The sequence below is a fragment of the Camelina sativa genome, chromosome 9, assembly GCF_030686135.1.
Source record: "Camelina sativa cultivar CO46 ecotype springtype chromosome 9, ASM3068613v1".
Classification (NCBI taxonomy): Eukaryota; Viridiplantae; Streptophyta; class Magnoliopsida; order Brassicales; family Brassicaceae; genus Camelina; species Camelina sativa.
In genome coordinates this window covers 3770061-3894435 of record NC_141888.1, presented here as the reverse complement: position 1 = coordinate 3894435, position 124375 = coordinate 3770061, and the positions used below count along the sequence as shown (strand labels likewise).

Here is a 124375-nt window from a genome sequence, read left to right as displayed (position 1 = left end):
CAAGAAGAGATCCCAGTACATGTACATCGCCCTACACATTAATATTTTTTTATAATTTCTATATATATATATATATATATTTTGTTAACATTACAATATATCATTTTGAATAATAATTTATCAATTTTGGGTTCTTTATCGACCTCATAATTACGACCGACGTACAGAATATAACTAATTTTAGGAAGTGATGAGTAGCTTTCTAAAAGGATTATAATTTGAGATGATTAAACTTTGGCCCTCATTGAATTGTCCACCACGAGCTAGAACATTATAAGATAGCAATAATACGAAAACATCCTATAAATCTCTTATACATTAGTTAAAAAGCATTTAACATGCTCTAAACTGATGTGTGTTAATTTTTAGACCGACTCTAATTCTAGTGTTACGGATACAACAAAACTACAACAAAGGAACAAAAAAAAAAAGAAAAAAAGAATAACCTTTTTAGTTATAATCCAACGACAGTTACAACGAAGACTTCAGTTGGCAGGAAATTAATCGACGGCTGAGATGTAACATTGAGAAAAGGGTTCCGATACTGACACGTGGCATGTTCCCTACACATGTTGTCCTTGTACTCTCGCCACAGCAAAAGCTCACGCTGTCGGCTGAGATTTCATTATCTAAAAGTATAAGTTTTATATTCTTTTGTATTTTTCTTCTCCACAATTAAAAAAAAAAGAAATACGAACATGACATGATATCATATCTAAAATTTTAAGGAGTTCGAAATTGAAGCTATATATATATAGCGGAGATAAAGCTATAATTTTATAACTAATTAGTGTCATTAAAAAGTGTGTTATGAGAAAAATCTACCGTACTTAATTTACGGAAATTCCTTGAAATTGTAAGTCGTAAGTATGAAATGGGATCTACCTACAAACAAACTCTAATAAAACGCATCGTGGCACTAACTAAAGACAAGAAGACGTGATAGCGATGCGCACCAGAACCGCCTCTCAATTCTTTAATTCGAAACATATTACAAAATTTGTTTTATCAGAGTTATAGCACTTATTTTTGTTCATTTCTGTAAATAACTCTATTTCAATATTATTATGACGGAAATTTTAAATCAAAGTTCATGTTTTGATTTTTTTTTTCTTAACTTTGAGGAAACCTTAAAATCATTTCATATTTTTTCTTGTTCTGATTTAATTACATGCTTTTCGTATAATTTTTAAAAACGTATTATAAATCTTTGTTTTAAATCTTTAACTTCTCTTTTTGACTCAGTTCAAGCTAAATGTCAGATTTTTTTACAAAAATAACTTTTCTGCAAATAAAATCTTTACAAAAAATGAATTATTCATTATGTATAAATAGATCAGTTTCATATGAAGGAACGGTCAGTTAGGTGTTTTGTAATAGTAATTAGTACTATAATTACATGGAAAAGAAAACAGTAGATTTCATTTCATATTTTCGTTTGATTTGTACATAGTTCGTATGCATAGTTTTCCACATGATTTTCACATTGTCAATGGGTTTTTTTTTTGGTTTTTGGTTTTTTAAGATATGACCAAATGTTGATCTTAGTAAATATAATTTTTGTATTTGTTATGACACGTAATTTTACGTACTACTGCTTATAATACGTAGGTCCATCCGTACTTAGAATAATTTTATCTTCCACAAATACAAAATCCATCACTAATAACTGCAATTTTGTTTTTTACATTTTAGGAAAATTTTGCACAAAAAAAAAAGGAAAATCAAATTTATACATGATGTGTTACTACTATTGTATCAAGTACTTCTGCTAATTTTAATTGCTAAACTTTTATACTAGTAAGTAGTAAGTATGCAAACAACAAATATGCTCCAAAAACAACTCAGTTTTGTTTTATAATTTATCTTTTCGGATTAAGTTCGAGCTTAATGTCAGTTTTTTGAATATTATTAATATGTAGTTTTTTTTTTCCCCAAAAAAAGAAAAGAAAAAATGTAGTTATATTCTTCCATAATTTCAAATGCATTTTTTTACATCAATTATTAAAAAGAATCAGTCAATGTGTTTGTTAGTTCGATTCACATTCGAGTCTTCCGGTATTTGTTAAATTGATTACAACCATATTGATGGGCCTGATTCCATCAAACGATGATTTGTCTATGACGTTTTGACACAACTAAAACCTGCTATATTATTATGTCATGTCACTGTGAAAAGTCTATAATCCTTTAAAATATGTCCGCAAGATAATAAGAGGAAAGATAGGAACGTTTTTCTCTTTCAGGCACGAATATCGAGAACCTTTTCCCAGCCAAAATTTCCAACGCTGGTGAAGCTCCTGTCCGTCAGCGTCGGGATCTAATCGATCCAGCTTTTACTTGTTTGGTTCCTTCTCTGATTAGTGTATCTCTCTTTAAGTTTTTTCTTTACTTTTTCCCCCTTTTAACCCTTTTTCAATCCCTAATAAAACTTGTCTTAGACCCATCCAAAAACCATTGCATGCTCCCACCAATCTATCATTCATCGGAGATCCTCTTTCTGTCAAACTCGGGCAGCCCAAATTTTCACCATTCACCATGTCATTTACTTGTGGAACTAGGATTTTCTCCTGTGGACCTAGTCTCCATAGTCGAACCAAACAGAGGCCAACGACGTCTCCCGCCGACCTGTCAATCACCGGAGATGCTCCTTGGAGCACAAATTTATCGGCTTATTTCGGGCAATCGTCTTTTCCATGTATTAGCTTGGCAAACGGTTCTGAAGCTAGGATTCTCCTCAGTGGACTTAGCTAGTAATGGCACACCTTACTACACTCACCGCAGGATGCCGCCGACGTATCACTCACCGGAGAACCCTGCACCGTAGACCTCTCCGCATCTCTCGGGCGGCCACCACTCTCATCCCTGGCGGCTCTTCATCCTAAAACTAGGGTTTTCCCTAGTGGACCTAGATTTCATGATAGGCCCATTAAGCCAAAACAGGCCTAAGTTCTTCAACTCCCACCAACCCTGCAGTATTAACAAGGTAAAACCCAATACCTCACTTTCTCTGTGTCTCCTTTGCCGTGTTCTGCTCTGTCTCCTGGTAACCGATGGTCGAAGACTCCATTGGAGAAAGGTAACATCAGTCACGCTTTGGTCTTTCACACACCCTGTATGGAACCTTGCTGCAGTTGTCTTTAGGTATTTGCGGATTGAGTATCATCCTTTGCAATCTTATGGTCTATTTGAGACACCATTGAATTTTCACACCCATCTTTCGCCATCAGTTCTACAGCTCTGGTATGATCTATCCCTGCTTGCGGTAAACCAATGTCAAATCGTGTGTAGAATTCTTAATCTCCTTTGCCAAGGCAATTTTGTGAGAGAAAACCTATCTAGATTGTCATGGGTTTCCAACTGCTCTTTAAAAATCCTGATGCCAGCTCCATTGCTGAATCCTACTGCTCAACAATCATTGAAGTCTTATGGCTTATTAGCTCGGAATTCAACTTGTCAACGGCGTGAGTATGGTTTTAGAGAAATCTTGACCAACACTTCTCCATCGACTTGTTTAGCTAGTTACTTCAATCACCATCTGTTCGCTAAGAACACCTTTTCAACGTCATTAAGTCCTTGCTTGACTATGACCAACTTGTCTACCATTGAGCTACTCATGGAAGACCTCTCAACAAACCTTGATCTCACATGTGGCAACCTGCTATCTAGCTATTGCTTCAAAGCTTTCTTGGACTCTTTGTTGATCTATTTTATCTTTTTTTGTCTGGCATTGGGGAATGCCTCTTTTGTTGTATGGTTTAAACTTTGGATCTTTGAATCCTTTTCCTTGTATTTTGTTTAGAAATGAATGAAATCAAGTGTTTGACAAAAAAAAAAAAAATCACTGTGAAAAGTCTTCGCATATTTATTAGAAAAACGTTTTGCCAAAACAGAGAACTTATTTTTAGACAAAAAAAAAGAATTCAAGTTTGGAATTTCTTCTACATTTTGTCTTCTTCTACATTTTGTCCGTTGCTAGTTGGATTGTTCAGTAATAATATCCACAACCATCAACAAGGAACAAAAGAGTAGTTTAAACTTTTAACCATATTTGAAATTTAGATTAATTGAATTTAATTGGTTAGATTCGAGTAGTGCATTAGTGGCTCTATCAATTGAATGACTAGTTTAGTTGGATACTTGGATGAATTCAATTACTTTCGTAAACAACATATGATGTTTGGAGATTGTAATCAGCATCACAATCAAAACCGCTAAACTATATTCGTGGCCAAGATGCGTCTTATCAATAAAATTATAGAGGTCCGATTGGTAAAAGATCATTTTTACAATGTTTTACTTGAGTTAAAAATCAACATATATTGAAATGTTAAAATCTTACTTAATTAGCAAAAAAATATTTTTCGATCAAATTCACTTGGGTATGACTTTGATATAAACTAATGTGGTTGTATAATTCTGATACCTATAACTATGATGCCTCGTATATGAACGATGGAGTTACCAAGTGCGAGGTTTTCCGATATAAAGCAAATACTTAGAGATACTACTTATATAGTCTATCAAAATTTTCATGACCAAAACTAGCATCTACAAACAACTACTTTAATTATTAGCTTTTGATATTCATATACCAAAACATTCATGTTACTCTTTACACCTAGTTGGATTGGTTGTTCAGATCCGGTCATATTGACATGTGCACACTGTAGAACAGTTGTACTTTCAAAATCATCTAAGTTAATCCAAATTAACATTAAACAAGAATGTTATAGACTGTTTGGTGAGAAAAAAATGATAAAACACAATAAAATTGAAAGTAATATGGCTAAAACGAATAATTGAATAGATTATGATTAGTGATAAATAATTATACTATAAATATATAAGAAAATCTAAAAAGTAAGAAAAGTAAATTATGTTTTTCTTTTTCTAGAAAATCCAAAATAAAAATAATAAAGAGTCAAACTTAAAAAATCAAAGAAAACTAATTATTTTTTGAATATTTAACTAATTTAATTTCTTATTATTTAATTCACTTAAGTTTTCATTCAAACGTTTTTAAAACCGTCTTTAAAATGCTTTTAAATATAACTTATTTTTATTAACTATTAGTTTTTAGCTACAAATATTTTTATAAAAATTATTGAGCGGACCAGAATATATGAAAATTTTGTTTGGATATAAGATTTTAATGTGGCATAATTTAATTATACGGATAAGAGCTTCTCTAATAGTTGCCTCTATATTTTACTCCAAATATAAAGATCTCTAAATATAGAGTACAAGTTTACTCCAATGGTTACTCTATTTCTTACTCTAAAACAATTATTTTAAGTTTGTTATATATTTTTATTTTGTTCTTAATTTCTAAAATAACCTTTTAGTTTCAAAATCTACAAATTATGTCTACTTATTTTATTTTAACCAAAAATCAATAAAATTAAAATTAAACTTGTGGCACTAGTTATGTATTTTGTATTTATCTTTTGTTATGTCATTATATTTTCTAAATTAAATATATGTTATTGTTGTATTTTGAATTTTAAATTTATCCCATAGATTTATTTTAATATAAAATTATATAAATGTAAATTTTTATTACATAACTTTTGTTTAAGTATAAAATGGTAAAATATAATAATTGAGGGATTACTTTGTAAATAAAAAATTTATACTCTAAAAATAGAGAAATGAATAATGTTACTTCAATTGGAGATGATTTTACTCCAAATATAGAGTTTGGAATAAGATATAGAGTACTTGGAGATGCTTGAATGCCTCTAGATTATATTTGACTTTCTAAAAAAAAAAAGCAATTATACAGATTTTTTTTATCTTACGTGAATGCAATTATGCAAGCTTTTAAAAAGTAATAACACTGCAAACTAAATCCTCTAATATAATTTAGAGTAATAGAGGAATAATATATAAAAAGCTAGAAAAAATTAGTTAAAATTTTTTTTAATAAAAAATAAATCTTTAATCGAAAGTAAGATTTGTTCTCATGAATTAGATTTGGCGATGATACTTAAGGATGGTGGTGGAGATTTAAGGTGGGAAGTTTTGTGTACTTGATATTGCTTTATGTACTCTCTCACGTGATGTGTTGTACAATTCTACATGTTCTTTGTTCTCTAATATTGTAACGTTTTTCTTTAAATCTTTTTTTGTAACATTATATATCACTTTGAATATTGTAACTTTTTTTTTTAGGTCGTCAACACTATATATATATATATATATATATATATATATTTTGGTAAAATATTCTTTTTCCTTTAAATATTGAATATGCTCTCAGAGACTCTGAGGAGCCGAACCTAACTCTGATCGAGCATGTTTATGTCCACTGTCCTGCAAGCTACCAGACTTCGACTCTGATTTCAAACCAATTTTGTAACGTTCAGAAAATTTAGAAAACGACATCTGAAATTAATAATAAAAAATAAAAATCAAAAACATTTTGTTTGATCACGCGCTATCTCTTTCACTTTACCGACCTTTTTTTTGATATCCTCCACTTTCTTCTCTTTGTCTCCAACTATAAAATCTCGAGTTTCCTTTCTTCCCGATTCTGCACCCATAATCTCACGCTAATTACAACATTTGCCACTCATTAAAACCGTACCATCTAAACCAAAAAGCGGTAAACCGTACCGGTTGTTGTAAAGCTATGGTCATGGAGGAGAGGCTCACTAGGACTGACTCGGTCGGGAAGAAACGAGTCAGAGAAGATGAGTTAGGCCTTGATGACTCGCCGGATGTGAAGCGGTTGAGAGACGATTTGTTCAATGACTCGGAGAACGACCCAGCGGTTCAAGATCTTGACTCAGTCATGAAGAGCTTCGAAGATGAGTTGTCGAACACCACGACGACGGTGCAGCAAGGCTCTGCCGAGACTCAACCGGATCTTGGTTATCTTTTTGAAGCTTCTGACGATGAGCTGGGTTTACCTCCACCGCCTCTGCAACCGCCGACGCTTTGTACGGAGGAGACGGTGACGGAGTTGCTACGGGCTTCGTCTGATTCATCTGAGCTCGGCGAGTTATCTGGGTTTGAAATTGAGGATCATGTTACTACGGATTTTGGAACTTGCGATCTTGGTGATGGGCTTTTCGAATATTCCGATGTTTGTTTGGATTCCGGCGATCTGTTTTCATGGCGGCCGGAGTTTTTACCGGCGGAGTAATTCTGGAGTTTTTTTATTTATAAAAAGCATGTCACGAAACGGTGGCGTTTACCTCGCTTTTTTTTTTTCTTTTTTTCTTTGCTCTCTATCTATCATGTATTTAGGGATCTGATATGTTTTGTTAAGTTATTAGGATTAGAAAAATCAGATGTTTAGTAGAGGAAAATGGCTTAGATTAGTTTATATAAGTATCAATATGTTTATTTACTCCCTTTTTCAAGGATTTGTTCATATTTAGTGGACATCTTCATGCTTTGTTTAGCTGTTGTTTAATTTTAAAAATCTTATTATCCCAGAGATCAGAATCTGAGATGACCACATCTGGGTTAATTATTGGTAAATTATATGTCTAATCTGTAATAATATGCAGCTAAAGTTGGTAAGACGTTTCAAACAGTAATCACAATGTTTCAACCAAGTTATCAATTTGGGATTTGAGAATTGAGTGATTTGCTCGCTTACAAGCTGTGTAAGGCGTTACATGGGGAAAAGTATAACATTCGGACTATATTGACTAAAAGGCCCATTAAAGAGATGCCAGGTAATGGGCCACATCTGGCTATTCTCTTTTCCTAGAGCCTGTGTGGTCTGAGTGACTGGCGAACAGTTTAAACCAGAAATTATTTGTGTAAAGTAAAACCCAAAATGATAATTCCGGACACCCAAATTACAGATACAACAAAAGCGAAAGAAAGAAAATATCCAAAAGAAGTATAACAATAAGAACAATGGAGATTTAAAAATTTTACTTGAGAAAAAATGGCTTAGGAAATTTGGAAACTGATTTTGTCATTTCGTGTTCGGTGGGGAGTCTTATAAGGTCAAACTATCTGGATTCTCAATGATCTTTGCAAAGGTTTGTAAGAAAGCTGCCAAGTCAGCTCCGTAGACAATGCGATGATCTGCAGTCACATTCACCTGCCAAACCAAATAAATTCAAACTTAATCTTACTTTAAAGAAGCTCCTACATATAATAAAGCTATAGCTCATGAGAATCCAATCAATCAAGCAGGTTCACCAAACCAATCAAGCAGGTTCTTAATCAGGATCAAATCAGTTTTTGTTCCATGTGAAAGTTAAAGTCAAACTTACCACCATTCTGTTTTTCACACTGAAGAATCCATCCTTGTCAGCAACTACAGTTGGCTTCGACGCTCCAACAGCCATAATTGCACCCTAGAGATTTTGAGAACAACAAGATAAGTAGATATAGCTTGTAATCACTGATCATAAAGAGGCAAATTCATTTTTCTTTCATATACCTGTCCTGGCGGAAGAATAGCATCAAATCTATCCACTCCAAACATACCAAGATTCGATAAAGTGAAAGTTCCTGCATCCCATACATAAATATCTTTAATCACAATCCTTAAACACGATTCACATGTGTATCATCTGAAAAGTAAAGAAGAGTACCAGAGTTGTATTCATGGGGTTGCAGTTGCTTGCTTCTAGCTTTCCCTACCAGCTCTTTCCATTTTTGGGATAACAAGTACAAATCCAACTATTAAAAAAACCAACATGACTCAGCACATTCAGTTAATCAAACCAGCTTAAGACTATATCTCTGTTCAATCACAACCTAGCTACTTCCTTCCAAGAACTACATTACATTTGGTTACCTTATCTGCATCTTGTAGAACAGGCGTAATCAAACCGCCATTAATAGCAACCGCCACAGCAACGTTAATGTTAGCATTGTAACTAAAACTCTTCCCATCTTTGCAGCTTGCATTCACCACAGGATGCTGAGCCAGAGCCATCCCTGCAGCTTTAGCCAATAAAGCAGTCATCGTTACACCCTTTGGTTTCACCTGTAAACAAAAGCAGTGATTTAAGCATTCGCTTCACACAATACAACATACAGAACAATGTGTGTTTCCATGTTTCATTCAATTCAATCCCACCTTCTCGTATAGTGCATCGAGAGCATCAGTGTTCACAGGGTAACCAACACGGAATGTAGGAACAGAGAGACTCTCAATCATATTCTTCGATACTGCAGATTGCATTGCTGTGAAAGGTACAATGCTTGAATCAGGCAATAGAGGAGGCAAATTGGTGGCTGTTGTAGCTTTTCCATTCACCGCTGCAGGAGGAGGAGGAGGTGGTGGTGCCACGGAGGATTTAGACGGAGCAATTCCTGCCGCCGTCTCCACGTCAGTAGCTGTAACCCTACCGAATGGTCCAGTTCCAGCAATGGATCCAATATCAACCTTATGCTGTTTAGCAAGCTTCTTAGCATAAGGTGTCGCTACAGTCTTCCTCGGACCATCCGCGACAGCTGTCACCGGAGTTGGTTGAGCGATCGCCGGAGCAGGAGATGAAGTAACCGGAGGAGGAGATGTAGCAACAGCCTCCGCCGCAGAAGAAGAAGAAGATGATTTCGAAGCTGCTTTAGTCTTAGCTTCTTCGATCTCAGCTTCAGTCTCAGCTAACAATCCAATCGCAGCACCAACCGGAGCTGTTTCACCTTCTCCGACGACGATTGCGGCGAGGTAACCGTCGTAGAACGTTTCAACATCCATATCAGCTTTATCAGATTCAACAACCACAACACTCTCTCCTTTCGCGAGTTTCTCGCCTTCGGTTTTGATCCACGACACGATTTTGCCTTCCGTCATTGTTGACGATAACGCCGGCATGAAAATTTCGCGAATCTTTGATCGGACGGTCATTACACGGCGGTGAGAGGACGGAGGAATCGAGGAGCGGAAGACGACGCTGCGGATGGATGGGGATACTGAGGAAGCGAATGAAATGTTGGATTTGGAATTGGTGAGTGAAGCTGTTGATAAGAACGAAGATGAAGAAACCGCCATTGTTGAATCACAGAGATAGAGTGAGACAGAGAGATCTGAGAGAGAGAGATTTAGAGAGAGTGAAGTGGACGGAGAAGACGAGGTCGAAGTTCGTTAAGCGTCTTCACCTACATTTGTATCTACCATGTTGGAATTTTAATAACCGATAAATAATTAAACCGGGTCGATTTTAATTTCCGGTTTACGTTTAACCATCTAGAAACAAAGCAAAGCAATGTCATTAGATGCTTCTCAATGGACATTAGGTAACATAACAAAACTGGTTTTGTTATATATCTTCTCTGCTCTACCAAAGTTAGAGAATCAGATTCCAAAATCACAATTTATAAGTAATCTTTGTGTTTTCTTAGCACCAAAACATATCATACAACATTGCTCTTTTGTCCCATGTCGGAAAAGGTTTGTTATTTTTTTTCTTATTAACAATACTTTGTTTGGATTGTGTTATAATTTGTTTTGTTGGTGAAATGCAGAGGCAATGTTGTGTTGTGATGAGGGTTAACTTGGATTGCAATGCTTGTTGTAGAAAAGCTAGGAGGATTATCATCAATATGAAAGGTTGGTATATTTTGGCTATATAACATAATATGTGGAATGAAATGAGCCAAGAAATATTGTATACTAGAAGAAGTTAAGTTCAACTGAATAGCTGAAAAAACGAATTATTGAAATTTTTTTGAATGTTAATACATGTTTTGGATACTTTTGTTTTGTATGAAGAGGTTGATACACACATGATCAGCAAAAAGGAACGTCAAGTAATCATTTGCGGACGATTTAGGCCATCGGATGTTGCAGTTAAACTGCAAAAGAAGATGAAACGGAGGGTTGAGATTCTCGAAATTGAAGATCTCTCCGGTGGCCATGGAGGAGGAGAAGAAGGACAACACGAGCAAGAGCCACCATATGAACAGCCGTATGAATATTCTCAACAACCTGATCACTTTACCACACCGTTGTTGTGTTAGTAATTATCAAAATATTTCGTTTGTTTTTTTAATTAACCAATTGCATAAATATATTTACACAAAATTGTATAAAACTATAAAGAATTACAATTGTGTATATTATTACCAACAGTTCACCACACCATTATTGTCTTAGTTATCTATAATTTGTTTGTTATTTTTCTCTTTTTTTAGATTTTACTGTATTTATCATAATATAGAAAAAGATTAATTTAGGAAAAATCGTATTTATTCATGAATTTTATGTCTTCTTTATTTCTACCATACCAAAAAGAATAAAAATATTTACATTTCTATATGATTTGTGTGTAAGAGTTTAAAAAGATTTAATATATCGCATATTTTAGCACTAGTAATTTGGACTCCAATGTCGAAATTGTTTTTATTTTCTACCCATTTTTTTAACTACGTAAATATATGTAGGGTGTATTCAACCTAATATTCCAAGTGATTTTAGTTTTCATGAGATTTTTAAATAATTTTGATGATTTTAGGGAGGTTGATATGATTTATTGTAAAATTCTTTCAAATCCCACCTAAAACCATGAGATTTGGATTTCTGTATTTTTAATTAAAGAAATACTCTCAAATCCTCTAGAATCCCAAAATTCATTAAAATCGAAATCTACAGACTGTTTTGAATAACAATGAATTTTAAGATAGTTTTTAAAGGCCAATTGACAAAAATAGCATCATTTTTAGTTTTTGTTCCAAACTTAGCACACACTCCTTAATATGACAAAATTAGCACAACTTAATATTTTGGAGAATTATTATTAAAAATAATAAAACAGAAAAATATATAAAAAACGCAGCAATCGTCGTCTTCCTTATACACAAAACTAAAAAGTTTCCCTTTCCTTCCCGGCTTCTCCTCTCTCGTTGCAACACTTCTTCAATCTCAGATTTTAAACACAAGTCATGCTTGATTTTGGATTATGGATGTGAATCTCGATTCTCCATTATCGGATCTGGATTCAATTCTTAGATCTGATTGCTTTATCCGATTGAAACTAGTATGCCTACGCCATGTTTAATTTTCTTGTACGCTTTACTTCCACTTTTTCAATGTTTATTGGAACTAACGAGTACTAGATTTTGGTTAATTTCAGGGGGAAGTTCATATAAAGTCACGGTAAGCAATATAATCTCCGACTTTTTCTCCAGCATAATCAAATCGAAACAGTTCGTGGCGATTTGTGATTGCTTAGGTCTGATTGCTTTGTCCAATTGAAACCTCTGTTGTGATTAACTTTTTTTCTAATTTTCAGAAAGTTTCAAACTTTCAGTAGATTGGATGATTTGTGATTTGGGTCTCTCAACTTCCAAAACCGGTAAGCTTCTCTTCCACCTTTTCTATGTTCATTGGATTTAACGAGTAAAAGATATATATGAAATTCAGGAAAGCTTATCTGAACTTCAGGACGACCTTCATAAGCATAGTTATAGACTATGATTTGATTAGTTAGTTCTCGATTAGTCTATTTAAGATTCTCCTTTGTTAGTTAACCTTGCTTCTCTTAGATTGTATATGAATCTTAATTTATAATAAATTCCTTCTAAGCTTCCCAAACATATACTACTCAATAGCTTGATTTCGTTGTATATCAAGTGTTTGTTTGCATATTCTGTTCTAATTGTTCTGAGTTAACCATGTGTGCTAGTTTTGCTTTGCTACTTAAGACACACTAAAGTATTTGGGAATTTTATCTATTTTCTTTACAGAATGCAAGAGTTATCTATTATTGATGGTTTTGCGGAGATAAATGATAGCTTAGCCAAGATGGGGTTTTGCTACATCCAACATCACGCCCAAAATGCAGCACCAAATCTTCTTAATCTCAGCGTCAACATTTTGGAGAAGTCCCATGAAACATGCTTGCATACCGAAGACTTGGAAGATTCTACAGCCATGGTGAAATCAATGAAAAAGTGTGGTTCACCTATCATCTATATCTGTTGTTAGACATCTATGATGGTTGTGAAACAACATTTTATATTGTTTTGGTACTCATTTGATGTTTATGCACTATAAGAATGTCAAAGATTAGATTTAGAAACACATATATTTAAATTTAGAAACACAGAATGTGCACTATAAGGAATTCCTTGAATTTCATGATGACTTTCATTAAAAAGTTTAGATTTCCAAACATCAGAATGTGCACAACCATGAAATCATTATGCCTCACTAATGGAGTAATCTACTAATATTTGACACATTGATCCAAAATACACAAAACAATATATTTAGAAACACATATATTTAAATTTATGAAGGGTTCAATAATATTTAGGAATCACTTCTTGAAATTCAGGATAGTCTTCATAAAAATAATAGTTAAAAAAAGATTACATATCTAAAGTATTCTTGATTAAATTCAGGATGGTTTTGGGTGCTCCACCATGGAACATCTTGTTCATCATCAACTCTATGTTTCTTCTTTCGAACAACATACTCAACTTCATTACACCGTTTCTTTCTTCTTTGCTGAAATCAATATGTAAACAAAAAAAACCCACGTTACAATGAAACACATCAAATATATCACATACTTCTCCAACACAAGACGCAAGATAATTCTATTTTGTAAAGAAATATTTCAAAGACATCACAGACAAATACTAAAATACTTCATAAGATCCATTCACGAAGGTCTTCCTAATATTTATGAACCCCTTCTGAATTTTAGACAAGGCTTAATTCCAATCATTGTTTGTGTGAGAAACTCTATGATGATTAACATATGAATGAAATTCCAAAGTAATAAGCAAACAGACCTCTAACAATAACACTAGCAGTTACCATTCTCATAAAACTATTCCAAATTTGTCTAGCTTAAATGGATGGGACAGTTCTAAGATTGAAACTTCTTCAAAAAAAAAACTCATACCAGTACAAGACGAACACAAATTTGAGTTGAACTAAGTTAAGTCGTTGTTGTTTTCTAGAATATAAAACAAAAGCCTCAAATAGAAGAAGTAAAAGAAAGAAACAAACCTCATTTCAATTCTCAGGAAGTTCAACTTCACAATCTTGAATCTTGTTGAATATCCTTTGGATCTTTACCATTCACAATAGACCCAACAGAAACACAAGTCCCCAAGATCTCTCTCACTAAACCACTCAATTCCTTATGAGTGGCCTTATGATCCTTGCGATCTCAATCACATCACCAAAAATTATGCTTAATGTTCTCCACCTTCTCCAGCTCTTTTAACGTCGTCATGAGCAGCGCCGCTGCCGACAAAACCATTGTGACCTTCACATGATGAATATGTACCCAATAGCATCGCTGCCGACGGTTCAACACCATTAGCCTCTCTCTAATTCGACCTCAAAGCAAAATTTTGAGAGATTTTATCGAATCCACATTCTTAAAAAGTAGATCTAACCAAAAATGCAGGGGAGAAGAACACAATCTCATGACGATTCGTTTCGGGTTAAAGGGGACAAGGAAAAGCTCGTGAGAACCAACAATGAGAATTGGGTAATCTTCGGTGAGAACACGATAATTGGGGCTATCTCCATTTTAGATCTTTCGTGAGAGGTTAGATAAAAGAGACGACATGAAACAAAGAAATTATATAATTATTTCTTATTTTTTAGATTTTTCTTAATTATTATGTTAATTAGTAAATGCTAGTTTTGGAATATTTGAGAAGGTGTGCTAACTTTGGAAGAAAAACTTAAAAGTGTGCTATTCTAGGGTATTTCTCTTTTCTAAATCATTAATTCAAGGGAAATTAACTAGAATATTACATAAAAGTAGGTTTATTACTATAACAACACGTTATGATTTTCGACTTACTCAAACAACACAGAAAAGTTTGATTATTACTTTTAAACCAGGGTTGTGTGTTTTATTACGGTTTATGCCATTTATAATTAAATTTGGTCTAAAAAAAACTTGAGATATTATGCTCTTGCTCTTGTTTCCCTGTTTTTGTTTTTCTTTTGAATTGATGTTTGTTTGATTTTTGTCAAATCCAACACCACCGCTACTTCTTCTCTCCTCTTCCTCCGGCTTCGTCCTCTCCACACCACCGATGCTTCTCTCCTCTTCCTCTGGCCTCGTCCTCTGTTCTCTCGCCTCCGTCGTCTCAGGTAAATCTCCCCTGCATCACCAATCTTCCAGTTCTAGAACATCGCTGGTCTTAATTGTTGCTTGGGTTCAAAATCATTTGCTTTTTAAACCTCAGGTTTGATGTATAGTCTCAAAAAAATTTGGGGTATTCATTTATGGTTGTTTCTCGATATTGATTTTGAATTTTAAAACTAGTAATCCTGTGTGATTTAAATTGTTCCTATGATTACGTTATCCTTCATAAGATATATATTAATTTGGATTTGGTGAGCGTGCATTCATTGTCTTTGTCTATCCTGGGATAATTAATCATTTGCTGATTAATTTGGTGATTTGGATTATACAAAGTTTAAACTACTTTGTCTATATATATTTGGCTCATTCATATATTTTAATCACAAAGCCAAATACGTTATTCCACACCTGTGATAGAGAAGATATATATTAATGTACAAATCCTAGTATTACGTCTGTTGTTGATTCATTTGGAGTTCGCTTTGGCTTCAGTTAGTTATAATTTATCTTGATTTGAGTAAGATCATATTAACTGCTACAGATGACATCAAAAACAAAGCGACTACAGACATCCAACTACCATGCCAGTGTGACACAAGATTCATCTCACAGACAGCCCAGTTTCAGGCCAACTACCATGCCGCCGGGAGCTACCATGCCACCAGGCGCTACTGGTGTATCTTCTAATGGTCCTACCATGCCACCAGGAGCTACTGGCTTGTCTTCTAATGGTGCTACCATGCCCCCGAGAGCTAACATGCCACCAGGAGCTACTGATGGAGCTAACTGTATCCCAACTTGAAGCTGTTGATGGAGCTGCTGATGGATCGCCACTTCCTTCTCACACTCATCTCATCAACCAAACATTTTTGGAGGTTAGTTCGATTGCTTAAATCTTTTGGAATTTGGGTTTCTTTGCAGCTCAATAGTTCATTTTTGGAGGTTAGTTCGATTGTTTTACTCTCTCTTTGTTACATTACGAGCTCTATATTATATTTGCTTGTGTTGTTTTGGCTGGAGGAATTACTTATTTAATTTTTTAAACCCACTTACATATATGAATATGTGTTATTGTGATTATGAGAATATGTTGAATGTGGGTACAAAATTTCTTAAACATCATCACTTTAAGTGGTATCTGCAGTCAACGCTTATCCTATATGTTTGTGGTTGTAGAAAGCATCATTGCTTAATGTCAGTAATCAAAGTTGTGAACTTCTCACGCCAGAGTTATGGGTTTGTGTTGTTTTGCTTATGGGTAAGAACATATAATGGTTAAGAAGACCTTTGCAGTGTAGTTTATGAGATATTTGGATTAGTCTTCCTTCCTGAAACTACAACATTTGATTTGGTTTTATACCTTAGGCCTCGTTAACCCATTCTTTCTATTTGGATTTTTCAGGACTACCCAAAGCTCTGATGATAATGATAATGCAGTTCTACTTGGTCTTTAGGATACATGTGTGAAGTCAAGTGATTGCTCATGTTGGAGATAAATTTGCAGGATGGTCACTTGGAGGCAACATTCTTGTTAACTGTTTGGGTCAGGTTAGTTATCTTAACCCATGAGTTTGAAATTCATGTATGTAGGTAAATTTGAATCACTTGGTCCTTTTTTTTTATGTATCTGATTTGATCTAATGATATGTGAGTGATAGGTTCTGAGATAGATTCCGTTATGGTTTTATTTTGTATTCATTACACGGGAACTTTGTTGGACGGGACAAAGTTTGATTCAAGCCGTGACAGAGGAACTCCTCTCAAATTTACTCTTGTCCAAGGTAAATTGGAAATTATTTGTTGTTATCTGATTTTAGATTAAGCTTTAGGATAGTGTAGTGATGCTTGGCTATATCTGGAAGGCTGGAAGCTCTAGCCTGTGGTCACTTTTGAGGCTGGTTTTGTGTGAGGATTTGTGGTTATTTGTTCATGTTGAGGCTCATGTTGGAGATAAATTTGCAGGATGGTCTCTAGGAGCCAATAATTTTTTTTAACTATTTGGGTCAGGTTAGTTAGCTTAACCCATGAGTCCGATGTATGCTGCTTCAATACTTTAGTACTTGACTGCAGAGTACCTAACTGCAGAAAGTGAAGAGGCTTGTTCTTAACAGTTGTTTTCTTTTTTATATGTTGTCCTCTCGTTGAAGATAATGGATGCAAAAGGAGAGAACTCATTAGCATTGTTTCCAGCTAACTTTCGTGAGAGCATGTGGACCAGACGAGGTAAATAAATTTCGTGTTTTTATCAAGACAATGTTACTTGATTCTTCTCTCAGGCTTGAAGTTTGAGATGGTGTTTGATGTTTGTTGCTACAGGAAAGGAAAAGTCACAAGAGTTTGGTAGCAAAGTTACATCTATTGTCTCTAAAGTTCTCTTCTTTGAGCAAGTCTGTCTCCTTCAAAAGTCTCCGGAATGGTAAAAAAAAAGCTTCTTTCTTTTCTTCTGCATGATTATGAATGGCATCTATATTTTCAGCACCATAGCTCATGTCTGCCTTCTTGTTGTTCTTCAGGTATATATATATATATAAGCTTCTGAGGATATGCTTGAAGATGATGTAGCTTCAAACAAAGCAATAGGACCCTTTGGTTCGAACATGTTGAGAACTTGATCAGTTTAGGACATGACTTTGTGTTTTTTTTATGGCTTGGTTTGATGGTTACATCTTCTCTTCTAGAGTTCATGCTTGTGATGTGTTCACTTTGTATGATTTGGATCTTTTATGAAAAAGCATTGGTATTTTATGATTGTTTTTGTTGGCTTTAGATTTTTACAAATTTCTCAAGACTTGTGTTATGTATGAACTGCTAGTTGGTTTATGAAATGATGTATTTCTTTAAGAATGAAGTAATAATAGTAGAGATGTTTGAGAAAAGAAGTGTAGCTTAATGAAGTAATAGATGAGAAATAATATCTACTTAGAAGCTATAAGGAGTAGAAGATGGAGCCTTTGCAGAAGATAAAAGAGTTGCAACAGAGACGGAGGGACTGAGATTTGTTTGGTTGTAATTAATAGAATTTTAGGGTGAATGTGAGGTTTTATGTATAACTAGATCATTTAGGTAGAAAATTTTAGTATAATTTGAACTACTTGGTGCAACTATACTAGAGCTATTAAAATAAATTTAAATATAGATCATGTGAAAACGAATAAAAAATAAACTTTTGGCGGTGGGATATTCATTTAAAATCATCACAAGTGTGGTAAAATGAACCAAAGACAACAGGATATTAGTAAAAATTTATTTGGTATACCATAATTATACATAGTTGTCCAGTTGTATTCTCAAATTCATAGTTGAACTTTTGCATTTTTTTCGTATTTCCAGTTGGACTATAATATAAATTATTAATTAGCAGTTGACCACAAGATTTATCAGTATTAATTAGCATCTACAAGGTTTTCATAACACAATGTTCATAAAAACTTGGGTTTCACCTCTTTTGCTTCATTTGAGGTGATCACTTACTAAGTCTTCCTTATACTATAAAGAGTGTTTTATGTGAAAACGATAGTATGTATTAGAAAATGATTAATTCTTGTATTGTTGATTAAACATAGTTCTTTAATAGTTCAATATGTAAAAAAATTCGTATAAACCTTAATTATCATTTTCATATTTTAAATATAAATGCAAATCTAAATATATATTTAGTTGTACCTAGTTGAACTGAGTATTATATATTTATGTTATCTAAATATTACCCTCTATAGTTAAAATGTAATTTTTGTGTGGTTATTGTTCATTACCTCTCAAAAATATAATAAATAAATAAACAATTACGAATTACATAGGTTGTTCTAGTAACATCTCTTACTTTTTCTAGTAACATCTCTTACTTGTTCCATTTCCGGTGAACAACAACGACAATATTAGCTAGAGTTGTAGAAGAAGATATGTTGAAGATGACTACAAAATTACAATAATATTGTTCATTAAAACAGATTTATGGACCTACACTAAGCAAAAGAACGTTATGTACGTACACTAATCTCAAGAACATTATCTATGTATAAGTTCATATGTACGTATACGTTTATATGTACGTACACGTTCGATTTTAGGTTTAATGAACCCGAAATTACCATAATATCCTCGTCTTCTATCTCTAACATACGACTGAAAACCCTAATTTCCCCTGCCTCACTTTATTTTTTCACGACTTATGTCTATTTTTTTGGTTTCACTTGTGGGGTTTTTACTCAACTATTATAGATTTTCGTCTCAACATCTGATTTCTAAATTAAAAACCTATAAAAAGTGAGTTATATAGATTTCCGAAACGATATCTTGCTCTTCCATGGATGAACCCAGAGGAAAGATTTCCGAAACTGAATAGGAAAAAGACGTTTGCTCCGGCCGACAAACAGAACATGATTAATGTATCTGCTACAAACTTTACTACATGAACACCATTAATCGGAAGAACAGCAAACGTGTTTAGATCTTCCTCCAATAAGTCTATCGCAACGCTAGACTGTCTTTGCCAGCTCAAACAAATTCGTATTATTCTGGTAAGACTTTACAACTGTCAAAAATGCCTACTAAATCTACCACATACTAGAAGTCTACCAATACACTACGAAAACTACTTCAAAAAACAAATAATGTATACCAAAAATATCTGTAACGAGCGAAGGCTGTCGCATAAATCTGTCGCAACAGGCCATTAGTATCTTCCCACCCTTTTACGTTTATCGCTATACCCACTAAAAACATAAGTCTGTCATCAAAGGGCAACTTAATCTACAGAAATCATATATCTGTCGATTTCATCTACGTGGACCGATAAGTGTACCAACACTATAACTAAGTGTACCATCTACGTTGACCAATAAGTGTACCAAGACTACAACTAAGTGTACCAAAAATATCTGACGTACACCTTTAATCAGTCCACCTGTATAAATGTACCATCAAAGAATCGGTAGACTTTCTCCCAGTTCCTAATATATTTTTTTTCCACTAATGGTATTAGCCGTAATTACGTTTTTTCTCAACACTAGTTTTAGAGGTAGTATGGATAAAGAGTTTATTCTAATAATTACAAACTATTGTGTGCTACTTTTGTAATAAGGAAACTTTTATGCAATATTCTAATAACTCTCTTTTAATTTAATAACAATGAATTTCATGTGAATTTTTAAAATTCATAATTGAATACAGTGAATTTCAGAAGACTTTTTAAAATCTATAATTTAATAACATTAGATTTGTAAATTTTATACAAATCACTTAAAATGTCAAGTTGAATACACTCGGTAGTAACATATGTTTTACCAACATTTATTTAATCACTTATGTTAGAATTAGTATAGTTGGGTGAAGTGGTGAACCTCTATTTTCATTTTCATTTGTATTTTTATTTTTATGCACGCGTGTCGTATATTTACATAAATAATTTTATATATATATATAAGTATACAGACGGAAGTAGTAAAGTCCCGTCGTGATTCGTATCCAATTTGATTGAGCCCTTAACCCTAATTTCGATTTCGACGATCCTCTCTCTGATGGCGAACGACAAGCAGATCGAATCTCACCACCGCAAGCACCGCCGTTCATCTTCTTCCTCCGACGAAACCGATAAATCATCGAAGCGGCACAAGCACCGTCACCACAAGCATCATCACCGCAGGCATCATCGCCATCACCGTGATAAGAAGCGCGGCGATGAAATTCCAGCCGCCGGCGATGAGACAGAGGCGATGGATGTTACGGAGGCGGATCCGAGTGGAGTTAGTAACGGCCGTGAGGAGGATGTGGAGGAAGGGGAGATTCTAGAAGAAGGTGGAAGCGGCGCTGTTTTGGTGAAGACGGCAGATTCCGAAGGCGAGTCAGGCGAAATCAAATCCGATCAATTTCAAGATAATGATCTGGTCTGTTCTTATCCCTCTTTTATTAAGTCTTACTTCTAAATTATGTTTGGATGGTGAATTTAGAGAAGGGATGGTGAAATCAAATCATATATGAAGCTGAATTAATGATAAAGCTTTGGTCTTTGAGAGTTTTCTTTAGATAACCTGAGTGTTGCACTAGGCGTTCAATGGAGACTGATGGCTTTCCCTTGATTTGTAAGAACTGGTTTTATGTAGATGCTCTTTTCCCCCTTTTTTTTTGTATTGTTCTTTTTTTTTTTTAATGTATGTTCTCAGTTGCGTTTTCTATCTCATATATTTCTCTTTTGATAAGTGTTCTGAAAATCTTGTTGCGACGTTTGCAGCCTCCCCTTGCGAAAAAAGGGCGTCAAGGAGAAGATGTGAGTTCTAATGGTGTTGTAACGCGTGAAGCTGAAATGGAGGATAAGAGGTTGTGTAAAGAAGCTGGAGATCCTTCAGAGAGAGTTAGTAAAAGAAGGTATGCGAATGGCAGGAGCTCATTTTCTCCAGAAAGCTCTGAAGAGAAGCATAGGAGCAGAAACAGGTCTCCGTCAAACAGTAGGCAGTCTAACGAAGTCCGTCCTCGGAGTAGATCTAGGTCACATGATAGGGAGAGGGAAATTTCAAGATCAAGGATTGTTGCGGAGGATGAGTTTTTGGACAGAGGAAGACATCATGATTCTAGTAGGGATTATCATCATGACAGAGTTGACTCAGGTAGGACTGAGGACAGATATCATCGACGTGGGCGATATGAGGAAAATGACAGACAATATAGTCGAGACGTGTTTGAAAGAGAAAGAAGTAAGGAGAAAGATATGGACAGGGACGGAAGCATAAGAGATAGAGATTCAGAAGGAAGTAAGCGAAGAGGGAGAGATAGTGATCGAAGGAGGGAAAGAGAACGAGAGAAGAGGAGGGATATAGAGGTTGACCATGAAAGGCGAAAAGAGAAGGAACGAGAGCGCAGCATTGATAGGAGAAGGGAGAGGGAAGGAGATTATTTACGAGATAGAGACAACGAAAGAGGTAGGAGTAGAGATAGAACCAGGTATAACAGCAGAGAGAGTAAGAGGGAAAGGGATAGTGAAAAAGATAGGGAGAAAGGAAGAGAAATCCAGACTGATAGGGAGAAGTATATAAGTAGTGATGTGGACTACAGTGAGATGAGGCACGGACAGTCTAGACAATCAAGATATGATGAGACAGATGACTTAGAAATGAGAAGGCCAAATTCCTTGAAGGCCAATAATTCTAAGGATGATAAGTCAGAAGAGACGTGGGGAAATGATGAAAGGTAAATGTTCAATAACCTCGTCCTTGTGAATATTTTGTTGTTGTAGATCATAAATCTTTTGGGTATCTTGTTTGGCTCTTAACTATTTTGCGATCAGGTCCCGAAATGAGGATGGCCAAGATAATGACGAAGGAGTTGTATGGAAAACTCCAGAGGAGGAAGAAGAAGAACTAAATAGAATCAAGGAGGAGAGCAGGAAGCGAATGCTAGCCGTACTGGAGAAACATAAGAAGAAGCCTGAGCAGCAAAATGAACTTTTCTCTCAGGATAAGCCGAAAGGTATTTTTCAATCCTTATCGCAATGTATCCATATTCTTCAAATATGGGATTTCTTGTTTTGTTTGGAGCTGTTACAAGATATCTTGAGGTTTTCAGTTGGTCGTAAGAAGTGGTTTATTTTGTTTTTAATGTGAAAGTCAATTGCATTTTGTGTACCAAAATAACCACTTAGGTTAAGAATGAAGCTGAACCTTTCAGCTTTTGGAATATGTGAATGGCTCTTTAACAGAAAACTGCTGGTGTGATCCCAAGAAAATGTCTCTTCTTCATACAACATTCTCCATAATAACTTGTTTTGAGATTTGAGCTTCCAGGCATTCCTAGTGATTCTTCTGTTTTTTTTGTGCCAGATGTCGTTCAGGAAGCTGCCCCAGAGTCGGCTTCTTCTGCAGTTGTCATAGCAGCTAATGTTGGTCAAGCCAAATCTAACATTGATGCTGATGATGACAAGGCATCATTACTGGCTCCAGCAGGGCTTGGTGAAGGTAGCCCAAAGGTGCGTTAACAAAGGAAACCTTGATTGTTTCTTTGGTATTGATGTTCGTGTTGGTTGTGAGTATTTCTCGATCTTACATTCTTACATAATTTTATTTGTCCAGAGTGAAAGGTCAGCTGACATGTTCCATGATGATATCTTTGGAGAGTCTCCAGCTGGTATCCGGAAAGTGGTATGTATTTTACTAAACTGTACATGATGATATCTTTGGAGAGTCATATTTGCAGTTTAGTGAACTTCTGATATTGTCATCTTAGGTTTCTTTTATCGCAATGAAATTACTAATTTGATAGTATTGAAACTGTTTTTTTTCGTAGTAATTTGAGTAAAATCTCTGTTTGCTGTGTGAGGGCTTAACTTTTTTTTTCTCCTTCTATTAAACCTACTTCTTTTAGGGAGGGAAAGGTGACGGTGTTCCCATGGTGAGGAGCGGGCTTCATGATAATTGGGATGATGCAGAGGGTTATTACAGTAAGTGTGTTTCTCTCTACTTTTCAGTTGTGAAAGGTGAAAGCAACTCTGCTTTTTTTCTTTTTTTGAAACAAAGATAGTGTCTCTTCTATTTAGGCTATCAGTTTGGCGAGTTATTGGATGGTAGATATGAAGTCATTGCTACTCATGGAAAAGGTGTCTTCTCTACTGTGGTTCGTGCAAAAGATTTGAAAGCTGGACCTGCTGAACCTGAAGAAGTGGCAATAAAAATTATTCGTAACAACGAGACGATGTAGGTGGTGCATTCTCTAGGTCCCAACTAATTCTTCGAATTCTTATGCGATATCTAATATATAATCTCTATGCTTGTGGCAAATGACTGTACCGCATTTTGTTTAGGCATAAAGCTGGCAAGATTGAGGTTCAGATTTTGAAGAAGCTGGCCGGCGCTGACCGAGATGACAGGCGCCACTGCGTTCGTTTTCTTTCAACCTTCAAGTATCGCAATCACCTTTGCTTGGTGTTTGAGTCTCTTCATTTGAATCTTCGTGAGGTCTTGAAGAAGTTTGGCCGCAACATTGGTCTTCAACTATCTGCTGTTAGGTCGTATTCGAAGCAGCTATTCATTGCCCTTAAACATCTGAAGAATTGTGGGGTGCTTCACTGCGATATAAAACCTGACAACATGCTGGTGAGTTTTACTTTACATTGGTTTTCTCCTACTTGATTCACCTAGCTTTTAACACTTTGTCTTTGATTTGTCCAGGTCAATGAGGGAAAAAACGTGTTGAAGCTTTGTGACTTTGGTAATGCAATGTTTGCTGGTAAAAACGAAGTTACACCGTATCTTGTTAGTCGCTTTTACAGATCCCCTGAAATTAGTAAGTTTTATTTGCTGTGAGAATAATCATATTTTTGGATTGTGAAGAGGATTTTCCGTTGATTACTGGTAAACAATATGTGACTGAAACTTCTACATTCTCCGTTGCAGTTCTGGGGCTCGCCTATGACCATCCGTTGGATATATGGTCTGTTGGCTGCTGTCTGTATGAGCTTTATAGCGGGAAAGTTCTTTTCCCTGGCGCCACAAACAATGATATGTTACGCCTTCATATGGAACTGAAAGGTCCCTTCCCTAAAAAAATGCTTCGCAAGGTAAGCATTGAAATAGATTGGGTGTTGTGTATGTCACCTTGTTTTGATCAGTATGAAAACGTCCTCTCAAATGAAAACTTTCCATACAGAAAAAGGGAGCTCCATATGTATGGTGGTGATCTAGTTGTATGTTTAAGAGAATCTTTTTTTAATGCACGTTCTAATGACTGTTTTATGCGGTTTAACAGGGAGCATTTATTGATCAGCACTTTGATCATGACTTGAACTTTTATGCTACAGAGGAAGACACTGTCAGTGGAAAGGTAAATAACTAGTCCTTATATATCTCGGGCACTTTGCTGTTTGAAAACCAGTTGAGGGTGAGTAATTAGTTACTTTTCCATTTCAGCTGATGAAGAGAATGATCGTAAATGTGAAGCCGAAAGATTTTGGTTCAATCATTAAAGGTTACCCAGGTGAGGATCCCAAGATGTTGGCTCATTTCAGGGATCTCTTGGACAAAATTTTCATCCTTGATCCCGAAAGGAGACTGACTGTGTCACAGGCATTAGCTCACCCATTCATCACTGGCAAGTGAAACTACGTTGCCATTTTCTCTGTTATATCAGGAAATGCTGTTGTCCTAGATATCTGTACATTATACATCTTAATTTTTAATTTTAAGGTTTCTAATCTTTGAATTGTCTCTACCTACCTTCTGCTGCCTGAGAAAGCTTTGGTTACAATGTCGACATGGGTGGAGTTCTCATTACCGACGATTCTCAGGGGACTTTACTGGTTCTCTATTGTAAGAAAACTCGCTAATGGCGCTTTCTTTCTTTATACTGCTGTGTAATCATTCGCGACTTTACTCACTGTAGAAGTCTATGTTTTGAAACTTTTCATCTCAATAAGGAGAGGGCCATTCTGAATTATTTTTATAATTTTATGGAAGCTATGTGAGAAATGTCATTTGTGGATAGTAAGATGCTTTATTATCTCTTCTGGTCTCTCAAGGGCCTGATGTTGTTTTTCTCCAGGACATCTACCAATGCTTAGAGACAGTCCTAACATCTTTCAATGCTTTAAAGGCACACAGGAGAAGGTACAATGGTTGCTTACTGGGAGTTTTGTGATAGCAAAACAATAATTTGAATGAACCTTTTACATCCGTGTTGGCCTATTGTGTTAAATTGGATGAAATTGTGTTGCTTTAGTAGGCTTTAGAGTTTGTCCATGGTTCTTATATGTGTTAGGGCATGTGCAGATTCTTTTGTTTTTTGCCCGAAATAGTTACTTTTTTCTTTCTTATTTAGTTTCCACTTCCTTTTCTAGTGTTCTTGTGTTTATATAGTATCTGATAATTGGTATTACTGTGATTCCGGAGGTTTTGCTTGGAGGAGAGAGAGAGCTGCAAAAGAAAAACATACGAAGGTATATTAAAACAATTCTCCTTGTCGGACCTCCTTATTTTTTATCTTTTTTTTTTATCTCCTTCCAATTTGTTTCACTGATTATGACTTTTATCTATTTTAGGGTCCTTACTCTCTCCTCCTGCAAGTTTGGTAAGTATCTCGAACTTTATGGCCAATTTGAGTTGCTGTTGGTTGTTCTTTTTTGTTTATTGTGCGGGTAGAAGTCGTTACGTGTCTATTAGCACTAAAGTTTTCTTTTGGCTGCCAAGGTTTAGACTAAATAGTGCTTTAGAACTCTTCTCTCTGGAATTGCGAGTAGTTTTCGTTGCGCATATAATCTCTTGATTTTTCCCTTTAGGAACATAAAAGCTTTGTCAAAGTAGACTTTGCAAGTATATTTTTGTAGGTTTAATGATTTGTGTGGGAAGAAAACTAACATTTGTGATGTAACATGTGATATTAGTAGCGAATATATCTATTGATTAGTTTTGTTGTGTGTGGATATACTCTATGTTGATAGATGCCTCATTGTAGCCCAAAGGAGATGATATACGTTATGTATAGTAGTTGGGTTAGTAGTTGTGTCACTATGAGCCGACTTGATTTCAAAGCTTTGGTTCCTGTCACTCTGCCAGTAGTTGATTCACTCTGTAGCATATGAAAATTTGGTAAATATAAATGAATCTGTAATAGACTAATTGTAAAGACATTGAGTCAAGTTGTAAGAGAGTTTTATAACGTATGAAGAAATTATATATTTCATAGGAGATTTAACAATGTTTAAAATGTTGTTAGATTTTGATAATTCTGTCTTCTGTGCTCCATGATTTGCTTAATGTTTTATGTTGTAAGATTTTATGTATGGGAGTTTTAGAACGTATGAAGAAATTATATATTTCACTGGAGTTTAACAATGTTACAAATGTTATTTGATTTTGATGATTCTTTTTCTTCTGTGCTCCATGATTTGCTTAATGTTTGAAATTATTAGATGTTTTTGTAAAAAATAAATTTTGGTTAGTATCTGTTTGGTAATCCAGCATATCACAATATATAATAAAATTCTGATACTACAAAAGTGATTGACTTGGGGGTATGTAAAATCAATATAATGGGATTGGATTAACAATCAAGGATTGGACACGATCAACAGTCTTGGCTTTGTCGGGAGAGCCATGACCATCGCCATGTTGATACATGCATTGCGACATGCGTGCTACGTTCACTGCAGCTTGCACAAATCCTCTTGAAAGTGACGAAGAGCGACCTGCCGTTATCGTTTCGTAGTTCATCTCATCCCACGTGTCACTAATCATCTGCTGAACGTGAGCTCGTGCCTCTTCCTGTGTAGCTCCGTTTTCGTGCATGTAGCATTGTACCGATTTGAGAACGTCACCTCTAGTCAATTCATCCTACATGGTACATCATATAAACAAAACACCGTGGTTAAAATCGATATTAAAACTAACGTACGATTCAAGACAACAACTAGATGTTAGAAGCTAAGATTATTTACCGGTGAAGTTGCAAGGTCATTAGCTAGGCGGAGAACAACGGCAGAGCATCGGATGACATGTTGCCGGTGTTGGGACAAAGACTCCAGTATTTGAATTGAGATTTGGTCAGAGAAAGCACAGTAAAAGTGAATTAATATTGTTGGGGCGGATATTGAAATACGAGCATTTTGCATGTATTCCTCCAAACTTGGTTTGTACCCTCTTTTGTACCATTTTGCTTCCACTAGATATGTTTTACATAAATCTGCCCACTGGATTTAACAAAATATAGAAAATTAAAACTCTATATATGTATATATCTAATAAAAATAACTAAATGTTAAACTTACTGATTTCTTGAGAAAAGGGATGACGTCAAAATTTTTATATTTGAGGACATCACACCCAATGCCATTGGTTTCATTGTACAAGATCAGAAAACACAACCTCATGTACTCGGGAAGTTTATCAAGACGATTCACATCCCAACTGCAGTATATATAGATTTGTTTGATAATATCACTTTTGTTCGTAAAAGACATTATATATAATTTAGTGTTCTGTAATTTTTATAATATACTAAGAACGTTAAATAGAAATATACGTGGTAGAGTTCGTACCTTTCAACTATGGAAGTGAAGATTTCAAGTTCTTCAAGAGTGCCATAAACATCGTAGATGTCATCGATGGTTGTAATAAGTGCATTAACTATAGTCATGATCCGACGGACATATCCAAATTGCGGTTCGTATATTAATCCAATATTCCAAAAATAATTCTCCACTATTCTGTCTCTTATAAAGGGAAGTTGATTAGCCAAACATGTATCCTTCCACCAGCTTCATATCATTAAAGTGAGACGGTTAGAAAGAGTATGCATATATATATTTATACATATATATACGCATGTGACGTATGCAAAACCAGTTCTATATATTGCTTCTATTTATCTATGTTACCTTGAAACGTATTTGAGATCTTCTTGATAAGCAGTCTGTACGATATTGAAATCGATTTTGGCTAATTCGATCAAGACAAGATTCTTCATGTCATGTTTCTTCTCGTATGCATCTATGTACCATCTCGTTTCTAGTCTTTTCATTCTCCAATGGTACGGCATTTCTAATGCATGAATCGCCTGCTCTCGTACCTCAATGTTGTAAGTTTCATCATCGACAAATTTTCTTATTTGTTTTGTTGCAAAAGGTCTGATGACTTTATGCAATTTAGTATCGGATTTCGTGGAGAGATACGACGCTTCGTACAATGAAATGATACTTTCTATATCTTCATTCATGAACGTATTACTTTCTATTTTGTTGATGATCACATCAAATATATCTGCAATAAACAGTCTAGTTAATATATGATATTAGATACAACAAAGTTTAATTTAGAAGTTGTATTATTTTGTTTTCCACTGAATATTGAAAATACAAACTAACCTTCTGAGACATCAAAACCATGTTGTCTAAAAAGTCGGAATTCGAGTGCGGTTGCATGTAAATCTTCTTCGTTATCATACTTGGAAACATTATTTCCATGTTTAAGATGAAAATCCGTTAAAATAGTATTGATTTCTTGCTCAAAATGATACGAAATCCCAAGTTTTTGCAGTTCGTCGATGAACTCTAATAGCTCAAGACGACTCTTCGTCTCAACATCAAGCATCTTCTTCACTTTTTTCTTCAACAGATCTCTAGTTATCACTTTTTTCGCATTCTGCATATACCATATTGTAACTAACTAGTGAGTCGGTACTTCTACTACTACTAAAAGAGATAGCAGAAAGTACATAAAATGATGAATATATACATAAAATAGGTGAAACTGAAACCCTAAACATGCATGACGAAGATAGTAAATAAAATGATGAATACTTTACCACATATTTGTTATCGATTGAGAGAAGATAACGATGGTCCCATGGAGAAGGTTGATAGTTGCCGGAGCGTCGACGGATGTCAACAGAAGTAGCATCTGGCGTCGTTTTGGTCATGGACTTGCATATAAAACGGTGAGGACGTTGAAAACGAAAATTGTGGGTAGAGGCGTTTTGGTAAATAGAAGCTGAACTCATACATAAAGTAGCCATTTGGATTAAAAGTTTTTCTTAATAGAAGTTTCCCTTGGTTGAATACATTGGACAACACATGTAAGTTTATATAGACAGAGTTCCAAGGTGTAAGTATTAAAATATATAATAATAAACGGAGTATAGAAATTAAAAATCAATTTGGAACCATCAAGTAATTAGACTAAACAATCCAAACTTGATCATCCTATCTATAGCTTATTGCTTGCAGTCTACTTTAATATAAAAGATCTTTAACTTGATTCTAATTCATTAAACATCTCTTAACAAAATTTGAGGAAAATCACAGGATAGATCAATTTTCAAACTCGTGTAGGCATATTTTTGTTGTCAAGTTTTTCCTGCAAAATAAAATCTTCCGAATGACATTTTTAATTAGTTTACTCTCAATTTAAAAACTACATGTTAAATCAGTAGAATTGAATATAACCTGCAGTTTAACTTGTTGCCACTATCATAAAATTTATTAAATTATGAGAAATTGCATATAAAAATGAATTCATGATACGAGAAATCTATACAGATTTACAATTATAATTTAGAAAATCTAATGAATATGACCGTAAGAACTCATCGAAGAAGATAGATATGATTTTTAAATTATATGTTACATTTGATTATGTAAGTTTGAAATGTATTTAATGCAAATTGAAGGTAAATTTGCAATAACAAAAAAGCATTTAAAGGTTTTTTGACTTTTTCTTTTGTTGCATTGCATTAAGCCTTTTGTTTTCTTAACAAAGCAAAACTGATGGTTTTAATTTTTAGGAAAAAAAAAACTAAATATTACTATTTTTTTAAATATTTAGTAGTCCAGTACAGTACCAATTGGTTGGGCTTTTTTTGTTTGTGTCCAATCTTTCATTTCATTAAGATAAGTTGTATTTGACCCAAAAACAAGAACATAAGTTTGGTAAGAAAAAGACTTGAGATGTTTACAGAAAGGACGTGAGGTGCCTAATTTACAGTACAAAGGTTACACAATTTCAAATTTCAAATAATAATTGTCCATAGTTTTGTGTGGTTAACAAGATGTTGAATTTTGTGTGGCCAATTCATCTATATCAACGAACACTCACTCACTCATGTATTACGTCATAGCTAGCCATATTGAAATCGATATGTATATATGTACACACACAAACATATTTGTATGTACATATGTTTAAGAAAAATTACCTCAAATGTCATTAACAAAGACTATGATAATTCATCTAAGTTTTGTTTACTACTTAACTACAAATGATAGAGCTAGTTTCTATTTTATTCAACTAAACATCTTGCATCATTTGTGTCAAAATGACAAATCTCATGTTATTTTTAAATCCAGTGTTTTTGATTATAGTATTTGTAAATATCTTTTAAAATTCATAACTCTCGACAGTTCCAAAAAGATTATCTGGTTGCACAAAGCCCGAATCCTTTGGATTCCATGAGCATGGGATACAAAAATGCAACACTGATGGAACTTGGAAAAGAGTCTTGAGTAAATAGTGGAATGAGTTGGGTTCTAAGAAACATGTTTCGGCTTTCATGACTGAACCAGCAAATGTTATTTAGTAATGAAAGTTTGCTTGTTGTTGATGTCCAAATCGGTCACAATTAGTGTGTTTAGTTCAGTCAAAAGAGGGTCGAAGTTCTCTTCAATTTTATTGGTGCGAGGCACAAAAGACGGGTTACAACATGACTTAAACGAATTACAAGAATGGACGAGGTTGATCGGACGAACTGTTATCTCGTCGATTCTTCGGGCTGCTGACTCTGAAACCGTTGACTTTTGCTTGGACGAGCTGGGGCTCTAATACTTGCTGTACAACTTCTTTTGCCTTTTTCCACGATCCCTTTTCACAAGGCCGTACGCCTGTATTTATGGGGAATCGTGTCGGTTCGTCTATGTAAAAGACCATAATACCCCTCCTTTTTTTGGAGGTTTATTATGGCTTTTCCTGGGCCAGGCCTTTTGTTTGAGTTGGAGATCTACCCCCAACAGTAGCCCCCCCCCTTTCGCCTTTAGTTCGTAGTCTTTAGGCGGAGAACGGTTGTGAGAAGATGAGGGGTCGCTCCTCAATTGTTGAAGCAACGAATCAAACAAGGACTTAAAAAACGAAAGGTCGCGCGTGAGAAAACAAGTTTCGATGTTTAGGGTCGAATCACCGTGTGCGGTGCTTTGGCGCGCGTGAAGTCCGGAAGTTGTATCGTCACAGAACGCGTGCTGTAATGATTGCGTTTCTAGATCCTTCTTTTCTCTCCTATAAATACCACCCCCTTTCCTCTCATTATCTCTTTATCAAGTTATGGTGCTTCTCATCGTTCAGGTACTCTCCTCTACTATTATCTCGTCGTTTATTGTGCTTGCTAGCCTTTTTCGCATTTTTTGTTATGAACTCTCGATCTATATCCTCCGACCCTTCCGCCGAGAGTCATCTTCGGCAAGTCACTTCCGGATCCGAGGGTTCGATTAGGTCTGCTCGTCGTATGGCTCGTTCTCGGAATTCTTCTGACTCGTCGACGGCGGGTACTGACGTCGCTTTATATGAAGAAGCCCAACGTCGCTTTTTTTCTGAGAAGGCCATTTCCAGTTCGTCGGGGCTTCCCTGTAGGATCCCCTCGTTAATCGACGAGTCTTTATCCGACGACCCATCTTCCTCTGACACAAGTGACGTCCCATTGCCAACTGTGAATATATTCTCTCATATGCGTCAATCGACGTTAAAGAAAGACGATGCTGATGCAGCGGTTTGTATCGGGAAGTTGGCCGTTGAACCTGACATTTTGATCCCGAGTCCAGCTCAACGTCCCTGGGACGCCCCTCCGGGATTTATATGTCTTTCGGAAAAATACTTTACCAAATGTGGGCTCACGTTTCCTCTCCCCTCCTTTTTAATGACGTATTTCGCTCGACGTAATGCGGCCATTTCTCAATTTGCCCCGGCAACCTTTCGAAACGCCATCGGTCTTTCGATCATGGCCGAAGCCGCAAACGTCAAGCTTACTTGCGATCATTTGGAGGAGCTGACGTGTCTGAACCCGTCGAATTGAATAAAGACTCCGGGGCTATATTACGTGGCTTCATCAAAGAAGATGACTCTCGTCGAAGGCGCCAAAGGGAAAACATATAACTGGAAAGGCTCGTATTTTTTTCTAAGAGTTGTCCCGGGGGTTCTTGAGGATCCGTCTATTCCTTGGTTTTCTGGGTGGAACCCTTCACCCGGTAGCCGACCGTTCTTGCTTGATTACTTCTGTATTTTGCTTATATATTTGGTTTCGCTAACTTTACTTTTTTTTTTGGGTAGTTGTTATACCAAGGTGCTTGCTCCCGTATCCTTCCTCTTTCCAAGCTGAAATCGACGCGATCAAGGTCTTCTGTCCTTACGTTTGGCCGGGCACCGAATCACAGAAAGGTCGTCCGAAAAAGGCACCAGGTCCCCGGAAAAAGAAAGGTAATCTTTATGATTGATCCTATTTTGTTGTTTTTCGAGTTGAAATTAATTTCGTCGTCCTTTATTTTAGCCGAAACGATGGGTAAGTTGAATTTGAGTGTTCCCAACGCATCTGCTCGTTACCGTCGGGCATCGGACCCGTCTTCCATTCCTCGTCCGACTCCCCAACTAGATGCTCGTCGTGCTATCTCGTCCTCTGATGCTGGTTTGGCTAAGAAGGTCCCTTCTCGGTCACGTCAGTCACCTGACCCTCCGCCGAAACAGCATTCCTAGCCCCTTCCTTCAACTCGCCGCCCTGAATCCGCTGAGGCGTTTCCAAGGAAGAGGGCGGGCGAATCGTCCGGCCGTGATATTGAGGGTGCAAGAGGTCATCAAAAGAGGATAGACGATGCTGGCCAGGGGCGACCTGATCCGTCGAAGAAACAGAAAACGTCGGACTTTGGCTGGAGTTTCTCTCACACTGCCGAGGCTCGTCCCTTCCCAGACGACTCCCCTGCTTGCTCCGAACTTTTTCGGAAGATTCACTTCGGGTCTGGTCGCTTACTTCCTGTTGAAAAGACGAGGGAAGCGCATGCAATTGCAGACGTGGCTCAAGCTTCCTTTGAGGTTTGTTCTTTCAGCCGACTTGGTTTTGAGCCCGTTTCTCTTTTCCCTTCGTCCTTATCCCCCTTTTTTTTTTGAAACAGCTTATTGCCCGAATCAACCGCCTAACCTCGCGCTACGAGCGTCGCATTCGTGACCTGGAGGGCGATCGATCAGGAGCGTCAACCTTTTCGGAGAGGATTGAACGCCTCGAGGCCCAGCTAGGGGAAGCTGTTCGATCCAATCAGAGGTTCAGTGATGAGGCATCGAAATTTGAGAGCCAACGGTGCAAGTGGGTTGCGGAGTGGGATGATCTTAAGGCGAAGCTTGAGGCGTCGGATGCCGCCTTTAATAGGATGCAGCTTACCCTAAACTCGGAGACGAAGAGGCTCAAAGATTGGCGGGAGGATTTTTTGGGTATCATGAAAGAATTAAGGCTTTTCATGAAATGGCCGTGCGTGTGCAGAAGTTGCTAGCCAAACATAAGGGGTATGCCAAGGCGGTCAAAGCGTCGATGGGGAAATTTCTCGAGTACAACCAAACCGTTGGGAATGTCCAAATGCTCGAGATGCTCATCGACGAGGGTCAAATTGCTGTGCTTGAGGAGGGCTTGAAGGACAAGGTCGTCGTCGTGATGAACCAGCTGAAGAGTGAAGTTGAAGATCTTGATCTTCTGGACATTACCGAGGCTGATTTCGACGTGTCTAGGGTTTTTGCCGAGCCTCTTCCTCCGGTTCCGGCCTGGGTCGCTTCTCCTATCAGTGGTGATGCTGAGGGTGATAACGGCGAAAGGGAAGAAGGTGGGTCTGAGAGCGGGGAGCTTGAAGGGGACGGAGCTGAAGAACAGAACGAACAGGGGCAGGGCGACGACCGTCCCACGGATGGTACCGAAGAGCAAATTGTTGATCATCCTACTGATGAACTACCCCGTCCTTTGACCCCTGGTCATGAATCTCCGACTGCTGGCTTGGCGTCGTAATTGTTCTATCATCTTAGTTGCCGTGTTGAGGGGTCAGCTCCCTTGTATTATCCTATTTTCTGTCGTGTTGGCGTCGGCTCCCTTGTACTCTTTGCGCACCGTGTTTTGGGGTCGGCTCCATGCAAACTCTACTTCTTTTCCCTGGGCATTTATTTTTGGAATCTCATTTAATGCATTTATTTTTGAAACGTCATTTATTGGTCAAAAGGCTTATCTTCCTCTTTTTTGAAACTTGTGTCTGTTGGAACTTGTGCCTTTTGCTCTTATAAATAGCCTTGCACGTTTTATTATTGTTCTCTTGGTGAGGTTTGTTGTTTTGTAGGGAGGAGGGGTTGTTCCGACGCCGGTGATTTCAAGGTTGGTGTGATCGCGAAGAGCTTGGGACGACTTGCCATGGGACCTGATACGTCGATTTACGCGGAGCTCAACTACTATCATGCACGTGTTCGGCGACTGAGGGCCTACATTATCACAATTCGTCGTTCATTCGAACGTTACTTCTCCTTCTGCCTCGTCGATGGTCTAGTAGAGTGCCTCGAGGTTTTGATCGACGAAGGGCTCGTTGTCCCGAGGCGGCGGTGGGACGAATTGGTGGAAGAGCGCGCTCGTTCGAAGGATCATTCGTAGAAATAACAATACCCGACCTTGAACCGGGCGACCTGGATATCATCGGTCGAAGGCCGTTTGAGGGCCATGAGGATATTGAGGCTTGTAAGACTCGTATCGACGTGCTACGACGCTACATTACGCAGTTGGAAAGCTTGAAGCATTACTTCTGCGAGAGCAACCGTGCTGAAAAGATTTGCACGTATCTCGAGGAGATGGTTGCGGAAGGCGCGAGCGCTCCAATGAACGTTCTGAAGGATTTGAAGGAGTCGTGCCATCATTGGCAGACTATGATCGGCGGATTGGAATTTGACGAGTCATCCAACGCCGACCTAGGCTTTGAGTGATTAGATTGCTTGGTACTTGTTCGTCAGAAACAGCTTTGAACGATCCTGTTGTCGTTTTTTGTATTGGGGTCGACCCCTGTATTGTTGTCACTTTTGTTTTTAATAAAGTCGGATTTCTATCCTAAACTTTAAATAATGACTACTCGGCTGATTTTGTTAGAGGGGTGCGACTTGTTATGGTCGACATATCCCTCTTCCCCCTTTTTTTTTTTTGGCGAGTTAAGACTCGGCTTTAACTAGGTGCGACTTTTGGATAGTCGGATTACCCTTTTGTGCGAGTTGCGACTCGGCTTAATATAACCAGGTGCGACCGATAGTCGGCTTACCCTTTTGTGCGAGTTGCGACTCGGCTTAATATAACCAGGTGCGACCGATAGTCGGCTTACCCTTTTGTGCGAGTTGCGACTCGGCTTAAAATAATACGTCGTAACGTCGATTCATTACCGGGCCAGGATAATAACTAAAATATCTTGCAAACAACGACTCATTCTTATGAGGAAGAAATTTTTATTATTGGCAGCTGTGTCCCGAAAAACGGGACTGCCTACGTACCCCCCAATCAGGAGGGATCAAGCCGCTCGTAGTTCACATTACACGCTTATTCAAATTATAGAAAGAACCGGCTGGATATAGCCGAGTTCGATTAGTCTTCCATTTTTTTTTTCTTTTAGTAGTAGTAACGCTTGAGATGCATCGAATTCCAAGACCTCTGCACTGGTTCGCCGCCCATTGTTAAGAGTTCGTATACGCCAGGATGGATGACTTTGGATACTAGATATGGGCCTTCCCAATTGGCTCCCATTTTTCCGGCATCTGGCTCGACCGTATTTTCAAAGACCTTAAGGAGGATGAGATCCCCTTCGTCGAAATGCCGATTGTGGACTTTCTTATTGTAGTACTTGGCTGCGGCGAGCTGATAGTTCTGGATTCGTAGGAGTGCCTTGTCTCGTTCTTCCTCCAACTCGTCGAGTCGATCCGTTAGCATCTGGCTGTTGAGCGCGGTGTTTTGGACGAGCATCGTTCGTCTGAGGCTCGAACTGCCGACCTCAGCTGGTGCCATTGCTGCCATCCCGTAGGCTAAGGAGAACGGGGTTTGGTTAGTGGTCGTCCTTGGGGTTGTTTGGTAAGACCAAAGTACTCCGTCAAGTTCGTCGGCCCTGACACCCTTCTTGGCGTCCAATCTTTTCTTCAGGCCATCGAGTATGGTCTTGTTGGTAGCTTCGGCCTGGCCGTTTCCTTGTGGATACCTTGGCGTCGATTTTCTTAATTTGATTCGCCATCTCGCACAAAAATTTTCAAATTGCAAGGAGATGAACTGCGATCCGTTGTCAGTGATTATTTCGTATGGAAGACCGTGGCGACAAATTATATATTTCCAGACGAAGAGTTGGAAGTCCCTGGCTTTGATGACGCGCTCGGTATCGTCGCCGTGTATGCAAAGCAACAGGGCTCCTGACGCCGTCCATCGAAGTAAATAATCTTTCATCAGGGTATATCGGGCGGCCTTGGTCTTCAATCTTCGTCTAGCCCATTTGTCTGTTGGCACGTCGCCATCAGCGAGATATGCACGGATTTCGACTCGCCAATCCGTCGCGTCAGTGTCTGATGGAGGTTCGCATGCTCGGCGTGACCTCATCGTTCGATAAGTGGTCCGGATTTCATTGGGCTGGTGGAGAGCGAGGCATGTCTCGGCGTGTGTTTCACCTATGCTCGGCGTATCAATGCTTTCTATCGGGATGATTCGTCGAAGATCGGGATCCGATGTCGAGGCGAGTGCTGCCAAAGAATCGGCCGGTGCGTTATCTCCTCTGGGGATTTTGATGAGCTCGAATTCGTCAAAGCGTTTGGACAAAATCCTAACGACGTCGAGGTAGGCGGCCATGGGTTCACTTTTGGTATCGTATTCGCCGCTGAACTGGTTAGCGACGAGCTGAGAGTCGCAAAAAGCTCGTATCCGCTTGATCTGCATTCCGTTGGCGAGCCTAAGCCCGGCGATGAGCGCTTCATACTCGGCGATGTTGTTGGTTGCTTGGAATCGGAGACGGAAGGACTGTTCCAAATTTTTCCTGGTCGGCGAAGTTAATCGAATCCCTATCCCCGACCCAAGATGAGAGGATGCTCCGTCCACATGCAGGGTCCATCGGTCGTCGGACGGATCAGTGGGTGTTGGTTCGGCTTCTCCAAACGGCAGTTCGATCAAAAAGTCGGCGAGCACTTGGGACTTAGCAGCCGGACGAGTTCGATACTCGATGTCGTACTCGCTAAGTTTGATTGCCCACTTTGTCAGCCGACCGGACTGGTTCGGGCTGTGCAGTATAGATCGTAAAGGTTGATTGGATAGGGCAGCGATAGTGTGTGACTGGAAGTACGGTCGGAGCTTTCTTGCGGATGTGACGACTGCCAGGGCAACCTTCTCGACTGTTAGGTAGCGAGTCTCAACGTCGTCGAGTGATTTGCTTATGTAAAAGATGGGTCATTGCTCTCCTCGATCATCTTTAACGAGTACACCACTGACGGCCGATTCTGAGACCGCGATATAAAGAAATAAGATTTCGCCGAGTTCTGGTTTTGCTAAGATCTGTAGAGTCGATAAATAGTTCTTTAACTCGTTGATTGCGCTGTGACAGGCTTCGGTCCATTCGAACTTGCCCTTGGTTTTGAGAAGCTGGTAGAATGGTAGACACTTGTCGGTTGATCTGGATATAAAACGGTTCAAAGCAGCGATCCGTCTAGTTAACCGTTGCACTTCTCTGGCATTTTTTGGCAATGGTAGATCGATGATCGCTTTTATTTGCTTTGGGTTTGCCTCAATGCCTCGCCTGGTCACCAGATACCCAAGGAATTCGCCGGACTTAACTGCAGACGTGCATTTGGCCGGGTTCAGTTTCATCCCATATTTGTTTAGGGTGTCGAAGCACTGTCGCAGATGAGTGATATGATCCTTTGCATGTTGTGATTTGACGAGCATGTCGTCGATATAGACTTCCATAGTCCGGCCGAGTTGCTCGACAAACATCTTATTGAGTAGCCGCTGATACGTCGCTCCTGCATTTTTCAGGCCGAAGGGCATAACCTTATAACAGTAGGTCCCTCTATCTGTGATAAACGATGTCTTTTCCTGGTTGTCCTTGTGCATTAGAATCTGGTTGTAACCAGAGAAGGCGTCCATAAAAGTTAACAGCTCGTTGCCTGCGGTTGCTTTGAAGAGTTGATCAATCCTTGGCAACGGGAAACTATCCTTCGGGCAGGCCTTGTTAAGATTGGTAAAATCTACGCAAACTCGCCACTTTCCGTTCTTCTTTTGGACGACCACCGGGTTAGGTAACCACTCAGGATATTTTACTTCCACGATTGACCCGGCGCCAAGGAGTTTATCAACTTCATCGTTCACTGCTTGTGATCGCTCGGGACCTAACTTGCGCCGCTTCTAATTGATCGGCTTATGTGTTGGGTCGGCATTGAGTTCATGGGTCGTGACGCTTGGATCAATCCCTTTCATATCAGTTACACTCCATGCAAACGTCGAGATGTTGGTTTTGAGGAAGAGTATCAGCTCGTCTCGCATGGCGGAAGTTATCTCTGTGCCGATATTCACGCATCGTTTCTTATCATTCTCGTCGAGGCTCACTTCTTCAACCGCGGCAATGCCTTGTTGGACAGGGGTCGGCTATCCGTCTGTCGGCGACGTGCTATCGTCACCGACCCGATGCTTTGATTGCTATAATTTCTTTCCGGTGCGAATCTTATGCTCAATTAAGAAGCAGTCCCTTGCGGTTTGCTGGTTGTCACACAGCGTGTATATTCCTTTTGAAGTTGGGAACTTAACACACTGATGATACGTTGACGGGACGGCTTTCATCTTGTGGAGCCACGGGGTTCCAAGGATGACATTATAGATCGTAGGTTTGTCGATAACCGCGAACCGGAAGTATCTGGCTATCCCTCCAACAAAGATTGGTAGAGTGATGGTGCCGATTGACATAAGGTGATCCCCGTCGAAGCCCGTTAGAGAGTGACATTCTGGCACGATGTCGTTTTCGCCAACTTCCATTTTTGCCAAGACGTCTCTAAAGATGACGTTGACCAAGCTTCCGGTATCGATCAATATTCTTGTCACTTTGCTTTCGCCAATCAAGAGTTTGACGACCAGCGGATCATTGTGCGGCAAATCCAAACCTTCTAGGTCTCTTCCATCGAAAGAAATTGTCATGCTTTCAGCCTCGAACCTTGACGGCCAGGATTTTTTCATTTCTGCCTTCTTGGTATAATCCCTGATTGCCCTGACCGAATCATTTCATCCAGCTAGTCCGCCCATTATCATGTTGATTCGTCTTATCGTCGGAGGACGTTGGTCGGGCTTGCGATCTGTATGTGGTCGTTTTTCATGACTGCTGTCTTCTCTTTGGTCGGCTAGTAGATTTTGAATTTCCATCTCGTCTTCGCTTTGGTCGGCAAGTGTCTTAGAGTCTTTGACGAATTTTCGAGCGATATTTTCAGCGCGCTTGGCATCACCTCGTCCAGACGGACTGTCTTGCTTCTGTCGGGTTCGACAACCATTGTTCCTTTCTTGTATCGCGCCATCAAGATCTTCTGAAGATAATGGCATTCTTCAGTTGTATGGGTAATGTTTTGATGGTAGTCGCAATACGGGGTTGCACTATTCTCGCTTCCTTCTTTCCGGATGTACTTATTTTCGCCGATTGCGAAAGTTCGACGAGTTCGATCTTGGTTACTGGTGAAATGTTGTCGTGGCTCGACGTGCTCGACTTTTGGGGGCGCGGCTACGGGATGTTTGGTTATCGGACCGGCCTCCGAGGAGTGTTTCTTGGCGTTGATAGCTTTCTCCTCCTCGAGCCCAATGTGTTTTGCAGCTCGGAGTAATGCATCGGCTACGGTCTCTATGTGCATTAAAGATAGTTCTTCCTTGAATCGTGACTCATACCAAAGCGCGTTTCGAAGTGCGACGATAGCGGCAGCGTCTGGAATGGAAATGTTGACGTATATTTCTTTAAATTGTCCGATAAAGGATCGAAGCGACTCTTCCTTATACTGAGTTAGGGCATACAAATCGGCGTGGGAATTCTTTCCCTCAATCAGAACAGAGAATTGCTTCAAAAACTCACTTATTAGCTCCTTGATACTGTTAATTGATCCGGATGGGAGTCTCAAGAACCAGCTCAAGGCGGTTCCCGTTAGATGCTCGGCGAAGACTTGACAAGCTCCAGCGTCGTACTCTGTCGGGCTGAATTGTAGAGGGCCGAGGGCTACGCCGAAGGTGAGTAAGAAATCTCGTGGGTCCACCGTTCCGTCGTAGTGACCCAACCTTGGCTTGACTGCCCGCTTAACTGTTGTTGCGGCGAGTCTTCGAGAGAATGGGGTTCGCTGCGTCGCTTTGAGCATAAGTCCGAACTCGGGTGCCTTGTCCGTCGCTTTGTGGAACATTCCTGTCATTTCTTTCATTTGTTCTTTAATCTCTTTTATCTCGTCATCCTTCGTTCGATCCGTCACTTCATCATTTTGCTCATTGAGGCGTGGGGTTGGGTTGCGCTCTAATCCCCTGGTTTGCGCATACGACCCTGGCATTGTTCTTGCCGAGAGAAAGTTCATTGGGTTGTGTCGGATATTGTGGAGATGATTAATTTCGTCTTGCGAGTTAACCTGTGCTGCAGTGAGTGCATCCAGCCGGCTGTTAGTTCGCTCTTCTTGCTGGTCAAGACGCGTTAAAATTCCGCGGAAAAGCTCATCTATACTGGAGACGGGCTGGTTGTTGAGCAGGGTGAGTTGTGTTGGAGCCTGCGTTGGCTCTGCGGTCGTTGGGGTTGTCAAGTTCGTAGCTATGACGAAAGTCTCTGGACTTTCCACAGTTACGACCTTTCTCGGAGCATCCGGCGTGGGGAGAACTGTCTGCTCCACTTGGTCCATTGCCGGAGTCGTCGTTCCCCCCGACGAACTGGCTTTTTTTCCTTTTTCCTTGTCAGTTGTTGTCATCTCGTCTAGTCGGTGTAGGTCCGTTCTCCAATTCTTCAGAGAAGCTCGACTTGGCTCCCCCTACCTGGCGCGCCAAATTGTTGATATCCAAATCGGTCACAATTAGTGTGTTTAGTTCGGTCAAAGGAGGGTCAAAGTTCTCTTCAATTTTATTGGTACCGAGGCACAAAAGACGGGTTACAACACGACTTAAACGAATTACAAGAATGGACGAGGTTGATCGGACGAACTGTTATCTAGTCGATTCTTCGGGCTGCTGACTCTGAAACCGTTGACTTTTGCTTGGACGAGCTGGGGCTCTAATACTTGCTGTACAACTTCTTTTGCCTTTTTTCCACGATCCCTTTTCACAAGGCCGTACGCCTGTATTTATAGGGAATCGTGGCGGTTCGTCTATGTAAAAGACCATAATACCCCTCCTTTCTTTGGAAGTTTATTATGGGCTTTTCCTGGGCCAGGCCTTTTGTTTGGGTTGGGGATCTACCCCCAACACTTGTTAAGTTAAAAGAATTGGTGATTCAGAAAAAAAAAGAATTCAAATCCATTGATATTAAAATCATTTAGTCATTGCTTTCTAACTGACATCAAGATGTTTTGAAGATATTTATTAGTTAAAGATACAAATATCTAAATTCCATATTTTAAGAGATAAAAGATAGTTTCACTACCAAATCATATTTATTTATTTATTCTCATCAAACCATTGAAAAATAATTAAAACTATTCAAAATATTTTGTTGAATTCACCTAGAGGTGAGAAAAATAATTAAACGGACCCAAATCGAACTGCAATATATTAATCTGAAGTCTGAACTGAATCGAAATTAATAATAGTATGAACTGTAGAAAACTTTTTATGCCAAAGTACCTAAGGCGAATAATTAATTTTTGAAACTGAAATTAATGAAAAATTATTATTATATATATATTTATTACTAAATATATAGAAAAACTACATACATATATATATATATATATATTGACTTAACATTTATGTATCACTTTTATTTCTATTGTAAATTTTTGTCTAAACTCAAACGAAACACAAATTTAAGATATTTGTTTTTTTTTTTTAAAAAATCATGCCAAATTAGCAAAAAACAAAAACGAATACATAAATTATTAACGGATTTAGAAGCCATTTCCTTAATGCGAGGGACTGGTCGAAACGACGGCTAATTAACGTCAAATACGTCACAGGTAGAAGGCTCGTTAAAGCCCTTTCTAGTGTGATTCGATTAGTCTCCAACGTAACACTACGATGATTCTAGTAACTTCTGTAAATGCGGGTGAGGTAATAATAAAATGCAGAAAGTAAATAATACAAGAGCTTTGTTAACAAGATTCGGTTTTTCCTACTCTCCAGGACCATGTCCAGATTTTGATTTCACTAGAACAAGAAATCAAATATAACCTATCCGCAAACGCGTAAATCAAGCACAACCCTCTTAATTCACCGCTCCGTTATCCTATAACATGAAATCTTAAGGATAATTCTCTACCCTTAACTAAACTCACACCAAGCCTAGATTTAAACCAAGATAAACTAACTTTGGGCTAAACTCCCCCTGAGCCTAGACTTCAGATCTCCAACTCTCTGGAGCAACCTTCACACAAACGCCACACCAATGAACAAAGAAGCTTGATCATAAAAGCACCAAACCGCGAAACTAAGCCGCACACAATGAGAAAGCTCTCTAGGGTATTTATCTTTATGCTTAGCTCTCTTACCTCTCTAGGACGTGCCCAACACCTCCCTATATATCCATCAAGACTTCCTAATCACCATAGGAGAAGATTTTCAAATTCCATAAGAAAAGGCCTTTTTCCTTTTTGCTATTTTTCTTTTCCTTGTAAAATTCCAATTTAATCAACCAAAGAAATAGTAGTTTTCCTTTTCAATTTATCTTCAAACCGTCATTCAATATTGCCTTTTCAAACCTTCTAGAAACTTCTCAGTCACATAAAACAATAACAATTCTGTATCACTTCTTGTATCACACAGACAATACTTTAGAAAGACCAATACATATTCATTCTCTCCCTTTTTGACTATGCTTGTGAACTCATCAGTTCAAACACCTAAACAACATCACCAGACACATTTTCATTCTCCCCATGAATGAGTCACAACATGGTCAAAACTAACTGGAAAATTCTCTCCGCTTTACAATACGCGGTTGATAGCCTAGTACACCACCTCCATAGAACTCATTTTTTCTAACCCAAATCTTGTTGCGCCTTAGACCTCCATGATTGACTCCTTGAATGAATCTGAAACAATTCTTCTTAATATGTCCTTGAACTCCACAATGATAACATGTAGGACCATGAAACCTTACATCATAAACATTCTCCATTTGACTCCTCTCTCTCAACAATTTGCAACATCTTGGCCAAATATGCCCAACAATACTTAAATGATAACAAACATGTCGAAAACCTTGTCTAGGTGCATTCTGCAATTCAGAAATTCTTGTACCACGTTTTTTTCACAAATACAGTCTCTGAAGCAGTCATTGAAGCAGACGTTATTTTTCCACTTGAAATAAACACTAGATCTGATTTTGAAGTTTTTCCTTCAAATCCAAGGCCACACTTATCTGTTTTACCAATACTCAGAATATGATCCAACTTCTTTGTACCATTATTAAGCATCCTCAAATTCTTTTGAGTTTCTTCAAGTTGCACTATAGCTTGTAATGCTTCTTCTCCCTTCTCTGTTGTATATTTCTCTGTTTCAACGATTTTAGCCTCTAACTTGAGCTTCTCCTTAATCAAAACTGAATTAACCTCAATCACTTTAAGCCAATGTTCATACAACATCTCATACTTCTTACCAAGTTCTTCATAATCCATACTCTCTGAATCACTATCACTTTCACATTCATGTTCAGATGCAGTTGTAGGTTTTGCTGCAGATTTATAAGCATTTGCAGACACTGTTGCAGACGCTGATTCAAAACTATCTTCAAAAGTTGTAAACACCTCAAAATTCTTCAGATCTTCTCTTCTCCATCTGAATCAGTTTCAGAATCACTAGTGACCACATTCATAGCCTTCTTTATTGCTTCCTTAACTTCATCATCTTTCTTCTTTACTCCTTCAGCCTCATATGCTTTGCTTAATTCAAAAGCTTTAAGAATTCCAACAAACTCATCAAAAGCCATCTCATCTAAATTATGAGCTTTTTCAACTGCAGAAATTTTTGACTCAAATTTTGTAGGCAATGATCGCTTCAACTTCTTCACAAGCTTTTTGTCTTTGTACTGCTTTCCAAGAGCAAAAGCCTCATTAGATATATCACATAACTTAGTACTAAACTCAGCCACAATTTCTTTTTCTTCCATCCTTATATTCTCAAATTGTGATGCCAACATATCCAGCTTTGTTCTCTTAACACTTGATGTACCCTCAAACATTTTCTCCAATGACTTCCATGCTTTCTGAGCTGATAAACATTGAGAAATTAACTTGAAGTGACTTGAATCAATGGCATTGTAAATCGCTGTCTTGGCCATCGAATTGCAACTTAATAGTTTTTTCTCTGCAGCAGTCCACTTATCTCTTGGCTTAAGACTCTCAACTCCTTTATCATCCACAACTCTAGGAGGCTTCCAACCAAGCTCAATCGAATTCCAACAATCTTCATCAAGGTTACTAAAAAACACTTGCATACAAACCTTCCAATATCCGTAATTCGATGAATCAAGCAACGGTGGTCCTGTCATAGACGTGCCAACTCTGTATGAATTCATCAAAACTAATTCAAAGCTCTGCCTTACTTCCTGAACTACCCTCACCCTTGATCTACCCAAAATAGACTGAATCTCTATCGAGAACCCGCTCTGATACCACTTGTAAATGCGGATGAGGCAATAATAAAGTGCAGAAAGTAAATAACACAAGAGCTTTGTTAACGAGGTTCGATTTTTCCTACTCCTTGGAACCACGTCCAGATTTCGATTTCACTATAACAAAAAAGCAAATACAACCTATTCGCAAGCGCGTAAATCAAGCACAACCCTCTTAATTCACTGCTCCGTTCTATAACATGAAATCTTAAGGATAATTTTCTACTCTTAACTAAACTCACACCAAGCCTAGATTTAAACCAAGATAAACTAACTTTGGGCTAAACTCTCCCTGAGCCTAGACTTCAGATCTCGAACTCTCTGGAGCAACCTTCACACAAACGCCACACTGGCGAACAAAAAAGCTTGATCACACAAGCACTAAACCGCGAAACTAAGCCGCACACAATGAGAAAGCTCTCTAGGCTATTTATCTTTATGCTCAACTCTCTTACCTCTCTAGGACGTGCTCAACACCTCATTATATATCCATCAAGACTTTCTAATCACCATAGGAGAAGATTTTTAAATTCCATAAGAAAAAACCTTTTTTTGTTTACTATTTTCTTTTTCCTTGTAAAATTCTAATTTAAGCAACCAAAGAAATAGTAGTTTTCTTTTTCAATTTTTCATCAAACCGTCTTTCAATATTGCCTTTTCAAACCTTCTAGAAACTTTTCAGTCATATAAAACAACAACAATCATGTATCACTTCTTGTATCACACAGACGCTAGACAGACCAATACATCTTCAACTTCCTCAAATACATAACTTTAGTGTAAATCAATCTAATGGGATTGGATCAACGAGCAAGGATCGGACACGATCAACGGTTTTGGCTTTGTTCGGACATCCATGACCATCCCCATATTGATACATGCATTGCGACATGCGTGCCAGGTTCATTGCAGCTTCCACAAAACCTCGGGAAAATGAACTGCGAGCCGGTTTTGTTTCGTTGTTCATGTCGTCCCATGTATCACTAATCATCTGCTGCACGTGCTCACGTGCCTCTTCCTCCGAGGCTCCAGCCTCATGCATGTAACATTGGACCGATTTGAGAACGTCTCCTCTCGCCAATTCATCCTACACAGTTTAAACAAAACACTCGCTCGCTCACTTATATGTTAATTAATTATGTGATTCTACGATTTTAATGAATCGGTTAGTTTACAATTATGTTTTCATTGATAATTTTATTTATTTCTTCATTCTTGTGTTTTGACTTTGTTTTGTTTTCCATGGTTTTTCCTTCTGCACTATTATTGGTTTTTTGTTGTCGAGTCACTGTTATTGTCCTTTTTATTAGCATATAAGAAGGAGAAGAGAAGAGAGAGGCCGGGAAGGCCGAACTATGGAAGAAGAAGAGAGTGGCCGGTGAGGCCATGGGAGGCATGAGAGCGGCCAGTTAGGCCGCGAACACAATGAGAAAGGCCATGTGGGCCGTGTGAGCAAGGAAGAGACAAGTTAGCAAGGCCATGAGTGCCTTATAAGAAGAACAAAGGCCTTATAAGAAGAAGAAGCCCAAGAAGAAGGAAATATCTCACAAGGAAGGAAAGAAGGATCTAATGGCCACAATGAAAGGAAGGAAGAAGGATCAAACGGTCACAAGGCAAGGAAGGAAGGAAGGATCACATGTGGCTTTGGTTGGGAAGCATAGCGAGTCAACCAAAGGGAAGGAGCTGTCCCTTTCAATATACACCAACTCGTGAATGTCACTTTCAGCTCCCATTGGAATCTCATTGTGTGTCTAACGGTCATATGCATTTGTTTCCCTATATTAAGTTGTATGAGAGCTCATATGTAATCTAACACAACACAATTCAATAATAAGAGAATCATTATTTCGTTTATCTCCTCTCTACTTATGTTTATGTTCTTAGTTCCAATGTAGAGAGCTTAGAGTATAAACGGTTAGAGGCTGCCCTTAAGGCAGCCGATTCTCTTCCTAAATCTCACCCTAAACTCTTCTTATTTACTCTTTTCTTAGGGTTCTTTCAAGCTATTTTATGGGGAGTTCATCACAAGTTGATGACCTCTTCTTTCCCTTGAGATCGAGTTAGTTTGTTGTGGGTTTAAGGAGACTTAACCATTGGGGTTTTGTTCTTCCTTATCAAGAGCTTTCTCTCTTGCAAAACCAACATGGTATCAGAGCCGGTTCTGTTCTTGGTGACTCAAACTCGATCTAAAGTCAGTCTTTTGATTTGTCTTAGGTCCTAGGTAATCCGCTTAAGCTTAGGAGTCTTTAAAGGTTTATTTTTTGGTTTAATTGTTAAATCGATTCTCAAAACAGCTCAATATTGAGTAAGCTTGGTCTCTTGTCTTGTTAGAATTTGTAGACCAAGTGAGTGATGAGAAATCGAGTTTAAAAGCCCCATCCTTAAGCTTTACCGATTTGGTAATAACTTTGTTTAATTTGGGATGTGTGGGAAGTGATGAACCATTGAGCAAATTGTGTTGTTCATGGTGAGGATTCACGGTTCTTGTGTGCTTGTATGAGCCACGAAATTCTTAGGATTCTCTTAGGATTCTCTTAGGATTGAGTTTCCTTTAAAGGTTTAATTTTGCTTTAGTTAATTTTCCTTTAAAGGTTTAGTTGCTAAATCGCTTCTCTTTCTTCTCAAAGTTGAGAAAGCTTTGTTTCTGGCCGTATGGTGTGTCCAGATTCGAGCTTGAGGAAGAGAGAGGTCTTGTTTTTAGCATATATGGTCCGCTTGGTCAAATAGATTAAAGCTGGTCCAAGGTGCAGTCTTTTAACCGATGGACACAAGGGTGTTCCAAAGGTGGTTTTAGCTTTTATTTGAATCTGACCACAAAATCATCTTCAATATGATATCTTGTGGGATTTGTTCAATTCTAGTCAGCGAAAAACACTTGTTCATGTGTTGTTTCGTGAATCTTAAAGTCTTAAGCTCTTGGAGAACACTAGGTTTAGGTGATTCTACCATGAGCACAATATCTTGACCGTTGGAGAAATTAATTTTCCATATGGTCCATGTGTTTCAGCCATTAAAGCACCAAAAGCTTGTTGATTCTTGGATGCTCTTGGCTGTCAAAGCTTCTGCAAACTCAAGAAAACAGAGTATAACTCTGTCCATTGGAACTCTTGAGCTCTATTCTACTCTCCATTCACCTTATACTATCGCCCATACTCTCCTTTATACTCTAATACTCTTGGTTACTCGATACTCTATTCTCGGTTACTCGATACTATACTCTTTGGTTACTAATACTCTTTATACTCTTTGATACTCTATACTCTATTCTCTAATCACTCACAATCTCTTGTTTAGAATCTGTCCCATTGAATTTGGTTTCAGTTTCAACCTTGAAGATTGTGTGGAGCTCGCTTGCTATCTCAAGAAGAAGTGGCGAGGATGAAGGCTACAAGAAAGCCATGAGGAGGCGCAGCACAATGCCTGGAGTTAGAACCAAGGGCCACCAAGTCTTTGTTAAGCTGGTGGAAGGTGATGAATCAGCTCACAAGCATGTGTGTTAGTGCCAAGTTATTGATCGGATGTGCACAAGACTTCAAGGAAGGTCATGCACAAGGTTTCAAGTGAAATGATGAGGTTTCAGCCCATCATCAAGTAAGGGTTGCGGGGGAGATCAACTTTCAAGTGGCTTCACCGCACCTCACAGTCTATGGTTTCAAATTCTCTGCAACAAGCAAAAGTTTTGCCGATGCGTTTCAAAGATCGATTCGTACGAAGGACTTCCACTGCGATTCAGCTTCCGCGTTCTTCACAAAAGGTCTAGACCATAGAGTCATCTTGCCAGTGGAAGTGAAATCATACCAATCCGAGCAGCCGTTCGAAAGGTATGTCCGAATCAGTGGGCATATATCATTCTGACGCGTTTTAAAGAAGCGGTCTCAAGAAGAGAGTTCAAACCGCAACAATGATAAACTCTCTTCCTCTTCTCCATCAAAGACACCGAAATAAAAAGGCTGTGCTCTAAACTCTACTCTATTTAAATTATTTTCTTAAATTTATTATATTAGCTCCATTACTAGCCTTTACTCTCTCATGTGATCTCTTAAATTGTCACTTTTGAAATTGTCTTTGATATTCCTCATATTGTTTTATGAGAGCCTCAAAGAAATTTACTTTGATATTCCTCATACATTAAATTATGAGAGCCTCAAAGAAATTTACTTTGATATTCCTCATACATTATAGACTATGAGAGCCTCAAAGAAATGTGAAAAATTGTCTTTGATATTCCTCATAACATACACTTATTGTTTCTTCTTTATCACTTGTTTGAAGGGTAAAGAAGATTATGAGAGCCTCAAAGAAATTCTAAAGGTGCAAAGATGGAGATCATAAGAAGTGTGTTAAAGGCAAGGTGGACTAAGGAAGAGTAGCGGTTCAAAACATGAAGAGAAGAGAGCTGGTTCTTTACAAACCAAGATCAAGGGACATCATGGATAGTGAAGGCTATACTCTTTTTCCCTTAACAAAGTTTTATCCCAAGAGGTTTTCTTTGTTAAGGTTTTTAATGAGGTAGACAACACTAGTCCACTCTTGATCTTTGGTCCTCATAGTGTCCCGCCGATCAAGCGTGCGGGGGAGTATTAGCATGTAAGAAGGAGAAGAGAAGAAAGAGGCCGGTAAGGCCGAACTATGGAAGAAGAAGAGAGTGGCCGGTGAGGCCATGGGAGGCATGAGAGCGGCCAGTTAGGCCGCGAACACAATGAGAAAGGCCATGTGGGCCGTGTGAGCAAGGAAGAGACAAGTTAGCAAGGCCATGAGTGCCTTATAAGAAGAACAAAGGCCTTATAAGAAGAAGAAGCCCAAGAAGAAGGAAATATCTCACAAGGAAGGAAAGAAGGATCTAATGGCCACAATGAAAGGAAGGAAGAAGGATCAAACGGTCACAAGGCAAGGAAGGAAGGAAGGATCACATGTGGCTTTGGTTGGGAAGCATAGCGAGTCAACCAAAGGGAAGGAGCTGTCCCTTTCAATATACACCAACTCGTGAATGTCACTTTCAGCTCCCATTGGAATCTCATTGTGTGTCTAACGGTCATATGCATTTGTTTCCCTATATTAAGTTGTATGAGAGCTCATATGTAATCTAACACAACACAATTCAATAATAAGAGAATCATTATTTCGTTTATCTCCTCTCTACTTATGTTTATGTTCTTAGTTCCAATGTAGAGAGCTTAGAGTATAAACGGTTAGAGGCTGCCCTTAAGGCAGCCGATTCTCTTCCTAAATCTCACCCTAAACTCTTCTTATTTACTCTTTTCTTAGGGTTCTTTCAAGCTATTTTATGGGGAGTTCATCACAAGTTGATGACCTCTTCTTTCCCTTGAGATCGAGTTAGTTTGTTGTGGGTTTAAGGAGACTTAACCATTGAGGTTTTGTTCTTCCTTGTCAAGAGCTTTCTCTCTTGCAAAACCAACACTTTTGTTGTCACTTCATGCTTTGAGCCGTTTACACACTAAATGCTGACTAACATATACTAAATTATTTTTAAATTTAATAATTAAATTTCAAATGTCTAGCACTTTTAATTTTTAATTAATAATTATATTATTAACAACAGTATAATATTATTAATATATCAAGCAAGTGTTAACTAAAAAATCCTCTCTTCTAACTTTTTTCTCGCGTTGATCCATTTTTTGTTGTATCCCGTGAAATTTTAATTTTGACAAATCAATCAGAATTAGAAAAGAAGTTATAATTTACCGGTGATGTTCCAAGGTCGTTAGCTAGACGAAGGACGGTGGCGGAGCGTCGGACAATGTGTTGTCGGTGTTGAGACAAAGTCTCTAAGTTTTGAAGTGAGATTTGGTCAGAGAAAACACAGTAAAAGTGGATCAGTATTGTTGGAGCAGAAATTGAAATCCAAGCATTTTCCATGTATTCTTCCACACTTGGTTTGTATCCTCTGTTATACCACTTTGCTTCCACTAGATATGTTTTACATAAATCTGCCCACTTGTTTTAACAAAGACAAGAAAAATAAATCATATTTAAAATATAATATTTTAAAGAATCTCAATATAATATATATTTAAATGTTACTTACCGATTTCTTGAGAAATGGGGTGACATCAATATTTTTATATTTGAGAATATCATATCCAATGCCATTGATTTCATTGCACAAAAGAAGAAAACACAATCGCATGTACTCAGGAAGCTCATCAAGACGATTTACATCCCAACTGCACATAATTATTTATTTATTTAGATGCATGCACCTTATAAAAAATAATATGAAAGTATATATTTAAATTATTACTCCCTCTGTTTTAATTTAATTGTCGTTCTAGAACTTAATCTTTGTTTCATATTAGTTGTCGTTTTAGATTTTCGATGTAGATATTTGATGAATATTTCAATCTTATCCCTGATGTTTTAAAGTTTCAACCAATAAAAAAATTATGAAATATATTAATAAAGGGCAAAACAGATAATTTAATAGTTTCCTTAATTTATGTGCAAAAACCTTAAACGACAATTAAAAAAACAGAGTGAGTATAATTTATCATATAATGATCATTTTGCTTGAGATATAAAATGCTACAACTCAAATATACTTACAATAACAACCATGATGAATTGATGACATGAAAAACAAAATATTATTTTGATAATACTATATATATATGTATACATTTATGTATATATATATATATATACACATGATATATATATATATATATATAGATCTATTTAAATAAATCTATTAAATATCAGTTATTTAAAATTTATTATATGCAAAAAGATTTGAGAAGTTTAAGTAGAAGAGTTTTTACTTATCAACCATGGAAGTGAAGAGTTCAAGTTCTTCAAGAGTGCCATAGATATCATAGATATCGTCAATAGTTGTAACAAGCGCATTAACTATAGTCATGATCCGTCTCAGATATCCAAATTGTGGTTCGTATATTAATCCAACTGTCCAAAAATAATTCTCGACAATTCTATCTCTTACAAAGGGAAGTTCATTAGCCAAACATGTATCCTTCCACCAGCTTCATATAATAAGAGAGAGGATTAATAGAAGGATCATATACATTAAATAACAACGTGAGAAATGCAAAACAGAATATATATTTCTTTTATAATTAGCCTACACATAGTATTATATACCTGGCAACGTATTTGAGATCTTCTTGATGAGTAGTTTGTACGATGTTGAAATCGACTTTGGCAAGTTCGATCAAAACAAGATTCATGTCATGTTTCTTCTCGTATGCATCTATGTACCATCTCGTCTCTAGCCTTCTCATTCTCCAATGGTATGGCATTTCTAACGCATGAATCGCTTTCTCTCGTATTTCCATGTTGTTTGTTTCATCATCAACATATTTTCTTATTTCTTCGGTTGCAAAAGGTCTGATGACTTTATGCAATTTAGTATCCGCTTTGGTGGAGAGATACGACGCTTCATACAAAGAAATGATACTTGGTATACTGTCGCTCTTGAAACTATTGCTTTCTATCTTCTCAATGATCGCATCAAATATATCTGAAAGAAAAGGACATATAAGTTAAAAAATGAAACTGATATACAACGAAATTTAGTATATATATATAGAAGTTGTAATTTTGATATTATACTTTCTGAGACATCAAAACCATGTTGTCTAAGAAGTCGGAATTCGAGTGCCGTTGCATGTAAATCTTCTTCATTGTCACCTTTCCAAGTATTTTTTCCATTTTCATCATGAAAACTTGTTAAAATGTTATTTATTTCTAGCTCAAAATGATACGAAACCCCAAGTTTTTGTAGATCATCGATGAACTCTAATTGCTCGAGATGGCTCTTTGTAACATCAAGCATCCTCTTCACCTTTTCCTTCAACATATCTCTAGCTATTACTTCTTTTTCACTCTGTATATATATATGATTAAACGACATGTAAGTAGTAACTACTCCACTTGTTAATAAATAACCCTCATAAATAAGGGGGGTTATTGGTTTCGGATTCAGAAAGAATTTTAATAACTTTAAAAGTTATGTAAAATATGTTGTTATTCAATCAAGACTTTTGAAAAATCTTTAAAAATTTGGTGTTATTGGTTGTGGATTTGTAAAAAGTTATCTAAAATCTTGATAAATCTAGTGTTATTGGATTAAGAGTCTTATAAAGTCATGAAAAGTTTTATGTTATTCAATTAAAACAAAAGAATCTTGGATTGTTAATGAATTTAAATTTTGTGTTATTGGTTTAGGATTTTATATCATTTCCTTCATAACAAAAGTCATGAAAACTCTTTTATCAAATAGAAAGATTTTAAAAGATTTTACAAGATTAGGAAACACAAATCAGCAAGATTTAAAATAACTTCATAAACCATCTATTATAGTTTCCCTCATAAAACTGACAATTAGGTGCAACATTAAAATGATGACAATATACTTTACCGCATAGTTATTCTTGATGGAGAGGAGATAACAATGGTCCCACGGTGAAGGTTGATAGTTGCCGGAGCGTCGACGGAGGTCAACAGAAGTAGCATCCGGCGTCGTTTTGGTCATGGACTTGCATACAAAACGGTGAGATCCGTGAGGATGTGGAAGCCGAAAATTATGGCTAAAGGAGTTTTGGTAAATTAGAGCTGAACCCATACGTAAAGTAGTAGCCATTGATAATTAGTATTTAGATCTCTTCTTCGTGGTGCATAAGTTTATATAGTTAGGAGATCGCAATCCAAGGGTACTGAGCAGTAAAGGTTATAGAGGAAAAAGAAGAAAAAAAGCAATAATTGGGAGAAAAGTCATGAATTCAAAAGAAGTATTTATAAATTTGACCCAAAGAAACAAGTATTTATAATAGGAAGTCCTTTACCTTTTACTTAATTTTGAGACGAAAAAGTAAAGAAAGTCTTATGTTTTATACTTGATTGGTAAACTTTAAGTTGAAAATAGAATAATTTTTTGTGATTATTCTTTCTATAAGGTATTTCCTAAATTGATCCTAATTTTTGTGGGTGCACAAAAAAAAAAAAATAATAGCGCTTGAGTGGTTAGATGATCAATAAGACCATCTCCAATTAGATTTCCTCATTTATGTTTCTAAAATAGAAAAACTCTATTATAGAAGTAAGCTTTATTCCAATATAATTATCTATTTTTGTCTTTTAAAGAGAATATTTTTGCCTTCATAAATACTTACATATTATGGTTCTGAATGGAAGCATGTTATTTGCGGAACTGACAAAAAATTATGAAAAACGCACATCAGTAACCAATCACCACTATTGTTATAAATTTGTGGTTTTGCAAAAAAAAAAGTAAGAAAGGGATGTGTGCGTTGTTTGAGAAGGAAAAATGCCTTGAACCTCTATAAATATTCAAACAGGTTATTACTCAGCGGTCGAAGGAAAAACACACTTGATTATATATATATATATATATATATATTATTTTGATTATTATTAAAAATAGTATATAGCTATCATTGTTATATAATGTTAAAATAATATTGTATTTTAACTTCACTATTATTGGATAAATATTGAAAAACATGTGATATTTTGGTCTACTAAAATTGTTAAAACATGCTATAAAAAAATTTGTTTCTTAATTTCATAACTTTTTGGTCAAAGAATTTTTTTTTCATTTTTCCTAAATATAAATATCCATAACCAAAATTGAACTTTTTATATTTTTAATATAAGAAAAGTTTTTGATATAATTTTTACCAAACACAAATATTCATAAACCAAAATTAATTTTCTTTTTCTAATACATGAAAGATTCACGTACATAGATGTTCAGTCTTTTCACATAAATATAAAAGATTTTGATGAAGATACAATCATTTAACATTATTCGAATCACTTTATCTTTTGAAAAATAAGCTATAAGAGATTTTTAGTAAAGATAATTAATTGGTTTTATACATATTTTTTACTTTTTGTTAAATATATTCTGTATGAAAATATATCTACAAAATATATGAAAATATATTATACATAATAATTTATAGTTATAATGATTATTTATTGAAACAAACACGACCTGGTTTTTTTTAATCATAATTAAACATCCCATAATACTTAACTAAACCCACCAAACCCCAAATCAACATTAAACCAACAAAAACCAATATGCACAGCGGAAACATACCAATACATTAGCATTCTTAACCATTCTAACCAACAACCTAGCATGCTACTAAACATAACCAAGACCAACAACACATAACCGAGATCCTAGATCATCCTCTTGCACATCGCCATGATTTCACGTCACATACCTGCATACCACAAACAAAAATTGAGATGCGTAAGTATTATCATAAATACTTAATGATGCAATTCTCCATCTACTGGACTATACAAACAAGCAGTAAGATCCTTCATGCCGCAAACAACAAACAATAAGACAAACCAGGCAATACAAAAAGCAAACATGTCATCCACTGCTGCTGAAAGTTAGTGTCAACCGACACCAACATGGTGTCAATCGACACTGACACCTGGCGAGACACAACACAGGTGTCGATAGATACAGACCACCTTGTGTCGACTGACACATGCTCGACATTTCATGAAATTCCTAATTGCATCGACCGACACCTCCACATGGCATCGATCGATGCTCGTAGGTCAAACGTGCCATCCTCGCATCGATGTCGACCCACAAAAGTCTTGTGTCGATCGACACTCATGCCGAGCATCACCTCTTTATGATCCGAAACTCCAAATCTTGCCTCTAAGCTTCTCCTATCCATTCCGTACGATCCCAAGAACAGATCTAAGCCTCAGGAGTCACGAACAACACATAGAAATCACAAGAAAACAATTACTTATCACACAAATCACAGCAAATAGAGATCTTAGCTTAGATAAGTCATGGTCATGCACTCACCTAAGCAAAAGAAGATTCTGACTCTAAAATCGACGAAAACACACTCCTAGCAAGTTTCCCAACCAATCCTAGCTTCAGATCCCTCAATAACACTAGAAATCTCCAGGAATTCCCAAGGCTGCTCAAGAACACTTTTCTTATCTTTTCTTTCTCTGGAATCGACAAAAGGAGGCTGCCTTCAAGCCTAGGTCGACTTCCCAACCTATCATATCCCGGTTTAGATCTCACTTAACCCAAACCTGAATCGCATCATCGATTAAAACCAACCGAGCGAACCCGGAATTAGGCTGTGTCGATCGATGCACCTACTGTGTCGATCAACACACCCCCTTAAACCAACCAAAATGATTCACGGATGTTACAATTCTTCCCCACCAACAAGGATTCATCCTCGAATCCCACAACACCGTCCATCCACCAAGGACCTCTGTGCAACCATCAGCACGGCCCACACATCCTCCGACCGGACCATACATCGTCAACTAAGGTTCTCCGTGCAGCTGTAGCAACAGCCCGTACACCCACATGACCCAACAGTCCGCATAAACCTAACCCCACTGGTCAACACAACCCACAACCCGAGATCACTCCCGACCTCCAAGGTCGACATCCAGTCACTATGCTCATATCCACGTCCTAGACATTGTTTGCTCTCTCACTCATACTTTCTCAGGTCGCAATCTTCGAACTGCACCGCCTGCACTCTCATACCGTCGTCCTCAAGCCATACCGTTTCACTCTTGGATCGTCACTCTCGAGATCTTGGTACTAGGGGAACTACTCATCCGCTTCGGGGAACTAATCATCCCCTAGGAGAATAATCATCTCCTCTGCCGCTCTCGGGGTCGCACCAGGTGAACTAATAATCTCCTCTGCCGCACCCGGGGAAATAATTATCCCCTCAGGAGAACTAATCATCTCCCCAGGAGAACTAATCATCTCTTCCAGAGAACTAATCATCTCCCAAGGAGAACTAATCATCTCCTCATGAGCAAACAAGTCATAACATCTACAAGCATCTCCCGACTGGAACTACCTCCCGTGGTTTGCGTAAAACATCACAATGTCCTACGAACCACCATACTCCCTCACCGAAATATCACAACCACCATGATCACTCTTCAGGCCAACTCTAAAACATCCCAACCACTTGGGTGTTCACACACACCCCTATCCAAAAATAGATAAGTTCTAACTATTCATAGATCTTTCTATTTTCCTTTTGCAACGACACTTTTAATTAATAGCAAAGCTCTAACTCCCTTAACACTTTCTATTTTTAGAAACTTCTATTTATGGAAACCTTCCATTTCTAGAATCACAAAAACATTTAACCATTACACATCAAGATTCCATAAGGACTAATCATCTTATTAAATCCTTAAGTGTAACAAACGTTTACAACTCCAAATAAAAAACTTAACAAAACCAACAAAACCAGAAATAATCTAAACTCTGGGATTAGTGCCCGACCCTTCCTTCGGCTGCACCCCTCCCACTGTCAACTGCTGCAACCTCAGACACTGAGGCCTGATATGCCCCACCTCCTTGCAATAGAAGCAAACTCAAATGTCTCCTTGCATCCCGCTCCTCTTGGGACATCTCGCCAACCTATGATCCATGCTCCCGCACCCGTAGCATCCCTGACCACCTTAGTCTATGACCGACATGTTATCCCGCTTCCTCTTATGTCCTCGCACTGACTTGTCGTCCTTGCTTGGAATGCTTTGCTCCAGCATTTCCTCTCTCTGAACGGTTGGACTAACCACCACGACCTACTCCCTCAGGTCATCCTCGATCCCGACTGCAGTCTCCACCAGCTATGTTCTCGCAGTGTAGCACCTCACCCTGCACCAAGTCTTCATGTCATCACGTAGAGCCAACAGGAATCTTCGCACCTGAGCCGACTTCGACTCCAAAGCCCGGCCTGCATACACCCCAAGCCGACTGAACTCCGCGTCCAGCTCCCGCACAGTACGGTTCCCATGGATCAACCCTAAGAACCGCGCCTCCATGCGATCAAGTGCCTCATGCGGAAAATACTTGGCATTGAACTCTCCTACAAAGTCCATCCAGGTCATCTCTCACTGCATTTTTCGGGCCATCACCGACCTCCACCAAACCCGTGCAACCCCCAAAAGGTAGTGCGCTGCAAAGTCCACCCGATACTGGTCGGGACACTAGAGCGACTAGAAGATATCCTCCATCCGCTCTCTCCACTCATCTGCTGCACTCGGATCCATGCCTCCCAGAAAATATCCCGCACCAACATGACGTAGCTGCACAAGAATCTGAACATACTGTGCATCCACTACTTCGGCCCCAGGCTGCACACCTGCCTGCACCCCAGCCACAAGCTGCACTGCTGGACCATGCCCACCAACCACTGGCGGCACCACCGAAACTTGCCCACCAACTGCTGGCGGCACCATAGGAGCCTGCACACCTGCAGCTGACGGTGCCACTACTTGAAGTCGCACCAACACCTGAGCCAGCAAGGCCCCCAAGATATCCTCTCTACCTGGAGCACCATCCGATGCAACCCCCACACCCGGGGCAACACCGATACCAACACCGGGGCCTCCTGCCCCTCCGATGCAACCACCAGCTAAGTCTGCAGGCACTATAGGATGAACCTTCGACTCTGCCACCTCCTCACTAGCCATGCTCTGGGTTACACTCACACTGGCCTCGGGAACCTATACCCGCCCATGACCACACCCACGACCACGACCACGTCCGCGCCCACGACCAGCAAATCCTTCACCTCTAACCATCTGCACTACCTAGAACAAAAGGCTAAACAAACAAACAAACCACACACTCAAATACCCAACTTACCATAGAATCTCAATGAAGGCTCGAAGAGGATGATACTATGACTCCATACCACATGAAAATTGACTAAGTACTCATAATCAATTCCTTCACACAACATTATACATCAAACAATAAGAAAATAATTCAACCAATTAAATTCCTAATCCTCTCTAAACCATTCATTAATCCGCCCTAGAACCGTAAGGGCTCTGATACCAAAATAAAACAACCCGACCCGTTTATTATTTTTTTATCATAATTAAGCACTCCATAATACTTAACTAAACCCATTAAACCCCAAATCAACATTAAACCAACAAAAACCAATATGCACAGCGGAAACATACAAACAATACATGAACATTTCTAACCATTCTAACCAACAACCTAGTATGCTACGAAACCATGTTTCATCATTATTAAACATAACCAAGACCAACAACACATAACCGAGACCCTAGATCATCCTCCTCCTCATCGCCATGATTCCACGTCACATACCTACACACCACAAACAATAATTGAGGTGCGTAAGTATTACCATAAATACTTAATGAGGCAATCCTCCCATCTACTGGGCTATACAAATAAGTAGTAAGATCCCTCATGCCACAATCAACAAACAATAAGACATACCAGATAATACACAAAGCAAACACGTCATCCACCGCTGCTGAAGGTTGTGTCGACCGACACAACACATGTGTCGATCAATACACAGAAACACTCCTTGTGTCGACTGACGCATGCTCGACATTTCACAAAATCCCTAATTGCATCGACCGACACTCCACATGGCATTAATCAATGCTCGTAGGTCAAACGCGCCGTCCTCGCATCACTGTCGATCGACACAAGTATTGTGTCGATCGACACTCATGCCGAGCATCGCCTCTTCATGATCAGAAACTACGAATCTCGCCTCCAAGCTTCTCCTATCCATGCCACACGATCCCATGATCAGACCTAAGTCTCAGGAGTCACGAACAACACATAGAACTCACAAGAAAACAATTACATATCAAAAAAATCACAGCAAACAGAGATCTTAGCTTAGATAAGCCATGATCATGCACTCACCTTACCAAAAGAAGATTCTGACTCTAAAATCGACGAAAACACACTCTTAGCAAGATTCCCAACCGATCTCAGCTTCAGATCCCTCAAGAACAGCTAGAAATCTCCAGGAACTCCCAAGGACGTTCAAAAACATGTTTCTGCTCTTTTCTTTCTCTGGAATCAACAAAAGGAGGCTGCCTTCAAGCATAGGTCGACTTCCCAACCTTAAATATCCCAGTTTAGATCTCACTTAAACCAAACCTGAATCGCATCGTCGATTAAAACCAACTAAACGAACCCGGAATTAGGCTGTGTCGATCGATGCACCTACTGTGTCGATCGACACATCCCCTTAAACCGACCAAACCAGTTCACAGATGTTACATTTATATTATTTTGTACCGCTTATTCTAACTCGCAATTATCTTTTTCATAAATCAAATTTTATTCTAGACCGCTTATTTTGTATTAACCACATTTGTCTCGCAAATATATTTCTTCCTCATAAATCGTAGTTGAACCGTACCGTACTACTAAATTGTTTGTTTGGATACATAGCATAACCAAATACGCAGTTACCATTCAGACTCTATGTTCTCCATTTCTTATCAATCGATTGTATAGATACATAGCATAACTTTAAATCATCTGATTGCCACGTATGGACTTAGTGTAATAATTGTAACTCATCCGAATGTGATCTCCTTGTGATTATGTCTGGGATCTCTTTTGAAATTATTTCATTTCCTCGCATTGATAGTTTGGCAGTCAGCATCAACCTTTTTAATATTTTAGGTTTTCAAATCACAGTGGTATATCTTTACTCAACATTTTGCTCCTACCAATCTAATCAATATAATTGATATGCATCACAATCTTTTATATATATATACATAATTAGAATGTGTTACATAGATGAAACTTGTTCAATTTTATATTTTATGAGATATGTGTACATGCGTTTGTGTGACCGTGGCTCTGATTGGTTACAATAATTAAGTTTGTTTGCAAACGAACCGCTATTATGTTCACCAATCAATAAAGCGTTTGGAGAGAGTGGTTCATAAGAGTGGTTAGATTTGGTGGTTATAATGAGCGTTCAAAATAGATTTTAGGTGGTTGGAAGAGTGATTGCAAATTTTTTTTTACATGGTACGTTTGTTTTAGGTGGTTGTACAGTAACCTCTTTTGTATTATTTTATTATTTGTTCTTTTAATTATTATATCATTAGATATTTAATCTGTCTATAAAAATTAATTTTACATGTGCATTACAATAGCTTTAACCTGGTAATTTTTTTAACATATATATATAAATATTTTATCTTCCATATTTTTATTTTTTAATTAAATTTATTTTCAATTTTTGATAATTTAATATAATTTATACTATTTAACCGCTATAATGCTACTAATCAATCTAAATACTCAACCGCTCTCTTTTATCACACCATCTTTTCTATCCGCTATCTTTAACCGCTTTTTTTTAACCGTCTCTTTTACAACCGGTGATAATTTTTTAACCGCCTCGTTTAGACGTGGTCACCAATCAGAACTTGTGTCTATTTTCAGCGTTTTACATTACAATAGAAAAAAATAAGGTACTATATCCAAGACGGAATTTTTTCGTAAAAAGCTTTTTTTTTTTTTTTTTTGAACTGTAAAGATTGAAGGTATTACAAGAGAGCTTCTACCTTACAAGTTTGTCACCATAGCAGGAAAAGGTAAAAATAAAAAACAAGGTAACAAATGTGTTGAGACGTACAATATATATGGGTGAACTTATTATTATCGTAGCCATAATAATTAGGGATTTGGGTACCTGTAAATAATAATGTACCCTGTCACACACTTAATTCTCTTTAAAGCCTAAATGATTTGGGTACCATCGTGATTCTCATGTTATATTTGGTGACGTCTATTATGTATGCCTACAGAACAACCCCTTTACCTTCAGGTAGAAGTACAGTCATTAGCACAAACAAGGTACTACTATATTCAGTTTATATTTTTTTTAATATTCACATGGCACACGAATTGCCACACATCCAAAGCGCACTATCTTGATATATGTCATATAAGATATAACACAGGAAAACAATATAGTAATTTGTCTTTCTTTTATTATTATTGAAAACAAGAAAAGCTTTAAAAGCTTATACAAGATAGTCCCATGAGCTTCTATTAGATGTATCATGTACCTGATGATCGAGGCAAATCTTTTTAGTGGCTTAACATATTTGTAATTACAAGATAAAAGGTTATGTGACATCAGTTCTATTCGACCACACTGATGATTCTGGATAGTGGATAACATGATCGAGTGATGTAATTTATAAGCAAGTTAAGCTGTGGTTATATATATATCCGGTTAAATGTATGTACATATGTAATCTGTTTTAGTCGTTTGTCAAAAAAAAAAAAAAAAAAAGTAATCTGTTTTAGTCTTTGTTTTGGGATTGGTATATATATAGCCTTTGTATCAATTTCATTTTTCTGTTTGATTTTTTTTTTTCCTTCAAACATTCCATTATATTAGATTAAAAGTTTGATTTTTCTTTTTAAAATAACAACTATCCGATTTGCTTGCAGTTTGACCGAAATGATATAAACTTGTGTTACTTGTAAAATCATTTTAGCGTCGTGGGCGAAAGGCCCATTAGAACTTGTTAAGAAGTTATAAAATATATTGGTCTGATATGAAAACTTAACCATGTTTCAAATGTTAGCATTTTTTATAATTTTTTTTTTTTAATGTGTGTGTAATGTTCCCATGGTTGCTAAAGTTTATGGTTGGACCTCAATTTATTTAAGCTAAGTGGGCTTAATAATATTAAATGGTGTGAATGTGAAACTGGGCCTTAATGAAATGGTCTTACTCAAATTGGATCTCCAGTGGATGTCGGGTCAAGAAGAAAAACAAGAGAGAGCTCTGTTTAGCACCTCCGTGAGAATCGGTCTTCATCATTTCACGATTCCTTGAGACTTGGAGCGATGGAGAGATTAGTTGCTTCTTCACGTCACTCACCTCCCTAGATTTGCGATTGACTTGGTGGATTTGTGGAAAAACAATTTAAAACCCAAGTAATCCAAAACATCTAAACATACACTCATTGAGATTTCTCTTTGAGAACGACGTTAGAGAAGCAAATCGTTCGTTCACATACATAGCAACTCCAACAATCTCTCTATTTTTTTTTTTACAATTAAACCCCATATATTAAGTTATCGGAAATGATTATCTTCGAGAGAGAGCCAATTATGTACCGACGAGCTTACATGGGAAAAACAGAAACTTCGTGCTCTTGCACATTTTGTAAATTTATCGGCACGAATACTATCCTCTCGAGGAATATATCTACTACTAAAATTAGCAAATTGATCTCTGAAATGAGTAAAATTCTTCAATTCAGATGAAAAGGTCAGCCAATCTTCGATATTAGACGTCATCGATAGGAGGTATGAACAATCCGTAGCGAATATTATTTTATCCAAGTCCAAGGCTAGTAAACACTCCAAAGACCAAACAAGAGTATCTAGCTCTGCATGTAAAGGGGATGCTTCTACGCGATCGTTTCAGCCCCATGTGCAAGATTCTATCACCGATAGACGCAATCCAACCATGCCTACTCTATCCACCTCTGTATGCCATGATCCGTTTATAAAGATATGAGACATTCTTGAGAAATTGAGTTTGTAAATATGTCTGCTTCTCCTATCGCTGGTGATGAGTCTCTATTATTTGCTCATCTCCAAACTTCTTCTTCTTTGATGGCTTTCTCCAAAGTATCTTGTGGAGACTCGGAGATACTTTCAAACACTTTTTTGTTTCTTGTCTTCCAAATGTACCACATCACCCAAGGGAATATTTGCAGATTTTGCTCAAGTGCACCAAAGTCTCTGCCGCGCCCATATAGAAAATCGAGGTTGCTATATAGGGAAGATGAAGGAAACACCATAGGATGGGAAGGGATTGTCGATAAAGCCCACATTTGACGTGCTGGGGGGGCATTCAAATAGCAAATAATTTATAGTTTCCTCTTCCGCTCCACATCTAGGACAATCCTTATCTCTACCAATATGACGATAATGCAAGCATTGGCATGTTGCCAAGCATCCAGTCACACATTGCCACACAAAATGCTTCAGTTTTCGTGATGTTTTTAACTTCCATGCTTGCGCCTTGAGTGTCGTAACAGTAGGTCCTTGAGCAGGGAGGTCGCAAACAAGGCGAGAGATAGCTCTCGCGGCTTCGTATCCATACTTAACGGTATAATTTCTGGACTTTGTCAGAGTCCAGGAATAACCGTCCCTCGAGGCAATTAGCTCGGTTTGATTCCCAAAATAAGGGTAATTTATTTCGGGGGGAAGAGTTCCCGAAGATGCTCCATTTTCCACCTTTTTGTGTTGAAATCGATCAAAGTGTTAACACAAATTAAGAGATATATCTCATTAGATAATCCTTGTAGCGGTCGCACTGGCGTATCTGGAATCCATGGTTCAGTCCAGATGCACGTGTTGAACCCCGAGCTTATGGTCTTACGGATTCCGTACGAGAGAACATGTTTTGCCGCCAACATGCTTCTCCATCCATATGAAGGTCTATTTGATACTTGTATCTCTAGTGGACTACAATAACGAAAGTATCTCCCTTTGAGAACTCGGCTAAGGAGAGAATCTAGGTATCTCAACAACCTCCATAGCTGCTTTGCCAAAAAGGCAAGATTAAATTCTTCTAGTGTTCAGAAGCCTAGCCCACCTTCCGAAAGTTGATTACACATTTATTCCCATGAGATCCATTGTAATCCTTTACTACCTGCTTTATTGCTCCACCAAAAATTGGCAATCGCACTAGTTAATTTTGAGCATATAGTTTTTGGTAAGAGAAAACACGACATTACTGTCATTACGTAAGTCGGAATTGCTTGCGCTACAGATTTTATTCCTAAGAAAGTATTTTGACAATATTGTTAACTTTACCAAAAAAATATTAATTTTGCAAATCGGTAGTTTATCTCAAATCAGCTTGGCAATCCAAGATCCCACACAAAGTATAATATAAATTTTTTTGTTATACCATTAATTAAAAATTATTATTACTGTGTAATTTAATCTAATGGGATTGGATCAACGAGCAGGGTTTGGACACGATCAACGATCTTGGCTTTATCAGGACTACCATGACCATCGCCATGCTGATACATGCATTGCGACATGCGAGCCAAGTTCATTGCAACTTCCACAAGACCTCGAGAAAGACTGCATGTCGCCGTTCTTGCTTCGTAGTTCATCTCGTACCATGTGTGACTTATCATCTGCTGAACGTGTGCACGTGCCTCTTCCTCCAAAGCTCCAGTCTCATGCATGTAACATTGAACCGATTTGAGAACGTCTCCTCTCGCCAATTCATCCTACAATTTACCAAACACAGTCACGTACGTGATATACAGAGACTTTCGTTCACCTATTTTAGGTAGTCGATTTTAAAAACCTTGGTCTCATTTGTGATATTTACAAGATCATGATCATATATTATCTTCTTGTTAATACTCATATGTGACATAATCACATAACTAAGAGAGATCATTTTCCGGCGAAGTTGCAATTGCAAGGTCGTTAGCTAGACGGAGCAAACGTTCAAATGCTGCCTAACATATAATAATTATCAATTGTTTTTAAAATTTAATGATTAAATTTCAAATTTTCTGTACTTTTCAAATTTATTATTTAATAGTTATATTATTAACAACAGTAGAATATTATTATTAATATATAAAGCAGGTGTTAATTAAAAAATCCTCTCTTCTAAAATTTTTGCGTTGATTCATTTGTTGTGGTACCCCGTGAAATTTTAATTTCGACAAATCAATTAAAATTCGAAAAGAAGTTATAATTTACCGGTGATGTTCCAAGGTAGTTAGCTAGACGAAGAACGGTGGCGGAGCATCGGACGATGTGTTGTTGGTGTTGAGACAAAGTCTCTAAGTTATGAATTGAGATTTGGTCAGAAAAAACACAGTAAAAGTGGATCAGTATTGTTGGGGCAGAAATTGAAATCCAAGCATTTTCCATGTATTCTTCCACACTTGGTTTGTATCCTCTATTATACCACTTTGCTTCCACTAGATATGTTTTACATAAATCTGCCCACTTGTTTTAACAAAGACAACAAAAATAAATCATATTTAAAATATAATATATTAAAGAATCTCAATATAATATATATCTAAATGTTACTTACCGATTTCTTGAGAAATGGGGTGACATCAATATTTTTATATTTGAGAATATCATATCCAATGCCATTGATTTCATTGCACAAAAGAAGAAAACACAACCGCATGTACTCAGGAAGCTCATCAAGACGATTTACATCCCAACTGCACATAATAATTTATTTATTTAGATGCATGCACCTTAAAAAGTATGTGAACAAATCATTATAATTTATCATATCATATCATTGTCTCTATAATTCTTACATAAACGGAAACTTGAGATATAAAATGCTAAAACTCAAATATACTTACAATAACAACCATGATGACATGAAAAACAAAATATTATTTTGATAATACTATATACACACACACACATTTATATGTACATATATATATACATATAGATCTATTTAAATAAATCTATTTATTATAACTTATTTAAATTCTATTATATACAAAAAAAATTAAGAAGTCTAAGTAGAAGAGTTCTTACTTATCAACCATGGAAGTGAAGAGTTCAAGTTCTTCAAGAGTACCATAGATGTCGTAGATATCGTCGATGGTTGTAACAAGCGCATTAACTATAGTCATGATTCGTCGGATATATCCATATTGTGGTTCGTATATTAAACCGACTGTCCAAAAATAATTCTCGACAATTCTATCTCTTACAAAGGGAAGTTCATTAGCCAAACATGTATCTTTCCACCAGCTTCATATCATTAAAGAGAGAGGATTAATAAAAGGATCATATCCCTACTATTAAAAGAAAAACGTTGCCTGAAAAAAACCTTAGTTTTGTAAGAATTTACAATACAATGCCATTGCAATTATGACCAAATAATCGATTTTTTAAAAGGGTAAAATGGTCGTTTAATTGTCAGCCAGTCGGATAAACGCGCGGATCCATTTTCGGGTCGGATCTTATTAACTTTTCTGTTATAATCTCAGCCATCAAGTGTTTTTTTGAGCAAAAATCCTAGCCGTTCATTTACATACATTTTACTAAACCTAAAAAAAGCTTTCTCTTTCGGCCTCTGCTTTGGAGTCTGGATCTTCGTCTCTCTTAATTCGTTTTGATTTTAGGAGATGTAACAGCTATTTAATAGGAGTCGGATCATTCCCAAACCCTAGAAAAGGCCAAATTACCAGCCACTTCTTTGTGTTCCTCTCTCTCAAACCTCTTTCAATTTTTATTAGTCTATTTTCAAAACTCTCGATGCATTGAACGCCTACAGATATAGAATCTAAAGAACAGTTTTGAAGAAGTTGGCTAGAATGGATTTATCGGCGACAACAAGGTAATTCGATTTCCACCTAAAACCAAATTGTTCTCAGTCTGCTCTATGTATTACTTTGATTATTGATATTTGGGGGTTTTCAACTTTTTTTTTTTTCATGGTTTTTCAAGAATAGAAATGAATTCTTCGTCTTTGTGTGTCGCTGGAATCAACAATTGAATCAGAATTCCAATAACTTAAGTGACTTTCTTTTTTGTCTCTATAGGATCAGAGAGGTGATGATTGTAAAGAAAGAGAGGCGAAGATGGTATGAGTAGAAAAGAGATCTGAGATGATTCGGTGATCAATTTGAAGAAGAAGAAGCACCAGATCGACTCTGAACATGAGTCCAACCCTTAGCCTAATTACGCTTTTGTAAATCTCTCTCTCTCTCTCTTCTAGGTCAGTCCCTTTGACTACTCATCATTCATTTTCTACGACGATTTTGGAATATCAATTAAAAGTCGAAATGTATAGAGGGAAATGATCATCTACCAGCATAAGTTCAATTCATATTGTTCATATATACAGCTTTATTCTACCACAATAGCCCATGGAACTGTGGTAAATGATTAAACCACAGTAGCATATTGTCGACGATTTCTGTTTTTTCATAAATGATTAAACCAACTCTCTCATAAAAAGCTAAAAATGGCGTAACTTTTTTATAATGGAATAATAGACATTAGCTCATTCATATTGTTCATCCATCGATTAAGCACACTCTTATGGTGTTACCTCTTTGCCAAAATCCCTTTTTATTTGCAGTGATTAGTGATTTGTGGATTGATGTATCTTTTGGACTTATGAACTAACCACAAATGACTATATTACAATATAAAAAAAAAAAAAAGAGGAGAGATTCACTTTTGTTCTTTCAATCAATCTGAAACTGTTGGCTTTGCTGCGCAGGTGAAGCAACGGGTTCTGGAGAGTGAACTAGACCTATCGTATTCACCGGGGCAGAATATTTTGATGTGAGTGACGTGTTGGGAACAAAAAGCCATCTTCTCACAACTCTCTGTTTTATATGTTATACTAAAAGCAGAGCTTCTTATGTTTTTGTGGGCGACTATATCTACGTATGGTTTCCAATTTTTCAGAATAGGTTTAATATAATAACAAAAACAATTTGCAAGAGTTCACAGGCTCCAATGATAGTGACACGTTTGAAGCAAAGAACAAGATGAATGAGCAAGGTTAGTCAAATTTCAGAAAATTATCTGCACAAGTATATATGAAATGTTTTATGTGTTCAGTTTTTTTAAGAGTTTCAATTGTTTTTCTTGTTTCGGTTCTTAAACCATTTTTTATTATGTTGTATAGTTTTTTTTAGGTTTTTTGTTGTCTAAGCTGTAGGGTTTTGATTAATTATTTGCAGATTTTTATTGTCTAAGTTGTAGGTTTGGTTTGTCTAAGCTATAAACTACAGATTTTAGTGAATTAATTTGCATAATTTGATTGTCTAAGTTACAGGTTTTTGTCTAAATTATGGGCTCAAGTATATGAACACATATGACTACTCTAGATGCTAAATTATGTTAATCTCTATTGAGAGTCAATGGATATGTTTGCTATCGGCCAAATATAAACAATTTCATGGGAGAGTGAGAGGTTGATTATGTGATTTTTAACGATTTGTAGTGTTTTTAGGGTTGTTGAGTTTATAGAATGTATGGTTTCTTAGATATCCTGCCAGGGTAAGAACTGACTCCTTTAACATAAAGCTGTAATTTATATCTCAGGTTAAGATTTTCATCCTCCATTAACACCATTTTGTCTCAGGCCATCTTAATTTACTCTCAAGCCCTTGAAAAATTTGTTCCGCATATTCAACAGGTATGAGAACTGGGTTTCCCTTTTGTCTTCTTAATCTTGGCTCTCTCATATATACTTTTTAAAAAAAAAAATTGCTGGGATATTAACAGAACAATTGTTTTATCTCAGGTTAGTGTGGAGAGACTTTGTTCAAAAAAAAAAAAGGGTTAGTATGGAGAGTAGTGGAAAGGGAGTCTCAAGTGATAGTCTGCCTCTCCCGTATGAGAGTAGTGATGAGGTTGATTTTTGTCATGCTGTAGTAGAATGCTTGGCCTTTATTATGAATCTATGCGTGGGCGCATCGGTGTTGATTACTTTGGTCGATAGGTGTTTATTAAGATTCTTCCTGTTGGCATCCATATGGGCAGGCTGGAATCACTTTTGAATCTTCCGTTGGCTGCAACGAAGATGAAAGCTAGACACAATTTACAATTAACATCTGCCAAGTGCCAACGTTTAAGCCGTCAAACTCTTATGAGTTTAATACCAGTAGAAAACATGACATTGAGTTCAAGCTTACAGGTATAGAGTAATTCAAAAAGGTGAAAAGCATTATGAGACTGCTTTGGATTTTATATTACAGGAAATTGTATCTAATGAGAAGGAAGATAAGAGGGATGAATAAGTTTTCGCAGGACTTCACTCTGTAAAATAATCAAAGGTTTTGCATTTATAATTGGTTTTGTAATTTAAAAGAGAATGTCTTTTAATTATGGAAATGATTTTTTTAATTTGAAATTGTATTATTCTTTTTGTGGGTGTTTTAACTAGGTTTTAAAACTATATCCAAACTATTATTCAGGATAGCTAAAGTAGCTCCTTATGACACAATTGTAGATTGATTTAGTCTGAATCGGTTTAAATTTTAGATTTCAACAACTCCTTACTATTGTGTGTTTTTAAAAAAATTTAACAACATTTGTTAAAAAAAATTAGCACGGGTCATTATAAACATTTTGAAGTATGAAGTGGATAATAAAAGTATACTATTTGGCCAAAAAATTCCTAACAATATTTTTTGTTTGCAAACTCATTATGTATTCGGATTTAGTTTTAATTGATTATTTTAAAGCTATATTGTAGTATTTATATTTATATATTTATAAATATAAATAATTTTAGCTCATGACGTCAAAAACAATTTTAGCTTCTGATTTTATAAAAGAAAAACTCAGAACATTATATCATATTTATACTATTTTCTGAATATATATTTACATTCATAATAGTTACATGTATTAATTTGGCCTGGGTAAATTCAAAACTCATTTATCTTTTCAAAATAAACAAACAATATTAATTTGTACTACAACTTCATAACAAAACAAAACTTCTAATTTATGTTACAAAATCATTCTAAATCACTTTAAGTGTAGAAAATAGATATTTACAGGTAATTGATCCAAAAATGGGTTAGGTAATGGGACGGGTATTAACTAAATGAATATTCGATTCTCTACCTTTACCCACAAGTAATATAATTATAGTACTCTTTATCTGATCCTAAAATCACAAATACCTTTTTTCAAGACAGGATGTATACGGATAACGGATATTAGAGTCTATCCTTATACAACAAAAAATTATAACAATCAATTTAAGAACTTTAAGGATATCAATGGTGATAGCGGTCAAGGCAGACAAATCAGTCAATAGTTTAGTCAGTCCTGAAAATAACAACATATAGTTCCCAAAATATATGCAACATATAGTTTCCAAAATATAAAATTACAAACTTCAAAACTATTGGAAAGTTATTCTTTATTTATAATACAATGGTAATATAATAAACATTTAAAAACGGATATTTACGGATCAAGTAATGAATCTAACTAGATTTTAACCCGCGGTACACCTCGGACATATAATTTATATTTATGTTTATCTATTTGTTAAATATTAGATGTTTTGTAATTAGAGAAATAACTTAATTAAAAGTATACAGAATTTGTTTCCTTAATTTATTTTGCTTTTTAATTTAATTTTGATTTATTTTTTAAATAAAATATTAGATGGAAAATTCTGATTGGCTGAGAGAATAGGGGGTGAACAAAAAGGTTCACCCCTAGGGGTGAACCTAAGTATTTTTCTATATATGATAATTTATATTTCCATATTGATTGCTGTTATTTATTTAGTTGGAATGAAATGTAAAATATTTAGGAAACAAAATCTGTAGTAATGTTAGTTTTGGAAATCTTTTAGGGATTAATGTTGTAAATAAATTTTTAAATAAACAAAACTAAAAGGGCATAACATAAAATGTACTTAAAAAATGTTAATATAGATAAAGGATCAGATAATATGATAAATATTAGAAAATAAATACTTTATATTTGACCTTTACCTACAGGTAATAGAATTATAATTTTTTTTACTCGATCCTAAGATTGAGGGTACTTTTTTTTTTTGAGAGATGGGATGAATACGGGTAACGAGTATTAGTGGATATCTTTATACAACTAAAACTTATAACCCTAAATCAATTTATGAACTTGATGAATAAACTTAAATATTATTATAAACTATTATTTTCATAATTTTTTATCCTAATTTTGTTAATATCAAGGATTTAATAGTTACTTGGTTTACAATTTTTGTTGAGCTTGGTTTTATTCCAACTCTTATGAGTTATTAAATAATTGTTTCCAGAATATTTGGATCCTACTTTTTGATAATGCAGCTATTCTCAATGTTAATTTATCTGTTACTCAATGTTATCGATTGCCAAATAAATTATCTGTTACTCAATGTCACCATTCCCTATATAAACAACACAATTATCAATTGTTAAATAAATTATACACTATACACCAAAATATTTGAGTATTTTTAAAAATATTTTGAGATATTTTGAGAATCATAATTTTTACTAACTAAATGTAAATTAAATATTCAAATGGAGAATTCAAAATTTTAAAGCCTCTCGGACGTAGCAAATCGGCCATCAGATATGCATGGGCCCATTGGCCAGAAATGGATGTTGGTCCACTAAGCGAAGTGGAACCATAGACCGGGAGTGGACATGGGTGAGTCTACTAAGTAAGGTGATGATTGGAGCGTTACAATAAGACTGAAAAATTCTGATGGATATGAGACGAGAGGAGATGGAACGGGACATGATAAAACAGGACAGAGACGTATTTTCCGTTCTAATGTAGATACTTCTAGGTTATATACGTGTAATAATCCAAAGTAAAACAAAACTTAAATTCTATATTTAAAATAAAACAATTATATAAAAATATTATGCCCGTGCTATAGCACGGGTTACTATCTAGTATATAAATTATTAAATACCAATGTGAGATATGCAAAACAGTATATTATATATTTCTTTTATTAGTCTATAGTATTACCTTGAAACGTATTTGAGATCTTCTTGATGAATGGTTTGTACGATGTTGAAATCGATTTTGGCAAGTTCGATCAAGACAAGATTCATGTCATGTTTCTTCTCGTATGCATCTACGTACCGTCTCGTTTCTAACCTTCTCATTCTCCAATGGTATGGCATTTCTAACGCATGAATCGCCTTCTCTCGTATCTCCATGTTGTAAGTTTCATCATCAACATATTTTCTTATTTCTTCTGTTGCAAAAGGTCTGATGACTTTATGCAATTTAATATCCGATTTGTTGGCGAGAAATGAGGCTTCGTACAAAGAAATTATACTTGTTATATTTTGGTTCTTGAACCTATTGCTTTTTATCCTGTCGATGATCACATCAAATATATCTGAAAACGGACGTGTGAGTTAAAATTGAAGTTGATATGCAACGAAATTTAGTAATAAGAAGTTGTAATTTCGATATTATACTTTCTGAGACATCAAAACCATGTTGTCTAAGAAGTCGGAATTCGAGTGCGGTTGCATGGAAATCCTCTTCCTTGTCACATTTCCAGATATTTCTTCCATTTTTAAGATGAAAATACGTTAAAATGTTATTTATTTCTAGCTCAAAATGATACGAAACCCCAAGTTTTTGTAGATCATCGATGAGCTCTAATTGCTCGAGACGGCTCTTTGTAACATGAAGCATCCTCTTCACTTTTCTCTTCAACAGATCTCTAGTTATTACTTCTTTTTCACTCTGTACGTTTATACATGTCGTAGCAACTTGTTAATTAATAAAAAGAACTCATAAACATGTAGTAACATTAAAACTGATGAATTAAATACCGCATATTTATTCTCGATAGAGAGGAGATAAAAATGGTCCCATGATGAAGGTTGATAGTTGCCGGAGCGTCGACGAAGGTCAGCAGGAGTAGCTTCCGGCGTCTTTTTGATCATGGACTTGCATACAAAACGAGGAGGTCCGTGAGGACGTCGACAATGAAAATTGTGGCTAAGAGCGTTTTGGTTAATAAAAGCTGATCCCATATGTAAAGTAGCCATTGATTTATTAGAAGATTCTCTTCTTCGTGGCTGTATAGATGCATAGGACTATTAGGACAACACACACGTTTATATAATAGTAGGAGATCTAAATATCTAAGGTGTGGACCACGGAGGAGAAAGGAAGAAAATAAAAAATGAAAGAATTATTTGATGTACTCCAAAAGTTTGAATTATTTCTGATATGTATAAATTTTCTAAAAATTGCTCAGATATTTTATACCTTGGGTGTAATTACAATTTATTTCTTGAGTTTATTTTTTCTAATATATATTATAAAAGTAATAAAAAAATACACATCAGCAAATTAAAATAAACATCATCTTCCATAATCCATGTCACTAGAGAATTTTTTTTTTCCAGAATCCCATGACAGTTTCTTCTTTATCAAAAGAGTGGAAAACTGAAAAGTTTTTACTATTTATAACCCAAAAAAAAAACTCTCTCTCTCTCTCGCTCGTTGCCGAACTCTAATTCCGCCAGCGATACTCTGTTTTTCTCTAATCTCTCGCCATCATCTTTTGCCGTCCTCGCTCGATATCCTCTCTTGCTCTCTCTCTCTCTTCGTCATCGTTGTCTTGTTCGTTTCCGTCTAAGCCGTCATCGTTTTCGAGTTCCGGTATATGACGGCTGAGTTATAGTATTTACGAGAAAACGAAAGGTCTCGTTGATTCATATGACGGCTGAGTTATAATGTTTTGTGGCTGATTTATCCCAATAAATAATCTGAAAGCAAATAGCTCATTTATACGACTTGACGGCTGAGTTATAGTATTTACGGGGAAACGAAAGGTCTCGTCGATTCATATGAAGGCTGAGTTATAATGCTTTGTGGCTGAGTTATCACAAGAAATAAAACAAATGTATTACAACAATACTACATCCAACAAGTTTTCACATTGTGCCCAACTTGATTACATCGCGAACATAAGTGTTGCTTAAAAACATATTTTTGTTTCTTTACCCAATTACCTGAAACAACAATTACTGGAACTGGATCCATGAAATAAAAATGAAGAAGAATGAGGAAATTAATAAGAATGAGGAAATTAATTAGAATGAGTGTAATTAAAAGTTAAGAACGAGGAGAAAAACAAGAGGAATAACAAGGTGAAAAACACTTTTTAACCAGTTGAAGAACAAGAGTCGAAGGAACGACGTTACGTATTTCTGGAGAAGATGATGACATGGAATGATGACATGGATGATGCGTCCGAAGTGGCAAGTCAGCCACCAAACGAACATGTAAATCAGCCTAATTAAATCAGCCATCAAACAACATTAAACTCATCCGCAACATGAATACTATTACAGTAATTAAAAAGCAAAAATATGGCTGCCAAATTCAGCCGTTTAATCAACTGAAATTTGTAACTCAGCCATATCGTTTAATAAGTCAGCCGTAACTAAATGATATTCTAGTAATTAATCTTTTGCTACTAAGTCAGCCGTAAAATGGCCGAGTTGTCCGATAAGTCAGCTTATGATGGCTGAGTTATAGTGTTTAACCATAACTCAGCCGTAACAACATCTCATAAGTCAGCCATTGTTCATAAGTCAGCCAGCCGAAAAAAAGTTAATTCAGCCGTGTCGTAGTGATAACTCAGCCAAAATTTTGACAACTCAACCATCGGGTAAAAACTCAGCCCTAAGGACGGCTGAGTTACATATTTTATTAAGTCAGCCGTAACGCTTGGCTGAGTTATGCTCTAAGCCAACCGTCCACTCTTACTCAAATGTTTTTTCCATAAATCAGCTCCAACATAACATATCTCAGGGGTCATTACCTCTATAACGCGTTACGGTTGAGTTATTTAATACACGTCAGTGATTTCTGACGTGGCGTCTAACATGGGAATGACATTTTTGTAATTACGTTTTTTTCTGTAACATAAAACAAGGACACGCTGGGTATTTTGAAAATAAACGAAATATCCTAGTAATAAAAAAAGATTTGTTGATTCTGGTAATATTACCTAATTTGTGGTATATCTCAATAAATCTCCCTTAAAAAATAGAAGAAAACAAAAGAAAAGTGTATTTGGAGAAAAACAATTTCCACCATAATTGTACATAAATTCAAAATATTAAGTACTTGTAGTGTGAAGATTTTTTTTATTATTATTTTTAACTTTTTACTCAATTTTTGATATCGGGTCTATTTTGTGTAGCCAAAAATCCTTTCTTCGAAAAAAAATTGAGGAAGTCCTGTTTTTTACTTCCTTGATTGGTTAACGTTAAGTAGAAAATATATAACTACAAAAAAAGTGCAATACAATCACCAGCCAAGTGCCAATGCATAATGTGCGTATAATGCACTTGCCGCACAAGTGTCGCCCATCCTCAACAAGTGATGATTTTTTTTCAACAAAAGGAATTTCTTGCGCCAAATGGCGAACTTTCTTCCTTGTGTCCCACTTCTTCTTCCTCTTATATAAATCTTTAGACTTGGCGATCAATGAAAAACTTTTGAATTTTTCTCTGAGTTCTTGTCCCTCTTATGTCCGTCCAGTGTCCGTCTTGCTTCCGTACCGGTGTTCGTCCTGCGTCCGTACCGTCTCTGTCCCGGATATGTCCTGCTTCGTACCGTGTACATCCAGCGTTCATTCTGTCTGTACCGTCTCTTTCCTGCATACGTCCTGTGTCCTTAATTCTGCATGGAACGCTGGTCTTCGATCGGAACACAAAGTCTCGACTGTTCCTTGGCTTAATTTACTTTTGACTTGGCCATTCTTCGACTTGTTTATATTTCTTCGGACTTCTTTCGATCATTCTCCTTTATTTTCTCTTCTTCTTCTTTCTGAGTTCTTTCCGGGTGTTTTTCTTCAAAATTTTAATTTGGGTTTTATCCCTTAGTGCGGATCACTACAGAGACTGTAAAAAATAACGTGTTTTCGATGTGACAAGACCAGGCATTTTGCTTCAAATTGTCCAGATCGTTTACTTAAGTTACAAGAAACACATGAAGATGAGAGTAATGAAACACAAGAAGCTGACGAGCTCATGATGCACAAAATTTTTACTTAAATGAAAATGGTGCATACCAAGCAAGTATGAGACGAACAAAGGAGAAGAGAACATCTGGTACCTTGATAATGGAGCTAGCAATCACATGACTAGAGACCAGAGATAATTCGATAAAATTGATAGTTCTATCACTGGCATAGTACGTTTTGGTGACGATTCTCGTATAGACATCAAAGGGAAATGTTCCATTGCATTTATTGATCTTAACGGAGAGCCACAAGTGATAACGAACGTCTACTACATACCAAACTTGAAAAACAACATTATAAGTCTCGGGCAAGCTACTGAATCAGGATGTGATATAAGGCTGAAAGGAGGAATTCTAACAATGCATGATCGCCACGGGAAACTTCTTGTCAAAGCTGAGAGATCAGTAAATCGCCTTTACAAAGTTCGAATGGGAATTAGAGACACTTCGAGGCTCCACTTGACTGCAGCAAGCAAGTCAAGCAGATGGCACGCGAGAATGGGACACATAAACACTGTAATGTTGAAATCTATGATTGATAAGAGGCTTTTTCATTCAAGGAATTCCGAATGTCAATTTTGAAAAAGAGATTTGCAGTTCATGCTTACTTGGCAAACATGCCAGACGAGTGTTTCCACAAGCGACCTCATATCAAGCGACCAAGACACTGGAACTTATCCATGGGGATCTCTCTGGGTCTATAGCGCCAAGCAAAATTGCCGGAAACAGGTATATCTTTGTGTTTATTGATGATCATAGACGCTATATGTGGAAAGTCTTGTTAAAAGAAAAGGGGGGAAGCATTTGGAAAGTTTAATAACTTCAAATGACTAGTAGAGCAAGAATCAGTAGAACGCATACAGACTTTTAGAACTGACAGAGGGAGAGAATTTTTTTCGCAAGAATTTAGCTCATTTTGTAACAACTCGAGAATTAAAAGACACCTCACTGCTCCATATACTCCACAGCAAAATGGAGTGGTTGAGAGACGCAATAGAAACCTGATGGAAATGACCAGAAGCATCTTGAAGCACATGCATATGTCAAACTACTTGTGGGGAGTGGCCATTCGGCATTCCACTTATCTTTTGAACCGAATACCTACAAGAGCTCTAGAAGATAAAACACCATACAAAATGTATCAAAGCAAGAGGCCAACCATTGAGCATATACGAGTCTTCGGGTGCATTGGATATGCCAAAGTAGATAAGCCACATCTAAGAAAGCTTAATGATAGGTCTCGAATGTTGGTTCATCTCAGAACCAAACCAGGTTCAAAGGCGTACATGCTATATGATTCGTAGAATCGGAATATAGTGGCTAGTAGGGATGTGGTATTTGATGAAGCAAAAGGCTGGAATTGGAATGGAGAAAGTTCAGAGTCAGAAAATAATGGGAGCTTCGGTATCATGTTTGGAGAATTTGGCAATCATGGAATTCAAGAAGAGATGGAGAATGTTGAGACAGAGCAACCTGTTGACGTTAATGAGAATTCAGAAATTAATGAACAAACAGAAGATGATGTTAGAACAAAAACAGAGAATACAATGGAAGGTGCTCAGGTGACTCTTAGAAAGTCTGTGAGAAAGACTTCAATACCAAAATACCTTGATGATTATGTCTTAACCACAAAAGAAGAATGTTTACATCTTGTTGAAGAAGAAGGAGAAACGTTATTTTTACACTTAAACGAGGAGCCTAGGAATTTTGCAGAAGCAAGTGAGACTAAGGAATGAATCATGGCTTGTGAAGATGAAATAATCTCGATTAACAAGAATCACACTTGGGATCTTGTTGATCCACCTGAATGAGTGAAGCCAATCAGATAAAAGTGGGTCTTTAAACACAAAAGAAATTCTGATGGTAGCATAAAAAACAAAAGGCACAGCTTGTTGCAAAAGGTTATGTACAACAATAAAGGATTGAATTTGAAGAGGTTTTTGCTCATGTTGCTCGACTTGAAACCATACAACTCCTTTTCAATCTTGCAGCATCAAAATGTTGGGAAGTGCATCATCTTGATGTAAAAACAGTATTCCTTCATGATGAATTAAAAGAGTCCGTGTATTTTGATCAACCAGAGGGTTTTGAAGAGAAGGGAAAAGAGAACAAAATGTATAAACTAAATAAAGCTTTGTATGGTCTGAGCCAAGCTCCAGGGTGTGGAACAACAAGTTAAATCAAATCCTCTGTGAGTTATATTTCAAGAAGTGCTCTAAGGAACCGTCGGTTTATCGAAAGGAAGTGGATGGAAATCATCTTATTTTGGCTGTATACGTTGATAATTTGTTTGTTATAGGTACATACAAAGGTGTTATTGATCAGTTTAAAAAGGAGATGGTAACAAAATTTGATATGAGCGACCTAGGAAAGCTGACATACTATCTTGGGATTGAAGTTTGTCAACATGAAGGAGGTATAACATTGAATCAAAAACGATATGCTCTAAAGATCTTAGAAGAAGCAGGGATGGAGGATTGCAATCCAATACACATACGGATGGAGTCAGGGTTAAAACTGAGCAAATAGTTGTATGAAGAATCAATTTGATGCCTCTAGCTATAGGAAGAACATTTGCTGTCTTCGTTACTTGCTGCATACATATTGTGTGGGAGTCTTAAGTCGCTATATGTAGGATCCAAAGGTATCTCATGGAGTTGCTATGAAGAAATGCTTGAGGTATTTGAAAGGAACAGTCAATCTTGGTTTGACATTCGAACGTGCAACATCGAAGGTGCCACGGATAGTAGGCTATAGCGACAACAGCCATAACGTCGATCCTGACGATGGTAAAAGCACAACATGACACATTTTCTATCTTGGTGAGAGCCCAATTACTTGGTGTTGTCAGAAACAAGATATTGTTGCTTTCTTATCTTGTGAAGCAGAGTTTATGGCAGGAACTGAGGCAGCAAGACAAGCTATTTGGCTACAAAGTTTGCTTGAAGAAGTCACCAGAGCTCCATGTGAGAAAATAACTATTCAGATTGACAATCGGTCAGCTGTTACTATGACGAAAAATCCAGTGTTCCATGGTCGAAGTAAATACATTCATACAAAGTATCATTATATTAGAGAATGTGTAGAGAATGGGCAAGTATAGATAGTGCATGTCCCCGGTAGTGAGCATAAAACAGACATCTTAACCAAAGCGCTTGGGAGAACTAAGTTTAAAAAAATGAGGGATCTCATTGGCATGAGAGAGGTGGCAGAAGAGGACTTCAAACTTAGGAGGGAGAATGTTGGATAAGCTTAAATTAGAAGTCATCATATTCCTAACCAAGTTATGGTTTGTCAAAGAGATAAGGGTCAAGTTTTATTTAGGAGTTATCAAATACAAAAGTTTTCTATTAAGAATAGGATTGACATTATATAAATAAAGTTGTAGAGTTGTGACATCACTTTAAGAGAGTTTGAGAGATTGAGAGTTTTAGTTTTTGAGTGATTTTTCTAAAGCTAATAAAAAAAGAGTGAGAAAGCTTAAAAATATCTCATCTATTTTTATTTTGGACAAATAATACCTGAACATTAGACGGTCGAAAAATAATACCTCGTTTAATTAATTAAAATAGATTAATAACCCAATTTTTAAATGTTGTAAGTTTAATACTGTGACATGTATTATTATTTTAAAATTACAATTTTTTCCTTAAAAAAGAAATAAATTTCTATTTGTTTTTAAATAAAACATAAATAAAATTAATAAAAATTAGAAAAGTAAAAAAAAAAAAAAACAAACATTGGAAGTAGCTGACATTCTCCATGGCTGCTCTCTTCTTCTTCTTCTCTCTCTCTCTCAAGTCTGAATCATGAATTTAAAGATCCATGGGGACCACACTGGAAGTAACGGTGGTGGTTTAGCTTTTATAGAAATAACACCTTGATCATATTTTCGACAATTTTCTCCTCTAACCACAATTCTTTGATGGTGGTGAAGGTGTAAAGCCTCGATTCTAACTCGTTGCCGGAATTATCACTGTCACCGGCAGAAACAAAAACCGGGAAGAATATTTATTAATTATTTGTTTTCATTAAGAACAACATACAACAAAATCAAATCGAAATCGGGCAAACCGCTATATACTACAATCATATCTTATGTTTTAAAAGATTGTCAGCTACACAGACTATTGCCGAACACATGGCTATACATCCGAAGTAAACTAATGGATACTCAGCTACACCAATTTAATGTTTTGCATGACCACATGTACGAGGTTTATAAGGTTATGCGTTTAACATCATTAACATTGAATCCCGGGTAACTGGTCGCCGATCTCCAGCATTGACTCGCCGTTGACTCATCCAGACCCAATTAACTGAACCCGCTTGATGAATACCGACCCGAATCAAATACTCAAGACCCGACCCGATTTTGGTTTTTTTAATGGATCAAATTAATTGGGCCTTAATTATCTAAATACCCAATCTATTAAGAATTGATTTCCCCCAAATCGACCAACGATATACTTTTTCCCCAAAGATAGAAAAATTGATTTTTAGGGTTCTTAGTCGAAGGAGATCAAAGAAGGAGAGAAGATGGAATTGAGCTCGGATCTTCGGGCAACAGCAGATCTATAGGACAGGTAGTTTGTGATTGTGGATTACCGGCAAAGATTTTCAAATCTAAAACGGTTCAAAATCCAAATCGAAGGTTTTTTGGTTGTGAGCTGTACAAGGTATGAAATTTCATGTCATTAACAATGTTAAGGTGATGATATTTGTTGATTAAGAGGGCATTTGATGTGTATGTTAGGAAGGTGGTAATGGTCACTGCAAATACTTTAGGTGGTTTGATGAAGAAGAGGTGAATGGATGGCCGAAAAGAGCACTACTGGAAGCGCAAGCTGAAATTAATGAGAAGAATAAAATTATCGATCAACTAACAACCACAATCATGGAGCTTCGGGGTGATTTAGCTAGGCTTCAATTGGTGATATCATCTAAGGAGACCGAAGAAGAAGAGAAGAATTCTATCCAGCTTGGAATGAAGACAAAGATTGATGAGATGGAAACAATTGTTTTTCGTCAACGAGTAGCCATCACGGGAATGATAGGATTGCTTGTGTGTGTCATTGGAGCTATCATATTTGGTTGAATGTGACTTTGGTTAGTGTCTTTTGGATCTATCATCGTTGTAGAATGTGGCTTTTGTTAATGTCTTTTGGATCTATCATGTTTGATTGAATGTGACATTGGTTAAGGTATTTTGTAGTTTTGTAACCATGCTTGGTGTCCTCTGTATGATAATGGGGAATGTAGTATCATTGTACTTTTTGTAATGAAATTGTGTTTTATTCGGGCTATTGGACGCAGGCAAAATTTATGAGAGTCTAAATCAATTCCCGATTCAAGTATTAAAATGGGACCAAATACATACCAAATTTGGTTCAAATTACATGACCGAAAGACCAACTTAGAGGCCAATTAAGAGACCAAAGTGAACAAAAATTATGGCCAACCGATTAAGTATGTGTACAAAAAACAGAAGCCGGTGATACACCATCCCAAAAACCGTCAACATACCATCCATCCTGTAATGACCCTCACCAAGAATAGAAATTTTAAACAAAAAAATGTCGAAGAAATGGGACGGAAAAGACCCAAGAAAGAAGAAGAAGGGAAATAAAGGTGAATGGCCCAAGGAAGTCCGGAGAAATATGTGTAAGTCGAAGAATGGCCGAGCCAAGACCGAAGTACCGGACGCACGGTCGAGACCCTAAGTATTTACTAAGACAAGTGGTCGAGAAGATCGAGAAAATTGTCGAGACTCGAGGGAGATGCCGAGTACTCGAGAAAATTGTCGATACTCGAGGGAGTTGCCGAGTACTCGAGAAAATTGTCGAGACTCGAGGGATATGCCGAGTACTCGAGAAAATCGTCGAAAACTCGAGGGAAACTGTCAATGACTCGAGAGAGTGTCGAGATATCCGAGACGTATAGTCAAAGTTGCCCGAGACGTATCGCCGAGGCGTACGGTCCGAATTGCCCGATAGACTGCCGAACGTACCGAGCAGAACGTCCGAACGGTCGAGAAAATGATCTGACCGAGTCGAGAGGCGCCGGAGAGAACGTCGAAGGTGCCAGACAAAGGATCAAACATTTTGGGAAAATTTAGTGTTTCCTCAAAATTTTGACCAATAAAAATTGAGGAAAGTGGAGAATTAAAATAATCAAGGAAGAATTAGTGGGGGGAATTAAAAATTCAAGGTGATTAAGAAGAAATAGTGGGGGAATTAAAAATTCAAGGTGATTAAGAAGAGATAGTGGGGGGGATTAGCTTAATCCAAGAAGATTAGCGGAGTGGCGAAATTCAATTGGCTGAAAGCTTATGATTAAGCTCACTTAACCCACATGCACTAATAAGAAGGGATTACATGCACTAATGGGGAGATTTACATGCACTAATACAAGGAGAATTAGTGGCTTAAGTGGTGAGCTGCCATTGGTGGAGGAGCTACATGCCCAACATGCAGCCAAAGAGGACGTCATTTGTCAAAGAGCACTAAGGGGATGAGAGGAGAGCTGAGCTTATAAATAGAGGATGTGGGATTACATTCTCTCATTTCCCAAATTTCTTTAAGTTCATAAGCTCTCTTGTTTCACCTAAAATCGAGAAGAATCAAGAGAGTTATCGAGAGAAAGATCAAGAGTGATCAAGAAGGAGATCGAGAGGAGAAGTGATCGACGCGTACGCTTAGAAAACGCTGAGAAAGGCCGACGGTTGTGCCGACGATCATTGGGGAAAAGAACGGGTTGCGACCGACGTAGCGAGAAGCAGTTGACGCGGAGTAGGAGCGAGTGGTCTGATCGGGTGGTGCTGTGAAGTCCGAGTATCATCGACGATTGCGCAAGAGGTGAGTCTGAGGTAGTGCATGTAGTGTAGTACATGTAGTTGCGATTGGAGTAGGTTGCATGCAAACATGATGGGATTCTTGCTAGAATCATCATGCGAAAATGAAGTGGTTGCATGCAAAATAATTGGGACTCACTCAATACTTGGTTAAAGAAGAATTTGGATGCATTTAAGTAAATTGGACTTACTTAAAATTTGGACAAGGCTATTGCATACAAATTGGGAGTTGAAGTTTGTTAGCAATTTTTATTGCATAAAAGTCAGATGGGATTAATAGCATGCTAAATGAACCTAAGGGTTTAATGGGTTAAATCGAATGGCCTTGCATGTGTAAATTGGACTAAAGATTTAAACGGTTAAATCTTATTTGGTTGCATGCATATTAGGACTTGTTGCATTTGTTTTGCTTAAGTCGATTATGTTGTTTGCATGCATGTAAAATGATCTTAAGTTGCTTGATCTATTATCTTGCTTCTTGTTGATTATTTCATGATGGGTTTTCTTGTTTGATTGTTTGCATGCGTATACAATAATCCTAAGTTGCTTGATTTCCTATCTCGCTTCTTGTGTGATTATTGCATGATTTGTTCTTGGTCGATTTCTTGCATGCGTGCTTGATGAATCGTTGCTTGAATGGAGGTGGTGTTTTATTTTAGCTAGTCTCTTGAATGTGTTTCTTGAGTCGTAGCTAGTGTAATGTGTCGATAATTCTGGTTCCATAAGCGTTTGTCACGCGTGAGTTCCCGACGACCACTCACGCGGGGACATTGTTACGGCTGGCTAGCTACCAGCGTAACCGCTACATGACGATGTAGCTAAAGGTGGGTTCATGCTGGAGAACTTTGTGGTCTCGGCATGGGAAGGATTGGAACGGAACAGATTATCGAAGGGCCCTAGGAGTAAAGAGTCTAGAGTAATCAAGTGTCCCTTGTTTATGTCTAGTCGTCTTTACATGTTGTGTGTTGCGTGTTGTTAAAGAGTTTAGGGTATTTCAAGTGATCCTTGTTGTACTCTAGACGTCTTGTTTGGTTATTCGGTCAAGGAGTTAGGGTAGTTCAAGAGTTCCTTGTTTATCCTAGTCGTCCTTGCTAGCCGTGTAGAGGATTTAGAGCGTCGAGTCGAGTCGCGTTGATCTAACCTCTCTTGCATGTTGTTGTTTGAATTGCTTCCGCTAAGCTTTTGTTGCGTTGCTTTGATGTTATTTGCTAGTTGTTGTGGCTTGCTAGCTTCTTGGGATTGCCGGGGTAGTCGGTTTGGGAGAGTAATATCCTGTTTAGGATAGAAAGGGGGTACCCAGACTCACTGAGTAATCTTAGATTACTCATGTCTCATTTGTTGTGGTTTTGCAGGGAAACCTAAGTGAGTCTAGAGCCGGAGCAAACGTTAGGGTACCGGATAGGGTTTTCTTGTGTTTCTTGTAAAACCCTATATTTTCTTAAAGAACAAGTGTAAAGTTTTCCGACTATCTTTATATATATTGCTTTAATGATTTATTTTCGATGAAGTATCTTATTAAAGTGATATATATACGGTTTTCAGGAAAGCATGGCAAGTTGCAACTGATACTCAGCCTAGTCCGGGCTAACACAACGCACCAGGCCGCGAGGGTTGCAAAGCCTAAGTAACCTCGGCTGCGGGTGGGACTGTGCTAGGGAGGACCGGTCGGGAAGTCTGCAGCTTCCGTCCCTCGACCGGGTCACCTTGGTGCAATTCCACAAGTGGCGTCCCGTGGCTGTCCGATGGCCTTAGTGGTCATAGTACGGTTCGGGGGCGTTACAAACGGTGGTATCAGAGCGGTGTTTTCGAACCCACGAGCACTTGTGCATTTCAATGTTTTATCGAGTAATGTGTCGCAAGAGCATGAAATTTTATCCGGACCGTTTGCTTGACTAGTCTAAGTGGAACCTTAGAATAAATTAAGCATCTAACCTTGTTTCTTGTGGGTTTTAGATGTATTCAGGTGATTCAGGTTGCGGGGCTGGTTCAGGGGATGAGGGGCCGAGACATGAGGATTGTGGGCATCACAATGGGTATTTGTCGACAGAATCAGAAAGTGGCCGAGGGCCGAGTGATTCGAATGACTGGGATGAGGACGGGGTGTTCGACGCGGACGACACCAACTGGTCGATTGAGACCGATCCGTCCGAGTGTTCAGATGAGATAGAGGAAGAAGAAGCTGATCAAGATGATCAGACTATTGTGTTGGAGATTGGTGAGCCGAGCCGTCTTCAAGTTCGAATGGACGCGCAAGGCAAGTTCGAAACTCTACCTGTTGGAGATCATGGGGAGGCGGAGGTGGAGCTCGCCGAACGATTACAAAGGTTGCTGTTAGATCTTGTGGAAGATCAGTCCGACGATGTTAGTCCCGAGGAACACTTGAGGGAGTACCCGGAGACAGTCGAGAAGATTCTCAATTTCTTGACCGATGTGTATGTGCCGGAGGAAGGAGGCAATGCTAGTACTGTGGGAGTGGTACCCGAGATCGGAGGCACTAGCGGTATGGAGCAATTTACGGAGGAGAGACCCGAGACGCTTACGAGGATCCAACTTATGTTACATGAGATGCGCTCACCGGAGCAAGTAAGTGAGGGTGACGGGGAAGTCATGGTACCGGAAGCCAATGGAGAAGAGAATCTGATTGATGGAGACTCTAAGACTGAGAAGCGGATCAGGGAAGTAGAGGTGATCGATCTTGTGTCAAGTGACGATGAGGGGATTCCGACTTTTATAGTGGAACCAAGGAGAGACGGAGACCGAGAAATTGAGGCTAGTACGGAGCCGAGAGGGAATGTGAGGCGATGGGCCAGTTCGAGCCAAGTCGTGAGAGAACGAGGGGAATCGAGTCAAGTTGCACGAGACCGAGGAGAGCCAGACCTCCTAATGCCAGACCAACACGTACCAAGTCAGGCGGAGCAGAATCAGATTGTGCCAAGGCGCAATAGTCCCATTAGAGTTGTACCGTTGCAAATGGTGTTGCCGGGACAAGAGGAGGACCAAGAAGAGGAACCAATTGACGTGGATTTGGAAATGCTCGCTAAGGCGTATGAGCTGAGAAGGCAGAACCGAGAGCAACTAAGGATGGAAATTGGAGAAAGTAGTTCGAGTTTGAAGAGAACAAGGGAGTATTACCAAGAGTTGCAGGCGAAAGGGGAGTTGGAGATGCACTCCATAACGTTCCAACCAAGAGGCAGGCTTAGAGTGCGAGCCACTGCCAGGAAAAGGGTAGTCTACCCAAACCAAGTTCATATGAGGAACACGCCCTATTGCGAGTGGTGCGAAGGCGTGGGGCATTGGACAAGATATTGCTGGAGGCCGGCGTTGAGACGCATGTGTGACCCGACGGACGAGAACTGTGAATGGTGCGGAGAGCGAGGGCACTTTGCCTATCGCTGCCCAAACCCAAACCGCATGAGGTATTGGAGGCGGTGTGAAGCATGTGGGGAACCGGGGCATCCGAACAATCATTGTTGGAGGACGAGGCCTCAACATTTTCCGGACCCGGAGTTTATGGTATGTACCGTGTGTGGTGGAAGAGGACATTATGTTCATGAATGTCCATACCAGATGGTGCGAGAGAGAATGAACTCGACCAATTCATTCGAAGGAACGGGAATGAACCCGATAGGTCGAACCGAAAGAGTTGAAGTGAGCCCGACGAATCAAGCTGGAACCTCGATGTCTGCTGCCTCTACCTCAACCGAGTCTCCCGCCGAACCGCCACCTGATGAGCCAGCCAGGGAATGGGTGTGCACGTGCGAAGCGTGTACTAGGCTCAGGAACAAGTAGGATACTGGGGTGTAAGGGAAGTTTTTTGGGGTTTATGTGTAAGGGTTGGATAGTATTCTTTTGTTGTTTCTAGACTTAACCTCTGTTGTTGTTGTCTAGAATACGAACCCTTAGTATTTTCGGCTAGGATGGTGTAGAACTTGTGTAGCTTTTTCAATCGGTTTGTAAAAAGTACCCTATGTTCTCTAGCCGTAATGTTGTTGGTGTTGTTGGTTTTGTTGTTTAAAACTTCTTGCTAATCCTTGCTTGTTTATCACTTGCTTTGATTGTTGCTTGAGTTTTATAGGTTTGCATAGTTAATATATTGCATAAGCTTTTGCATGATTAACTTTCACGCAATCGATGAGGATTCACGTAAGACACCACTAAGCGCGATCAGACAAAAGAGAAGATGTCCAAGGGAGTCCAAGGGGGTGTTCAGCGGAAGCAGAGCAGCCAGTTTGGAATAATGATGCGAAAAGGAGAATAGAAATGATGAGAAAGGTTGCGGCGAACGCAAAGAAATTCGAGGAAGAAAGAATAGTGCAGAATCGATTGACAATGGCGAAACTAAAGGGGTCGAAGTGAACATGACCCAAAAAGTGCAAGAGAAATAGTGCATGGTCCAAGGAGTGGACAAGGAGGACGCAAAAAGATAATGCGTGAAAAGAAGAGTCTATGAATAGACAAAGAGGGAGCAAAAAAATAATTGGCGGCAAGAGAAACAACATTTCTATGCTAAGGGGCAAGGTATGGGAAAGGTTATCAAACCAAATTTCAAAAGTATGCGAGTTGATGAAGAAGTTCGTAGTGGGGCTCAGAGTAACCTAGGGAGAGGTTTTATGGAGCCAAGGGCATTGGGAAAAGTTGAAAACCAATAGAGCGTGAAGCTAAAAGCGTTGGAGGAGTTAGAAGTCCTAAGGAAGATGAAGTTAAAAGAATTGGAGAAAGAAGATCGAGGTTGAAAAAAAAAAAAAAAACTGGGGGGAACCAAAGGAGCAAAGCACGGTGATTCATAAATTAAAGAGAGTACGGAGTTGTACGAGGAAGTATTAAAACGTTGGAGAAAAGAAAGGAGTCAGGAACAAGCTGAAGAAAGAGAAGTATTGAACTAAGAAGTCCACGTAGTGGGCAAGTCATGAAGCAACAAGGCAAAAGCCTTAGTATTGGAGGACATAAAAATTAAGAGGAGCCAAGGGAATGCTGGAGATGAAGAAGCTTACCAAAAAGCATCAACCACAAATGATCGGGTGTTTAAGAGAAACGGTGGTATAATTGGAGAAGCAAGGCGATGCGAGGAAGCAGCCAAAAGAAGATTTGTTAAGTTGTTGAAGTGATAGTAAACCCAAAGCAATGACATCTGTGTCAAGGAATATTGACATCAACCAAAAAGAAGGAGAAGGCATGAGAATTCGGGGACGAATTCTTATAAGGGGAGGAGAATGTAATGACCCTCACCAAGAATAGAAATTTTAAACAAAAAAAAGTCGAAGAAATGGGACGGAAAAGACCCAAGAAAGAAGAAGAAGGGAAATAAAGGTGAATGGCCCAAGGAAGTCCGGAGAAATATGTGTAAGTCGAAGAATGGCCGAGCCAAGACCGAAGTACCGGACGCACGGTCGAGACCCTAAGTATTTACTAAGACAAGTGGTCGAGAAGATCGAGAAAATTGTCGAGACTCGAGGGAGATGCCGAGTACTCGAGAAAATTGTCGATACTCGAGGGAGTTGCCAAGTACTCGAGAAATTGTCGAAACTCGAGGGATATGCCGAGTACTCGAGAAAATCGTCGAAAGCTCGAGGGAAACTGCCGATGACTCGAGAGAGTGTCGAGATATCCGAGACGTATAGTCAAAGTTGCCCGAGACGTATCGCCGAGGCGTACGGTCCAAATTGCCCGATAGACTGCCGAACGTACCGAGCAGAACGTCCGAACGGTCGAGAAAATGATCTGACCGTGTCGAGAAGCGCCGGAGAGAACGTCGAAGGTGCCGGACGAAGGATCAAACATTTTGGGAAAATTTAGTGTTTCCTCAAAATTTTGACCAATAAAAATTGAGGAAAGTGGAGAATTAAAATAATCAAGGAAGAATTAGTGGGGGGAATTAAAAATTCAAGGTGATTAAGAAGAAATAGTGGGGGAATTAAAAATTCAAGGTGATTAAGAAGAGATAGTGGGGGGGATTAGCTTAATCCAAGGAGATTAGCGGAGTGGCGAAATTCAATTGGCTGAAAGCTTATGATTAAGCTCACTTAACCCACATGCACTAATAAGAAGGGATTACATGCACTAATGGGGAGATTTACATGCACTAATACAAGGAGAATTAGTGGCTTAAGTGGTGAGCTGCCATTGGTGGATGAGCTACATGCCCAACATGCAGCCAAAGAGGACGCCATTTGTCAAAGAGCACTAAGGGGATGAGAGAAGAGCTGAGCTTATAAATAGAGGATGTGGGATTACATTCTCTCATTTCCCAAATTTCTTTAAGTTCATAAGCTCTCTTGTTTCACCTAAAATCGAGAGGAATCAAGAGAGTTATCGAGAGAAAGATCAAGAGTGATCAAGAAGGAGATCGAGAGGAGAAGTGATCGACGCGTACGCTTAGAAAACGCTGAGAAAGGCCGACGGTTGTGCCGACGATCATTGGGGAAAAGAACGGGTTGCGACCGACGTAGCGAGAAGCAGTTGACGCGGAGTAGGAGCGAGTGGTCTGATCGGGTGGTGCTGTGAAGTCCGAGTATCATCGACGATTGCGCAAGAGGTGAGTCTGAGGTAGTGCATGTAGTGTAGTACATGTAGTTGCGATTGGAGTAGGTTGCATGCAAACATGATGGGATTCTTGCTAGAATCATCATGCGAAAATGAAGTGGTTGCATGCAAAATAATTGGGACTCACTCAATACTTGGTTAAAGAAGAATTTGGATGCATTTAAGTAAATTGGACTTACTTAAAATTTGGACAAGGCTATTGCATGCAAATTGGGAGTTGAAGTTTGTTAGCAATTTTTATTGCATAAAAGTCAGATGGGATTAATAGCATGCTAAATGAACCTAAGGGTTTAATGGGTTAAATCGAATGGCCTTGCATGTGTAAATTGGACTAAAGATTTAAACGGTTAAATCTTATTTGGTTGCATGCATATTAGGACTTGTTGCATTTGTTTTGCTTAAGTCGATTATGTTGTTTGCATGCATGTAAAATGATCTTAAGTTGCTTGATCTATTATCTTGCTTCTTGTTGATTATTTCATGATGGGTTTTCTTGTTTGATTGTTTGCATGCGTATACAATAATCCTAAGTTGCTTGATTTCCTATCTCGCTTCTTGTGTGATTATTGCATGATTTGTTCTTGGTCGATTTCTTGCATGCATGCTTGATGAATCGTTGCTTGAATGGAGGTGGTGTTTTATTTTAGCTAGTCTCTTGAATGTGTTTCTTGAGTCGTAGCTAGTGTAATGTGTCGATAATTCTGGTTCCATAAGCGTTTGTCACGCGTGAGTTCCCGACGACCACTCACGCGGGGACATGACGATGTAGCTAAAGGTGGGTTCATGCCGGAGAACTTTGTGGTCTCGGCATGGGAAGGATTGGAACGGAACAGATTATCGAAGGGCCCTAGGAGTAAAGAGTCTAGAGTAATCAAGTGTCCCTTGTTTATGTCTAGTCGTCTTTACATGTTGTGTGTTGCGTGTTGTTAAAGAGTTTAGGGTATTTCAAGTGATCCTTGTTGTACTCTAGACGTCTTGTTTGGTTATTCGGTCAAGGAGTTAGGGTAGTTCAAGAGTTCCTTGTTTATCCTAGTCGTCCTTGCTAGCCGTGTAGAGGATTTAGAGCGTCGAGTCGAGTCGCGTTGATCTAACCTCTCTTGCATGTTGTTGTTTGAATTGCTTCCGCTAAGCTTTTGTTGCGTTGCTTTGATGTTATTTGCTAGTTGTTGTGGCTTGCTAGCTTCTTGGGATTGCCGGGGTAGTCGGTTTGGGAGAGTAATATCCTGTTTAGGATAGAAAGGGGGTACCCAGACTCACTGAGTAATCTTAGATTACTCATGTCTCATTTGTTGTGGTTTTGCAGGGAAACCTAAGTGAGTCTAGAGCCGGAGCAAACGTTAGGGTACCGGATAGGGTTTTCTTGTGTTTCTTGTAAAACCCTATATTTTCTTAAAGAACAAGTGTAAAGTTTTCCGACTATCTTTATATATATTGCTTTAATGGTTTATTTTCGATGAAGTATCTTATTAAAGTGATATATATATACGGTTTTCAGGAAAGCATGGCAAGTTGCAACTGATACTCAGCCTAGTCCGGGCTAACACAACGCACCAGACCGCGAGGGTTGCAAAGCCTAAGTAACCTCGGCTGCGGGTGGGACTGTGCTAGGGAGGACCGGTCGGGAAGTCTGCAGCTTCCGTCCCTCGACCGGATCACCTTGGTGCAATTCCACAAGTGGCGTCCCGTGGCTGTCCGATGGCCTTAGTGGTCATAGTACGGTTCGGGGGCGTTACACATCCCATCGTCCAAAAAACCTCTCTGATACTCATCTAGCAACCTCATCCAAAAAGTAACCGAGAAACAAAGCTTCTTTGCGGTGCAGATGAAGAAACATCTTGAACTTCAGGTTGTTGGACTTCAACTGTTGTTGACTCAATTTCTACAAACGCTGCTTCCATTTCAGCATGATCTTGCGCTTCCAACAGTGGGACATCGTTTAGTCTCCTTGTCTTTGCCCTGCTCTCCGGAGACTACCAAGATATAAAGAAGCAAATCAGCTAACCATGAAAATAACAAAAATGAACAATCAAACATTCATGAACAACAAGAAATACCTCATGAGGACATTTTCTCGAATTATGCCCCTTTTCACCACAAAGACCACAAGTCATTACTCTTCCTTTTCGGTCAACCTTTGTCTGAGACTTCTTCTTCTTGCTTGGTGACTCATTAAGACCCTTGATCCTGGCCTTACCCTTAGGTCTTCCAGCTGGACGTTTATAAGGAGGTGCAGCAATGCGGGGTTTACCAGATTTAACCCAAAATTTGGATCCATTGATGGGTCTTAAACCTCTCCTATATGTCGCTTGCCATTTAGCTGTCAAGTAGTAGTCCGATATATAGTCTTCCACCTCCAGATTCATTTCTCTGATTGCACATACAGCATGACGACATGGTATACCTGTCAAATCCCATTTTCTGCAGGCACAAGTACGCTTTCCGAATGACACTGCATAGCCTGTCCCGAATTCAACAATCTCATACTCTCCACCAGTGCTTGAAATCATTGCACAGTATTTTGCTTCATCACATGATTTCTCCAGCTCCTTCCTTGCCTTCTTTGTGTATTTTGCAGCTTCTTTTCCAGCAATAGTGGACCTGTTGGCAACCCTTTGCATTGCATCCCTTCTAACCAGTTCGAGCATAGTCACAAAGGGCTTCCTCCTTGCAATCTTCAAAGTTCGATTGTATGACTCAGTATGGTTGTTGTGTGTATCAGCACAACAACATCCGACTCTAAAGAATGCCATGCACCATGTGTGTGGATCCTTCTGCATTAAAGTTTTGTGAGCCTGCGGATCAAACTCCTTGAATACAGCCAAATTTTCATTATAATCAGCTTCATTGTAGCTGCTAGCAACTCTCTAGAATAGTGGCTTCAACATATTTTCCTTGTGAAATTTTTTCAAGTTTGAGTAAATGTGCCTAGCACAAGCTCGATGCTCTGCCATTGGTAATTCAGTCGCAACACCATGAATCAATCCTTTGTGCATGTCAGATATAAGAGTGATGTTCTCACCTAACCCCAACCCAAGGTCTTCCTTTAGCTTACGAACAAACCATTCCCAGTTGGGATTGTTCTCACAATCCACCACAGCCCAAGCTATTGGAAAAATCTGGTTGTTCGGATCCCTTCCAACAGCAGTAAGCATCTGTCCTTTCATAGAGTGCTTCAAGAACGTCGCATCCAGACCAATGATTGGTCTGCAGTTCTGCTTCCAAGCACTTCTCAAAGCCTCAAAGAAAATGTACATTTGTGAGAATGCTTCACTACCATCATCCCTTGTTGTTGTATTAATCTCCACAGTAGTACCATCATTCGTTTTACAAAGCTGCAACTCATAGTCTCTTAACCTTGAAAACTGCTCATCACATTCTGCTTGGAGCCTATCAAATATCCGTCTTCTAGCAACTTTAGTCTGGTTTGGTGAGATAATAATGTTGTATCTTCTCTTCATTTCATCTTTTATCTCTGGACCACTCATCTCTGGATCTCTTCTAATATCTTCCAAGAAGAGATCAGCAATTATAGGAGTCTTTATAAGCTCACACCTTCCTGTTGGATGACATAGATGTTCATTATGATAACGCTTCACCATCCACTTCCCAATAGGATTCTCCACTGAACAATAAATTTCCCAATGACACCCTTTTCCTTTACATTTAGCCTCGAGCTTCTTCTTCTCCCACCTCGAGTAAACAACATTACGCCTCGTTTTCAAGATATATTTGATGATGTTCTTCTTAAAATCACTCCCAGAACAGAACAATTGCCTTAAGCTGAACATCAAGTAAATCTCTTCTAACCAACCTCTCAGCTTGTTGTTCTTCATCACCAGATTCATCATTGGTTGCAGGATATTCTTCATCTTCATCCAGAATCTGTTCCTCGTAATTTTCATTGTTGAAAACTTGTATGTCCTCCTCAACAATCTCAGCATCATTCTCACGAATGTCATCTTCACCCTCCGAGTCTGATGATTCAGATAATCCAGCATCTGATTTCTGGCCATCACTACCTTCATCTTCACTCACATTATCCTTAAGAACTAATTTTGCATCTTCTATCACCTTTTCCGCAGGTAATGTGCCCTCAAGTGAATCTGCGTCTGCCTTTTCAAAAAATATGTCTATCTCTCCCATCCAACGTCCTTTTGCAACCAACTTCTTCTTATTAGCATCAACATTTTTGAACAGTGGCATCCTATCTGATAATTCCTCAAACGGTAGCTTGTACCACATTTTCCCAATGTTTTTGACTTGCTTTTCAAGCAAATATATGAGTACATCTTCGAAGATTGTAACAGAATCCACCTCTACTACTTCAACTTTTCCATCAACGTAGTTTAACACTCCACCGTCGGTTTTGAAAATGCCAGAATGATGACATTTCACCTTAACTTTAATCTTCTCACTACAAAAAATGAGAAGAAAAAGATATAAGCCAAAAAAGACAATTAAAACAGTGTCTGCAAATTATTTTTCACCCAACATGAACAATGTATAAAGGCAAAACAAAACCCCACAACTTTCACTTTAACCCGACAACTATTATATAAACAAAGACCCGACATTTTCAGGAATAAACCCAAATCAAGCCCATAAAGTTCTCGACAACAACCCTACAAACCCACTTGCTCAGATCCACAAAGATGTAAAGAAATCAAAACCGACAACAACCCTACATTCTCTGATTGCTCAGTTGCTCAGATCCACAAACATGTAAAGAAATCAAAACCGACAACAGATAACTTAGAATATACCTCATTGGAACGAGAATCAATACACGACTTTGTCTTCTAGCTCGATTTCAAGTAGCGATTTCACCACATTACACTTTGGTAGTCTCAATTGTTTATTTTCTCAAAGTAAACCCTAAGTGAAAAAGGGGGATTTTTCTTCACCACAGGTCGATAAACGAAGATCTTTTTAACTTTTTAGTTGTTACTGACGATGAAATTTGTTGGATCTTAATAGATTGGGTATTTAGATAATTAAGGCCCAATTAATTTGATCCATTAAAAAAACCAAAATCGGGTCGGGTCTTAAGTATTTGATTCGGGTCGGTATTCGTCAAGCGGGTTCAGTTAATTGGGTCTGGATGAGTCAACGGCGAGTCAATGCCGGAGATCGGCGACCGGTTACCCGGGATTCAATGTTAATGATGTTAAACGCATAACCTTATAAACCTCGTACATGTGGTCATGCAAAACATTAAGTTGGTGTAGCTGAGTATCCATTAGTTTACTTCAGATGTGTAGCCATGTGTTCGACAATAGTCTGTGTAGCTGACAATCTTTTTTCCTTTCTGTTATTTGTTAGATCTTTAAATTCTAGTTTTCGTTCATGTTTCTTTCTTCCTTAAATTGAGAGAATATAAATCCAGAAAGAACTCTTATCAAATCTTATTAGGTTTTTGATGAATAAATCGAATTCAAATCTACACATTGGGTTCTTAGAAAATGTAAGAGGAATAAGATGAAGTTCTCGGTCTTTTTTTTTTTTTTAATTACTTATTTTTGTTTTGTTTGAAAACAAATAGAAATTTAATATTCTTAAAGACAAAATTGTAATTTTAAAATAATAATACATACTAGAATATAACCCGTGCTCTAGCACGGGTTGAAATTTCTTTTGTTTATCATGTAATTTTTATTCAAAAACATCATATATGTGATTATTTTATTTATTTTAAAAGTTTTTTTGGATGGAATACTATGCCAAATCATATGCTGAATATGAATTATGAAAATAACATATATTTTGTAAGATCTATTCTAGTAGATCTAGATAATTAACTCGTGGCATACCACAAGTTAAGTTATGTGATAAAAAATTAATTTATTTTTTTTATTTGATTTGTTAAGTGTTTAAAATTATACATTATATTTTGATTGTTAATATTGTGAGTTAACCCGTAGTATACCGCATATTAATGTAACGTATGTTTGTCAAAATCATCTTAACCGAGAAAAAGCCTACGAAACAACATTATTCTAAACTTTAATTTAATTTTAGAAATCATATTTCTTGAAATTTTAACCTTTGCTCATATTTCTTGGAATTATTTCATATTATAGTGACATATTATTGATTCGTGCTATAACAAATCAAATTAGAGTGTTTATAATTTTTAACTTTTTGATCTATCATATATTTATGATATTTTTAAAAATATCAAATTAAACTATTTGAAAATATTTCAAATTAATTTAATTTAAAAGTTTAAAATATATTAAACTATACAACTCAACAAAGAAATATATGAAATTGAATTTAAATATTCAAATTTTGTTCCGTTACTCAGTTAAAATTTTAGTTTAATAGATATTTTTTTAAAGAATAATATTACTAAAGCTTGAATATTTTATGGATTGAACAATTTTTTTGGTATGAATAGAGTGTATTTCGGTGAATGAAAATGTCAATGATTTATACTAAAAGTTTGGAGGAGTGTTAGGTAAAATATTATTTCGTTTTAATTAATTTTCGAGATTTTATTATATATATTTTTTAATTGCCTAAAAGTATATATGGCCTAACAGTATATGGTTGTTAGAGATTTTATTTCTTTTAAGTTGTATTATTCTTGGGATATTCTTTTTAAATGTATCTATGTATAAGTTAACCCATATAACCTATTTTGTAACCAACTAATGAATCAAATAATAACTATAACTTTATAACTTATAACTATTATATAGTCTACCAAAAAGAAGTTGTGTACTTTCGAAATATTAAATAGGGGATGCCAGGTATTAAACTTACAATATTTAAAAATTGGGATATTAATCAATCTTAATTAATTAATGAAGTATTATTTTCAACTTTAAAAAAACAGGTATTATTTGTCCAAAATAAAAATAGATAAAGTACTTTTAAGCTTTTTTCCCAATGAAGAATTGTTCTTTTAGTCTTGATTTTGAAGCCAAGGTGCCAAATTTGAATTCTATAATGCAATTTTTTTTTTTGAATTCTATATTGTAACTATGCCCATATTTTTGTGGCTATTGTGTTAATATCTATAGGGAAAAAAATATTGTGTGGCTAACTGATAATTGTTGCTATCCGCCGTTAAGTTGCTACAAGTTAACCACAAAATATTTTGTGGCACTTAGTCACATAAACATATAGCCACGTTTTTTCCCTTTTGCGTTTGGTTAAATTTAGTAATCTCATTTGAAAAATGGAGCATCTTTACAAATGTCTCTTTTGCTGTACTCGTTTTCAAAGTTTCTCCTTTCAGTTGTCCATTTTTATCTCATAACATTTCCATATCATGCAAATAATTAAGTTTCTTAGAACTTAATTTTAAATCTCATAACATTTCCGTATCTCGTCATAGGATAAGAATCTCGTCCAAGTATTTCTAAATGATTTATAAGGGTTTACAAGATTTTATAAGATTATAAAATATTTATGAGATTGTACACATATTTATAAGATTTTACACACATTTTTTTTCTATAAAAATACATTTGTATGTATTTATAAATTTAAAAAGCAAATGTGAACTTAAGCAATTATGGTATTTTAACATACCACAAGTCTAGGGTTAACTGTGTTATTGTATTTATCTTGAACTAAATAATACTCATTTTATTCCTTATTAATTCAATTTTTAGAAAAGAAAATTATTGCGAAAAGCCATAAAATTTAGTTTTTCATTTATTTTAATTAGTTATCAATGATAAACTGTAAACTTTAATTGAAATAATTGAATATTATTAGTTTAAAGGTTTGAAACAATGTTAATTACAAAATGATGTATTTATGATAATTTATAATACTCCTTCTGTTCCAAATTATAAATCTTTTAGTCTTTTATTTTTGTTTCATTTTATAAGATTTTTTTAAAGTTCAATGCATTATTTATGTTTATTTAGTATATCATGACTATTTGTATTCTGCAGTCTTTTATCTAATTGGTTAAACTCTTTTAAATAAATATTAAATAATATTATGTCATGTATAAATAAAAATACATTTATAGTTTCTTAAACTTTGTGATTTTAAATAAAAAAAATCTTATAAAATAGAACAGAGGGAGTATATTGTTTTTCATATCCGTAAAAAAAAAACTAGATTTTGGATTTAAGGAGTACCATTATGTCAACAACAACATGTCATGATACCATGTCATGATATGTAAGGGTTTTAAAATTAAGATATTCTACGAATCTTAAACGCATATACAAAAAACACAAACAAACAAATACTACTACGAAGCGTAAGCGTTGCTTTTTGCATTTAAAACTAGGATCGGACCCGCGCTACAGCGCCGGGGAATATTTATAGATATATACGATTCATAACAGATTGAAATATGTTACATTTTTATTTTGCTATATCACGGTTGATTATTGGAAACTATATATTTGTGTAAAGAGTTAGGATAAAATAGTATTAAATAATAAAGAAAATATAATAAATAATAATATAATGAGTTTTGATATAACAAAAAGAAATAAACTGAAAAAAAAAATAGCACTACGAAGAATATTTGCGGATACTACGATCCATAACAGACTGTATATACTATTCATTTTCATTTTCATTTCCAATATTATTGTAAGAAGTTTGAATAAAATAAAAGATAAAAAAAAAAACAATCTGAGTAAATGGTATTATGATGAGTTAGGATTAGAAGAAGAAATTAAACATATTTAATATTAAAAAATTTTAAGAGTACAATTGAGAGTAAAATAATTACGTAAGGACATACAATATAAATGAGAATGAAAATTACCAAAATTTCATTTAGAAAAACCATAATACCGACTAAAAAGAAACTTGTGTGACACATGCAAGTATTATTTCCCTTAAGTAAGAAAATACATAGTATTTGGCTCAATAAAATATATAAATAGTATAGTTAACTATAGTTTTCTCCAAGATAATATTTTCACATTTAAAAATTCTAATTACTTAGTTGTTTTTTTCTATGTGTGGCCATTCCCCTTAGTTCTCATCATCCAGAATTCCTTTGCTCCATTGCTTCTTGCTTGGAAGAAAATGTAGTTGCATCAACAATAAAATTTTCTTGAACCTGTTGTAAATAAATAAGAGCATAGATTGTATAAGAAACTTAACAATTTGACCATTATAAGAATAAAATTTTGTATAGTTGCAATTTCTCAAATGAGTCCCAATCCTGTAAAATAAGAACAATTTACCTTTTAAACATGGTTAGGATAATTTAATCTTTAAACATCTCAATATAATATATTTTTTAAACATATGAATATGATATATAACATCTGAATATGCTAATGAAGGTGTAGTGATGGAATTAGTTTAGAAAATCTGTGAAAATAAGATAATTTGGAAATTAAGATTGTATATATAAAGAATATGATTCCAAAAAGAATATGATTCCAATTGTGCTTTTGGGATTGACGCAATTGCAAACTAAATAATGGAATATATTTATGATATTATGAGATTTGTATTATTTCTATTAATTATTAATTATGCTAATTAAAGAATATATTTAAAAAGTTTGAAAGAATTGTAGTTAGTATAAATTCGAATGTGCTATTATATTCACTCAAAAGATTATATTAATTGTAATAGTTTCCAAAATCTAGGACAGTAGGACCTATCAATATTTGCTAAATCAATATCCGATGTTTCTGAAATATTTTTGTTAAGTCTGTTCTAGCAGTTAATGATGATTTGAATTAATTTTTATTGTTAACATTTTAGTAAATGTTAATTTTATACGATTAATCTATAATAAGTACTTAATTTTATAAGTTACCAAAACTTTAGGACAAAACAATATCTTTGAAATTAATATGTCATATTTATAGAATATTTTGTTAAGATTTTTTATGGCAATTAATGATAATTTTATTTATATTTTTATCAGTTGTGATGGTGAATATATAGTTTGTTTTTAACCCATTCTGTATAATTTAGTATAGTCTGGTGGTGAGAGGCTGAGTTCGATGTACGACTTGGTCTTGGGTTCGAACCCACTCAATTTTTTTTAGTTAAGAGTAAATTACTAAATTATCCTTATCTTCTTCCTTAAGATTAGATTTTTGCAGATTCCATTTCTGCAAAATCACGCTAGCACTTGATTTTTTTCATGATTTTATGAGTTTTGCACAGAACTGTATGTTAGATCCATCAATTAATCATTATCTCATTTTTTTTATCGAACATGGCATAATTCCGGTGAATCCCCACCGGCAAGCGCCTTCTCCAACGTTGTTATTTGTCCAGCAAAGGATCATGAGGGAAACAAATTGAATTCTCCAATACACATATGAGATTCTAAAATTATGTTCATCGGGGGGAAAAATTGGAAAAAAACAAAAAAAGCTCACTTGTTAAAAATGTGAAACCCATTTATGATTCTATTTAGGATTCTATTGTCGTAATTGGCTATAACTACAAAATACAAACTATCCGATTGATAACTTTCGGGTAATTTAAAAAATTAAACCCGACTAAGACATGATTAAGTACTAATCTACCCTTAATGACAATGTTTTCTAGTCTAAGTCTGATGGCAATTTTGGTAGTGGGAGAAGTTGTACTTCTCTTTTACTATAATAGAGATAGCACATCAGTGAATTGTTTGTTTTGAAATGATGTAAATTGTCATGTAAATGTAATTAATATAGGAACTCAAACAAATGATTTTTTTTTTTTTTCTAATATCAGAATAGATCTCCAGGTTTATAGAAAAAGTCTGAAACTAATCCAGGATGGATAAACCCTTTTTCAAATGGCCGAAGTTACCACATAGTAAATGAGAAGCAATTTGTATTTAGATATCGCGTCACTGGGTGTCAACAACAAAACAATGGCCCTTTCAGGCTGGCAGAACACAACACTATTATGTTAGCCAACAAAACGATGGCCCTTTCAGGCAGAAATATCGATGTGTTTATCGTTAAGATGTGCCAACAAAACGATGGCCCTTTTCAGCTCTTATTAGCGTAAAAAGTGAAATCGAACAAAATCTAATCTTTTCCAAATTACATAAGCCTCGTGATCCTCGTGTTACGTTTGCCAACAAAGCATGGCCCGTTTAGGTATGAAAAGAAGTGCTCCATCATGCTTTTAGCGTTGGTAAATTATGAGATAAAAGTTTCTATGACATAAACATTGATGTTACTGGAAAATAATGGCGTAATTATTAACATGACTATTGACTCCTAGTCTACTACGCTGGTATAGCTTCGGTTATATCCGGTTTCATGTATGTATGTGCCTCCACACATCTTTGTTTTCATAAACATAATGGGTCAAAGGCCCGTTAAAAGCCTACTCCATATGGGTGATGTAGTCGAGTTGATTAACGATGTCGCATTATTTTGATTCTAGTACGTTGTCGTTTACGAGTCTCTCTTTCATATACTGTATGTAAAATCAAATTTTCTCCGGTGGATAATGCAGTGAAGGGACGACGATGATTCAATTCTTCGGACTTTTTGGTGGCAGAACAGCAGGTATTCAATTCTTACAAGCTCCTGTTCTTCACCCGGTAATGTACCATTAAACTTGAAATGTTTGTTTGTGCAATAGTGATAGTATTTTGTCATTCTGCTTAAAATGTCTTCAACAAAAATCAACAGATGGCTGAAGGGTTATTCAACTTTGTGATAGCTTGGACACTCATGTTTGCTCGCAGTTTGACCGAAACGGCTATATTTTAGCGTCATGCTGTTAAAGGCCCATTAGAAGTTCTAAAAAGAAGTTGTAAAATTCATTGGTCTGATATGAAACATAACCATGTTTCAAATGTTAGCATTTTTGATAACTTTTTTATTTATTTATATGTGTGTAGTGTCCCATACTCCCATGGTTGCATTTTTCTTTTTTTTTTGGTTCAAACTCCCATGGTTTGCTTAACTTTATAAAGTTCACTGTTAACTTTGCAAAAAAAAATAATTTTGGAAATCGATAGTTTATTTCAAATCAGCTTGGCAATCCAAGATCCCACACAATTAAACCAAAAAGAAAAAAGATCCCACACAAAGTAAAATATAATTTGTTTTGTTACCACTAAAAATTAATATTACTGTGTAATTTAATCTGATGGGACTGGATCAACGATCAGGGTTTGGATACGATCAACGACCTTTGCTTTATCGGGACAGCCATGACCATCGCCATGCTGATACACGCATTGCGACATGCGAGCCAAGTTCATTGCAACTTCCACAAAATCTTGAGAAAGTAACGATGAACTGCGTGTCGCCGTTCTTGCTTCGTAGTTCATCTCGTTCCACGTGTGACTTATCATCTGCTGCACGTGCACACGTGCCTCTTCCTCCGAAGCTCCAGTCTCATGCATGTAACATTGAACCGATTTGAGAACGTCTCCTCTCGCCAATTCATCCTACATACATTTTACCAAACACATTCACGTACGTGAAAAGCAGACTTTCGTCTTCCTAGTTCAGGTTGTCGATTTTAGAAACTTTGGTTTCATTTATGACTTACAACTTACAGGATCATCATATAATCTTCTTGTGAATTATAGTCATATGTGATTTATAAAATATAACTAGAAGGTAAGAGAGATCATTTACCGACGAAGTTGCAAGGTCATTAGATAGACGGAACACACTGGCAGAGCATCCGACGACTTGTTGTCGTTGTTGGACCAAAGACTCCAAAACTTGAATCGAGATTTGGTCAGGGAAAGCACAGTAAAAGTGGATTAAGATTGTTGGAGCAGAAATTGAAACCCTGGCATTTTGCATGTATTCTTCTAAGCTTGGGTTGTATCCTCCTTTCTACCACTTTGCTTCTAGTAGAAACGCTTTACATAAATCTGCCCACTAGTTTCAACAAATACATAATACAACTAATACTATATATAATATCCATCAATAATTAAGAAAGAAAATATGAACTTACCGATTTTTTGAAATAAGGTATGACGTCAATATTTTTATATTTAAGAACATCACATCCCATGGCATTAATTTCATTGTACAAAGTAAGAAAACACAACTTCATGTATTCGGGGAGCTCATCCAGACGATTTACATCCCAACTGCAGATATAAGTTGTAAATAATGAATATCATGAGAATTTTTTTGATTTGTTTTTGGTTCAAACGAAAAAAATAGATAACTAAAATCCTAATTAAAAATCTATCATCAACATATCACTATTTTAATAATTTTATTTACAAAAACGAAAAAACTATAATTCTAATAAAAGGGGTTATTGAATTTTTAATTTTTTTTGGGCAACCGGGTTTTTGAAAAATATTTATGCGAATTAGTGTGTGAAAATGATTATTTAAATATTGCTTTTAAACGGAAACTGCATATTTTACACACATATATGCTCATATATATATTTGGATAATGTTATATAGTTTTGATAATATACCACGAAAATTGAGGATAAATATAAGTAGTAGAGTGTACTTACTTTTCAACCAAAGCCGTGAAGAGCTCTAGTTCTTCAAGAGTGCCATAGATATCGTAGATATCGTCAATAGCTGTAATAAGTGCAGCAACTATAGCCACGATCCGTCGGACATATCCAAATTGTGGCTCGTGTATCATTCCAACGGTCCAAAAATAATTTTCAACAATTCTGTCTCTTACAAAGTGAAGTTGACTACCCAAACCTGTTTCCTTCCACCAACTTCATATAATTTAAGGGAGAGGATTAGAAAGAGTATATATAAAATACCAATGTGAGATACCAAAACCATCAGTTATTCTGTTGATCTCCATTACCTGGAAACGTATTTGACATCTTCTTGATGAGCAGTTTGTACCATATTGAAATCGATTTTGGCAAATTCCAGCAAAAAAGGATTCATGTCATGTTTCTTCTGGTATGCATCTATGAACCATCTCATCTCTAGCCTTCTCATTCTCCAATGATACGGCATTTCTAACGCATGGATCGCCATCTCACGTACCTCAACGTTTAACGTTTCACTTTCAACGAATTTTCTTATTTTTTCTGTTGCAAAAGGTCTAATGACTTTATGCAATTTTGTATCCAATTTCGTGGAGAGATACGAGGCTTCGTACAAAGTGATGATGCTTTTAATATCTTCACTCTTGAACGTATTACTTTTTATTTTGTCGATGATCACATCAAATATATCTGAATAAATGGACATTAATATTCTAGTTATATACAATGAAACTATGAACTTCGTTTCTACTGAATATGAAAATACTAACCTTCAGAGACATCAAAGCCATGTTGTCTGAGAAGTCGGAATTCTAGTGCAGTTACATGTAAATCTTCTTCCTTGTCACATTTCCAAGTATTTTTACCATTTTCATGATGAAAATTTGCTAAAATGTTATTTATTTCTAGCTCAAAGTAATACGAAACCCCAAGTTTTTGCAAATCATCGACGAGCTCTAATTGTTCGAGACGGCTCTTCGTCTCTACAGCATCTAACATCTTCTTCACTCTTTTCTTCAACACGTGTCTAGTCATCCTTTCTTTTTCATTCTGTATCCATCATATTATAACTAATTAGTAAGTCCTCTTTAATACTACGCTAATTAAAAATAAATTAGGGGAAGCAAATCAGATTTATGATAGCATATATTTACATCATTTGTGTGAAATAATTAATCAATATTTATCATGAACCCTTTAACAATTTTTCTTAACTTAATGTTTATACTAAACCAGAGTTCATGAGTGAAATGGTTTGTCAAATAAAATTCATCCAATAAAGTCATGACATATTACTTTTTCCATATAATAACAACAGCTTAATTAGTCAAATATCATTCTAGCTAATATATGTTTTGTAGTTATATATATATATATGTCGATAGATAAATTTAAACTAGTTACATTTAGCTATTTAAACTTTGTAATTAAAAATCTCATCAAATAAAGCGTTAAGAATGATGAATAATTCACCGCATATTTGTTCTCGATGGAGAGCAGATAACTATGGTCCCATGAAGAAGGTTGATAGTTGCCGGAGCGTCGTCGGAGGTCAACATGATTAGCATCCGGCCTCGTTTTTGACATAGATTTGCATATGAAACGCTGAGGACGTTGAAGACGAGACTTGTGGACAGTGGCATTTTGGTAAACAGGAGCTAAACCCATGCATAAAGTAGCCATTGATTTAGTAGAAGAGATTTATTGAATACATTGAGAACACATGTACAACTTTATATAGACAAAGTCAGAATAAAAAATAAATATATATTAAAACAATTTTCATAAATAGCACATAAATAAATAAATTTTGTTTCTAAGTTTGACACATCATTTCTAAAGTTTCAAAAATAGTACCATGCTTTCAAATTAAACTTTCATACTTAAACTCTAATCTTCAAAACTATATCATGCATATAATTGTAATTGTGTCAAGTAGTGCTATTTTTGGAAATTTATGGAGTATGTGTTATTTTGTTATAAAACTTGTGTCAAAGCTATTTTAGGGTATGTGCTAAATTAGGAAACAAAACTTATTTTGTGTTATTGGTGAGAACTGTGAGGAATTCCTCAAAATACCATACTTAAAGTTTTTTTTTCTTCCAAAAATACCACAGACACATAAATAAATTGATTTTTAAGAGTATATAATTTTTTTTAGGTTTGGATTGACACTTATATTTTTTTTTTTTTTTTTAAAGTGGATTGATTGATTGACACTTATAAGTGTGGTATTTTTGGAAAAACTTATTTTAGTGGTAAATTTCCCATAAAAAAAATTGATATTCTGAGAGTAATCTATTAGTTTGAAGTTCTATATTATTAACTAACATATTATATATTGCTCTCTCTATTTTACAAGATTACCAGATTTTTTAAAACTATATTCACTAAAATAGCAACTTTTTTTGTTTGACCGCAACTTCACCCAATTTTTTGTCGATACTCTTTTGATAATGTCTATTTTGTATAATGACGTTTATCTAACTAAAATAATCCAGGTTATATACCTAATTATAATTAAATCTAAATTTATTTGTAAGGGTAAGGGAAACTATATGATTTAATATAAATTAATATAAAACATGTTACTTGTATATAATAATTGATAATAATTGAATTAGCTCATATTTTTTATATACATTTATAAGTCCCATGATAGACGATCTTATTATGTTCCATCTCGAACATAATCACGGTTTAGGACAGACGATAAGTTCTATTTGGGACACCCTACTTAGGTCAACAAACTTCAAAACAATGATACTGTATATCATTTTTTTTTCTATACAATTTCAACTCATAATTAGTTAACAATTAGTGGATTGATTTGTTTTCTCTTTTATACGACTCGAAATCATTATTTTCTAATGTAACAAAGTATAGAGATATAAAATGTTGATTGGCTTTTAGGTGACACACTTACCACCTCGTTGTCAGGAAATATTACGTTTATAGGAAACTAAACTATGCTATTGAAAAATTGTAGTGTAATACAGTAAAACCTCTATAAATTAATAAGGTCGGGACAATAATATTTTATTAATATTTATCGATAAATTAATATTTACAATAATATTTTATTAATATTTATCGATAAATTAATAAAATATTAATTTATGAAAAGATTTTTTCATGTTTCATAATTTTGAATATTTTTAATTAATAATAAAATACTTTGTTATAATTCACACTTTCATATAATTTCGACTATTGTAATATGATTGATGTCAATAGTTTAGTAGATTATCCAGGTGAAAATGATAAATGTTTAGAAGTTTAGAGTTTAGAAGAAATTAATGTTACTATCCTTCATGATGAAGTCCAAAAATATATTAAAGTATCTTTAGAACCAATTACACGTAAAGAAACAACTATCGCGTACAAAACACTCCATAATTTTTGGATGCAATTTGAAAAAACAATACGAAAGATTATAGATGAGTTCCAACAAGAATGCAAATTCAAGAATAGACAAACTCTAATATAGCCGTATTTCACTAAATATTTTTAAATATATATATATATTTAGTTTATATCATTATTAGTTTATGATATTGATGGGACCATAGTTTTACAAAAGATTTTTAAAAAGGTATTATTTTATTATTTTATTGAATTGTATCAATTTTTATACCGTCCCAACTCGGGACTGGAAAAAATTTATTAATTTATAGCGAGTATTAATTTAAAGAGTATTAATTTATAAATGTTCTACTGTAATATTTATCAAATGTAGAAATTGTAGAAACTGTGTACAAAGAATTATAGTGATGGAGACAGTTCAAGTTTGATTAGAAGAAAGTCCAGTCTGGCTATGCGTTTTGTTGGCAGCCATGCCAAAAAATTAGGTTGATGTCGATTTCTTTTGTTGTTTAGGGATAAACATTTTGGTGGTTACCGAAGAAAAATGTTTCGTAAAATGACTCAAATCACTTCTACGATGAAAAAACAATTTTGGGTCTAAGGCCCGTTAAAGGCCCAATTTTGAAGAGTGTAATTCAAGTTTTATCCACCGACGTCGTTTAAACTCATCATAGAATGCGAAAACGCTGCCGTTACGATGAGTTTTTGTTTTTCTTTTTCAGATATATCAAAATATCTCCGACTAACGGTGGATAATGCAGTGAAGGGACGACAATGATTCTGATAACTTCACCGACGGTGTCATGTCTCCGTCACCGCCTCCACACTTCCCAAACCAATCCGCCTCGCCTTTTCCGCCGGAGTAGAGAAATCTCGACTGTCGATCGGTGCTGCAATCCATGGCAGACAACAACCGATTGTTTCAAATTACGAACACGAAACAGTTCCTCGTTCCCGTGCTGTGCTCGCCGGAAACCGGAGACGGCGACGGTTGAGATCGAAGATGATTCTAAACGGAGAATCGTTCGGTATCTTCTGTGGACTGCTGAAGCTGTGTATATACTATGGCTCTTTCTTCTTCCCTATGCTCCTGTGAGTGATTTTAACTTCAAATATTTTTTTCCGTAAATTCATAGTTGTGAATTTTACTAAGGTTTATATAGAATGTGATGAATCTTGATTATGATCTGGATAGTTATAGAAAATGAGAACCATTTCAATTTCTCTGCTTGAATATTTTGAGAATCGATTTAGGTTTGTTGTAACTTATGGTTTGAATCATAGTCTTAGTTTATGAAATCTAGGCATAGATCTATGTGATTAGTAATTTACTCCGAGCTACTTGCCCACGGATTGTGAGAATTTTTCTAAGGTTTATGTAGAACCATCACATTGATAATTTTGTGAATGAGAACCATAATGTCTCTGCTTGAATGGTTTGACAATCGAAAAAGTTCTTTGTCTCTAGAAATTTGCATGTATATGTCACATATGTGTATTGATTAGCATTATCTTAGATTAGACACTTTTGATGAACAGGGAGATCCAGTGTGGGCAATTAGTTCAGAGACAGTGAATTCTCTTTTGGGACTTTCTCTGAATTTCTTCTTTGTCTTGCCTCTTACAAACTCCGGTATGAATAGAAGAGAGGGGTAAAGCTGCTAGCCCTAGATTCAATAATGCTAAACACCTAAAGAGAATCTTAAAGAAAAGGAAATAACATAGCAAAAGGAAATTGAATAACACCAACATAAAAAGAAACGTGGAGAAGAAGAAGCTTCTAGAATGCTGCATCAGTTTGGTGCTTTTGGAGTTTTCTCATTTGTAATGAAAGTTTGACTACAATTTGGACAAGGTCTTGCGTTGTTAAGATCAGAATCCCTCCATTGTGTCTTGCATTTTCTGCATATTATCCAAAACATACTGCTTCTCCAAAAGTCACTTGTTTGCCTCTGTTTTGATGCATCCGCGGCAGATGCATGCTTAGTACTTCTTGCTTCCTTCCTCGTATCTACACCATCTTGTTGTTGGTTTGTTGATTTCTGGATCTGAGTCCTTGTTTCTTTCGACTTCCTCCTTTGATCATAAGAAGCTCTCTTAACCTTATCAGACATCAAACACCAAGCTTCTAAAACCAGCTTAAAGGCGCCTTCCGCACCATCAAACTTGTTCTTGTCCGGATGAAGCAAAAGAGCAAACTGCTTGTAATTTTTCTTCACTGCTTCATCATCAGCTAAAGGATCGACACCGAGAATCTTGTACCAATCAGCTTCTTCTCCTCCTCTGTTTGATGCATAAATATAAACATTGATCATCATCGACAGTTGGTTCAAACCATCAAGCTGTGGATACAAACGCTGAGCCTTGTTAACGAAGTTCTTCGCACCATCGTAATCATTCTCCGAGAGTTTCTTCTCAGCAATCTCCATCGCTCTTCTAGCTTCTTCCATCTTCTCTTCAGATATAAAACAGACCATTCCAGAGGATATAGCATAGAGATCCGAAAAAAACGAATAGAGATTTGGAGCAACTAAGTCGATATAACAAAACCCGTTAGAGATGGTTTATCAACTAAAACCCTAGAAGAGTTACAGTACAAGCAAGAGCGCTTGGTATAAAGTAACTTATAGACGATGCTTTTCCAATTTCCAAAAAGGCAAAAAGACAATTGATATCCTTTTCTACGGGGATTATTAAAGGGAAAATTACTATTTTTTTTTTTTTTTGTCAATAGGAAAATTACTATTTAATTGGGTAAAAAAAGAAAATATTATCTCGGTGAGACGGTGACTATATGTTGTTGATATAGATTTCAGTTTTTTTTTTTTTTTTTTTTAATAATTGGAAACAACTAGTATTAAAATTGTTGATTTTTGTAGCATGGTCATATTCGTAAAATTATTTTAATTACTTTAAACACTTATGATAGAATCAACTCATATATGATGAGACGTGAGTAACATGATATTGTTGTGAACTTGTGAATTGTAATCCTCCGTTAACACGTTGGTAAGTACTTAACACATGTTCCTAAACATGATTGGTTCTGTTTCAAATGCAATGTGCTTTTTTTTTTTTTTTTTTTTTTACCGAAAACGTTTAAATTTGAAAACTAGCAAAATAAGAGACGATAAAAACAGGGTCTTGAGTCAAGTCAGAGCACTGCAAAGTGAAACCCAGCGAGAGTAGAGTTTGTCGATTGTTGAGGCTGCGAATGCGATCCGTTTATTGATTTTTAAGTTTTACTTAGACCCGGGTTAAGCTTATTGAATCTGTATATAAACAATTTTTTATTGTTTTTTTATCACAAAATTTGTATATTAACATTGTAGATGACGTTTGTTATAGGAATGAGAACCATTTCAATTTCTCTGGTTGAATGTTTTTGAGAATCGATTTAGGTTTGTTGTAACTTTGTGGTTTGAATCATAGTCTTTAGTTTATGAAATCTAGGCATAGATCTATGTGATTACTAATTTACTCCGAGCTACTTGCCCACGGATTGTGAGAATTGTTCTATGGTTTATGTAGAATCATCACATTGATAATTTTGTGAATGAGAACCATAATATCTCTGCTTGAATGGTTTGATAATTTTTGTATATGTGTATTGGATTAGCATTATCTTAGATTTATGCGGTTTTTTTAAATCAGAAATGAGACTCTTTTGATGAACAGGGAGATCCAGTGTGGGCAATTAGTTCAGAGACAGTGAATTCTCTTTTGGGACTTTCTCTGAATTTCTTCTTTGTCTTGCCTCTTACAAACTCCGGTATGTTCTGCTTATAAGAGTCTTGCGTTTCTCTGATCAATTATATCGATCTCATGAAAAAAAAAACTCTTGATTTTTGACACTTGGTGGCAGAACAGCTGGTATCCAATTCTTACAAGCTCCTGTTCTTCACCCGGTAATAATGTACCATTAAACTTGAACTGTTTGTTTGTGCAATAGTGATAGTATTTTGTCATTCTGCTTAAAATGTCTTCAACAAAAATCAACAGATGGCTGAAGGGTTATTCAACTTTGTGATAGCTTGGACACTCATGTTTGCTCCGTTGCTATACACAGACCGAAAGAGAGATGGATACAAAAGCTCTCTTGACGTTCTATGGGGTCTCATGATGTTCCTCACAAATAGTAAATGCAGCTTTGTTTTTTTTATATATATCTAATAAGCTTAGTTTCTTCTAAAAGCACATCTCTAAAGTAGATTATCTCGGTTATGTTGATCTCGTGTTGCGAACAGCGTTTCTAATCCCATACATGGCTTTACGGCTCAGTGACGCTGACAAGACTGATAAACCACGCAAAAGGTCTCAACTTGGCGAAGCGATGACCAAGGGTGCGCCAATAGTTGGTCTGACCGGAGCTACGGTGTGTCTGATATCAACATTGTGGTCTCTCTACGGTCGAGCAGATGGAGATTTCGGTGGAATAATGGACAGATGGCAGTATCTCATTGGTTATTTGGGATCGGAGAGACTAGCTTACGCTTTTATATGGGATATATGTCTGTATACAATCTTTCAGCCGTGGTTGATTGGAGAGAACCTGCAAAATGTGAAGAAGGGCAAGATTGAGTTGGTGAGTTATCTTAGGTTTGTTCCTGTTTTTGGTTTGCTTGCATATCTTTTGTTCCTCAATCTCGATGATGAAGCAATCTAATAAGCATACACAATCATGTATTGTATTAAATTTAATTATATTGTGCAAAATCTGTTTGTAGCAAGAGTTGAAAAAAAACAGAGTTAACGAGAAAATTGACATTTGATATTTTTTTGTACTATTAAGTACAATTTACATGTAAAATTGACATATACAGTTTACATGTAAAATTCATATACAATATTTTTGTACTATCCATACAACTAAACAAATTTAACGAGGATATTGACATACTTTTTTTTTGGGCCAAAGTTGATACCTTATATTACACCCTTTGTTACCAGTAATTATTTTTCAAAACTTAAAAATATCTAAGCCATTGGAGAACTCGTGTTAATGAGAGGTCACATCAACGTCTTCTTTATGCGGATACACTGATCTAGACGGAGTAGAGTTTTCACAATCTCCACATCACAAAAAAATTGACCATATGTTAATCATTGCCGACTTTGTATAGCAGCAAGAGAGGCATTAACTGAATCTTGTCACTCAACAATGAACCAGATTTTTTCATTTTAATTTAAAGATTGGTTTATCTATCTTTTTTGATAAATTATTTTAGCACACTTGTATTCATTTCACTGAAAATTATAAATTATTTTTGACCGGTTTACCACTTGACTACAGATTAGGAAGACAAAAAAGTTGAATCTACTAAACGAAATGTTATTACATACGTTTAAACCGAAGCTAAATTAAAAATAAAATGTTACTACACTACAAGATTTTTGTAGTGATATATGAAATGTTATTTGAGTTCGTAAACCTAATTTTCGAAAGGCCATGGTCATTGCCGCGTGGATGGATCGTCGCCATCAACATTCTAGAATTTAATTTTTTTGTTGATTTATTCCCAATATAATTATATATCATTTTACATACCTTTTTGCTTTGAACTTTTCTTTGTCTAGTTGCAATCAAACACAAACTACACAGTCGTTTATTTTGTTTCTGTTCCACCTTCCAAAAAAAAAAATGGTTTTGTTCGTTTTGTTTGCCAAGTCAAATTATATATCACTAACAAAGATTCTTTGATCAAACTTTTGATCTGAATGACAAAAAACTGAGGTTAATTAGCTTGGAGACTTATTTAAAATATAACTTATATAAGGACTATAAACTGAGAAAGTAATTAGAGAGAAGCAAATGATGTATATGTTTACACTATGAGAGGATTATAATGAACAAGTTTGGCTCTGATTGTCTGAAAGATGTCTTTGATTAGTTGAAGCAAATTTGGTCGAGATTCTGAGCTAGGCAATTGCATGTTTCCAGACCTAGTATGGAGCGGGTTGCATAAGAGCTTGAGGTTTCCTAATTCCTGAGAGATTGGGTGAGACTGTGATGGTAGGGATCCAACTAACGATGTCTCTTAAGTCTTAAGGTGTCAGGACTCAGGAGTAGTCAATTGACCCCAACTTTCTCTCTCTCTCTCTCTCTCTCTCTCTCTCTCTCTCTCTCTTTCTCTCTCTCTCTCTCTCTCTCTCTATATATATATATATATATATGTCTAATTGTCAAAGCAAAATTATGTAATACATATACACTACAGTGGTTTAGAAAGGGACGAGCCATATCTAGAACTACCTATATACACTACAGTTTTTATATCATGTATTTTGCATAACTTTTTCCATATCTAGAACTACCTATGTTTTGGTAGTTGAAAACTCATAAAATAGAGTCTTACACCTTTTTTTTTTCTAAACCATGAGAGTTCCGGACCTATGGCTCATACTCTTTTTTGGTATCCGAAACCAACTTTTAGTCCATTCCGATTTAATAAATGCTTTGTCCATCCCAAAAGAGGATTGAACCCAGGGCATAAAAAATCATCTCTCTTGTACTACCACTAGGGCACCACTACAGTGGTTTAATCTTTTCGATTAAGCAAAGAAGACGTTCACACCTTTTTTGGAAAGCAACTAGAAATTCTCAAGATATTGTAGCTCCATGTAACGAAGATGTGAATGCATTACAAATCTTCTCCAACTCTTCAAGATGTATTTGTTTGAACGTAAGAAGACTGGAAACCAAATGTTAAGTTGTTATTAATTACACAGATTGGATAAGTTGCAAACGACATTCATTTTGGTTGATGAACAATATGTAATAGGCTTATTTGCTAAATACCCAATTACTGCTCTAACAAAAAATTGATATAAAAGTAGGATCACAAAATCATAAATAAGTCTATCAAAAAAATTTTGTTTAACAAAAAATCATAAATAAGTGATATATTATTCAAATAATCTTAATAAATAGGGATAATATTCTTTGTCCAAAAAAGAAAGATAATATCATTTTCAAATAATATATCATCAAGTTATTTAAATATAGATATCCTATAAAGACATTTCCAACCCATTTCTATATTTACTATGTACTTTATTTTACAGACAAATTTGCTTCAACCTACCTTTATTTTTAACTCTAAAATAGAGATTACTATATTTATATTTTCCTCTATATATATATATAAAAGACAAAATAGAATTCTCTATTATAGAGGAATACATTGAAATAAAACTCATCTCTATTAATTATAGAGCTCCTCTATTTTAGCGATAAAAATAAAAAAATATATATTGGAGATGGTCTAAATAAATCAAGTTATATTTATAATTTTGATATTTGTATAGAAATTCCGGATGAATTTTTGATAAATCATAAAACCGTCAAAATTTCATAGGAATTCCATCAGAATTGCTCCTTTTTGTATTATGTTACTTTTGTAAGTAAAAGAGTAGAATTTGGTGAATCCCTATATACTTATTTAAGCAATATTGTTATAAGTTTAACCTTACGATCATGTGGCATATTACAAAAAATATCATTGTATTTTAATTAATTTAACATGTAACCCAAAAAACTTATATTAGTTTATAAAATAATAAAATAATATTTTCGAAATTATATAATGAAATTATTTAACAAATTTCATTTATTGTTTCAGAAGTATTAGAAAACAGTAACAAAATTTATAATAATTATAAAACTGAATTTTATTTATAATCCTAAGATAAATATTTGCATCCCTAAATCGTCTAATAATGAAAAATAAATTTTAAAACTAAGATACAACATTGTTTCTATAAAGTATATATCTGTTTTTTTTTTGTCAACCAAACATTAAATTAAAAAAGAACTCCAAGATTGGTTGCTCAAACTGAAAAAAAAAGAGTTTACAAAAAAAGTTGTCGAAGATAAAGTACGCGAAGAACGGGCAAGGCAGTCTACCCTCTTGTTTGACTCATGCGGGATCCTGGTCAGGGAGAAAGATGGATACAAAGATCTGAGCAAGCTGAAATCTTCTAGTAGATTGGAAAAAATTGGCCACTCTTCAGGATTCTGCACCATCGCGATTAACTCTGCGTAATCCATCTCGAAACATTGGCAGACAATTCCTCTAGCAAGAATCGACTCCATGGCTCAAAACAAGGCTTGAAGCTCGGAATGAAGGGGGAAGGACTACGTAGAAGGCTTCTTTCTCCTAGTAACACCGTCTTATCTTCAGTATTACAACACCACCAACTCAGACCCACAAATACATTCATAGCTTTCCAAGAGCCATCTAATTGAAATTGCGGAAAAATATCAAGAACTTACAAGGGGGCTAGAGAACCCATAGACTTAGCAGATAAGGACTGCACCTCCTCCCATAAAATCTTATTACTAAGCGCTTGATTAATAACATCTATTGGTTCTGCTTCTGTACCATGGAAAACCTTTTTTTATATATCCTTCCAAATAATCCATACAATTCAAGATAACTGATATTAAATATCCGATACAGCCAATTGAGGCAATCCCAGCCAGAAAATAAAATCTAAGTTTGAAAACATTGAAGCATAAGGGAAACCGCCTGAAACTATCGAAAGTGAAGCCAAATCTCAAATATTACGTGACCGAGGACACACAAAAAGTGTATGATTAATTGTCTCAAGCTCATCATCACATCTTTTACACTGAGTGTCACACCGTAGGCCCCGATGAACTAGCCAGTCCATCACATGGAGAGAACCGAAAGCAATTTGCCAAAAGAAATTGAACTTTCGGTGGGACTTTGAGCTTCCAAACTTGAGCTTTGAGAGCCATACAGGACGGCCCAATCTCAACTTCATCAAGTAATTCTCGTGCTAGCCGATAGTCGGACTTGACAGAATACTTCCCTGTTTTAGTATAATGCCAGACCAAACAATCTAGTATACACGATTTACTTATCGGCAAACTCAGAATAATCTAAATATCCTCCTGATCCATAAATTCTTCCAAGATTGACAAATGCAACTCCCTTGGGACTGGATTAGATCAAGTGATTTACCATTAAATTTGGATGTAATAGTCTACCCCTACCATTAGCTGGTCTTGGTTGATGGTCTGGTATCCGTGGATCTCTCCATATTATAGCCCGTGCCTAACGCCCGCCTTGCACCTCGTTCCACTAATCCTTAGTTGAAAAAATACTCCTCCATCTAAACGAAGGAGAATGTGATTTTTTAGCCAATAAAAGGTGTTTATTAAATATTATATCTAATTTATTAAATATTTTTTTTGCACTGCAGTTTACGCAAATGCTTGCATAAATCTATCTAGGTGATATCTTTTTTTTTTGTTGCAGAGTTGCAAGTTTTTTTTGTGTGACAATTTTACTCTTTATATGATTTTATTTTTTGTTCTCAAATATATATTTATTCAATAGAATTTTTGTAATATATCACATGATAGTAGGGTTAAATTTCTAACAACATTACTTAAATAAGTATATAGAAAATTACAACACACATGTATAAATATATATTTAAACAATGTTGTTAGAAGTTTACCCTACTATCATGTGGCATATTACAAAAATATTATTACATTTTAATTAATTTAATAACTAACAGAAAAGCATATAATAGTTTATAAAATAATAAAAAAATATTTTCAAAATTATTAATGAACTTATTTAACATATTCTATTTATTGTTTCAGAAATTTTAAGAAACAATAATGAAATATGTAGAATAATTATAAAACTTAATTTTATTTATAAAACTAAGATTAATTATTTGGTTCTCTAAATCGTTTAATAATGACAAATATATTTTAAAACTAAGATACAACATTGCTTATATAAAATATTATATCTAATTTATTAAATATTTTTTCGCACTACATATCGATGCAATGACATCTTATTGAAATCTAAGAAATCACAAATATTATATTTTATTCAATATAGTATATATAATTAATAAAAATAAAAATCCAGATTTCTAAACAAAACCACTTCAATACGGATTTTGTTTTATTTTTTGGATTTTACCAAATATATATAATTCACAGATTTGAACATTGTATCATGTACCAAAGACGGGTTGAAATCATAGTATAAAACTAAGTAATTTAAATGTTAAGTTTAGAAAATTAATGAATAGAATAAATCAAATAAAATTTCTACTATTATTTTATAACAAAAAAATTACAGTAAAGTTTACACAAACATTTTTCTGTGGTGTACAACATTGCTTATAAATATTTAAAATTTATGATTTTGCACTGACCTCGATGATTTTTAGTGACAAAGATTTTTTATATACTCTATTTCACCTCTCACTCATAAATTTTCATGCACTTTAATTCAATTTCTATGTTGCTTCTATATTAAATTATTAACATCTTTTAAAAATATAATATAATATTTAATTTATCAAACATTTTTCCTCCTGCACATGGCATAGTGATATCTTATTAAATTTTTCAAAGTACACATAACATAGTGATTTAGCTGTATATACAACTAAATCACTATGAGAAGCGTGATTCTAAATAAGACCGCTACAATTAGTAAATTGGAGTACGAATAAATATAGATTTTCTTGATTCTATCAATTATAACATATTTATGCAATTATATCCAAAACCTAATAGCGGTAAGTCGTTAAATTTATTGTACCAACTATAGTCAAAACCAGAGTATGAAACTATAGAATTTAATAAATAAATTATAAAATATGTAGAATAAATCAAACAAAAATATTATAATTATTTTGTAACTAATGAATCAAAATTTAGGCAAATATTTCCCGTGCTGCACAGTACGGATTATCATCTAATTACATTCATGTATATTCGCAATTTAGTTTCTTCTATTTGATCAAGCGGGACCAGGGGACCTTATATATGAAGTCAAATTAAACAAATAAAACCAGTACAAAAGAACGAGTGAAAGATCTCAAAGGCTGGAGAGTAATGCGTGACATTTGGAGTGGAAGTATATGATGATTGCGTTGAAATCCCCAGCAACCATCCAAGCAAAAAAATCTTGTGATGCAGAGGTCTCTTTTAACTTGCATGCCTTTTAATTCATTTATACAAAAAAAAAAAAAAAAATGGAAAGAGTTGATATTAAATGGTGAGTATATCCACCACTCCACGTGAAACTTTATAAAATTAATACTCCTTATAACTTTGAACTTTGAAAGGGTGTTGTCATATTTGATGCTTCTACAAGACTACAACTCGTTTTTTTTGGTATCCATGCGTATAAGTGGAACCCATAATTCGTCTTGTTAATTTCAGAACGTAATGTAAATGGCACAAAACGGTGTTTAACAAAAGCTACTGAACATAAGCCAAAAAAAAAAAAAAAAATATAATAATCATGTTTTTCTATATCCTATTTGAGCCGGCCGAGTCTTGAATTTGTGTTTGATAAGGGATAACATTTTTTCTTTGGGTTTACAGGAGTATGTTGGTTCGGCTTTTAGTTTTTAGTTTTTTTTTTTTTTTTAAATCCTTATATATGTCTCTTTTTATTCAAACCATGTTCTCCTACCCAAAATTTGTTACAAAAAAAAAAAAAAAAAAAAAACGACTGATCTTTCCCTTTCTAACTAGTCAATTTAATTATGTACGTTACAAATAAAACCTAAGAAACATTGTCACTATGGTTATACATGCAGTTTACATCACATACACGTGTATTTATATGCTGCATCCATAGCCAACTAACGCACAAACAACTCAAGAGTCTTGAGTCAAGCTACTGCTAAGTACCCACATGCACGTCACTATACATATATATAGATACTATTTGTTTGTATAATATAAAACGTTTTTTTGGTAAAGCAAAAAAACATTTTTACAACAAATATATATATATTAGGTACTAACCCGCGGAGAACCGCGGGCTGAATATTTTTTTAATAAAAAATTTGTAATAATTTATTTTATTATTATGTTATTTATAATAGTTTGTGATTAAAAATTTGGTTTACTTATATTATAATTTTTGTATTTTAAAAATGTTTTTTGAAAACCTGTCAATAAAACATTTGTATGTAATGAATAAAATTGTTTAAACCTTTGTCAACTAAACACAATCCTTACTAACATGTAAACAAAAGCAACTAAATATAGCTAGTAAAAGTTCTAAAAAGTCTTTTTGAAAACAACAATCATTGTTTTTTTTCTGTGGCTTCCTTTTCTTGTCTGTAATAATTTTAATCTGTGGTGAAAATTTTTTTTTGATAAAATTTATAGCTGTATATATTTTATTCGATTTGGTTTTTAAAATTTTACCTGTTAATTTTTTCTTAAATATGAATTAGTTTTGATTCTAATAGATTTTTTTTTACTTTTCTACAATTTATTTTATTTGATGTGTCCCCGATTTTCATTTTTAATTAATTTTATTTATTTAATTAATTAATTAATCTTAATTAAGTTTTTAATGGCAATTGAATGTATTTTTTACACATTTTAATGTTAGTTTCATATTTGTATTTCTCAATTAATATAGTAGGATAAAATTTATAGTTGTAGATTATATTTGATTAGATTTTTAAAATCTTAGCTGTTAATTTTTAAAAAAATATGGATTAGTTTTGAATCTAATAGATTTTTTTTACTTTTCTACAATTTATTTTATTTAATGTATCCCCAATTTTCATTTTTTAGTTAATTATATTTATTAAATTAATTTATTAATCTTAATTAAGTTTTTCTAATGGCAATTGAATGTAATTTTTTTACACATTTAAGGTTAGTTTCATATTTGTACTTTCCAATTAATATAGTAGGATACAACAAATATATATATACAACAAATATATATATATATATATATATTATATTTGTTGTAAAATAGTTTTTTTGCTTTACCACAAATACAACATAGAACAATAAAAAAAATTCATTAATTTTCAAAAGTTAGAGAGAGAGAGTCGCGTGCATCTCACTCGCGGCGATTTCTCTCTCAATCTCTTCCTTTTCTGAGCACGATCTCTTGCACCGATGGTGGAGTTCTCCGTCGATTCCAGCGACGATGAAGACTCCGAAGCTCATGGTTCTTCATCCGTAGTCTGCGGCATCATTTCGGCGAAACAATCTGATCAAAATCAAGGGAGCTGTGGCGGGGAGAAGCATCTGCGAGACACCGACGGTAAGAGCTCTACCGGCAGTGTAGCTACGCAGAGTGGAAGAAGGAGGTTTACCGGCAAGGAAAAAGAGAGAAAGGTGGTTAGGTCGGGCGATTGGAGATTCTGGAGGCTTCATCGGACTTTTGTACGATGGGGGGGGGGGTAGTCTGCGATCTGGTGAGGCTAAGCCACCGTCAAAGGTCCCTCGATCTACTCCCTACTGCTTTGCTCTCTCACGACTGCGCAAGGAACTCCTCGACAAAGACAAGATCGGCTTTCTTCCTCCTTTTCAAAACGGCTCTACGGTGGCGGGATGGCAACGGATCCTGGATCACCATCTCCGTTCGACTTGCGCCGTCCAGGCTCACCGGAAGTCCCACTCCGGCGAGTATCTACAGTCCATGGTCGGCGGCTGCACTGTGTTTTACAGTTGTAGATTAGGGTTTTCATGTCTTCCGGTTTATTTCTCTTTTGTGAACCTGAGTCGGTTTTGTATTAGATGGTTTAGTTCGGTTTGATGTTTGTGGATTGAGTCTTCGGGATTTTGTATGGGTTTAAATCCGGAAATAGTCCATTTGGACACTAATATATAAAATTGCATACCCTTTAACAAAAAAAAAACAAATACAACATAGAAAGCTGAAATTTTTAGAAAATTTTATCTCGATCTTACAGCTGAACAAAAATAAAAGAACTAGTTGCTAGCTAGGGGTTTGGGTTTGGGTTTGGGTTTGAAACCAATAGCGTAGGTTCCCTCATAAACCAATACAAATCCATCATTTTGGATATATTATCCTGTCAAAGTATAGAGAAGGCGAATCTATACTAGTATTTTTGCAGCAGTTTTTGCTCAAAAATACTAATAAGGAAAGTTTTAGCAATTAATGACACTAATGCAATTAATTCTATCGACTTCTAGCAATTTTATATGGACCTCTTAGTATTTTATGGGCCTCTTGATAATTCATAATTTAAGGGCCTCCATTTATTTAGGTTGTAGACAAAACAATGTCTAAAATTTCGTAGGACCCGCGAAAATATACTCTTTTGCTAATAATCTAGATAAAATTTCCGGAAAATGAAATTGTAGACAAAATTTCCGGAAAATTACATTGCAATAACTATGACATTAATGATATTCTCAATTGCCAAAATGATTCTGAATACAAATGAGTAGACTCTTGATTTATAAGGCATTCAAACTTTAAAAACTTTTATTTGGTTTATTCCGCTTCTTTATTTTAAAGATTTTTAAAAGGTTAAATATGATAATATTATACCATAGATACACAATAAATATTAAAAGTTAAGATGATATAGTGTGAGTTAAAATATCTCGGGACGGGGTTATATAGCAGGACGGGTTTTATTGATATTTATATAAATTAAAAATAGCAGTAATTCGATGTTACACGGGTAAAACATCGTTTCATTATTTTGTTAACACTGTCAGTATCAGAAAATAGACATATCTAATTAAATTTAAATTAATATTATATAAAAAATAAATTATATTGTAGTATTATATAGTTTATTTAACAATTATTATATAATTATAACATATTTAACCAACAAATACAATTTATAATTTTAATATTTTAATTATAAATAATTTTGCTCCTAGTGTACCGCAGGTCCTAATCTAGTTAAGAATATCGGGTCTGATTGGTAACGTATAGAAAGCTGTACAAAAAGCTGTAAGCTGGAACTGTAAGCTTTTAGTGAATAATGCAAAACTGTAAGAAAACCTGTATATAAAAGCTGTATGAAAAAGGTGAGAGTAAAATTTTTGGTAAAACTTTTGATAAAGTTTTTGTGATTGGTAAATATTAAAACTGTATATTTGTAAAGCTTTTAAAAACTGTTACCAATCACACCCATAATTTATAAGTAATGTGGGGCTTCACATCGGATCCTATTAAAAAGTTACATACAACCGAATGACTTCTGATTACATCTTTTCTGTTTGAGGAATTTACAAAACCAAATCTGTCGAATAAACCTACGTAAAAACGGACAATGTTACAACATTATAATGACTCACAAGCGTATAAGGTATAGGGTATATTGCTAATTTATTATTAAAAATGTCGGAGGTTAGATCATTTATATATCCCAACCACCAAAACAAATTAAAGGCATATACTGTGTACCTCTACTGCCTTAGTTTAACTTTTACCCCAATTGTATTTTCCTACCTAACACGCATATACATACGCATGTATGTATTCGTTGTTTTATCTATATAAGTAGAGTCTACTTGCTCTTTTTTCATATAAGTTCTTCCAAAGCTTTTTTCAACTAAGAAAAACAAATACGATGTCTCTCATTCATATTCCGCGAAAGAAAGCGAGACAAAAACAAACAAGTGCAATGGTAAATATTATTCTTTTACTTTGGTAAATATTATCCTTTTAGTTGATGGATATATATATATATTTTTTTTAATCTATTTGTTTGTTTATGTAAATGGTTTAACTTTTTTTTTCTCTTTTAATTTGCCCGATCAAACTATATATATGTTACGTATATTGACTAGTATATATTAGTTGCAAATTTGTAACAAAGAAGAATAACTCTTGTATCCGTACGTCTTTTGATTTTAGATTTTTAGATTTTTTTCTACTATCAGAAAATTTGACCGAATTTAAATTTAATATCTTTAACGTCTGCCATATATACTGCCATACGTAACTAAAACTTGATTTTGGGTTTGTGCTGATGTTATTAAAAATAATGCAATGGTATGGTCACATACATGCCTGTCCTTTTACTAATACTAATAGTCTAATTAAATGTTTTCATTTTAATAATATTAGCTATACAAAGAAACACTGTTGTTTACTTGTTTTAATTATCAAATACTTTTTAAGAGCCTAAACATTTTGGTGTGTTTTTTCTTATTCTTTTGCAGGTCGATACCAATTACTTTCCATGGAATACTCATTTGAGCAAGATGTTGGCATGAAATTGCAGTGGTGAAGGACGAGCTGAATCTATTTCCAAAGTGCCTCGACCTCGATCCTTCACCTCGATATTCAAAACATAGTCTGAATCTAAGTGTCGACTATGTATATTAAAATGAATACATGGCTAGAGAAAAAAGTTTTAACAATTTTTTCATTTCCATTAATTGTCTAAATAGTTATCTTCTATGTTTAAGTCGTTGAGAAGTTAAATTTCTAATCATTTGGGGTATCATGACTCTTTGTTTTTAAAGCCGTAAACAGTTATTATGACTGAGAAAACAAAAAAAAAAAATATTCTTTTGATATAGTCAACCACATGGATCTCTATTACCTTCATCCCAACTCACCCGGGTTGTGGAGAAGATAATCTGTACTTGCATTGCCGCCTCTATCTAGTATATTGACATGCTGAGCTGAGGGGTTGATTGATTACTTTTGTTAATCAATAAATTTAAAGAAAATTAAAATATACTAAAAAAAAATCCGGCGATTGTCATTTTTTGTGTGTACTACAGTACAGACTGTGAATGTGTGAGCAAATAAATAAAAATGGTTATAAGTTCTTCCAAAGCTTTCCGAAACTAAGAAAAACAAAATACGATGTCTCTGATTCATATTCCGCGAAAGAAAGCGAGACAAAAACACGTGCAGTTAATGGTAAAATTTATTATTTTACTTTGGTAAATATTAGCCATCTTAGTTGATGAATATTATTGTAGTTTATGTAAACGTTTAACTTTTTTTTTCTTTCTCTTTTGCCCGATTTAAATATATATGTTGCGTATTGACTAGTATACATTAGTTTTAGATTCTTTATACCATCAGAAACTTTGACCTAATTTAACTTTAATATCTTTAACGTCTGCCATATATTATATATAGTGCTATACGTAACTGAAACTCGAATTTGGGTTTGTCCTGATGCTATTGAAAATAGTGCAATGATAGAGCTACTCACATACAAGCCTGTCCTTTTTACTAGCTAAATAGCTAATATATAATCATAAAATATTTTTCGTTTTAAAAGTATTAACTATACAAAGAAACACTGTTGCTTACCTGTTTTATCAAATGCTTTTCAAGAGCCTAAACATTTTGGTGTGATTCTTTTTTCTTTTGCAGGTCGATACCAATAACTGTCCATGGAATACTCATTTGAGCAAGATGTTGGCATGTTGTGAAGACAAGGTGAAATCGTGCTGACCACCAAGCTATGACTAGGCAAGACAAACACACACCCAAGCTTAACTCTAGACCTAATCAGGGTTGGTGTAAACTAAACCATGGTTAGATATGCTTTTGGGACCACACTTGGAGGAAACAAACACATTGCAGAACAGAGCATTGTACGGTTTGTCCTCTAGATTCCAAACGTTGCAGTGGTGT

General features: G+C 36.1%; 17 protein-coding genes, 3 long non-coding RNA genes and 2 pseudogenes across 40 annotated transcripts; 11 read left to right on the top strand and 11 right to left on the bottom strand.

Annotated features, from left to right (window-relative positions):
- Nucleotides 1-6464: 6464 nt before the first annotated feature.
- LOC104710364 (uncharacterized) lies at nucleotides 6465-7450 on the top strand. Its single transcript, XM_010426944.3, has one exon. It carries the CDS (start codon nucleotides 6638-6640, stop codon nucleotides 7151-7153), a length of 516 nt encoding a protein of 171 aa, XP_010425246.1. The 5' UTR covers nucleotides 6465-6637; the 3' UTR covers nucleotides 7154-7450.
- A 310-nt stretch (nucleotides 7451-7760) lies between these two features.
- On the bottom strand, nucleotides 7761-10214 carry LOC104710363 (dihydrolipoyllysine-residue acetyltransferase component 4 of pyruvate dehydrogenase complex, chloroplastic). Its single transcript, XM_010426943.3, has 6 exons — nucleotides 9062-10214; nucleotides 8777-8968; nucleotides 8571-8658; nucleotides 8417-8487; nucleotides 8247-8330; nucleotides 7761-8071 (listed from the first exon to the last, which is right to left on the bottom strand). The coding sequence occupies exons 1-6, from the start codon at nucleotides 9974-9976 to the stop codon at nucleotides 7967-7969; spliced, it is 1455 nt and encodes a 484-aa protein (XP_010425245.2). The 5' UTR covers nucleotides 9977-10214; the 3' UTR covers nucleotides 7761-7966.
- A 34-nt stretch (nucleotides 10215-10248) lies between these two features.
- LOC104710361 (uncharacterized) lies at nucleotides 10249-11063 on the top strand. Its single transcript, XM_010426941.3, has 3 exons — nucleotides 10249-10375; nucleotides 10450-10534; nucleotides 10697-11063. The coding sequence occupies exons 1-3, from the start codon at nucleotides 10364-10366 to the stop codon at nucleotides 10942-10944; spliced, it is 345 nt and encodes a 114-aa protein (XP_010425243.2). The 5' UTR covers nucleotides 10249-10363; the 3' UTR covers nucleotides 10945-11063.
- Nucleotides 11064-14813: 3750 nt separating this feature from the next.
- LOC104710360 (uncharacterized) lies at nucleotides 14814-17795 on the top strand. Of its 6 annotated transcripts, none has more exons than XM_087463810.1 (9): nucleotides 14814-15052; nucleotides 15589-15922; nucleotides 16224-16305; nucleotides 16450-16595; nucleotides 16706-16828; nucleotides 17010-17054; nucleotides 17195-17270; nucleotides 17364-17463; nucleotides 17561-17795. In XM_087463810.1, the coding sequence occupies exons 2-4, from the start codon at nucleotides 15734-15736 to the stop codon at nucleotides 16512-16514; spliced, it is 336 nt and encodes a 111-aa protein (XP_087319936.1). In that variant the 5' UTR covers nucleotides 14814-15052; nucleotides 15589-15733; the 3' UTR covers nucleotides 16515-16595; nucleotides 16706-16828; nucleotides 17010-17054; nucleotides 17195-17270; nucleotides 17364-17463; nucleotides 17561-17795. The 6 variants fall into 6 exon arrangements, 3 of the variants coding, with proteins under 3 accessions (XP_087319936.1, XP_087319937.1, XP_087319938.1); XM_087463811.1 differs by having other exon boundaries at nucleotides 16910-17054; XR_015565088.1 differs by lacking the exon at nucleotides 16224-16305.
- Nucleotides 17796-20370: 2575 nt separating this feature from the next.
- LOC104710359 (uncharacterized) lies at nucleotides 20371-25463 on the top strand. Of its 3 annotated transcripts, none has more exons than XM_087467646.1 (13): nucleotides 20371-20929; nucleotides 21274-22226; nucleotides 22324-22505; nucleotides 22856-23001; nucleotides 23105-23173; nucleotides 23397-23472; nucleotides 23569-23725; nucleotides 23833-24124; nucleotides 24200-24314; nucleotides 24425-24588; nucleotides 24777-24851; nucleotides 24938-25118; nucleotides 25214-25463. In XM_087467646.1, the coding sequence occupies exons 1-13, from the start codon at nucleotides 20564-20566 to the stop codon at nucleotides 25219-25221; spliced, it is 2784 nt and encodes a 927-aa protein (XP_087323772.1). In that variant the 5' UTR covers nucleotides 20371-20563; the 3' UTR covers nucleotides 25222-25463. The 3 variants fall into 3 exon arrangements, with proteins under 3 accessions (XP_087323772.1, XP_087323771.1, XP_087323773.1); XM_087467647.1 differs by lacking the exon at nucleotides 20371-20929 and adding an exon at nucleotides 21063-21124; XM_087467645.1 differs by having other exon boundaries at nucleotides 24938-25463.
- Nucleotides 25214-27703, top strand: LOC104710357 (uncharacterized). Of its 2 annotated transcripts, XR_015567209.1 has the most exons (6): nucleotides 25214-25336; nucleotides 25569-25633; nucleotides 25916-25962; nucleotides 26065-26093; nucleotides 27078-27362; nucleotides 27468-27703. XR_015567209.1 is itself a non-coding variant. In XM_087467650.1 (5 exons), exons 1-5 carry the CDS (start codon nucleotides 25274-25276, stop codon nucleotides 26602-26604), a joined length of 345 nt encoding a protein of 114 aa, XP_087323776.1. In that variant the 5' UTR covers nucleotides 25214-25273; the 3' UTR covers nucleotides 26605-26720. The 2 variants fall into 2 exon arrangements, 1 of the variants encoding a protein (XP_087323776.1); XM_087467650.1 differs by lacking the exons at nucleotides 27078-27362; nucleotides 27468-27703 and adding an exon at nucleotides 26464-26720.
- LOC104710358 (1,8-cineole synthase 1, chloroplastic-like) lies at nucleotides 26971-30763 on the bottom strand. Its single transcript, XM_010426936.2, has 7 exons — nucleotides 29325-30763; nucleotides 28885-29161; nucleotides 28399-28780; nucleotides 28060-28278; nucleotides 27790-27928; nucleotides 27460-27711; nucleotides 26971-27355 (listed from the first exon to the last, which is right to left on the bottom strand). The coding sequence occupies exons 1-7, from the start codon at nucleotides 29532-29534 to the stop codon at nucleotides 27047-27049; spliced, it is 1788 nt and encodes a 595-aa protein (XP_010425238.2). The 5' UTR covers nucleotides 29535-30763; the 3' UTR covers nucleotides 26971-27046.
- Nucleotides 30764-32615: 1852 nt separating this feature from the next.
- Nucleotides 32616-34032, top strand: LOC147937692 (uncharacterized). The gene is made up of 5 exons (XM_087465221.1): nucleotides 32616-32775; nucleotides 32828-32974; nucleotides 33045-33193; nucleotides 33248-33580; nucleotides 33661-34032. The coding sequence occupies exons 1-5, from the start codon at nucleotides 32616-32618 to the stop codon at nucleotides 34030-34032; spliced, it is 1161 nt and encodes a 386-aa protein (XP_087321347.1).
- Nucleotides 34033-39206: 5174 nt separating this feature from the next.
- On the bottom strand, nucleotides 39207-39737 carry LOC104714968 (uncharacterized). Its single transcript, XM_010432429.1, has one exon. The coding sequence runs from the start codon at nucleotides 39735-39737 to the stop codon at nucleotides 39207-39209; it is 531 nt and encodes a 176-aa protein (XP_010430731.1).
- A 4738-nt stretch (nucleotides 39738-44475) lies between these two features.
- LOC147937691 (uncharacterized) lies at nucleotides 44476-45207 on the bottom strand. The gene has a single exon (XM_087465220.1). It carries the CDS (start codon nucleotides 45205-45207, stop codon nucleotides 44476-44478), a length of 732 nt encoding a protein of 243 aa, XP_087321346.1.
- A 735-nt stretch (nucleotides 45208-45942) lies between these two features.
- Nucleotides 45943-54052, bottom strand: LOC104710356 (1,8-cineole synthase 1, chloroplastic). Of its 5 annotated transcripts, none has more exons than XR_015567208.1 (7): nucleotides 53729-54052; nucleotides 52921-53158; nucleotides 52450-52828; nucleotides 52113-52331; nucleotides 51380-51518; nucleotides 51037-51281; nucleotides 45943-46417 (listed from the first exon to the last, which is right to left on the bottom strand). XR_015567208.1 is itself a non-coding variant. In XM_087467648.1 (7 exons), exons 1-7 carry the CDS (start codon nucleotides 53948-53950, stop codon nucleotides 46115-46117), a joined length of 1752 nt encoding a protein of 583 aa, XP_087323774.1. In that variant the 5' UTR covers nucleotides 53951-54033; the 3' UTR covers nucleotides 45943-46114. The 5 variants fall into 5 exon arrangements, 3 of the variants coding, with proteins under 3 accessions (XP_087323774.1, XP_010425235.1, XP_087323775.1); XR_015567207.1 differs by having other exon boundaries at nucleotides 52921-53194; nucleotides 53729-54046; XM_087467648.1 differs by having other exon boundaries at nucleotides 51037-51288; nucleotides 53729-54033.
- LOC147937690 (uncharacterized) lies at nucleotides 47141-50458 on the top strand. The gene is made up of 2 exons (XR_015567210.1): nucleotides 47141-49151; nucleotides 49603-50458. It is a non-coding gene; the product is annotated as an uncharacterized LOC147937690 (long non-coding RNA).
- Nucleotides 54053-65028: 10976 nt separating the features above from the next.
- LOC147937689 (1,8-cineole synthase 1, chloroplastic-like) lies at nucleotides 65029-66432 on the bottom strand. The gene is made up of 3 exons (XM_087467397.1): nucleotides 66300-66432; nucleotides 65957-66208; nucleotides 65029-65469 (listed from the first exon to the last, which is right to left on the bottom strand). Exons 1-3 carry the CDS (start codon nucleotides 66399-66401, stop codon nucleotides 65167-65169), a joined length of 657 nt encoding a protein of 218 aa, XP_087323523.1. The 5' UTR covers nucleotides 66402-66432; the 3' UTR covers nucleotides 65029-65166.
- Nucleotides 66433-67247: 815 nt separating this feature from the next.
- LOC104710353 (uncharacterized) lies at nucleotides 67248-70128 on the top strand. 5 transcript variants are annotated; one of them, XR_015567044.1, is made up of 7 exons: nucleotides 67248-67580; nucleotides 67786-67961; nucleotides 68472-68536; nucleotides 68663-68758; nucleotides 69345-69398; nucleotides 69507-69615; nucleotides 69746-70128. It is a non-coding gene; the product is annotated as an uncharacterized LOC104710353 (long non-coding RNA). The 5 variants fall into 5 exon arrangements; XR_015567045.1 differs by having other exon boundaries at nucleotides 69305-69398; XR_015567047.1 differs by having other exon boundaries at nucleotides 67312-67580; nucleotides 67786-67934.
- A 2496-nt stretch (nucleotides 70129-72624) lies between these two features.
- Nucleotides 72625-73804, bottom strand: LOC104710355 (1,8-cineole synthase 1, chloroplastic-like). The gene is made up of 3 exons (XM_010426932.2): nucleotides 73561-73804; nucleotides 73198-73471; nucleotides 72625-73115 (listed from the first exon to the last, which is right to left on the bottom strand). The coding sequence occupies exons 1-3, from the start codon at nucleotides 73777-73779 to the stop codon at nucleotides 72733-72735; spliced, it is 876 nt and encodes a 291-aa protein (XP_010425234.2). The 5' UTR covers nucleotides 73780-73804; the 3' UTR covers nucleotides 72625-72732.
- An 18141-nt stretch (nucleotides 73805-91945) lies between these two features.
- On the bottom strand, nucleotides 91946-94935 carry LOC104714967 (uncharacterized; annotated as a pseudogene).
- A 7142-nt stretch (nucleotides 94936-102077) lies between these two features.
- On the bottom strand, nucleotides 102078-102895 carry LOC147937688 (beta-myrcene/(E)-beta-ocimene synthase 2, chloroplastic-like). Its single transcript, XM_087466542.1, has 2 exons — nucleotides 102722-102895; nucleotides 102078-102528 (listed from the first exon to the last, which is right to left on the bottom strand). The coding sequence occupies exons 1-2, from the start codon at nucleotides 102893-102895 to the stop codon at nucleotides 102217-102219; spliced, it is 486 nt and encodes a 161-aa protein (XP_087322668.1). The 3' UTR covers nucleotides 102078-102216.
- On the bottom strand, nucleotides 102829-105456 carry LOC104710352 (beta-myrcene/(E)-beta-ocimene synthase 2, chloroplastic-like). 2 transcript variants are annotated; one of them, XM_087466544.1, is made up of 6 exons: nucleotides 105054-105456; nucleotides 104351-104630; nucleotides 103892-104270; nucleotides 103578-103796; nucleotides 103053-103191; nucleotides 102829-102966 (listed from the first exon to the last, which is right to left on the bottom strand). In XM_087466544.1, the coding sequence occupies exons 1-6, from the start codon at nucleotides 105261-105263 to the stop codon at nucleotides 102943-102945; spliced, it is 1251 nt and encodes a 416-aa protein (XP_087322670.1). In that variant the 5' UTR covers nucleotides 105264-105456; the 3' UTR covers nucleotides 102829-102942. The 2 variants fall into 2 exon arrangements, with proteins under 2 accessions (XP_087322670.1, XP_087322669.1); XM_087466543.1 differs by having other exon boundaries at nucleotides 102834-102973.
- Nucleotides 105457-107613: 2157 nt separating this feature from the next.
- Nucleotides 107614-111720, top strand: LOC104710351 (uncharacterized). 4 transcript variants are annotated; one of them, XM_087466545.1, is made up of 5 exons: nucleotides 107614-108038; nucleotides 110625-110718; nucleotides 110817-110854; nucleotides 110949-111084; nucleotides 111194-111720. In XM_087466545.1, the coding sequence occupies exons 1-5, from the start codon at nucleotides 107721-107723 to the stop codon at nucleotides 111610-111612; spliced, it is 1005 nt and encodes a 334-aa protein (XP_087322671.1). In that variant the 5' UTR covers nucleotides 107614-107720; the 3' UTR covers nucleotides 111613-111720. The 4 variants fall into 4 exon arrangements, with proteins under 4 accessions (XP_087322671.1, XP_087322674.1, XP_087322672.1 ...); XM_087466548.1 differs by lacking the exon at nucleotides 110625-110718 and adding an exon at nucleotides 108486-108579 and having other exon boundaries at nucleotides 107620-108038; XM_087466546.1 differs by lacking the exon at nucleotides 107614-108038 and adding an exon at nucleotides 110079-110220.
- LOC147937687 (uncharacterized) lies at nucleotides 108586-109499 on the bottom strand. Its single transcript, XM_087466549.1, has one exon. It carries the CDS (start codon nucleotides 109421-109423, stop codon nucleotides 108740-108742), a length of 684 nt encoding a protein of 227 aa, XP_087322675.1. The 5' UTR covers nucleotides 109424-109499; the 3' UTR covers nucleotides 108586-108739.
- Nucleotides 111721-117927: 6207 nt separating the features above from the next.
- On the top strand, nucleotides 117928-120645 carry LOC147937686 (uncharacterized; annotated as a pseudogene).
- Nucleotides 120646-122293: 1648 nt separating this feature from the next.
- On the top strand, nucleotides 122294-123221 carry LOC147937685 (uncharacterized). The gene is made up of 2 exons (XR_015565687.1): nucleotides 122294-122396; nucleotides 122935-123221. It is a non-coding gene; the product is annotated as an uncharacterized LOC147937685 (long non-coding RNA).
- The last annotated feature ends 1154 nt before the right edge of the window (nucleotides 123222-124375 follow it).

Bases quoted from the DNA above. Each gene is read 5' to 3' on its own strand.
- LOC104710364 (XM_010426944.3), top strand. From the start codon at position 6,638: ATGGTCATGGAGGAGAGGCTCACTAGGACTGACTCGGTCGGGAAGAAA.
- LOC104710363 (XM_010426943.3), bottom strand. From the start codon at position 9,976: ATGGCGGTTTCTTCATCTTCGTTCTTATCAACAGCTTCACTCACCAAT. The intron at 8,488-8,570 runs GTACTCTTCTTT...TATGGGATGCAG, and splicing joins ACCCCATGAATACAACTCTG to GAACTTTCACTTTATCGAAT. The intron at 8,331-8,416 runs GTATATGAAAGA...CAAAATCTCTAG, and splicing joins CTATTCTTCCGCCAGGACAG to GGTGCAATTATGGCTGTTGG.
- LOC104710361 (XM_010426941.3), top strand. The intron at 10,535-10,696 runs GTTGGTATATTT...TTTTGTATGAAG, and splicing joins GATTATCATCAATATGAAAG to AGGTTGATACACACATGATC.
- LOC104710360 (XM_087463812.1), top strand. From the start codon at position 15,734: ATGGTCCTACCATGCCACCAGGAGCTACTGGCTTGTCTTCTAATGGTG. The intron at 15,923-16,223 runs GTTAGTTCGATT...TTGTGGTTGTAG, and splicing joins TCAACCAAACATTTTTGGAG to AAAGCATCATTGCTTAATGT. The intron at 16,306-16,449 runs GTAAGAACATAT...TGGATTTTTCAG, and splicing joins TTGTGTTGTTTTGCTTATGG to GACTACCCAAAGCTCTGATG.
- LOC104710359 (XM_087467646.1), top strand. From the start codon at position 20,564: ATGGCGAACGACAAGCAGATCGAATCTCACCACCGCAAGCACCGCCGT. The intron at 23,002-23,104 runs GTGCGTTAACAA...TTATTTGTCCAG, and splicing joins TTGGTGAAGGTAGCCCAAAG to AGTGAAAGGTCAGCTGACAT. The intron at 23,473-23,568 runs GTAAGTGTGTTT...TCTTCTATTTAG, and splicing joins TGATGCAGAGGGTTATTACA to GCTATCAGTTTGGCGAGTTA.
- LOC104710357 (XM_087467650.1), top strand. From the start codon at position 25,274: ATGTCGACATGGGTGGAGTTCTCATTACCGACGATTCTCAGGGGACTT. The intron at 25,337-25,568 runs GTAAGAAAACTC...GTTTTTCTCCAG, and splicing joins GACTTTACTGGTTCTCTATT to GACATCTACCAATGCTTAGA. The intron at 25,963-26,064 runs GTATATTAAAAC...TATCTATTTTAG, and splicing joins CAAAAGAAAAACATACGAAG to GGTCCTTACTCTCTCCTCCT.
- LOC104710358 (XM_010426936.2), bottom strand. From the start codon at position 29,534: ATGGCTACTTTATGTATGAGTTCAGCTTCTATTTACCAAAACGCCTCT. The intron at 29,162-29,324 runs GTAAAGTATTCA...TGGTATATGCAG, and splicing joins CAATCGATAACAAATATGTG to AATGCGAAAAAAGTGATAAC. The intron at 27,712-27,789 runs GTAAGTTTAACA...TGTTAAATCCAG, and splicing joins TCCCTTTTCTCAAGAAATCA to TGGGCAGATTTATGTAAAAC.
- LOC147937692 (XM_087465221.1), top strand. From the start codon at position 32,616: ATGACTCTCGTCGAAGGCGCCAAAGGGAAAACATATAACTGGAAAGGC. The intron at 32,975-33,044 runs GTAATCTTTATG...CCTTTATTTTAG, and splicing joins AGGTCCCCGGAAAAAGAAAG to CCGAAACGATGGGTAAGTTG. The intron at 33,194-33,247 runs GTCCCTTCTCGG...CAGCATTCCTAG, and splicing joins ATGCTGGTTTGGCTAAGAAG to CCCCTTCCTTCAACTCGCCG.
- LOC104714968 (XM_010432429.1), bottom strand. From the start codon at position 39,737: ATGAAAAAATCCTGGCCGTCAAGGTTCGAGGCTGAAAGCATGACAATT.
- LOC147937691 (XM_087465220.1), bottom strand. From the start codon at position 45,207: ATGACAGGACCACCGTTGCTTGATTCATCGAATTACGGATATTGGAAG.
- LOC104710356 (XM_010426933.3), bottom strand. From the start codon at position 53,950: ATGGCTACTACTTTACGTATGGGTTCAGCTCTAATTTACCAAAACTCC. The intron at 52,829-52,920 runs GTATAATATCAA...CTTTTCTTTCAG, and splicing joins TGGTTTTGATGTCTCAGAAA to ATATATTTGATGCGATCATT. The intron at 51,289-51,379 runs GTAAGTAACATT...TGTTAAAACAAG, and splicing joins CCCCATTTCTCAAGAAATCG to TGGGCAGATTTATGTAAAAC.
- LOC147937689 (XM_087467397.1), bottom strand. From the start codon at position 66,401: ATGCGGTTGTGTTTTCTTCTTTTGTGCAATGAAATCAATGGCATTGGA. The intron at 66,209-66,299 runs GTAAGTAACATT...TGTTAAAACAAG, and splicing joins CCCCATTTCTCAAGAAATCG to TGGGCAGATTTATGTAAAAC. The intron at 65,470-65,956 runs GTAAATTATAAC...GGTAAATTGTAG, and splicing joins ACTACCTTGGAACATCACCG to GATGAATTGGCGAGAGGAGA.
- LOC104710355 (XM_010426932.2), bottom strand. From the start codon at position 73,779: ATGGCTACTTTACATATGGGATCAGCTTTTATTAACCAAAACGCTCTT. The intron at 73,472-73,560 runs GTATTTAATTCA...ATAAACGTACAG, and splicing joins CTATCGAGAATAAATATGCG to AGTGAAAAAGAAGTAATAAC. The intron at 73,116-73,197 runs GTATAATATCGA...GTCCGTTTTCAG, and splicing joins TGGTTTTGATGTCTCAGAAA to ATATATTTGATGTGATCATC.
- LOC147937688 (XM_087466542.1), bottom strand. From the start codon at position 102,895: ATGCAAAATGCCAGGGTTTCAATTTCTGCTCCAACAATCTTAATCCAC. The intron at 102,529-102,721 runs GTAAATGATCTC...AAATGTATGTAG, and splicing joins ATGACCTTGCAACTTCGTCG to GATGAATTGGCGAGAGGAGA.
- LOC104710352 (XM_087466543.1), bottom strand. From the start codon at position 105,263: ATGGCTACTTTATGCATGGGTTTAGCTCCTGTTTACCAAAATGCCACT. The intron at 103,797-103,891 runs GTAATGGAGATC...AATTATATGAAG, and splicing joins GATGTCAAATACGTTTCCAG to TTGGTGGAAGGAAACAGGTT. The intron at 102,974-103,052 runs GTAAGTTCATAT...TGTTGAAACTAG, and splicing joins TACCTTATTTCAAAAAATCG to TGGGCAGATTTATGTAAAGC.
- LOC104710351 (XM_087466545.1), top strand. From the start codon at position 107,721: ATGATTCTGATAACTTCACCGACGGTGTCATGTCTCCGTCACCGCCTC. The intron at 108,039-110,624 runs GTGAGTGATTTT...TTTGATGAACAG, and splicing joins TTCTTCTTCCCTATGCTCCT to GGAGATCCAGTGTGGGCAAT. The intron at 111,085-111,193 runs GTAAATGCAGCT...TGTTGCGAACAG, and splicing joins CATGATGTTCCTCACAAATA to CGTTTCTAATCCCATACATG.
- LOC147937687 (XM_087466549.1), bottom strand. From the start codon at position 109,423: ATGGTCTGTTTTATATCTGAAGAGAAGATGGAAGAAGCTAGAAGAGCG.